Source organism: Amphibalanus amphitrite, unplaced genomic scaffold, assembly GCF_019059575.1.
Source record: "Amphibalanus amphitrite isolate SeventyFive unplaced genomic scaffold, NRLGWU_Aamphi_draft 000127F_arrow, whole genome shotgun sequence".
Taxonomy (NCBI): domain Eukaryota; kingdom Metazoa; phylum Arthropoda; class Thecostraca; order Balanomorpha; family Balanidae; genus Amphibalanus; species Amphibalanus amphitrite.
The window spans coordinates 3,541-125,436 of NW_024881622.1; the positions used below are offsets into that span (position 1 = coordinate 3,541).

The 121,896-nt window shown below is 53.4% G+C and overlaps 6 protein-coding genes and 1 pseudogene across 19 annotated transcripts in view; 4 read left to right on the plus strand and 3 right to left on the minus strand.

The window, feature by feature from the left end:
• The window catches only part of LOC122381756 (protein N-terminal glutamine amidohydrolase-like), a gene marked incomplete at its 3' end in the record, with an annotated part of 3,591 nt that extends 1,923 nt beyond the window's left edge, over nt 1–1,668 (minus strand). The window contains exon 1 of the mRNA XM_043366333.1: nt 1,652–1,668. The remainder of the gene's footprint in view (nt 1–1,651) is intronic.
• A 2,354-nt stretch (nt 1,669–4,022) lies between these two features.
• On the minus strand, nt 4,023–17,434 carry LOC122381747 (annotated as a pseudogene).
• A 7,819-nt stretch (nt 17,435–25,253) lies between these two features.
• Nucleotides 25,254–38,062, plus strand: LOC122381748 (dual specificity testis-specific protein kinase 1-like). Its single transcript, XM_043366317.1, has 7 exons — nt 25,254–25,398; nt 30,148–30,294; nt 33,352–33,437; nt 34,122–34,374; nt 36,237–36,360; nt 37,072–37,882; nt 37,927–38,062. The coding sequence occupies exons 1-7, from the start codon at nt 25,354–25,356 to the stop codon at nt 38,060–38,062; spliced, it is 1,602 nt and encodes a 533-aa protein (XP_043222252.1). The 5' UTR covers nt 25,254–25,353.
• A 2,866-nt stretch (nt 38,063–40,928) lies between these two features.
• Nucleotides 40,929–65,808, plus strand: LOC122381752 (protein N-terminal glutamine amidohydrolase-like). Of its 5 annotated transcripts, none has more exons than XM_043366325.1 (6): nt 40,929–41,072; nt 43,139–43,239; nt 43,790–43,943; nt 47,625–47,770; nt 56,345–56,469; nt 62,212–65,808. In XM_043366325.1, the coding sequence occupies exons 2-6, from the start codon at nt 43,157–43,159 to the stop codon at nt 62,328–62,330; spliced, it is 627 nt and encodes a 208-aa protein (XP_043222260.1). In that variant the 5' UTR covers nt 40,929–41,072; nt 43,139–43,156; the 3' UTR covers nt 62,331–65,808. The 5 variants fall into 5 exon arrangements, with proteins under 5 accessions (XP_043222260.1, XP_043222259.1, XP_043222258.1 ...); XM_043366324.1 differs by having other exon boundaries at nt 40,975–41,043; XM_043366323.1 differs by lacking the exon at nt 40,929–41,072 and adding an exon at nt 42,658–42,805.
• Nucleotides 65,809–66,405: 597 nt separating this feature from the next.
• LOC122381754 (proclotting enzyme-like) lies at nt 66,406–68,297 on the plus strand. Its single transcript, XM_043366327.1, has one exon. The coding sequence runs from the start codon at nt 66,498–66,500 to the stop codon at nt 67,905–67,907; it is 1,410 nt and encodes a 469-aa protein (XP_043222262.1). The 5' UTR covers nt 66,406–66,497; the 3' UTR covers nt 67,908–68,297.
• Nucleotides 68,298–68,376: 79 nt separating this feature from the next.
• Nucleotides 68,377–90,272, plus strand: LOC122381753 (histidine decarboxylase-like). The gene is made up of 19 exons (XM_043366326.1): nt 68,377–68,728; nt 77,854–77,945; nt 78,270–78,442; nt 80,261–80,354; nt 80,618–80,637; nt 81,620–81,742; nt 82,359–82,493; nt 82,765–82,908; nt 83,096–83,162; nt 83,318–83,480; nt 84,185–84,255; nt 84,773–84,792; nt 85,244–85,342; nt 85,678–85,860; nt 86,259–86,412; nt 86,695–86,865; nt 88,003–88,134; nt 88,573–88,695; nt 88,982–90,272. The coding sequence occupies exons 2-19, from the start codon at nt 77,918–77,920 to the stop codon at nt 89,068–89,070; spliced, it is 1,989 nt and encodes a 662-aa protein (XP_043222261.1). The 5' UTR covers nt 68,377–68,728; nt 77,854–77,917; the 3' UTR covers nt 89,071–90,272.
• Nucleotides 90,273–92,732: 2,460 nt separating this feature from the next.
• Nucleotides 92,733–121,261, minus strand: LOC122381757 (dihydropyrimidinase-like). 10 transcript variants are annotated; one of them, XM_043366337.1, is made up of 12 exons: nt 121,076–121,251; nt 117,924–118,061; nt 110,864–110,944; nt 99,303–99,397; nt 98,829–98,902; nt 96,456–96,694; nt 95,968–96,147; nt 95,440–95,786; nt 95,085–95,310; nt 94,417–94,900; nt 93,868–93,999; nt 92,733–93,578 (listed from the first exon to the last, which is right to left on the minus strand). In XM_043366337.1, exons 1-11 carry the CDS (start codon nt 121,208–121,210, stop codon nt 93,911–93,913), a joined length of 2,088 nt encoding a protein of 695 aa, XP_043222272.1. In that variant the 5' UTR covers nt 121,211–121,251; the 3' UTR covers nt 92,733–93,578; nt 93,868–93,910. The 10 variants fall into 10 exon arrangements, with proteins under 10 accessions (XP_043222272.1, XP_043222271.1, XP_043222274.1 ...); XM_043366336.1 differs by having other exon boundaries at nt 92,733–93,450; nt 121,076–121,250; XM_043366339.1 differs by lacking the exon at nt 93,868–93,999 and having other exon boundaries at nt 121,076–121,261.
• Nucleotides 121,262–121,896: the final 635 nt, after the last annotated feature.

Consider the following 121,896-nt stretch of genomic DNA (forward strand, 5'->3'; position numbering starts at 1 on the left):
TGCTAGTCACTACCTAAGCAGTGTCTGGGGATTCAACTTATTAACACGCCCCGGACGGCAAAACAAATGTTACAGTAAAAGGGAAGCAGTGAAACGGAAAAAGTTGTAACGGAAGAACGCATTGGCATTGTAGCGCAATGAACGGTTACGCATTTACCTGACGTAATGAGTTATACAAGACTACGATTTACTTTGATATCGTGCTTTGATAGAAGTGTTTCGATAACTTTCAATAGACGTTTAAGATGTTTTGATAAGTGCTTAAAGGGACCCTCCCACCTTAACATTAGTTTTGAGTTGAGATAGCCAAGTTTGCGGCCAGGCTCAGAAACCACCATTTATCCTGGTCGCAACCCCCGCAGCTTCATGGTGTTCAAGAAATTTCTTCCCTTTACTTGCAGGGTGGGACCAGCGTGGTCCCTATCTCTTAACCATTACGGGAATCTGATGACGTCATCAGGCTTTCGAACGTCCGTTAAATGTTTGACTAAAACGTTTTGTAGCACGCGGTGGTATATGCTGCTTTGCGCGCAACAAATGCCGCACTTTCAAATAAAGTCGCTAGGAACAGCGGAGATCCCAAAAAGTAAACAAAAGTAAAAGTCTAATATCTTGAAAACCGGTGAATATTTTTCGATGAAATTTGGTAGATATTCGTTTTTGCTCTTTCTGAACCGAGCGACATCACTTTCATGCCAATTCATTAACTTTTTTGAAGGTGGGAGGGTCCCTTTAAACAGACGTTTAAAAAATGTTTCGTACTAGCGCATAAACAGGCTCAACGCCTAAGCAGGACGTTTGAATATTTTTGATAGTCATTATGGCTAATCAAGCTTTCATTGATGTGACAGTACACTCATTAATAAGCGTCGAAATAAGCGTTCTAATAACCGTCCTACCAAACGTTTCAATAAACGTTTTAATAAACGTTTCAATAAACGTTTCAATAAACGTTTCAATAAACGTTTTAATAAACGTTTTAATAAACGTTTTAATAAACGTTTTAATAAACGTTTAATAAACGTTTTAATAAACGTTTTAATAAACGTTTTAATAAACGTTTTAATAAACGTTTTAATAAACGTTTTAATAAACGTTTTAATAAACGTTTTAATAAACGTTTTAATAAACGTTCTAATAAATGTTCTTATGGACGTTTCTATAGGCGTTCTTATGGACGTCCTCATAAACGCTCTTATAAGCGTTCTAATAAACGTTATAATAGACCTCTTAATAGGCGGTTCAATAGGTGATTTAATTGACCGTTTCTATAGGCATGTTAATCGCCAGTTAATAGACGTTAAGTAGACGGTCAAATAGACGGTTCAATAACATGTTCAATAGCCCGTTTAATAGCCTCTTCAATAGAGGTTCAATAGACGGTTCAACATACGGTTCAATATACGGTTCAATCGGTTCAATAGACGTTTACAACGGACACTTACGCAGACGTTTAAATAAACGTCTTGATCGACATTTAACTGATATAGGTATTATTGTTATACACACTGGGATGATTTCAGATTCCTTTATGCAGACAGAAATTTAGACATAAATGAATATGATGCAAGGATTGATAAATAACATGAATCTAAAGCAATTATACGGCACCGAACACTTGCAATTCACAACGCATCGCCGCGACACACACCCCGCGCGGGTCAAGGCCGGTCTGCGGCCGTCCCGTTCCTGCTCCTCTGGCGGCCCGCCCGGTCAGTGCCCCCGGGCTAGGGACAGCTCCTACCGCTCCGACCGATCTCTGCAGGTCACCGGCCGGTGACCGCGGGCGGACACCGACCGGCCGACCGGTAGCCATGTCTTGAGGTGGGTACAGTTATCCTCTTCACCCCCCAACCCCAACCCTTACAAAAAACATACCTTCCTGCTAGACTTGCATCTCTGTCTCAGTGTCTCTTTCTTACTCCCTCTTTCTCGCCCTCTCAGGCACCCTCTCCCTCGCTCGCACGGTCCATAAGATCGATGGGGTTATTACTCGGTATCTTACGTCTGCCATAGGTCTCCAGAAAGAAGAATGATGACATTGCCATTTGCCAGTAAATATCCTCAGTTATTGTCGAATGCCTACCGTGTCATCAGCCGTGGTGCGACTCCGTATGCCTACTTCTGTTTGTTCCGTTTCGATTTGCTCGGTCTCAGAAGCCCACTCGCTCGCATCAATAAATACGAGATGCCGTGTGTTCTATCATCGATTGCTTTTATAGCGAGGCCATCACCGTCCGCATGCTCATTAGGAAGATTATCATCTGGTGCGCTTGTAGGTGCTTCTCTGATTTGATTCATCACTGCTTCAGTGATTTTCGTTAGTTGCTATTTATAGTTACCTGGATAACTTCGAGCATCAGTAGCTTGATTTCCAGAACTTATTTTATCGGTCATATTCTTTCGATGCTCATCAAAACCATTTTCTGTTGTTTTTGTTTGCTCCGTGCAACGCAGTCACCGATTGCAACTGGGCCGTTGGCAATCGAGGTCATCCGGCGCGGCTCACCGCTGACGGCCGTGTCTTTTTGTCCGTCACACCGAGACCTACTTTTCCTCGGGCCCGGTCCGACTGCAACCAGACCTGACCTGTCAGTAGATGAACATACTGCGCCGCCGCCGCCGCGCGCCGTCAGCTGCGCCGTTTTTGTCTGTGCGCCGCGTCGGCCGTGTTTTGTGCCCGGTCGCGTTTTTGTCGTGGCGTCAATAAAAACATGTCGACGCACCGGCCGCTCGCGCGCCGCCGCCGCCGCCGCCGCCTCTGGCGACGACGGTCCGTCCACCTGATGAGAGCGGTCAGTGACCACGGCGCATCGACACGGCCCGTCCCCTCATCGGCGACCGCCGCATACTCGCATAGGTATCGAGAGGTGGCGCGGAGATGAACGGCAGAAGGATCTGACCTCGGCCCGATATCCACGTCCACACTGCCCCTCAGGCCTCAAGCGTGGAAACTTCACTGCCGCCGAAGAAAAAGTGAGAATGGTGTTCATGTTTACAGGTGTTGACGATGCATTCAGTAACAACCGAGAAACGGTATACAATAAGCCCGGATTTCGAACTGTTAGCGTTATCATTTGAGGACATGCTCGTTAGCAACAGGCCCGTGTTTATTAACTACTTGCACGTTTATTCATCAGATTATATTTATGTCGCTTGTGGTCTGTTGGTAAATAAATGAAACTTATACACTTTGTTGGTTCCTTCCGCTCGTCTGCCAGTCTCACAGTTGGTTACTATTCTATAGGCCAAGTATACTTAATGCAAAGGAATAGAGGGTCAGTGAAATTAATATAGCGCATTGAGGTTGTAAACCTTGGCTCATGTCCATAGTATGATGTAACGTCCTTTCCAGAACGCTTGTGTGGTGCCTTAGCGCCAAGCATCGTAAACAGGATAACGACCAAACTACCATTTCGCACAATCACCCCGGTCTTTACCGCACTTCCGTAAGCAAACAATTTAGCGTCACTAATGAATTTTGTAGTGTTTTGTGTTGTCATCTGTTTAAAATGCTTGTTTTCTTTGTTCATGTATCTTCGGCAAGTGCCAGGTATGTGTGGCATTCGGTCAGATACAATCGAAATAGAACGAATTAAATAACTGCGGCAGATCATCCCTATAGCTGAGCCGTCCTTAAAATCCCTTAAAACCATAGCGAAGTTTTCACGTGTATTTACGATGCATCTTCAAAGTAAACACAAAACCACCATCAACACAGTCTTTATAAATCGAGTCATCAACAACTGACCACGCAAAAATAATATCCCATCTTCTATTTCATGTAGTTCATTTGCTTCTATCACAACATGGTAACTACATATTAGCCACGTTTACACTCTTGGGTGACTCAATCGGTTAACATACTCGCATTCTGTCAGGAAGATCAAAACAAGCATCTCTTATGCTCGAGGACATCACTCACACAACTCTCACACAATATTAATCGCAGCTTTGGCATGGGGACCGAGCACTTATAAGTACTGATATATCCGGACCTGCGATCGGACCGAACACCGCTCCGATAGGTCGTCAATCGAGGCACCTGAAGGGGGGGGCGCAAACCCCGCGTTCGTTGAGCACTAAGTCACATGAAAGCCCATCTACTTACTCTGTCCGTTCAAATAACGATTACCGCGGAACAGACAGCCTTGCCAACGCGAAACTGGCTCACTACTCGGAACAGATGGCGCTGCTGGCCGGCCAAACGTTCCTATAGGTGTCGCCCCCTTCACCACGACGGCCTTTCAGAGGCCATCGAGGCCGGTCTCAAGGCTACTGCCGACATTAGACTAGCTGATAGTGGGTCAGACAAAGGTTACAAGCACTAACAGCACGACACTGGCAGGAAGAACTGACACCTCACTGATGAACAGCGCCAAACCCGGAGATAAATAACAAGGGACGGACGTCTATCATGGCCACAATAGTCTCACACGATAAGTAAGCTCGGGTTATCGTGCACAACTTACAATACGATTAATTAAGTCACATTCCTGTCTTGGGCGACCAAAAGCTCACCATTGGTAACTTGCAGAGCACACACGCCGGACTGACGGTTTCCCGGCGCCGTTTGTACTCACTCGTACCATCACAGACCAAACGGGAGTCACCAGTACCACACCACCTCGCCCCGGCCGGCTCACACGGGCGCCCGCGGCGCGCCCGTGCTCTTCTCAAAAACCGTCCGCTTGTCGCGCACGATCCCCTCGGAGACGGGGACGCGCGGCAGCGGCCTGGCCCTCTGTCCTGCGGCCGGCGCGGGGTCCTCGGCGCTGCTGTCGAAGAGGCGCCGGCAGTCGGCCACCAGCCGGTCGGGCACCAGGGCGCGCTCGGCACGCTGCAGCCGCAGCCGGGCCCGCTCCAGGCTCAGCCGATCGGCGGTCCGCTGCCGGCAGCCCAAACTCAGCCGCAGCGTCCGGCCGCTGGCGCCGCTGCGCTCGAAGTAGGCCAGGATGCGGCGGAAGTCGGTGGCGGAGCGCTCGCTGGAGCGCTCCGGGCGGCCCTCGGAGTCGCAGCCCAGACTGCTGACGTCGTCCGAGGAGCCCGTGTACACGGAGGAGGCCAGCGTGGCCAGCGAGGCGTCGTCGTGGCTACAGGCCGACCGCAGCGAGGCCGGAGACAGGTCGGACACTGACGCCCGCTCGCCCTCGCCGACGCTGCTGTAGAAGCCCGACTCGCAGGAGGCCAGTCGGCGCAGCGCCGGCGCCTCGGTGAGGGTGAGGGCGGGCGGCGGCCGGTCGCAGTCGGCCCGGCGGCCGCACACCGGACTGGCCGGCAGGCTGTGGCAGCCGACGCGGGGCGCCAGGACCGGCTCCGGGGCCGCCGCCGCGCCACCGGGCCACGCCAGCTCCAGACACGAGCTGTAGATGTCGGCGCAGACGGGCGGCGGCGCGCGGCGGCTCTGCCGGTAACGCTGCAGCGTGGCGAACGGACTGGTGGTGTCGCCGGGCCGGTAGGCGGGGTCGCGTGCCGCCATCTTCCGGGCGACGGCCAGCGGACCGGTGGCCGGCCGGCGCCGCAGGGTCTCCTGGCGCCGCCACGGCCGCCGGTGGAGGCGCGCCTTGTCACTCGGAGAGCAGGCCTCGCTCAGCAGCTGGTGAGCCAGCCGGTCCTCCCGCGAGCAGCGCCAGTCTGCGGAGACAGCAGCGCCACCAGCCGTCAGCGGGGACACGGGGAACTAGTGGTTCATGGACCCGTGGCACATGAGGGTGGTGCAAAACGACACTTATGGCGTGGTGAGCTAGTGGGTTCAGGGGTAATAAAGCAATAGTGGGTTGCTCAATGCTCAAGATCACGATAGCACACGAGGCTTGATATTCTTCGAGCTGCGGTTACAAAAGCAACAACAAAGAAGACTGCACCGTCAGGTAATGCCGAAAATCATTGTAAATATTTCTGGCCAGAAATTAACGCTACCCATTCGGGGATTGGCCAACGTTTGTTGTTCCGTGATGCGTGATATGCTCGTTCAAAATCGCATAAAAAGACAAGGAGAAAGAACCAGCACCTTAATGAGCTTATCGATGAGCGATAGGTATAAGAAACGATAGGTCAGCGTTTTCTGAGTGTCACAGTGATCATCAGAGTGCAAAAACACGACCCAGGGTCGTCTCACGTATCGTCCCACTCGTTAGATAACCGTGAGTGAGCGCTCTGAGCATCGAACAAACACTTCGCGGAGCATGACACCGAGATCTGCAGGATCATTCAGCATTTACCGACTACTCCGACTCCGAGATCCAACAATGTCAGCACAGTACTGCAGAAAATCCCAACTCAAACTCTCGTAGTGCCTAATCCTCTCTACGATAGGTGACAGTGTGAAACCATTTGAGAACGTACGGGTAGTGGGTGCGGCTGCGGGGATGGGCCGGCGTGCTGCGTCCGCCTGGGGTCTCAGTATCGCCAGTAGCACCTCCAGCCTCCGCACCAGCTCGGCAAAGGACGGCCGGCTGCTGGCGGCGTGCTGTGGACAGAGAGGGGCAGACACAGTCAGCAGACGGCGGACACACCACACGGACACAGGGGGTCGCGCCGCACAGCTGCGTCACAGTGGGTCAGGGAATTACACAGGTGTACAGAGACAGGTCCAGACGAGGCGATCGTGGGGGCACGCAGAACGGACAAAGGGAATGTAGGTGAGGCATGGCGAGGAACCGAAAGACATGCTTCGTTATCTACAAGTAAAACCATTATTGGATTTAATTGCTGTCCTTCGTGACTTCCTTGGCACACCCATTCAATAAAACGTGATCCATAACAATCATAAGTGCAATGAGGAAACTGGACCACTTTTCTTGCTGGATCCATAAATAAGACTGTAAAATCGCCATAATACTGACCAATCACGAAATCATTACCAATACCCCCCAATCATAACTGATTTTGTCACGATCACTATCTATGCGTGACTTAGCATGACGCTATGATGCATGTCATAAAACCCGGGGACCGTCCCACATTGCTCTGTAACACGAGCCTACCCCACCCCGCTGATCGGTCAGTCACCTCCCCCCCCCCCGTGTAGCCGACACCCCGCCTGCGCCTGACTATCGCGCGTTGGTCTGTACCTATCACACCAGTGACGTCTACTTCCCGGAGGGCCCCCGGCCGCCGCCCCGGCCGGCTTGTTTGCCTTGGACCAGCATCAACCCGCTGCACAGCCGCGATCCGCCTTCCTATCACCGCGATTCCCGCTTATTTTCCTCACAGACCAAACAGTGTGAGCCGCTCGCTGGCAGAGGCGCCAGGCGGGGGCGCCGGGCGGGGCGCCGGGCGGGGGCGCCGAGCTGGGGCGCCGGGCTGGGGCGCCGGGTTGGGGCGCCGGGCTGGGGCGCCAGCGGGCGCCGAAAGACGCCTGGCAAGGCAACAACAAGCCCTCCCTCTGACTAACACACTGAGACGAGAGGGGTGAGTCACTGGGCCTGAGACGACTAATCCAGCCATCCAGATAGTGCTCTGGCTGATATAAACTACTCGCTGAGTGCAGCAGACTATCTGAAACTTCATTGTCGAAGAGAGATGAGAGATGCAAGGCTGTTGACTAGTTACAACGGTCACGAGCTGTCACTTGAACGGGAGAGCGTGGGCCTTGTGTTCAGGCAGAGAAACTGCGCCGTATTTTTTTATCTGAAGTGGGCACCATAGAGACACTGGGCGGTATTTGTCATAAGAACATTATTGCCATGCTCAGGGCACGCCGTATTATCTTCACTGAGGCTTATGAGGACAAGGCTAGGCACCAGCTTTATCGGATATAAATAGAAGCGAAGGGCATTAGGTGCAGATGCTGTGGCGTCCAATAAATAATGAAATCCTTCACATTGTCATCCACTGAGACATACAGACACAAACAGGCGGGCGGACAGACAGACCGACATACAACTACAAACATACAAAGGCAGATAGATTGCACAATGAGCATAGACAGGTTGACAGACGGACAGGCGTAGCAGACAGCTCGCACGCCGATCGACAAACGTACAGAGACTGGCATACTGCACATCGCCCTACACTGACTCGCCAGATACGAAACAGCACACCAGCCTCTACGGATCATACAACAGGTGAATATGCTGGCAGGCGCACATACAGAGACAGAAAGAATACACACATATTTCTCCCGCTGACCAGACAGCGCATAAATATTATGCTTGCAGGCACAGCGAGGCACGCCGATTGGACAGGACATAACCTTTCAGTGACTAGCCAGACACAGACACATTGCATCTCCCTCCACTGACCAGGCAGATACAGACAGCTCGTATACCCCTCCACTGACCAGGCAGACACAGACAACTGTTCACATCAGACATCAGAGTACATGTGTCTCCACTGACCAGGCAGCAGGTAAAGGCGAGCAGCAGCAGCTCCAGGTCGCAGTCGGGTGGACACAGAGACGCGAACGCCACGTAGTCGACCCCGAACGAGGGTGTGCGCAGCAGGACGTCCGGGTCGGCCGAGACGCGTCCCACCATCTCCAGCAGGATGACGCCGAAGCTGAACACGTCCGCTCGCTGGTCGTACGGCAGGTTGGAGATACACGGGCGCCATCCACCAGAACGAGCCAACCGTGCTGAGACGGCTCGGTACGCTGTGGGGTGGTCAGAAGGGAGTGAGATTAGATGCCGTGCCCAGACGGCTCGGTACGCTGCGGAAAGAGTAGAGGGTAGTCAGAATGAGGGCCATACTCGTACCACATAGATACCAGGCAGACGGTTCGATAAACTGTGGGGGGAGAGGACGGCTGGACAGAAAGGAAGCCAGTCTCGGGGCGCTGTGAGGGAGAGGAGAGCAGGGGCCGAGACAGGCTGGTCAGGGAACGAACAAAACTCGGCGCTGGTTTCACTGACTCTATACTCTAAGGGAGGGAGGAGGGCGGCCCGAAGAGAGCGGACCAAACTCGGCTCCGGGTTCGCCGGCTCGATGGTACGCTGCGTGACGGGTGAGATATGCGCTGATGAAATGCGCCCGATATGTTAGGTGTCATGGCCGGTACAATTTATGAGGAGCTAGATTATCGTGAACTCCGCCGATAGGAGTCATTTGGAGCGCAACATATGTGTTTTAATTAAATTGGCCGCCGCTATACTCAGCCCTATTTTCATTTCACAACCAGAACTGGATGTAATTCGCTCAGAAAACTGCTCACAGCTGGTGAACTACCGGCACTTTACATATGGCTCGGTCCGTATTCAAAACCACGCCTGTTGGCGGCGGGTCTGATTAAGATTATGCTCTAACTATGCTGTGCTGTGGGACGGCGGGGCTCCCTTACCGTGGGTCGGGGATGCGCGCGGCCAAGCCAAAGTCGCCCACCACGGCAGTCAGCGTCAGGTCGTCGTTCCGCCGTACCAGCACGTTCTGAAACAAGGCGAGACGGGTACCCGGTCACGGCCGAAGAACAATTAGCCAACCATTCAAAGACCAACATGAAAGTAGTTGTACCACTGGTAAGACTTAGAAGCACTCAGGACAAATGAAAAGGAGGAGTGGGTGGGAATGACCAACTTTTCACGGACTGTAAACAGCGCACGTCCTGAATAGAGTGAACACGGTCTTCCAGTCACAACTGTTGGGACCGTGTGACGATGGCAGGTAGACATAGTGGGTCGGCCGGTGGGACTGTATGGTTCGTTACTGGGTGGGAACTTCTGGATTAACATGTGGTGGGACAATGTGGGAGGACTGATGGGACAGCGAGATGGCCAACGGGACAGTCCGGGACGGCTGATGGGACAGTATCTGACGGCTGATGGGACGATAAGCGGCCAGCGCTGCGGGCGGTGGGCGCGGCGCCGGATCAGTGCTAATGCCGGTCATCCAGGCTAACTGCGGGCGCCAGCGCACTCCGTTCCGACCGGGCGCGCCGGTCGGTGTACGGAGGCGACGTTTATGGCTGGACAGCCGTGTAATCCGACCGAAGTGGCCGCACCTCGTGATTAGAACAGGACCGAACCGGATACTGGCCGAGCCGGCCGGTCAGGCGGAGCGAATATGCAGGCGGCATGCCTAAAATAATTGTGACCTAAATTCAGAACCATCAACGAGATCGTAAATAACAGCTGTGTCAAAATTTACTTAACATCAGCGGAATCCGTATACCGCTGGCTATTTTGAGCGGCCCGAGAGCTATTTTGGCGCCAGCCGTCGGCGCCATTTTCGTTCGCCGGCTGTCGGTCGGCGTTCACCGATCCATCACACCCTTCATAGCACCTAGCCCGCCCCAGTCTCCGTCTATGTCTCCTCTCCATCCGCCAGGCCATCCTCACCGCGGGCTGCGCCGCTGCTCGTCTCCGTCACGGAGCAGTGCGACAATAACGGCACGCGCCCAGCGCCGCATTGGCCGCATCAGACACAATGGGCGCCGCACGCGAGCCTCCTCCTTTCGAGTGGCACGGTCAGAGCGAGGTGAGCGACCGGCGCCCGCTCTCATTGTCCGCCGCATTGGGCAACACCCACGCACGTGCACTGACGCGGCCGGCCGATAGATAGTGGCGCAGGCTAGGACGCGAAGTGCGATACCCAGGACATTATCCTCATGACGACGGCGACATGGTACGTTGACTGGACGCATATCACAGAAAGGACGATAGCCAAGACGTTGGAATGTGTTTTGCAGTATTCATCCTTGCTCTTCCACAGCTGTCGTATTCTGGACACCAGCTAACGCAGAATGGTGAAACCCATATCAGCATTCTCCAATCATCTCCCCATCTGTCGGTGAGAAAGCTAACGCCTCTCTCCATATTACTTCCATCCCTTATCCCGCCATCTTCCATTGATCGGGGCAATCTCCGCCGTCGTAATCCTCCTCAGGCCTCACACCACCTCAGCGCAGTCAGCATTCCGCGTCAGCAGCTCAGCTCAGCCTCAGCGCTGACCAGCGCCTCCCCCCGCCCGGTCTCCGGGAGCTCCTCCAGTTCTGAGACCGGCGCGGAGGCGGAGGAGGCGGCGGCGCTGCCAACGCCAGCTCACACTCAGCACCCGGCCAACGGGCGTACCCAGCCGGGCGCTCCGCCAACCCGCCGCCCCCGAGCGTCGCGGTCGGCGGACCACACGACGTGACTCCGGAGACGTAACGTGACGCGACGACCTCTGACGTCACGCGGCGGAAGTAACGGGACGTACACGTCACAGACGGGTCCGGAGCTCCCTCTGTGGCAGCTCGACGTCCCGACTATGGGTACCTATTATAGGTAGTTTACCCACAGCTCATAGTTTTGAACCGGGGATCGTAAGCAATAATTAATAAGCGTCAGGAACAAAGTCGAACAAATATCCGTCTTGATGCAGTATGTGTCGAATGATGCCATGTAAAATTAGAATTAAGTTACCACGTCCTAGCCAATTTCATACCTTCGGCGTAATCAATCGTCAAAAAATCGTCAAGCAGAGTTATTCTAGAACAATTTCGGCAAACGGGGCAAACCGATGGCTTCGGAGTTCGGACGATTTCTAACGAACATTCATATCACAGTTGGGATGGAACTGGGCCGATATTGCCCGAGTCTGGCACCACTAATCTCGACCTTCCCGATTGGCGAGGCCGCCTTATCGGCCCATCGACCGGTCACAGAGCACCGAAGATAGCACCATCTCGGCGCCGACACAGCGGGCCGGCGTTACATTATCGTCACCAGGGCACCTAACGGGCGAGGGACAAAGTGGTCCGCCATTAAAAACGACACCATTTCTCAACGAGGGGTGCGTTCACTTTCACATTTTGAACCAGTCGCTGATTGGGTCTATTTTTACATTGCTTTCATGAGGGCGACCGAACTGAGCAGCCCAATGGTGTCGGCATTGAACGAATGCCGCTAAATTACGAAATAGGTTTGACCTGCGCTGGCGACATGTCATGAATTCCAAACTGTTCTATGTATAACGGACCGTGTGCACTGAACCGTTCGATATCGCCGGTAAACCCCGAGGAGAAACCAGAAACCGTGGGGAGGGCCGGGGATGGCGCCGGTTGCGTCAGCCCTGTGTATTTGTGAGGTCGCCGCGACGACCGAGAGCTCCGACAGATGTCAGCCGACGACGGGGTAAGGGTCAGAGGTGGTGACTCGACAGTCAGGTAACGCTAGGTCGCCATGTCAGGTTCCACGCTCCTCGTGCCAGGGAGGTGTCAGGGCTCCTTCCGTTCAGGTGATGTGATCTTTCTCGGATGTCTGTACTCGGTTGGCAGGGCGATACGTCAGGTTTTGCGCCGCTTGTCAAATCGGTAGCTGGAATCCTACCTACATTTGTCACCTTGTCAAGTTCTACCAGGATGTCAGGTCATACCTTCCTGATAAGCCGCCTACTAAGCCCTTCCTTGTTGATAAAGGCGCCTGCTAAGCACCCATTCCTTACTTGGCAGAGAGGTCTCTAACCCCATCCTGCTGTTAAGGTCTCCACTCCTCACCTTGCTGGTGAGGTCTCGGTGGAAGACCTGCTGGCTGTGAAGGTAGCTGAGCCTGCGCCATGTCCAGGCCCAGTCGGGTGCGCGCACACCACGTCAGTGGCTCCGGCGACTGCACTAGCTGCTCCAGACTGCCGCCGTTAATGTACTGGAAAGGCAGATACGACAACGGGTTAGTCGGCGAGAATGTCGCCGTAATGGCACACACATAAGACAATAGACACGCTAGACGGAAGGAGAGTAACGCAATATACAGAAACAAACCGCACACCGAGTCACATGAAACACGCTCAAAAATAGCCTATCAATCGCAAGTGGTTTACAGTAGCCCTGATCTCCAGCAATCTAAGCGGAAATGAAAGACCATAAGACCAGTCGTCATCTGCAGAAAGACAGACTGATCATCTAGCTATCCAACCGCGCACTGTGCGAATCTCCGCCGTCATCCAGTCCCAATGGAAATCGATGCCGCAGCTGCCGATAGCGCTGCAGAAAGCCTCGACGTGTCGGTATCTTAGCCATCACCGGATGGAGGAGCCGCTCCCAACTCCGCGGTCTCACACCTGTCAGCGCGCGACACAGGCTCGACGGTTCACGAAATGAAACTCCTCCAGCGCGGCCAGACGCACGACAACTTGAGTGCGAGGGAGAGAGTGTGATGAAGAAACGGCAGAATGTTTTGGTTCGAGTAGCTGAGGCTGGTTTCGCTGGGTATTTCCCGTTCGGTATGTCCGGTGGATAAAAGAGTAGCCTTGACTTGCTTGAATCGATTGTCATGCAGTGAAAAGCCGCATCGAATCAATCATGACTGAGTGCGCTTTAGAGCACGAACGTGAATGGAGCTTTATGTCCACAAGCCAAACGGAAGGCCCTCACTTCAAAGGCAGGTTCCTTATGTGGATAACAACTGGCCCATATTTGCTGAGAAGGAAGACATCTACATACAGAGACCCTGTCAAAAGTATACACATCCCTAGCCATCGGTCTTGGTCAAGAAGACCACATCCTCCTCCAGACATAAAGCCGTCTGCCGTGAGCTCGCGGCCCGGTGGCATGCATCCAGCCGCTGTCCACACTTGGTCCACACTCCACAGGCCTTCTGTCCCTCCAACTGCCCACAGGCGTCTGTCCCTCCTCTGCCCACACCACAGGTCGTCTGTCCCCCGTCTGCCCACAGGCGTCTGTCCGCAGGCCTTCTGTTCCTCCGTCCACACTCCACAGGCCGTCTGTCCGCGGGCGCTGCGCTGTCGCAGCTGGCGGCGAAAGCTGCGCCAGCCCAGCCCGGCAGCGCGGCCGTCCGTCGTCCGTCCGTAGCGGGCCACGATTTTCGCGAGACCGTGCCGGCCGCCGTGCACGCTCCGCTGCAGAAGTGCCCGCAGCCAGCGAGGGGAGCCGAGTGAAAAGTAAAAGGAGCGGTGGCCCGATCGCCCCCATCAGCCGCCTCGCAGGGGCTCCGGTCCACTGCCCATAAAGAGCTCCGGCCCGCCGCCCCGCCGTAAGCACAACGTCTGACAAGTGCAGACAGCTCGGATGAAACGAAACACCGAGAGGGTAACCTGAGCGGGGGAATGCCCGCACCCCGATCAGGAGGCTCCGATGAGATGGTGTCTGCCTATCTCCACGGGCTGCTTTGGTTTCACAGACGCTTGCTCGGTACCGGTGGTCGGCCGCCAACTGGTCGGTGATTTCGGCGCACACAATCAGGCGGCAGAAAGGCCAGGACAATGCTCTGTTCATGATTGCGGCACATGCCCAGAATACATAACTTCCTCCCATTTCCTGGCCGCCGCAAGACGCCAAGTGACAGTAATGGTGATTTATTTGTACGACCCAGTCCGCACCGCTGCTGGCGCGTCCAGGAGAGACGGCGCGGCGGCTGCCTTGGCGGCGTCCTCCGGCGGAACAGGCGCGCCGCGTTCGTCTCCGGTCTGGCACGGCTCGCCACAGCAGCCGCAGCGGGCCCACTTTCATTCGGCTGATGACGCGCCGTCCATCTGTTGTCCCCCGCCGGCTCGCTTTTTGTCGCGCGCGCGGTGGGCGGCCGGCCAGCACAGCAGAATGTGGCGGGCGCGGCCGGCTGACGCGTCATATCTAGTTCATAACTTGCTCGAGATGACTGAGGCAGTTAGATCCATCTGCTGCATAGCTCGTAATTCAACTGAGCGCCAGTGGGCCGCTTGTGCAGCATGCACCCGAGCCGTCAGCGGTAACTCTCGTCATATGTCGCCGGCTGACGCGCGCCAATCTGCGACCTCTCATGCCGAAACGGCACGGCGGCGCGACTCCGGCCGGGTAGACGTCATAAACCAGCCGCGCCGCCGCCGGTCTCATTGAATTCTTCATTTCCGTGCGGCCCGGGAGAGTCGGGCAGACTCGGAGAGTGGGTCGCGCTCCTGGCGGACATCGTTCCGGCGTGGGGTAGCTCCCAGGAGAGCGCCGACCCGCGGCTGGGAACTGGAGCGGCTCGCCGCGCCGCCACCAATCGACTCCGCCACGGACACAGACGAAACGCGGCCGTTATCCGGAAAACAGGCAGCTTCCCAGCGCCGAACGCCAAAAGAGGTCTCTTCTCGTCGATCGTTTTACAACCTTCAGTCTATTCTTGTGTTCCTCTAAACTGTAGCACACAGAAAACTCTCCCTGCATTCCTCCCCACTGTTTGTAGCACAGAGGAGCGAACGCGGGTTCAACCCCGCCCAGCCTTTGATAGCACTCTCACTCACGCGCCACGCCCGCCCAGTAACGACAGGTTCCCCGAGGCGCTGACCCAGAGGTGACCCGAAGCGTGACCGGCGGTGGCCCCGCCTGGTGACCCGGCAATAAACCGACATTGGCTACCGAGACCGGATGTGAAACGGCCTTCCGATGTGGTTTCCATAGCGTTCAGCGCACGACGTGGGCGGCCGGGCGGTACCACCAAACATTCTCTTCTCCCATCCTGTCTCGATTGAAGTTCCACACCTATACGAATTCACTGTCCCCTCCCGTTCGTTGCTCCTACGAGGTTCCCACAGCTCAACCCTAACCTCCCCTCTAACCCGTCCCTTCCGGCCAGGACCGCCCCAGGTCACCACGGGAGCGGCTGTCCGCGCCCGAGCGATCGCGTGACGCGTCAGAGCGCCGCTGAATAATCCACTGATTGGTGACAGGAAGACGGAGCGCGGCCAGCCCGGCCGGACGCAGAGCGGCGCTCGGCTGACTCACACTCACGCACACATAGCTGTGGGGAGATCCGGGCAGAACGGGAGTGATGACCACATCGCAGATCCGGATCAGCGCTTACTTTACAAACTATAATCGACATGGACTCGGACAATGGCAACTATAGAAAAACCACGACATCGACGTAGTATAGTAGGCAAAGTTCGCAACTATTGTGTCGTGTGAACACGTAATCGGCAGTAGTTTTCGCGCCTGCGAATTATATCATTCCAACATCAGTGGAAAACGAGGACAGCGATGATTAACAATTGTTCTACTGCGAAACGTGGATTAATAATGTTTGATAACAGTATAAAAGAAACAAAGACAACAGGTGTGCACTGTACAGAAGGCAACACATGTGCGGAAGACGGCGAAAGGTCTCTGGTAAAACCGAACTCGGGCGTCGGAACGGAAGGAACAATAGCGGACGGGCCCGGCGACATTGCCGGTGGACGAGTGCGGCGAAAGTGGCGCCGCGGCGAGTGCGGCGCACACGTCACGAGAGGACAATAGCCGGCGGCCGGAACGCACGGCACGCCGCGGCGAAACCGGCGCAGATTGAGCACCGGCGACGTGCAGTGACGCGAGCGTGACGCCACATGACGCGAGTCGGAGCGAGGGAAGTCCGAGGCAAAACAGAAAATCACTTCAGCTTCCACAACACTAGCCGAGATTTCAAACCAGCGCTGGGTCTCATAAGAACACGTTCGATGCTCATCCATAAATCAAGCGGCGCCGTTGTGTGGCCTTGGTTGCTGACGACATCATCAGGGATCAAAATGCTGGAGCGCGGACTCGGCTTGTGCTTAGCTTTCCAGCTCACATTCTTGCCGACAATCACCTGTCGTTTCTCGGTCTTCAGACTTGCATCGAGTCGGCGAACGTGAAATACTTCACCCTGCTTTCCTCCGAACCCAAGAACTCACGAAGCACGCTCGTCTCTAAGCAGTTCACCCGACACAAACACGGAGAAAAGAAACATGCTGCAATGAGGGCACCGGCGGCAGGCGCCGAAATCCGGGCCGATCTGTATCAGCTCGGCGCAGCACGCTCCACCATGCTCCGTGCAGTGATCCCATTGTTCTGCGGGGCGTTCAGAGGACGGCTCGGTCACAGGGAGCCACCGAGCGTGTCCCTGCGCCTTCCCGTCGTATGTCACGTGGGCGGCCCACAATCAGCCGCGCCGGATGTCAGCGGCGCTCAGCAGACCGGCATGTGATACGTCAGGTGACGCCGCGCCGCCTATCTGCCGTGTTATCTACACGTGTCCGGGCGCGGAGCCGGGGGAGTGCACGGCTTACGATCCTCTGCTGACGACAGGAACGAGGAAAAAACGGGGCCGATGTGAATAATTACAGCGCAGGCTCAGCTGGAATGACCGTGTGGAGCAGGGCCGGGCGCCTCCCGGCCCGGAATCGGTCCATATTTCACGACTTTATTCACTACTTCATTAACACCGGATTTCTACCGGCTGGGTAAGAACCAGTTCACCGACAAACAATTATAAATCAAACACGACAGCCACAAACGAGCATGCCACTTATCGCCGTATGTGTGTCAACACCCTGAACATGAGCGCCTGAAGAAACGCACAGCAGCCGGCCGTCGCCCCCGGCAGTGGTCACCGTTCCACAGCCGGCAGCCGGCAGCAGCTGCTGCCCGCCGGCGGCTCTTACCTCTGTCAGCGCGTGCAGCTGGCCCTCGTGAACACAGACGCCCATAAACCTGCAACAGAACAGAGCGGAGATATGTCACGGAGGAGGCCCGGTGGCAGCGGGCGACCGAGCACGACAGGGCACGAGCACGCCGGTGAAGGACGGCATAGCGTGACCTTGCCGAGCGCGTGCCACCCAGTGACAGGTGCGCCCGACCACGCGGGCGGGCCCACCCCAGACGGACACAGCGCCCCGGCGGAATCTACAGAAGTCACAATGGTTTACCGGCCCAGGAGACATGCTCGATCTCGCCTGGCTTCTATAAAGTCTGATAGAATCAGACACCTGGCGTGTTCGGCAGATCTTCAGGAGTCGCCACGGCAGATATGATAGGGCGATAACACGGAAGGTCACGGGTGGTAATAATAACACACAAAATGACATGATATATCCCAAGGTTGACAGGCGTATTACCGACCTATCAGGGTGCATGGTAACCATAAAGATAGGGAACAGACATCTGGGCTGATACAGCAGACACCTGGACTGACACAGACTGTGACACAGGCTCGGACAGCAGCCGGCTGAGTGCGGCACCTTGACACGGGCTGACACGCCGGCCTGTCACAAGTCACGGTGTCGACACCGCACTCCGGCGAGCGGCGCCGGCGCGGCGTCACGCTTTCTCGCGCGCGCGCGGCGCAGAAAGGGCCGGCCGGGTGGCGATTCGGCCGTGCCTTGTTTCCAGTTGACTGACGCCGGCTCCTTAGGCAAGCAGCCGCCAGCAGACTTTCCTAAAATACCCGCCAATAAAATGCACGCTAACGATGATAATAAGTTTTATCACGACTCCTACACAGCGAGACTTGATGGTGAAATGGGCTTTCGCTTCCATCCCACATGTTCCGATGTTCGATAACACCTTTGGTACAAAAAAGGTTATGAAATTATAAATCATCCATAAGCGAGACCGGCGTATTTACAACCATCTAACTTACGGCCCCGCCACGGTTTTTCCTAATAAAAGTCTGTCCGAGCAGGCGACGGCGACGCCAGCCACAATCACAGGCCAATGCCACAACTGTCCCCAGAATCGATACGTGATTGGTGGCTGGGCCGCGTGACGTCAGCAGCCGGGTCATAACCTCCGGAGACAGTCTCCGTCTCGGACAGCGTTCCTGCCCCTCCCCCCCCCCCTCCGCCTGCTCCCAGTCGTGGCCCGAGGCCAAATAACGGCCGGCCTCCCCCGGTCCTCTCCGACGCGGTGGGGGGGGGGGGGCTGCAGAGGACGGGAGACGGACAGAGAGGTCAGATCGGACGGTCGTCGGCTTCGACGAACTGATCAGACCGGGAGAGCAGAGCAGCGGAGAGGGGCTGAGTGTCGGCTCGCGCGCCAGCTGACGCCCCCGTCCTCCGGGCGGTGGTGGGTATTGCACATATTGACGGCGAGAGGTCGGATCACAGCTGGAGCCATCCGCCACGCCTGTCCGGTCTGTCCGTCTGACAGTCGACACGGTTATACTGGCGCCTGGCTGCTGATCGCCACTCCGCCTGCTGCGGGGGCTGGGCTGTGGCGCGGCGGGCCTGGAGCCGGGACTGAGGGGGCGGAGGCATGCGGCCTGCAGCCTGCACCGTTGTGTGTGTTTACTGGCACACGGCCCGGGCGGTAGCGATCCCGTCCAGACTCCTCGAGAAACTGGCTCAGCCGCAGCCGTTAGCCAATTTTCAATTTCCTCGCCTCAAAACACATGGTGGTCAGAACCGTAAAATGCCATTTTTCAACTAAATTGTAGCCTACATCCACGCTTCAGTCGTATGGTATCCGCGTGACATCAAATGTGCAGGCAATCGAAAAATGCGTCATCACCGTTCGGGCGCGTGCGGCAACGTCTATAATTAGCAGTATCATTACGCACTGGATCATCGCCATTTAAAAGCCACTTAGCTCCGCCGCACGCACCAGCAGCCCGTGCCGTTCACAAATGGCCACCACCACAACCCAAACTAAACAAACCATTAGAAAGTTGTCCGCTGATTGCCAGGTATCATTAGTCGGAATTCGGTGGCGGGCGCTTCCCAGGCACACTGAGGGCGGATGCAGAGGCCAGGGACAACAGAAAGAGCATGGCGACGACTCGATGACATCAGTGTCGAAATTCAGCTGTAAACGATCTAGATCATTCCCATTCCTCTCACAATTATTTCAGCCCAGCTAGCGGTACGTCTAATCTCGGTCATTTGTCTAAAATCTTACACGTAGGTAAGGGAATGACGACACTTGTCCCGTTACATGCCGTAGCCGACTCTTGCACTGTTGGCACGTTACAGCCGCCGCAGTCGGCGTTTCTCGCTGTTCAGTGTTCTGTTCAGCCCACGGCCTTCACCGAGATATATCACAAGAGATATCCACCAGACGGCCGCCGTATGCCCTGAGGCTAGCTGTCGGCCGGCCGCCGTATGCCCCGCGGCTAACTGGCGGTCCGCCGGCCGGCCGCCGTATGCCCGCGGCTAACTGGCGGTCGGCCGGCCGCAGTGTGCCCCGCGGCTAACTGGCGGTCGGCCGGACGGCTGCATACATCACCCTATATGGCAGCTCTCCATCACAACTGCAGGCGGCCGGAGTGCGCCGCTCTGGGGCTGCAGCGCCGCAGTACAGAGTATCAGTCAGTCCACTCCGGCTGGAGCTGGAGCTTAGAACAGATTCAACTCGAAAGGAGCTTTGTTCCAGACTTATGTTACATCGACTCGAGACCAGAATGAGAGCGAAAAAAAAACTGCGATACCGAGTGGTATGAAAGAAAAACTAATGGCAGACGGAACGCTATTCTTGGAAATGAATTGAGTAGCCTGAGAGGGTAAGTTAACCCTATCGTTTCCCCGGGCAGTTCACAGAGCTATTACTGAGGCGCTACTGCATTAGGTGTTCGCCGTTTCATTTCACGCCCACCATCCGCCCACCATTAGCCCAGAAAGGCGCTGCACCCTTTCCCTCTCTGGTCACGCTCCATGGACCGACGAGGGGCGCGGGCGGCCGGCGGCGGTGACCTGCCATGACCTCCGACCTCACTGGAGTCAGTCTCCGACCGGTGAGACCCGGCCCCGGCCCAACGACCCCAAACGGCACCCGGTGCACCAGTTCTTACGCCCCTGTTACTCCATTCACGGCTAAACACTTGTGTATAATTTGTTTTAATCACTTCATAATGTGATAATAACACTTCCAGGTCAGCTCACCCTGATAACGCCTTCCGGTGCAGCTTGACCTCTAGTAAACTGCCGTAATGGCAATAAGCCGCTGCCCAATGAGCCGTCAACATAAGGTCAACACTAGCGTCAGTCGGCGGTGGCGAGAGCTGTCACCATCTGACAGTGGCAGCAGTGAGCTGTCACCATCTGACAGTGACGGCGCTGGGCTGTCAGGAACTGTCCTCAGAAGCCAGGGCGCTCGGAGCGCACGGCTCGACGACAGAGTTTGAGGGGCTTCACCGGCGGGCTGTGACGTCACGGGCGGGCCGATCCGCCCGCGGGTGGGGAGGGGCGGCGCACTGATCAGGGCTCATTTCCTCCTCAGAAGGTAGGTGCTCAGCCGGACGCGGGGCGTCAATGATGAGCCCATGGAGTGGCCCTAATAGCAGGCCCACCCATGGGTGGAGTGGGCCACTCCTCCATCAAACAGCCGGCGCCGCGGAAACGGCGGACCGGCAGGGACCAGTTCCCGATCGAAATATCCTGCACCTAGGCGCACCTTTACCGACGTTCCACGACTTATCTCGTCTCAAAGGGCTTCTGTAAGTAGCTGCGTAATGCCATATAGGTGGATCGCGCGGGCGGCCGGCGCCGGCGCCAGGCGCGGCGGAGCGGCAGTGGGGCAGAGCAGACAGGGTCGGCAGGGTCGACTGGGCGGCACGGTTCGGCACGCACACGGCGACCGGAAGCGACGCGGTCGGCCCGCGCTGGCCAAGGTCGCCGCGCTCCGCCGGCCGGCCGCCCGGCCGTCTGGCCCGACCAGCGACCCCGTTCGGCCGCCGGCCGGCTCCGGCAGCCTTGTGAAACGGCGACTGACCCGGGCGCCGGACGCCGGGTCAGGTCGCCGTTTCACAAGGCTGCCGGAGCCGGCCGGCGGCCGAACGGGGTCGCTGGTCGGGCCAGACGGCCGGGCGGCCGGCCGGCGGAGCGCGGCGACCTTGGCCAGCGCGGGCCGACCGCGTCGCTTCCGGTCGCCGTGTGCGTGCCGAACCGTGCCGCCCAGTCGACCCTGCCGACCCTGTCTGCTCTGCCCCACTGCCGCTCCGCCGCGCCTGGCGCCGGCGCCGGCCGCCCGCGCGATCCACCTATATGGCATTACGCAGCTACTTACAGAAGCCCTTTGAGACGAGATAAGTCGTGGAACGTCGGTAAAGGTGCGCCTAGGCAGGATATTTCGATCGGGAACTGGTCCCTGCCGGTCCGCCGTTTCCGCGGCGCCGGCTGTTTTGATGGAGGAGTGGCCCACTCCACCCATGGGTGGGCCTGCTATTAGGGCCACTCCATGGGCTCATCATTGACGCCCCGCGTCCGGCTGAGCACCTACCTTCTGAGGAGGAAATGAGCCCCTGATCAGTGCGCCGCCCCTCCCCACCCGCGGGCGGATCGGCCCGCCCGTGACGTCACAGCCCGCCGGTGAAGCCCCTCAAACTCTGTCGTCGAGCCGTGCGCTCCGAGCGCCCTGGCTTCTGAGGACAGTTCCTGACAGCCCAGCGCCGTCACTGTCAGATGGTGACAGCTCACTGCTGCCACTGTCAGATGGTGACAGCTCTCGCCACCGCCGACTGACGCTAGTGTTGACCTTATGTTGACGGCTCATTGGGCAGCGGCTTATTGCCATTACGGCAGTTTACTAGAGGTCAAGCTGCACCGGAAGGCGTTATCAGGGTGAGCTGACCTGGAAGTGTTATTATCACATTATGAAGTGATTAAAACAAATTATACACAAGTGTTTAGCCGTGAATGGAGTAACAGGGGCGTAAGAACTGGTGCACCGGGTGCCGTTTGGAGGTCGTTGGGCCGGGGCCGGGTCTCACCGGTCGGAGACTGACTCCAGTGAGGTCGGAGGTCATGGCAGGTCACCGCCGCCGGCCGCCCGCGCCCCTCGTCGGTCCATGGAGCGTGACCAGAGAGGGAAAGGGTGCAGCGCCTTTCTGGGCTAATGGTGGCGCGGATGGTGGGCGTGAAATGAAACGGCGAACACCTAATGCAGTAGCGCCTCAGTAATAGCTCTGTGAACTGCCCGGGGAAACGATAGGGTTAACTTACCCTCTCAGGCTACTCAATTCATTTCCAAGAATAGCGTTCCGTCTGCCATTAGTTTTTCTTTCATACCACTCGGTATCGCAGTTTTTTTTTCGCTCTCATTCTGGTCTCGAGTCGATGTAACATAAGTCTGGAACAAAGCTCCTTTCGAGTTGAATCTGTTCTAAGCTCCAGCTCCAGCCGGAGTGGACTGACTGATACTCTGTACTGCGGCGCTGCAGCCCCAGAGCGGCGCACTCCGGCCGCCTGCAGTTGTGATGGAGAGCTGCCATATAGGGTGATGTATGCAGCCGTCCGGCCGACCGCCAGTTAGCCGCGGGGCACACTGCGCCGGCCGACCGCCAGTTAGCCGCGGGCATACGGCGGCCGGCCGGCGGACCGCCAGTTAGCCGCGGGGCATACGGCGGCCGGCCGACAGCTAGCCTCAGGGCATACGGCGGCCGTCTGGTGGATATCTCTTGTGATATATCTCGGTGAAGGCCGTGGGCTGAACAGAACACTGAACAGCGAGAAACGCCGACTGCGGCGGCTGTAACGTGCCAACAGTGCAAGAGTCGGCTACGGCATGTAACGGGACAAGTGTCGTCATTCCCTTACCTACGTGTAAGATTTTAGACAAATGACCGAGATTAGACGTACCGCTAGCTGGGCTGAAATAATTGTGAGAGGAATGGGAATGATCTAGATCGTTTACAGCTGAATTTCGACACTGATGTCATCGAGTCGTCGCCATGCTCTTTCTGTTGTCCCTGGCCTCTGCATCCGCCCTCAGTGTGCCTGGGAAGCGCCCGCCACCGAATTCCGACTAATGATACCTGGCAATCAGCGGACAACTTTCTAATGGTTTGTTTAGTTTGGGTTGTGGTGGTGGCCATTTGTGAACGGCACGGGCTGCTGGTGCGTGCGGCGGAGCTAAGTGGCTTTTAAATGGCGATGATCCAGTGCGTAATGATACTGCTAATTATAGACGTTGCCGCACGCGCCCGAACGGTGATGACGCATTTTTCGATTGCCTGCACATTTGATGTCACGCGGATACCATACGACTGAAGCGTGGATGTAGGCTACAATTTAGTTGAAAAATGGCATTTTACGGTTCTGACCACCATGTGTTTTGAGGCGAGGAAATTGAAAATTGGCTAACGGCTGCGGCTGAGCCAGTTTCTCGAGGAGTCTGGACGGGATCGCTACCGCCCGGGCCGTGTGCCAGTAAACACACACAACGGTGCAGGCTGCAGGCCGCATGCCTCCGCCCCCTCAGTCCCGGCTCCAGGCCCGCCGCGCCACAGCCCAGCCCCCGCAGCAGGCGGAGTGGCGATCAGCAGCCAGGCGCCAGTATAACCGTGTCGACTGTCAGACGGACAGACCGGACAGGCGTGGCGGATGGCTCCAGCTGTGATCCGACCTCTCGCCGTCAATATGTGCAATACCCACCACCGCCCGGAGGACGGGGGGCGTCAGCTGGCGCGCGAGCCGACACTCAGCCCCTCTCCGCTGCTCTGCTCTCCCGGTCTGATCAGTTCGTCGAAGCCGACGACCGTCCGATCTGACCTCTCTGTCCGTCTCCCGTCCTCTGCAGCCCCCCCCCCCCCCACCGCGTCGGAGAGGACCGGGGGAGGCCGGCCGTTATTTGGCCTCGGGCCACGACTGGGAGCAGGGGGGGGGGGGAGGGGCAGGAACGCTGTCCGAGACGGAGACTGTCTCCGGAGGTTATGACCCGGCTGCTGACGTCACGCGGCCCAGCCACCAATCACGTATCGATTCTGGGGACAGTTGTGGCATTGGCCTGTGATTGTGGCTGGCGTCGCCGTCGCCTGCTCGGACAGACTTTTATTAGGAAAAACCGTGGCGGGGCCGTAAGTTAGATGGTTGTAAATACGCCGGTCTCGCTTATGGATGATTTATAATTTCATAACCTTTTTTGTACCAAAGGTGTTATCGAACATCGGAACATGTGGGATGGAAGCGAAAGCCCATTTCACCATCAAGTCTCGCTGTGTAGGAGTCGTGATAAAACTTATTATCATCATCGTTAGCGTGCATTTTATTGGCGGGTATTTTAGGAAAGTCTGCTGGCGGCTGCTTGCCTAAGGAGCCGGCGTCAGTCAACTGGAAACAAGGCACGGCCGAATCGCCACCCGGCCGGCCCTTTCTGCGCCGCGCGCGCGCGAGAAAGCGTGACGCCGCGCCGGCGCCGCTCGCCGGAGTGCGGTGTCGACACCGTGACTTGTGACAGGCCGGCGTGTCAGCCCGTGTCAAGGTGCCGCACTCAGCCGGCTGCTGTCCGAGCCTGTGTCACAGTCTGTGTCAGTCCAGGTGTCTGCTGTATCAGCCCAGATGTCTGTTCCCTATCTTTATGGTTACCATGCACCCTGATAGGTCGGTAATACGCCTGTCAACCTTGGGATATATCATGTCATTTTGTGTGTTATTATTACCACCCGTGACCTTCCGTGTTATCGCCCTATCATATCTGCCTGTGGCGACTCCTGATAGATCTGCCGAACACGCCAGGGTGTCTGATTCTATCAGACTTTATAGAAGCCAGGCGAGATCGAGCATGTCTCCTGGGCCGGTAAACCATTGTGACTTCTGTAGATTCCGCCGGGGCGCTGTGTGCCGTCTGGGGTGGGCCCGCCCGCGTGGGTCGGGCGCACCTGTCACTGGGTGGCACGCGCTCGGCAAGGTCACGCTATGCCGTCCTTCACCGGCGTGCTCGTGCCCTGTCGTGCTCGGTCGCCCGCTGCCACCGGGCCTCCTCCGTGACATATCTCCGCTCTGTTCTGTTGCAGGTTTATGGGCGTCTGTGTTCACGAGGGCCAGCTGCACGCGCTGACAGAGGTAAGAGCCGCCGGCGGGCAGCAGCTGCTGCCGGCTGCCGGCTGTGGAACGGTGACCACTGCCGGGGGCGACGGCCGGCTGCTGTGCGTTTCTTCAGGCGCTCATGTTCAGGGTGTTGACACACATACGGCGATAAGTGGCATGCTCGTTTGTGGCTGTCGTGTTTGATTTATAATTGTTTGTCGGTGAACTGGTTCTTACCCAGCCGGTAGAAATCCGGTGTTAATGATAGTGAATAAAGTCGTGAAATATGGACCGATTCCGGGCCGGGAGGCGCCCGGCCCTGCTCCACACGGTCATTCCAGCTGAGCCTGCGCTGTAATTATTCACATCGGCCCCGTTTTTTCCTCGTTCCTGTCGTCAGCAGAGGATCGTAAAGCCGTGCACTCCCCCGGCTCCGCGCCCGGACACGTGTAGATAACACGGCAGATAGGCGGCGCGGCGTCACCTGACGTATCACATGCCGGTCTGCTGAGCGCCGCTGACATCCGGCGCGGCTGATTGTGGGCCGCCCACGTGACATACGACGGGAAGGCGCAGGGACACGCTCGGTGGCTCCCTGTGACCGAGCCGTCCTCTGAACGCCCCGCAGAACAATGGGTGATCACTGCACGGAGCATGGGTGGAGCGTGCTGCGCCGAGCTGATACAGATCGGCCCGGATTTCGGCGCCTGCCGCCGGTGCCCTCATTGCAGCATGTTTCTTTTCTCCGTGTTTGTGTCGGGTGAACTGCTTAGAGACGAGCGTGCTTCGTGAGTTCTTGGGTTCGGAGGAAAGCAGGGTGAAGTATTTCAGTCACGTTCGCCGACTCGATGCAAGTCTGAAGACCGAGAAACGACAGGTGATTGTCGGCAAGAATGTGAGCTGGAAAGCTAAGCAGCAAGCCGAGTCCGCGCTCCAGCATTTTGATCCCTGATGATGTCGTCAGCAACCAAGGCCACACAACGGCGCCGCTTGATTTATGGATGAGCATCGAACGTGTTCTTATGAGACCCAGCGCTGGTTTGAAATCTCGGCTAGTGTTGTGGAAGCTGAAGTGATTTTCTGTTTTGCCTCGGACTTCCCTCGCTCCGACTCGCGTCATGTGGCGTCACGCTCGCGTCACTGCACGTCGCCGGTGCTCAATCTGCGCCGGTTTCGCCGCGGCGTGCCGTGCGTTCCGGCCGCCGGCTATTGTCCTCTCGTGACGTGTGCGCCGCACTCGCCGCGGCGCCACTTTCGCCGCACTCGTCCACCGGCAATGTCGCCGGGCCCGTCCGCTATTGTTCCTTCCGTTCCGACGCCCGAGTTCGGTTTTACCAGAGACCTTTCGCCGTCTTCCGCACATGTGTTGCCTTCTGTACAGTGCACACCTGTTGTCTTTGTTTCTTTTATACTGTTATCAAACATTATTAATCCACGTTTCGCAGTAGAACAATTGTTAATCATCGCTGTCCTCGTTTTCCACTGATGTTGGAATGATATAATTCGCAGGCGCGAAAACTACTGCCGATTACGTGTTCACACGACAACAATAGTTGCGAACTTTGCCTACTATACTACGTCGATGTCGTGGTTTTTCTATAGTTGCCATTGTCCGAGTCCATGTCGATTATAGTTTGTAAAGTAAGCGCTGATCCGGATCTGCGATGTGGTCATCACTCCCGTTCTGCCCGGATCTCCCCACAGCTATGTGTGCGTGAGTGTGAGTCAGCCGAGCGCCGCTCTGCGTCCGGCCGGGCTGGCCGCGCTCCGTCTTCCTGTCACCAATCAGTGGATTATTCAGCGGCGCTCTGACGCGTCACGCGATCGCTCGGGCGCGGACAGCCGCTCCCGTGGTGACCTGGGGCGGTCCTGGCCGGAAGGGACGGGTTAGAGGGGAGGTTAGGGTTGAGCTGTGGGAACCTCGGTAGGAGCAACGAACGGGAGGGGGACAGTGAATTCGTATAGGTGTGGAACTTCAATCGAGACAGGATGGAGAGAAGAGAATGTTTGGTGGTACCGCCCGGCCGCCCACGTCGTGCGCTGAACGCTATGGAAACCACATCGGAAGGCCGTTTCACATCCGGTCTCGGTAGCCAATGTCGGTTTATTGCCGGGGTCACCAGGCGGGGCCACCGCCGGGTCACGCTTCGGGTCACCTCTGGGTCAGCGCCTCGGGGAACCTGTCGTTACTGGGCGGGCGTGGCGCGTGAGTGAGAGTGCTATCAAAGGCTGGGCGGGGTTGAACCCGCGTTCGCTCCTCTGTGCTACAAACAGTGGGGAGGAATGCAGGGAGAGTTTTCTGTGTGCTACAGTTTAGAGGAACACAAGAATAGACTGAAGGTTGTAAAACGATCGACGAGAAGAGACCTCTTTTGGCGTTCGGCGCTGGGAAGCTGCCTGTTTTCCGGATAACGGCCGCGTTTCGTCTGTGTCCGTGGCGGAGTCGATTGGTGGCGGCGCGGCGAGCCGCTCCAGTTCCCAGCCGCGGGTCGGCGCTCTCCTGGGAGCTACCCCACGCCGGAACGATGTCCGCCAGGAGCGCGACCCACTCTCCGAGTCTGCCCGACTCTCCCGGGCCGCACGGAAATGAAGAATTCAATGAGACCGGCGGCGGCGCGGCTGGTTTATGACGTCTACCCGGCCGGAGTCGCGCCGCCGTGCCGTTTCGGCATGAGAGGTCGCAGATTGGCGGCGCGTCAGCCGGCGACATATGACGAGAGTTACCGCTGACGGCTCGGGTGCATGCTGCACAAGCGGCCCACTGGCGCTCAGTTGAATTACGAGCTATGCAGCAGATGGATCTAACTGCCTCAGTCATCTCGAGCAAGTTATGAACTAGATATGACGCGTCAGCCGGCCGCGCCCGCCACATTCTGCTGTGCTGCCGGCCGCCCACCGCGCGCGCGACAAAAAGCGAGCCGGCGGGGGACAACAGATGGACGGCGCGTCATCAGCCGAATGAAAGTGGGCCCGCTGCGGCTGCTGTGGCGAGCCGTGCCAGACCGGAGACGAACGCGGCGCGCCTGTTCCGCCGGAGGACGCCGCCAAGGCAGCCGCCGCGCCGTCTCTCCTGGACGCGCCAGCAGCGGTGCGGACTGGGTCGTACAAATAAATCACCATTACTGTCACTTGGCGTCTTGCGGCGGCCAGGAAATGGGAGGAAGTGTATGTATTCTGGGCATGTGCCGCAATCATGAACAGAGCATTGTCCTGGCCTTTCTGCCGCCTGATTGTGTGCGCCGAAATCACCGACCAGTTGGCGGCCGACCACCGGTACCGAGCAAGCGTCTGTGAAACCAAAGCAGCCCGGTGGAGATAGGCAGACACCATCTCATCGGAGCCTCCTGATCGGGGTGCGGGCATTCCCCCGCTCAGGTTACCCTCTCGGTGTTTCGTTTCATCCGAGCTGTCTGCACTTGTCAGACGTTGTGCTTACGGCGGGGCGGCGGGCCGGAGCTCTTTATGGGCAGTGGACCGGAGCCCCTGCGAGGGCGGCTGATGGGGGCGATCGGGCCACCGCTCCTTTTACTTTTCACTCGGCTCCCCTCGGCTGGCTGCGGGCACTTCTGCAGCGGAGCGTGCACGGCGGCCGGCACGGTCTCGCGAAAATCGTGGCCCGCTACGGACGGACGACGGACGGCCGCGCTGCCGGGCTGGGCTGGCGCAGCTTTCGCCGCCAGCTGCGACAGCGCAGCGCCCGCGGACAGACGGCCTGTGGAGTGTGGACGGAGGAACAGAAGGCCTGCGGACAGACGCCTGTGGGCAGACGGAGGGACAGACGACCTGTGGTGTGGGCAGAGGAGGGACAGACGCCTGTGGGCAGTTGGAGGGACAGAAGGCCTGTGGAGTGTGGACCAAGTGTGGACAGCGGCTGGATGCATGCCACCGGGCCGCGAGCTCACGGCAGACGGCTTTATGTCTGGAGGAGGATGTGGTCTTCTTGACCAAGACCGATGGCTAGGGATGTGTATACTTTTGACAGGGTCTCTGTATTGTAGATGTCTTCCTTCTCAGCAAATATGGGCCAGTTGTTATCCACATAAGGAACCTGCCTTTGAAGTGAGGGCCTTCCGTTTGGCTTGTGGACATAAAGCTCCATTCACGTTCGTGCTCTAAAGCGCACTCAGTCATGATTGATTCGATGCGGCTTTTCACTGCATGACAATCGATTCAAGCAAGTCAAGGCTACTCTTTTATCCACCGGACATACCGAACGGGAAATACCCAGCGAAACCAGCCTCAGCTACTCGAACCAAAACATTCTGCCGTTTCTTCATCACACTCTCTCCCTCGCACTCAAGTTGTCGTGCGTCTGGCCGCGCTGGAGGAGTTTCATTTCGTGAACCGTCGAGCCTGTGTCGCGCGCTGACAGGTGTGAGACCGCGGAGTTGGGAGCGGCTCCTCCATCCGGTGATGGCTAAGATACCGACACGTCGAGGCTTTCTGCAGCGCTATCGGCAGCTGCGGCATCGATTTCCATTGGGACTGGATGACGGCGGAGATTCGCACAGTGCGCGGTTGGATAGCTAGATGATCAGTCTGTCTTTCTGCAGATGACGACTGGTCTTATGGTCTTTCATTTCCGCTTAGATTGCTGGAGATCAGGGCTACTGTAAACCACTTGCGATTGATAGGCTATTTTTGAGCGTGTTTCATGTGACTCGGTGTGCGGTTTGTTTCTGTATATTGCGTTACTCTCCTTCCGTCTAGCGTGTCTATTGTCTTATGTGTGCCATTACGGCGACATTCTCGCCGACTAACCCGTTGTCGTATCTGCCTTTCCAGTACATTAACGGCGGCAGTCTGGAGCAGCTAGTGCAGTCGCCGGAGCCACTGACGTGGTGTGCGCGCACCCGACTGGGCCTGGACATGGCGCAGGCGCTCAGCTACCTTCACAGCCAGCAGGTCTTCCACCGAGACCTCACCAGCAAGGTGAGGAGTGGAGACCTTAACAGCAGGATGGGGGTTAGAGACCTCTCTGCCAAGTAAGGAATGGGTGCTTAGCAGGCGCCTTTATCAACAAGGGAAGGGCTTAGTAGGCGGCTTATCAGGAAGGTATGACCTGACATCCTGGTAGAACTTGACAAGGTGACAAATGTAGGTAGGATTCCAGCTACCGATTTGACAAGCGGCGCAAAACCTGACGTATCGCCCTGCCAACCGAGTACAGACATCCGAGAAAGATCACATCACCTGAACGGAAGGAGCCCTGACACCTCCCTGGCACGAGGAGCGTGGAACCTGACATGGCGACCTAGCGTTACCTGACTGTCGAGTCACCACCTCTGACCCTTACCCCGTCGTCGGCTGACATCTGTCGGAGCTCTCGGTCGTCGCGGCGACCTCACAAATACACAGGGCTGTGACGCAACCGGCGCCATCCCCGGCCCTCCCCACGGTTTCTGGTTTCTCCTCGGGGTTTACCGGCGATATCGAACGGTTCAGTGCACACGGTCCGTTATACATAGAACAGTTTGGAATTCATGACATGTCGCCAGCGCAGGTCAAACCTATTTCGTAATTTAGCGGCATTCGTTCAATGCCGACACCATTGGGCTGCTCAGTTCGGTCGCCCTCATGAAAGCAATGTAAAATAGACCCAATCAGCGACTGGTTCAAAATGTGAAAGTGAACGCACCCCTCGTTGAGAAATGGTGTCGTTTTTAATGGCGGACCACTTTGTCCCTCGCCCGTTAGGTGCCCTGGTGACGATAATGTAACGCCGGCCCGCTGTGTCGGCGCCGAGATGGTGCTATCTTCGGTGCTCTGTGACCGGTCGATGGGCCGATAAGGCGGCCTCGCCAATCGGGAAGGTCGAGATTAGTGGTGCCAGACTCGGGCAATATCGGCCCAGTTCCATCCCAACTGTGATATGAATGTTCGTTAGAAATCGTCCGAACTCCGAAGCCATCGGTTTGCCCCGTTTGCCGAAATTGTTCTAGAATAACTCTGCTTGACGATTTTTTGACGATTGATTACGCCGAAGGTATGAAATTGGCTAGGACGTGGTAACTTAATTCTAATTTTACATGGCATCATTCGACACATACTGCATCAAGACGGATATTTGTTCGACTTTGTTCCTGACGCTTATTAATTATTGCTTACGATCCCCGGTTCAAAACTAACATGAGCTGTGGGTAAACTACCTATAATAGGTACCCATAGTCGGGACGTCGAGCTGCCACAGAGGGAGCTCCGGACCCGTCTGTGACGTGTACGTCCCGTTACTTCCGCCGCGTGACGTCAGAGGTCGTCGCGTCACGTTACGTCTCCGGGAGTCACGTCGTGTGGTCCGCCGACCGCGACGCTCGGGGGCGGCGGGTTGGCGGAGCGCCCGGCTGGGTACGCCGTTGGCCGGGTGCTGAGTGTGAGCTGGCGTTGGCAGCGCCGCCGCCTCCTCCGCCTCCGCGCCGGTCTCAGAACTGGAGGAGCTCCCGGAGACCGGGCGGGGGGAGGGCGCTGGTCAGCGCTGAGGCTGAGCTGAGCTGCTGACGCGGAATGCTGACTGCGCTGAGGTGGTGTGAGGCCTGAGGAGGATTACGACGGCGGAGATTGCCCCGATCAATGGAAGATGGCGGGATAAGGGATGGAAGTAATATGGAGAGAGGCGTTAGCTTTCTCACCGACAGATGGGGAGATGATTGGAGAATGCTGATATGGGTTTCACCATTCTGCGTTAGCTGGTGTCCAGAATACGACAGCTGTGGAAGAGCAAGGATGAATAACTGCAAAACACATTCCAACGTCTTGGCTATCGTCCTTTCTGTGATATGCGTCCAGTCAACGTACCATGTCGCCGTCGTCATGAGGATAATGTCCTGGGTATCGCACTTCGCGTCCTAGCCTGCGCCACTATCTATCGGCCGGCCGCGTCAGTGCACGTGCGTGGGTGTTGCCCAATGCGGCGGACAATGAGAGCGGGCGCCGGTCGCTCACCTCGCTCTGACCGTGCCACTCGAAAGGAGGAGGCTCGCGTGCGGCGCCCATTGTGTCTGATGCGGCCAATGCGGCGCTGGGCGCGTGCCGTTATTGTCGCACTGCTCCGTGACGGAGACGAGCAGCGGCGCAGCCCGCGGTGAGGATGGCCTGGCGGATGGAGAGAGGAGACATAGACGGAGACTGGGGCGGGCTAGGTGCTATGAAGGGTGTGATGGATCGGTGAACGCCGACCGACAGCCGGCGAACGAAAATGGCGCCGACGGCTGGCGCCAAAATAGCTCTCGGGCCGCTCAAAATAGCCAGCGGTATACGGATTCCGCTGATGTTAAGTAAATTTTGACACAGCTGTTATTTACGATCTCGTTGATGGTTCTGAATTTAGGTCACAATTATTTTAGGCATGCCGCCTGCATATTCGCTCCGCCTGACCGGCCGGCTCGGCCAGTATCCGGTTCGGTCCTGTTCTAATCACGAGGTGCGGCCACTTCGGTCGGATTACACGGCTGTCCAGCCATAAACGTCGCCTCCGTACACCGACCGGCGCGCCCGGTCGGAACGGAGTGCGCTGGCGCCCGCAGTTAGCCTGGATGACCGGCATTAGCACTGATCCGGCGCCGCGCCCACCGCCCGCAGCGCTGGCCGCTTATCGTCCCATCAGCCGTCAGATACTGTCCCATCAGCCGTCCCGGACTGTCCCGTTGGCCATCTCGCTGTCCCATCAGTCCTCCCACATTGTCCCACCACATGTTAATCCAGAAGTTCCCACCCAGTAACGAACCATACAGTCCCACCGGCCGACCCACTATGTCTACCTGCCATCGTCACACGGTCCCAACAGTTGTGACTGGAAGACCGTGTTCACTCTATTCAGGACGTGCGCTGTTTACAGTCCGTGAAAAGTTGGTCATTCCCACCCACTCCTCCTTTTCATTTGTCCTGAGTGCTTCTAAGTCTTACCAGTGTGTACAACTACTTTCATGTTGGTCTTTGAATGGTTGGCTAATTGTTCTTCGGCCGTGACCGGGTACCCGTCTCGCCTTGTTTCAGAACGTGCTGGTACGGCGGAACGACGACCTGACGCTGACTGCCGTGGTGGGCGACTTTGGCTTGGCCGCGCGCATCCCCGACCCACGGTAAGGGAGCCCCGCCGTCCCACAGCACAGCATAGTTAGAGCATAATCTTAATCAGACCCGCCGCCAACAGGCGTGGTTTTGAATACGGACCGAGCCATATGTAAAGTGCCGGTAGTTCACCAGCTGTGAGCAGTTTTCTGAGCGAATTACATCCAGTTCTGGTTGTGAAATGAAAATAGGGCTGAGTATAGCGGCGGCCAATTTAATTAAAACACATATGTTGCGCTCCAAATGACTCCTATCGGCGGAGTTCACGATAATCTAGCTCCTCATAAATTGTACCGGCCATGACACCTAACATATCGGGCGCATTTCATCAGCGCATATCTCACCCGTCACGCAGCGTACCATCGAGCCGGCGAACCCGGAGCCGAGTTTGGTCCGCTCTCTTCGGGCCGCCCTCCTCCCTCCCTTAGAGTATAGAGTCAGTGAAACCAGCGCCGAGTTTTGTTCGTTCCCTGACCAGCCTGTCTCGGCCCCTGCTCTCCTCTCCCTCACAGCGCCCCGAGACTGGCTTCCTTTCTGTCCAGCCGTCCTCTCCCCCCACAGTTTATCGAACCGTCTGCCTGGTATCTATGTGGTACGAGTATGGCCCTCATTCTGACTACCCTCTACTCTTTCCGCAGCGTACCGAGCCGTCTGGGCACGGCATCTAATCTCACTCCCTTCTGACCACCCCACAGCGTACCGAGCCGTCTCAGCACGGTTGGCTCGTTCTGGTGGATGGCGCCCGAGTGTATCTCCAACCTGCCGTACGACCAGCGAGCGGACGTGTTCAGCTTCGGCGTCATCCTGCTGGAGATGGTGGGACGCGTCTCGGCCGACCCGGACGTCCTGCTGCGCACACCCTCGTTCGGGGTCGACTACGTGGCGTTCGCGTCTCTGTGTCCACCCGACTGCGACCTGGAGCTGCTGCTCGCCTTTACCTGCTGCCTGGTCAGTGGAGACACATGTACTCTGATGTCTGATGTGAACAGTTGTCTGTGTCTGCCTGGTCAGTGGAGGGGTATACGAGCTGTCTGTATCTGCCTGGTCAGTGGAGGGAGATGCAATGTGTCTGTGTCTGGCTAGTCACTGAAAGGTTATGTCCTGTCCAATCGGCGTGCCTCGCTGTGCCTGCAAGCATAATATTTATGCGCTGTCTGGTCAGCGGGAGAAATATGTGTGTATTCTTTCTGTCTCTGTATGTGCGCCTGCCAGCATATTCACCTGTTGTATGATCCGTAGAGGCTGGTGTGCTGTTTCGTATCTGGCGAGTCAGTGTAGGGCGATGTGCAGTATGCCAGTCTCTGTACGTTTGTCGATCGGCGTGCGAGCTGTCTGCTACGCCTGTCCGTCTGTCAACCTGTCTATGCTCATTGTGCAATCTATCTGCCTTTGTATGTTTGTTTGTATGTCGGTCTGTCTGTCCGCCCGCCTGTTTGTGTCTGTATCTCAGTGGATGACAATGTGAAGGATTTCATTATTTATTGGACGCCACAGCATCTGCACCTAATGCCCTTCGCTTCTATTTATATCCGATAAAGCTGGTGCCTAGCCTTGTCCTCATAAGCCTCAGTGAAGATAATACGGCGTGCCCTGAGCATGGCAATAATGTTCTTATGACAAATACCGCCCAGTGTCTCTATGGTGCCCACTTCAGATAAAAAAATACGGCGCAGTTTCTCTGCCTGAACACAAGGCCCACGCTCTCCCGTTCAAGTGACAGCTCGTGACCGTTGTAACTAGTCAACAGCCTTGCATCTCTCATCTCTCTTCGACAATGAAGTTTCAGATAGTCTGCTGCACTCAGCGAGTAGTTTATATCAGCCAGAGCACTATCTGGATGGCTGGATTAGTCGTCTCAGGCCCAGTGACTCACCCCTCTCGTCTCAGTGTGTTAGTCAGAGGGAGGGCTTGTTGTTGCCTTGCCAGGCGTCTTTCGGCGCCCGCTGGCGCCCCAGCCCGGCGCCCCAACCCGGCGCCCCAGCCCGGCGCCCAGCTCGGCGCCCCCGCCCGGCGCCCCGCCCGGCGCCCCCGCCTGGCGCCTCTGCCAGCGAGCGGCTCACACTGTTTGGTCTGTGAGGAAAATAAGCGGGAATCGCGGTGATAGGAAGGCGGATCGCGGCTGTGCAGCGGGTTGATGCTGGTCCAAGGCAAACAAGCCGGCCGGGGCGGCGGCCGGGGGCCCTCCGGGAAGTAGACGTCACTGGTGTGATAGGTACAGACCAACGCGCGATAGTCAGGCGCAGGCGGGGTGTCGGCTACACGGGGGGGGGGGTGACTGACCGATCAGCGGGGTGGGGTAGGCTCGTGTTACAGAGCAATGTGGGACGGTCCCCGGGTTTTATGACATGCATCATAGCGTCATGCTAAGTCACGCATAGATAGTGATCGTGACAAAATCAGTTATGATTGGGGGGTATTGGTAATGATTTCGTGATTGGTCAGTATTATGGCGATTTTACAGTCTTATTTATGGATCCAGCAAGAAAAGTGGTCCAGTTTCCTCATTGCACTTATGATTGTTATGGATCACGTTTATTGAATGGGTGTGCCAAGGAAGTCACGAAGGACAGCAATTAAATCCAATAATGGTTTTACTTGTAGATAACGAAGCATGTCTTTCGGTTCCTCGCCATGCCTCACCTACATTCCCTTTGTCCGTTCTGCGTGCCCCCACGATCGCCTCGTCTGGACCTGTCTCTGTACACCTGTGTAATTCCCTGACCCACTGTGACGCAGCTGTGCGGCGCGACCCCCTGTCCGTGTGGTGTGTCCGCCGTCTGCTGACTGTGTCTGCCCCTCTCTGTCCACAGCACGCCGCCAGCAGCCGGCCGTCCTTTGCCGAGCTGGTGCGGAGGCTGGAGGTGCTACTGGCGATACTGAGACCCCAGGCGGACGCAGCACGCCGGCCCATCCCCGCAGCCGCACCCACTACCCGTACGTTCTCAAATGGTTTCACACTGTCACCTATCGTAGAGAGGATTAGGCACTACGAGAGTTTGAGTTGGGATTTTCTGCAGTACTGTGTGCTGACATTGTTGGATCTCGGAGTCGGAGTAGTCGGTAAATGCTGAATGATCCTGCAGATCTCGGTGTCATGCTCCGCGAAGTGTTTGTTCGATGCTCAGAGCGCTCACTCACGGTTATCTAACGAGTGGGACGATACGTGAGACGACCCTGGGTCGTGTTTTTGCACTCTGATGATCACTGTGACACTCAGAAAACGCTGACCTATCGTTTCTTATACCTATCGCTCATCGATAAGCTCATTAAGGTGCTGGTTCTTTCTCCTTGTCTTTTTATGCGATTTTGAACGAGCATATCACGCATCACGGAACAACAAACGTTGGCCAATCCCGAATGGGTAGCGTTAATTTCTGGCCAGAATATTTACAATGATTTTCGGCATTACCTGACGGTGCAGTCTTCTTTGTTGTTGCTTTTGTAACCGCAGCTCGAAGAATATCAAGCCTCGTGTGCTATCGTGATCTTGAGCATTGAGCAACCCACTATTGCTTTATTACCCCTGAACCCACTAGCTCACCACGCCATAAGTGTCGTTTTGCACCACCCTCATGTGCCACGGGTCCATGAACCACTAGTTCCCCGTGTCCCCGCTGACGGCTGGTGGCGCTGCTGTCTCCGCAGACTGGCGCTGCTCGCGGGAGGACCGGCTGGCTCACCAGCTGCTGAGCGAGGCCTGCTCTCCGAGTGACAAGGCGCGCCTCCACCGGCGGCCGTGGCGGCGCCAGGAGACCCTGCGGCGCCGGCCGGCCACCGGTCCGCTGGCCGTCGCCCGGAAGATGGCGGCACGCGACCCCGCCTACCGGCCCGGCGACACCACCAGTCCGTTCGCCACGCTGCAGCGTTACCGGCAGAGCCGCCGCGCGCCGCCGCCCGTCTGCGCCGACATCTACAGCTCGTGTCTGGAGCTGGCGTGGCCCGGTGGCGCGGCGGCGGCCCCGGAGCCGGTCCTGGCGCCCCGCGTCGGCTGCCACAGCCTGCCGGCCAGTCCGGTGTGCGGCCGCCGGGCCGACTGCGACCGGCCGCCGCCCGCCCTCACCCTCACCGAGGCGCCGGCGCTGCGCCGACTGGCCTCCTGCGAGTCGGGCTTCTACAGCAGCGTCGGCGAGGGCGAGCGGGCGTCAGTGTCCGACCTGTCTCCGGCCTCGCTGCGGTCGGCCTGTAGCCACGACGACGCCTCGCTGGCCACGCTGGCCTCCTCCGTGTACACGGGCTCCTCGGACGACGTCAGCAGTCTGGGCTGCGACTCCGAGGGCCGCCCGGAGCGCTCCAGCGAGCGCTCCGCCACCGACTTCCGCCGCATCCTGGCCTACTTCGAGCGCAGCGGCGCCAGCGGCCGGACGCTGCGGCTGAGTTTGGGCTGCCGGCAGCGGACCGCCGATCGGCTGAGCCTGGAGCGGGCCGGCTGCGGCTGCAGCGTGCCGAGCGCGCCCTGGTGCCCGACCGGCTGGTGGCCGACTGCCGGCGCCTCTTCGACAGCAGCGCCGAGGACCCCGCGCCGGCCGCAGGACAGAGGGCCAGGCCGCTGCCGCGCGTCCCCGTCTCCGAGGGGATCGTGCGCGACAAGCGGACGGTTTTTGAGAAGAGCACGGGCGCGCCGCGGGCGCCCGTGTGAGCCGGCCGGGGCGAGGTGGTGTGGTACTGGTGACTCCCGTTTGGTCTGTGATGGTACGAGTGAGTACAAACGGCGCCGGGAAACCGTCAGTCCGGCGGTGTGTGCTCTGCAAGTTACCAATGGTGAGCTTTTTGGTCGCCCAAGACAGGAATGTGACTTAATTAATCGTATTGTAAGTTGTGCACGATAACCGAGCTTACTTATCGTGTGAGACTATTGTGGCCATGATAGACGTCCGTCCCTTGTTATTTATCTCCGGGTTTGGCGCTGTTCATCAGTGAGGTGTCAGTTCTTCCTGCCAGTGTCGTGCTGTTAGTGCTTGTAACCTTTGTCTGACCCACTATCAGCTAGTCTAATGTCGGCAGTAGCCTTGAGACCGGCCTCGATGGCCTCTGAAAGGCCGTCGTGGTGAAGGGGGCGACACCTATAGGAACGTTTGGCCGGCCACAGCGCCATCTGTTCCGAGTAGTGAGCCAGTTTCGCGTTGGCAAGGCTGTCTGTTCCGCGGTAATCGTTATTTGAACGGACAGAGTAAGTAGATGGGCTTTCATGTGACTTAGTGCTCAACGAACGCGGGGTTTGCGCCCCCCCCTTCAGGTGCCTCGATTGACGACCTATCGGAGCGGGTGTTCGGTCCGATCGCAGGTCCGGATAATATCAGTACTTATAAGTGCTCGGTCCCCATGCCAAAGCTGCGATTAATATTGTGTGAGAGTTGTGTGAGTGATGTCCTCGAGCATAAGAGATGCTTGTTTTGATCTTCCTGACAGAATGCGAGTATGTTAACCGATTGAGTCACCCAAGAGTGTAAACGTGGCTAATATGTAGTTACCATGTTGTGATAGAAGCAAATGAACTACATGAAATAGAATGGGATATTATTTTTGCGTGGTCAGTTGTTGATGACTCGATTTATAAAGACTGTGTTGATGGTGGTTTTGTGTTTACTTTGAAGATGCATCGTAAATACACGTGAAAACTTCGCTATGGTTTTAAGGGATTTTAAGGACGGCTCAGCTATAGGGATGCTGCCGCAGTTATTTAATTCGTTCTATTTCGATTGTATCTGACCGAATGCCACACATACCTGGCACTTGCCGAAGATACATGAACAAAGAAAACAAGCATTTTAAACAGATGACAACACAAAACTACAAAATTCATTAGTGACGCTAAATTGTTTGCTTACGGAAGTGCGGTAAAGACCGGGGTGATTGTGCGAAATGGTAGTTTGGTCGTTATCCTGTTTACGATGCTTGGCGCTAAGGCACCACACAAGCGTTCTGGAAAGGACGTTACATCATACTATGGACATGAGCCAAGGTTTACAACCTCAATGCGCTATATTAATTTCACTGACCCTCTATTCCTTTGCATTAAGTATACTTGGCCTATAGAATAGTAACCAACTGTGAGACTGGCAGACGAGCGGAAGGAACCAACAAAGTGTATAAGTTTCATTTATTTACCAACAGACCACAAGCGACATAAATATAATCTGATGAATAAACGTGCAAGTAGTTAATAAACACGGGCCTGTTGCTAACGAGCATGTCCTCAAATGATAACGCTAACAGTTCGAAATCCGGGCTTATTGTATACCGTTTCTCGGTTGTTACTGAATGCATCGTCAACACCTGTAAACATGAACACCATTCTCACTTTTTCTTCGGCAGTGAAGTTTCCACGCTTGAGGCCTGAGGGGCAGTGTGGACGTGGATATCGGGCCGAGGTCAGATCCTTCTGCCGTTCATCTCCGCGCCACCTCTCGATACCTATGCGAGTATGCGGCGGTCGCCGATGAGGGGACGGGCCGTGTCGATGCGCCGTGGTCACTGACCGCTCTCATCAGGTGGACGGACCGTCGTCGCCAGAGGCGGCGGCGGCGGCGGCGGCGCGCGAGCGGCCGGTGCGTCGACATGTTTTTATTGACGCCACGACAAAAACGCGACCGGGCACAAAACACGGCCGACGCGGCGCACAGACAAAAACGGCGCAGCTGACGGCGCGCGGCGGCGGCGCAGTATGTTCATCTACTGACAGGTCAGGTCTGGTTGCAGTCGGACCGGGCCCGAGGAAAAGTAGGTCTCGGTGTGACGGACAAAAACACGGCCGTCAGCGGTGAGCCGCGCCGGATGACCTCGATTGCCAGCGGCCCAGTTGCAATCGGTGACTGCGTTGCACGGAGCAAACAAAAACAACAGAAAATGGTTTTGATGAGCATCGAAAGAATATGACCGATGAAATAAGTTCTGGAAATCAAGCTACTGATGCTCGAAGTTATCCAGGTAAACTATAAATAGCAACCAACGAAAATCACTGAAGCAGTGATGAATCTAATCAGAGAAGCACCTACAAGCGCACCAGATGATAATCTTTCCTAATGAGCATGCGGACGGTGATGGCCTCGCTATAAGAAAGCAATCGATGATAGAACACACGGCATCTCGTATTTATTGATGCGAGCGAGTAGGCTTCTGAAACCGAGCAAATCGAAACGGAACAAACAGAAGTAGGCATACGGAGTCGCACCACGGCTGATGACACGGTTGGCATTCGACAATAACTGAGGATATTTACTGGCAATGTCATCATTCTTCTTTCTGGAGACCTATGGCAGACGTAAGACACCGAGTAATAACCCCATCGATCTTATGGACCGTGCGAGCGAGGGAGAGGGTGCCTGAGAGGGCGAGAAAGAGAGAGTAAGAAAGAGAGACACTGAGACAGAGATGCAAGTCTAGCAGGAAGGTATGTTTTTTGTAAGGGTTGGGGGTTGGGGGGTGAAGAGGATAACTGTACCCACCTCAAGACATGGCTACCGGTCGGCCGGTCGGGTCCGCCCGCGGTCACCGGCCGGTGACCTACAGCGATCGGTCGGAGCGGTCGGAGCTGTCCCTAGCCCGGGGGCACTGACCGCGGGCCGCCAGAGGAACAGGGACGGGACGGGACGGCCGCAGACCGGCCTTGACCCGCGCGGGGTGTGTGTCGCGGCGGTGCGTTGTGAATTGTGAGTGTTCAGTGCCGTTTAATTACCTTGGATTGATGTCATTTATCTATCATGCATCATATTCATTTATGTCACAATTTCTGCATAAAGGAATCTGAAATCATCCCAGTAAATATGTAAAACAATAACAGGTACTTATATCAGTTAAATGTCGATTAAGACGTCTATTTAAACGTCTGCCTAAGTGTCTGCTGTGAAGTCTATTAAATCGTCTATTGAACCGTATATTGAACCGTCTATTGAACCTCTATTGAACAGGCTATTAAACGGACTATTGAACATGTTATTGAACCGTCTATTTGACCGTCTACTTAACGTCCATTAACTGGCTATTAAAAAAAAAAACCTATAGAAACGTCAATTAATTCACCTATTGAGCCGCCTATTAACTAGGTCTATTATAAAGTTTCTTAGAACGTTTATAAGAACGTTTATGAGGACGTCCATAACAATATTTATTAGAACGTTTATTAAAACGTTTATTAAAACGTTTATTGAAACGTTTATTGAAAGTTTGAAACGTTTCTTGAAACGTTTATTGAAACGTTTATTGAAACGTTTGGTAGGACGGTTATTAGAACGTTTAATGTTTGTTAGAACGCTTATTTCGACGCCTAGGTATTTATAATGAGTGAAGTCACATCAATGAAAGCTTGATTAGCCATAATGACTATCAAAAATATTTTAACGTCCTGCTTAGGCGTTGAGCCTGTTTAGGCGCTAGTACCAAACATTTTTTAAACGTCTGTTTAAGCACTTATCAAAACATCTATTAAAGTCTATTGAAAGTTATCGAAACACTTCTATCAAAGCACGTTAGCCAAATCGATAGTCTTGTTTAACTCATTACGTCAGGTAAATGCGTAACCGTTCATTGCGCGACAATGCGTTCTTCCGTTACCTACAACCTTTTCCGTTTCACTGCTTCCCTTTTACTGTAACATTTGTTTTGCCGTCCGGGGAGTTTTAATAAGTTGAATCCCCAGACACTGCTTAGGTAGTGACTAGCAAATAACAGATTATCGGTTTCACCAAGAGTTTATCCGAACAATGTGATTATCTCTTATGCGATACCACCGGCCTACTGTCATGCACGGTTGGCGGTTCACCTCGCTTGCTACAGGGAACGGCAGTCGTTCCAGCCCTCGTCCCAGAGGGGACCACACCGCGCCCTACCCTCGTTCTGTCCGCTGTTCTGTCACTTCCTGTCCGTGTCCCAGCCCGCCGGTCTCCGCGCTCCATCCCGCTGCTCCCATGTCTCATCCCGTTGGCCCGTCATTCCAGTCCGCCGTCCCAATATTCGCCGTTCCCCGTCCCAGCCTCCGGGCCGGCCTCCCGTTCCAGCTGCTTGGTGGCTTGCTGAAGACAACAAAACCACATTCGGCGGCCACCGAGACAGGTCATTCCTTGATAGGATTAGTTGAAGGATCGCTGTCTCGGTATAAGTTTAGTTGGGTTGGCCCGCTATCCCAACCGTTTGGTGTGGGAAAGGCATTTTAGCGAACTACGGAAAAAATACCTTCAAGAAATAACTTCATATGGCAGCACTCTCATTGATTGTGCTGCCACCTGTATGTTGTCTTCCGGGCTCATTTACAACACGAACAGCGGTGGTGGAGGTTGTGTTGGGTTCGTGCTTGATTTTGAGGAATTGTGCGGGTTCTGTGCCTGTGTTTGGTGTGTCTCATAGTCAGGATAGTCAGTTACCTAATTCGAGGAGTGAACTATCAGAGGTAACGTATTCAAGAGTGAGAAACGCAATTTGGAATAGAGGAATGTTTGAATGGGTCAGGTTCAGTTTTAGTTTCTGGAATTCAAAAATTCCCTGAGTATCTTTTTTCTGTTGATCAATGTAAGGACTTTCGTACCGAGCATCATTTGAAAAAATGTCTTCAATTCTTAACCCTTAAGCTGACTCACAATTTGAGTTGAGAGAGACCACAGTTTGAGTTCTATTTACATTTGGTTTTTTCATGTTTTTAAATTAAATGTTTTCTTGAATTTTTGTGTGTTTCAGGAAGATGGTAACTCTAGTTAACTAATGCACATTGTTTTATGATTTTCAGACATCTCAACTTCAAGCAATGGCAATGGAGAGTCCGGAGCGCCAGAAGATCAAAGCCATTCTTCCTCCTGCAAAGGAATGCACACACACCTTACACTATTGGTAAGATTGCAATTAGGCACCCATGTCCTTCCTCATTTCAATGTCAGTTATTGGATGAGCATTTTATTTTGAAGCTAAATGTAAGTCATACTTAACGTTAGCTTCAAGCTTGGTGACCGTGCCATTAGGTATATGACAGAACCTTCAAGCTTGTGACTATTCTGGACGCTTGCAAAAATGTATAATACCAATTTGGTTTGACTATTCTGGATGCTTGCAAAAATGTATAATACCAATTTGGTTTGAGTATCAGCCATACTGTATTTGTATTTCCAGATTGAAACTCTGGGCATGTTTTTACTCCCCCAAATGAATGATTGTCAGCCTTGTCTCTGGGCCTCTGGGATATCTACTGTAAGGGTTCATCTTATGCATATTTAATCATGGTGGTGTTTTGTAATTTCATACTTGTAATCAAATGTGCCATGGGCAGACCATGGTGTCCGATGTGTATGAACTACGACACAATTAGATTTAACACGCTGCACACCGTCGGTAACAGACACACACAGCGACCTCTGACCCCCACCCTTCCCTGTTTCCCGCACAGTGAGGAGAACGTATGGCTGCTGTGCCAACACGTGCAGGACAAGTACCCGCAGGAGCTGCCCTACTGCTACGCGGTGTTCATCTCCAACCAGAACCAGACGGTGCCGCTGTGGAGGCAGCGCGCCGGACGCACAGAGGACCGCGTCGTCATCTGGGTAGGTCACAACAATAACATCACGGGACGGGTCGCCACGGGTCGTCATCATGGGAGGTCACGAGACTACACAGACGGCATCACGGGTCGCCACCTGGGTAGGTCGCCGCCGGCACCGACAGCACCGCGGGTCGGGTCACCTTTTGTCGTAATCGAGGGGGGTTTTGGTGATTTTTTGGAACATGCCGAACACCGTATGCATACCACTGTTCGCCTCCTTGTTTAGGCCACGGCAATACACATTCCTAATAGGTATCTGGGACAGTTATCTGTGTAGGTGTTTGTGGCCACCGAACACCACAGTTAGGGTCGTGGCCGTTTGCGTAGGTCATGGCCGTTCGTCCTGACGATCCATTATGCAAACGGAGGAGGAAAGCGGAGAGGAATGAGGATTTGTGAATAGAAAACGGTCCTCATTGATTTACAAATTCGCGGATGTCTGGTATCTTGGTGGGATGCTATTTATGTTGATTTCCCAGAACCGCTGAGAACAGACTCATCAAGCTCTTGTTCTCGGTTCTTTAGGGTCTAGTAGGGCCGGTGGTTATCGCTTATACACTACCACGGTTGACAGTGTCTGAGTGTCACCGAATGGTGTCCGTTTTATTCAAAATTCGGTCATGGACTTTGCCTTCGTTCTGAGCCAGCATAAAAAATTCGCAGAGAATTGAGAAGATTTTGCTCATTTTCCATCCTTGTTCCTATCGTCCCGGTTTTGTGATCAGTGAGACCCTCTCTAATCATCGCCAGGTAATATTTTCGGCCAAGTCTTGGCACATTTTCTTTGTTTTGCTACTTTGTAGTATTTCTCATACGAAATGCTCCAAGTCCGAACTCCGAAGTATTTCTTGTTTGTACCTGCTGGTGCTGAGTGCTTTTCATTGTGAATTTCGTTATTTTTATTGCTCATTGCTTTCCATTGCGAGCCATTGACTTCCGTATAGGAAGCGTTTCATTCGCCGTATCACTTTATTTACGGTAGTTGTGCGAACCTTCCGTACTTTCTCGAACCGCCTGGGACCCATTGCCGGTGTTTACCTCCATTGCACTCCACTCCGGTGCCCCGCGGTGTCCGGTCGCTGGCGCGGGGTCAGCTGCGGCGGCGGTGCGTCGTTCGTCCGTCGGCGGGTCGATGGCTCGGTGCGCGGCACTGGCCCACCTCCCCGCCGCCGCCGCCGCCGCCGTTGGCGAGTGGAGGGAGCGGAGTGACCTCCGGCTGTGGCGGTTCCCGGAAGCGGCCACCGCGGGTCACCGGCTACCTGTCGGCCACTGCGGCTCCGCGGCGTGGCGTGGCGTCGCCAGCTGGCAGTGCCGCGGTGCTGATGAGCGGGGAGGGGGCAATCAGGCTGCCTGTTTGCCGCCGTCTGCGGCCGGACGGCCGATCGGCCATGGCCGGCGCTGGGGCGGGCCGGACGGCGGCGGAGGGTGTTGACCGAGAGAGGCGGAGGTGCGGCCGCGCCTGTATCGACCAGTGTCATCCATGACATTGTTGACAGAGGCCTGATAGGGGCGCGGGTGGCGGGCGCTCGCGGCGACCAGCGCTGCCTGCCCATTGCTGTAAGTGCCAGCTGTCAACGTAATCGGCTGTGGACATAATGGCTCACCCGAGGATGGCTTTATGGCTCAACTTCGCTGCCAAACACGCTTAATGCGAGCTCAACGATTAAAAAACTTTCGGCTCTATAAACTAGGGATTTGTGTCGTCCGCTGAAATAAGTGCAACAAGACGCCTACGAACCACTTCCAGTAATTTGTAGCGACAGTGATTGGTGAATGAGCTTTTAGCGATCGATTACTCATGGAATATCTTTAAGGAAAATCTGAGTTCCATTGAAGGTCGCCATTTTTGGTTGAATATTGTCGCAGGTACAGGAAGAGCTTTGAACTTTCTGACATCAGTCTCTCTGTGCTCTACGACCATTACCCCGAACTCCTCGACTGACCGACTTTCCTATTCCGAGTCAATCTGCGAACTGTTCGGTCTCCTGAGATAATTTCCGCCTTCCGCGTCCCAGACGGTCTGGAGTACTCTGTGGAGTGCGCCCACTGAAACCGGCGGAGGACGGTGCGAATACCTTCCCGATGCCGCGCTGTGGTGGCGTGAATAACAGCCGCCGGTCCATTTTCTAGACGTTTTCAAAAGATTGATTGTTGAACGCTCCTTCTCCCATCTATACTTCAGTGCGCCGTCCGCCTCACTGACGGTTTGAAAGGTATGGGCGAACTGAGTGATAAATTACGTCTTAGTGTAGGTACAGCTTTGAGTTCGGAGTTATGGGGTAATGCCAGACATACAACCAAGGAAGCCTGTAGTATCGACGTAGGCACGTAAAGTGGAGTGACTCGTCCAGTTTGATTCAGATCAGCGTTTGGGTGTGTGTTCGAGGGGGGGGGGGCATGCTAAGTCAGAGAGCTTCTTTGAGGAGGGACGAGTGCAGCGGACACGCAGAGCCAGTTTGACTGCATGTCAGGCCAGTCATGGGCGGACGCTGGTCGGGGTCAAGGACGGGTCAAGCTGGCTGGCTCCATTTCGCTCATCCATGTCGAGTAAAGGGCGAAGTAATATAGCATGAATTTTTGGCCGGGTTTGGGTTGGGCCATGGGTTGGGCTAGTGGGAGTCTCAGTCCCAGTCCCTGGTCAGTTCTGGAGCGGGTAGGTGCGGTGCGGTGTCGGTGGCCGCGCCGGTATCCTCCAGCCGTCTGTTCGCTGTCCCAGTGACCGAGCGGCCGACGCGCCATGGCCGATGCAGCTCCCGTTTACGGCCGTGCACCGCCGTTCCCGCAGCGCCGTTTACGACGTTGCACCGTCGTTCGCACACAGCCTGTTTATGTGTCTGTGCAAACGGCCCCCGTCGGCGCCGGCCGCGGCGAGTTGCAGCGAATAAATCAGCCCGGCCGGGCCGGCGGGACGCGCGCGGCCGGCCGGACACTGTGCCCCCGGGGAGGGCGGGGCCGGGGGAGGTACGGCACTCGACGGTAAACGGCCGACGACGCCTCCTGCCGCTGTGGATTGTCCAAGACGTGTTTGTACTGGGACGGTCGACAGAGGCGGCTGTTAGAGCAAATTTCGATGTTTTTGACCTGCGAATCGATAGGTAAAGATATGACTGACAGGGGGAACAGGGCTAAGCAGCATGAGCTGGCTCAGAGCCCTATACTGTAAATAAAAGCAGGAGCTAGAGGCATCAGAGAATGCATTTTTGGGTGGAATGTAGAATTCATAAGTGTAACCGATATTGCTCGTCACATGTTGGGTAGGTGTGGTGCTGTAGGCCGCAGGCACGCGGTCGCATCGTGATGGGACAAAGTTCACGAACAGACACGTCCTGGGCCGCCCCCCAGCGCCGGGGCGGGGTAGCGACGTCACAAGTTGGCGCGCGAATCGGTCTGCGCCGGGAACTCCCGTGCCGGCCGGCGACACACGTGGTTACCACATAGGTACTGGCGTGCAGAAACTACCGACTTTGTTTACACTCTCTTATTTACACTTCCTATACATTTGCCTTCACCCCTACACATCTTTGCATCGCACAACACTCAGTCGTGTGATTTTTGGACACATACTTGTTGTGTCTTCACTGCGCTGTGGGATTTACCGTGACCTGCCTCTCATAACAGGACTACCACGTGATCGTCGTCTGACTGTCTTATGGAACTGACCGCGGTCTATATGTCGTTACAGGACTACCACGTGATCTTCATGTACCAGCCGGACTCTCGGTGTCTGGTGTACGACATGGACTCTGAACTGCCGTTCCCCACCTACTTCCACAAATACGTCACGGAGACTTTCCGCACCGACCAGATCCTACATCCGGAACACCACAGGTGGGTCACCGACCGGCGCGGTGGATCACTGCTGGTGACCAGGGGAGGTCAGGTCACAGGTCACAGATCGGAGGTCACGGGCACGACTGGTCACGGGCACGACGATGGGTTGTGGGGGCAGGTCACGGATCATAGATCGGAGGTCACGGTTACGACAGGTAGCCGGCGGTGAGATGGCCGAGGTCAGGTCAAGGGTCCTCAGGTCACTTATATTTCACAACGAAGGCTATTTGTGGAAGAGACCACAATATCAAGCTGCCATATAGTTTCATTACCCGCGACCTGAGGCTGAAGGTCGTGGATGCTACAGGTTAGCGGTAGTGATGGGTCAAATACACGTAATGGTGTTTGCTATTGGTCAGGTCATTGGTTTGGATCACTGAGATCATGTTTCTGGGGTGTTACCACCCACCACTGATTAGGTCGTCAGGAACCCCTCCGATAGGCGGTATTACCAGAGCAATTGGAAGTCAAACAACAGCTATGTTTGGATAAGTATTGCAGGTGACGGCTGTGCTGTGGAATGAGAGGCGTAGATGATGAAGGCAAGCCAGGATGTAATATATGTGGGGTTCAACCATTGATTTTTGTTAAATCCGGACTCTTCTTCACAAAGCGCTCGTGAGTTTTGTGCTGTTTGTCAGGGGCTTCGTGTTCCACGTCATTTGCTTTCCGATTTCCTTTGTTCCACTTTCTGGCTAAATGAGCGGCTTTTCAAGGAACCTCTGTCGTGCCGTACCGTCGTGTTCCAAAGGCCCTGTCTATATTCCGGCGGCCGCACGTTTTTATGCTGCAGTTAAGATAAACGGCATAGATAGCTGCCGTCATTAGCCGGACGGCGATAGAGTCGCTGGTGATGCACTTTGCATGAAGTGGACCGTAGTATGCAAACAGGGCAGCATTAACCCGATAGCTTGATCCAGCCAGCAGGCCAGGCAGCGGGGCTCTGCACTATGTTCGGACACACGTCTGCCACAACCTACTTAACTTACGAGTATACCTACTGCCGCGCTTCTGGTCGACTCATCCGCAGGAGGGGTTGCGTAAAACAGTATATTTTTAGCGAGAACATCTCTCTTCAGTCACAGATGGGTATGCACGGATGTATGTATAATGCAAACGCTCAGAGTGACGTGCTTTCTGGATCCTTGCGAATTATGATCTAGCCTTGTCTACATGCAGACTGCAGAGTATTCCAGCTTCCAGATTCAAAGGAGCTTTATGCATGCTGACCTAGTACGACTCGTAAAACAAAGACCAGATTGGAATCGGCAGTGGTTGCCAGCCGCGGGTTTTCGATAGACCATGGGTCGTAGCGGTACTGAGAATCCGACAGATTTCGTCGATTTAGTAATATCCTCAGCTGGGCTGTCAAGCTTCGTAGCGCTCGGAAGCTCTGGTGATTTTATGCATTGTTTGGGACGTCTATTGGGGCGTTCGGAGGCTTTTCTGAAGAATCCGCCACAGTGCCGGCGCTGGCCGACCGCCCAGCGGCCTGCAAATCGCTCTGCCAGTGTGACTGCAGTGCAGATACATCGCACAGTGGGCAGCCTGCAAGAGAACTGGGCTACTGGACGTGGATGAAATGGGTCAGGATACGGCTGTGAATAGTTTGCAGAATACAGAAAACGTTGCGATTCTCGCACGGTTCTATAATCAAAGCGTTCTTAGCGATTTGCCATCTTGATGCTATTCGCTGACAACTGTAATGTCTTTTTCGGTTCTCCGCTTCTTCGGCCCTATTTTTGCCTTTCGAACCACTCCTCCCGTAGGTGGGCTACCTATTAATTAGCTGGTTTCCGTGCCCGCTGACCGGTTGGCTTCCATTTGCCGCTCGGACGGTGGCCGGCCTCGGGGGGCCGCGCTGCCGCAGGTGAGCTGCTGCGGCCGACCGGCCACCGACTACCGGGTGGCTGGGACAGCCGCCGAGCGCCACTGACGTATTGCGGCCGCCGACCCGATGTTGTTTTGCCTGCAGCAGTGCCCCCCCCCCTCCTCCGTGCCCCCTCGGCGGATGGTGCCCCGCGGAGAGTGCCGCCGGCAGAGGCCCTGTGATGACTTCCTCACTGCAGCGTATGGTGCCTCAGGAAACGACAACAAACCGACTGCCGAGCTTGTTATTTGGAGAGAATAGACACACGGATTTCCGGCACGGTATAATTCAAGCCGTTCAAGCTGAAGCTCAAAACATCGCCGTTGGTCGGTATTTACTGCCGAGTTGGTTGTTTTGTTCATGTGTGTCCTGCGACGTTGGCTGTTTCCCGTGTCTAACGACCGCTGCGCCATGGCCGCGCCCCCCCCCCCGTCCCCCTCCCGGCGCCCCCTCCTGAGGTCATTAGCAGTGCGGCGTGGCGAGTGGGGCCGGCGCCTTCAGGGACGGCTGGGTCGACATGACCGGCTGCAGGACCGCAGGCTACCGCCTACCGGTTCCGCTGCGGTGGGCGCAGGCGATCGCCATTCGCTGGTTTTATTATCGATTCCTTATTCTGAAATATATTACCAAACTTATCTTCACTGTAGCGCTATTTTATCGGCCATTTACTAATCTCACTTCCAGTGCTGAGATGAATACGCGATATCGTCTTTAATGTGGAGGAAAAATATCGTCTTTAATGTGGAGGAAATTTATTTAGGTTTGAGCCTGGAGGCGTGTAGGTATGGATTGGATATGCTGTATTCATATATACTTATTACCTACCGCATACTGACGTCTTTGATTATGCATGAATCACTTCGTACAACTGTCGCCTGCCCATTCCTTTGACAACGGTCCTAAATGCGTGTACTCCGCACCAGCACCCCAGAACAATCCACTGGGACTGGGACACTGACTGAACCAGAGCTGCGGAGTCGATGGATATTAGGGTGACTCCGAGACTCCGACTCCGACTCCGGCTTCCATAGGTGGAGAATTGTGACCAGCTGGGGGTGCTCGGGCGCAGCAAATCCGCCGCCGCCTAGCGGTGACCTTGACCCGCGCCGCCCGGCCGCGGCTCCAAAGCCAAGCCGGCGTGGCCGGCGTGGAATTGGGAGAGCTCGAGCACCCCCAGTCCAGCACAATTCTCCACCCGTGCCGGCTTCAAAAATTGACTCCGACTCAGACTCTAACTCCGACTCCGACTCCGGACGGTTCTATTGATACCCTTATCATGATATTGAAGTTCATAATGGAGATGTTTTTATCTTGCCTGAAACGATTCCTTGTGCGTTCCAAAGGCGTTGCGTTGCGTTGCAAATATGCATTAAAAATAACATGCAGATTTAAAAAGCAGGTTCTGGGACATTCACCCTCTTCTGCTTCTTTCTCTGAAAACGTTCCTCAAAACAGAATTTTTTTTTCGACAAAATTCAATTTCGAGTGCAGTATCGTCAAGTAAACAGATGCAGTGCATGACGTTGAGCCATGCAGCGTTAACTGCGACTCCGGAATCGGAGTCAGTAAGATTTTGGCCGGGCAGAACTGTCGACCCCGACCGACTCCGACTCCGACTCCGACTCAGACTCCGCAGCCCTGGACTGAATAGCTGTTCGCTTGTTTCCTGGTCACCTGACTGCGCGGTCCGCTCGCATTCACACGGGTCTCGGCGACCAACAAACAGCCAGCGGCTATTTCTTGCCGGCGGCGGCCAGGCAGTGGGCCATTCAATGAGCCATTAGTAGTAGTCATACGCCACGCGTGCTGATGATCATCTTAATAATCCACAAACATTGAGTGAGGGAAACGGTACTGTCGCCCTCGGCGTGCAAACTCGGTTAGTGATGCATAGCTGGTCTTGTCGCATGACCTAGTGGGCGCTGTATCTTCTGTTGTTTCTTGAAATCCTATGTTATGATAGACGATTTACGTGTAACTGGAATTCGCGTTGCAAGGATTGTGGCGCCATTCACTGGCCAAATATTTAGACAGCAATGCTTGTTGGTATTTTGTTAGTGTAGGTAGTGGTCGAGATTCCTAGAAAGCTGGATGACATCCACTCTCGACAGTTTTTTTTTCGTTCTATTTTTCTTACATTTTAGGCAGAAGTACCTAAGATATTTGTCACGGTAGCGATCAGTGTATCAGTGTATAATTCACCGATTAAGTTATAGGCTCGTGCCAAAGAGCGATCTGGCGCATGATACCGCTACCATTGAATTCGCACTTCACAGTCCGTGTACTTGCGTCCTATATATAATGTTTATGTATATATGTAGTTAATATGTATGTGTTACAGGGAGTTTGAGAAATCTGTGAGTTTGCAAACTCCCTAGGGAGTTTGCAAACTCCCTGACCCATCAGTGAGTTTGCAAATTTACTAGGGAGTTTGCAAACTCACTGACCCGTCAGGGAGTTTGAGAAATTCCAGAGCGATTGGGACGAATAAAAACAAGTGTGCAGCATGTGGGTGTCATACGTGCCGTCCGTGAGGTTAAAACAAAGGTTGCTAGTTGTAAGGCCTATTTAACAGTCACACGCTAACAAAAAGCCTGCAGATCATATGCACTTCATAAATACCTGCTTAACATTTTAAACTGTTCAGTGATCTAGCCCAAACATGTACCGCCGCTTCATTTAGTCATACTTAGTTCACGTCCCAATTATAGATCCGTTCCACACAAGTATTCCACACGTATGCCTTATATGCTTTAGCATAAATGACCAACTGAGCTGTTTCTACTTTGATATATTGAGCCTGACTCTTGAATAGCCACACTTTTGTGGAACGGATACAATTGGGCCGTGAACTAAATAAATGTATGACTAAATAAAGCGGCGCTGCATGTTTGGGCTAGATCACTGAACAATTTAAAATCAAAAGTATGGTGTGCATATGATCTGTAGGCTTTTTGTCAGCGTGCGACTGTTAAATAGGCCATACAACTAGCCGCCTTTGTTTTAACATCACGAACGGCACGTGTGCCACCCACATTCTGCACACTTGTTTTTATTTGTCCCAATCGCTCTAGAATTTCTCAAACTCCCTGACCGGTCAGTGAGTTTGCAAACTCCCTAGTGAATTTGCAAACTCACTGATGGGTCAGGGAGTTTGCAAACTCCCTAGGGAGTTTGCAAACTCACAGATTTCTCAAACTCCCTGTAACATATGAATGCATGCATGAGATGTGATTGTGGGGACAGTAGGTACTGCGCGCGCTCTAAGAGGAAAATCTCTCCGTGCCGTGCAGTGAGCGTGGTGTTTGCACGCCCAGTGTTTTGCACGTGCGCTTTGTCTGCGGTCGGCGTGTGCGCCCCGCACGTGTGCGCTGTCGGGTCCCCATGTGCTGTCCGTGTGTGCTCTGTGCGGTCCCTGTGTGCTGTCCGTGTGTGCGGTGGCTGTCGTGTGCTGTCGGTAGTGTGCGCCCCGCACGTGTACGCCGTCGGGTCGATGGGACGGACGGCCGCCGTGGGCGCCGTTTATGTCGACTCGGAATAATTACAAGTAGCCATACCACCACGCGATGCTGCCTGTGGCCGCCGCGGCGGGGCTGTGGCAGCGGGGGGGGGGGGGGGGGGGCGTGACGGGGCTGCGGGTGGGGGCAGGGCTGGGTACCGTCAGGGGGCTGCGAGTCCCGGCGGGGTCCTGGATGTCGATAGGGAGAGGGCTGTTGTAGGCGTCAGCCTTGATCTCTAACCTTGCCGCAGGCGTGGGCTGGCGCTGAAGGCCATGGGTCGCATGAGCTTAGAGAATACCGATGACTTCCTCAGTAGCTCTGTCGGGATAACGTTGTATCTTTCACCTGGCAGACGGGAGAGCTGGTAGGAAGCTCTTGGCGTCCCTGCTGAATCCTGGCAGAGACTGATAGTGGCAGTGGTCGCATAGCAATAGCATGCTACGGACAAAAGGCTTTCAGCTGGGTGATCAATGATCAATAATCACGTTCAACGTTTGGAGGATTTTACTATGGCAGATGACTGTTCCTCAATGTGAATATTAAGAACTATCGCAAGGCAAAAAAAAAAATGAAAGGCCCTCTGAGACGCCAATGGATTTGTACGCTTAGTGCGTAGTTAAACTGCGCTATTTGCTGCAGCTGTATTATTGATCCTAGCTGATTTTCCCCACCATTAGCTGCTTCTCTGGTCTACCGCCGTGCACGAACGTTGTTATCCATTTAGCTGAGGTACTTAGCCAAAACTGCCACATTTTCGCCCTGGCTACCGTAAATTCAGCCATTAGCTCCAGAGTGACCGTGTATTTTGGTCCAGCGGTAAGTGAGTGTCGGCGGCACCCCGCTGGTCGTCGCTGGGCCGAGCGCGGCGGTGGCGTCATCGGACACAGGCTGGCGTCATCGCCTGCCGCTGCCGCCGGCGAATGACGCCCCGTCACGGCCTTCACTTGACAGGCATACTCGCTGCAAAGTCGCGTGGATTTGTGGCGTGGTAAGACAGCTTACTTACCGTTCCGTAAAGCTGTGGTCGTCACTGACACGCGCCATTTAGTGATTTGACCGGCGGCGACGTGCAGGGGAGCGGGGACGCGGGGGCGAGGTGCAGGTCTCTTGTCCGGCTTCAGTAGCTTATGTCGGTGGGATGATGCCTCTGTGGTACGAGAAGCAGTCGCGGAGGTGCAACTGCAAAAGCAAGCAGTAGCACCTCGTTCGTAGTTGCTGTATTAAACGGTAGCAATCATGGCAGTTGTTACATATTTAAAAGGCCTAAATGTGTGGTGGGTGACGCATTGTATAGGCGCCAACGAAACCAAGCGATGGTGGAAAGCCTATGAATCTTTGCGATGAACGTGTTTTGTTTCATGGACTAAAAGGTAGCTGAGCAGTGATCGTTGATAGGAGGCTGGTATCGTCAATTAATGATAACAAAAACCGGTACCGAACGAGCTCGCATACGGCAGGAGCGGATAGTCTTACTTTGCTATCACGACAGAACAAAGGGAGACTGAAACGGGTTAGACGGAAGGACCGACGTCTCTGGTAGCGCCGGGTGGCCTGTTTGCCAACCGGCGACGGCTGTTTTCGCTACGCCCCCGGAGTTTCAAAGACGGCTCGGTCTGTTGTTGGTACAAGTTGGCGCTGAACGCCCCAGCCGTGCTGAATGTTACATGATGAAAACATCACTCAATGGGAGACACCTTTGGCGTGCACAACCAACACAGGAGTTTGTGTGGAAGTTGAGTTGAATTCTGAGTAAAGTGAGGGAAGTGCTTGGACAGAAGAGCCCAGTAATTAGTGCTGTACAAGCGGAAAGGTAAACAAATGACTCAACCAAGTCACCGAGCGCTGCTTTAGCGTTAATGCTGGACAGACGTCAGTGCTAGGACTCCACGGAGACACCCTCAATGAAAAACGACACTTTTCCTACAGACGAAATACCCCTACTTCCAACAGCTCGAGCTCGGTGTCCAGGGCGCCAGCTGGGGCCGCTCAGTGTTATGCTGACCCAGTTTGTCGGGCGCCCCGCTGCACTGGCTGACCGGACTGTGCCCACCGGTCACCGGAGGGAGGCCGCCCCGCCGCCCGCTCTGTTTGGCCAGCGGCGTGCAAAATTGATGCGTCTGTTCCGGACGTCGCGGCCAGTCGCCTCGGACGGACGGGGCCGGGTGGACGGCTGAAGGGGGTACCGGGGGGGGGGGGGGGTGAAGGTCACGGACTGACCGCCGACGGCCGGCGAGAGTGGTCCACGTCGAAATGGCCGTCACCGCGGGGCGCCCCGCCGGGACGACCGGACGCTGGGCCGTCGAGTCGCGACTCACTTTGGAACGGAAAACGAGGCCGGATAGTGACTGTGGACGAGGGACGAAACGAAAGACGAAAGACGACCCAGAAGACGGGCGAAAGACAACTCAGATGACGAACGAGCGATGACTGACAATTGACTACTGCCTCGACGGTTTTCTGCTTATGATGAACGGATGTTTACTGGTGACTGGTCTCTGAACTCGTTATGTGATTGGAGATCGTCATCGTTGGTGATAAACCTCATGTTTGTTTTACCTGTGTGACTGTTAGGTTTCGCGTGGGCAAAACAGTTTGGTTGTTACTTTATGTTTATGGCCCTTTCGTTTCCAATTCTTTTATAGTTGTTCGTCGCCACCCACATTTGTCATAGTGTAGTGCTGACATATAAACATGTCAAGGGTCACAAACATTACATGGCTGTATGCCCGTTAAACCAGTTATATGTGTGTCACGCTATTGCGCTTGTCACGTTACTTTCAGCGATTATGCGCCCTTCAGCACCCACACCTGTACCTCGCCTTCCAGCGTAACCCTACTGTGTCTCCGTGTGTCTGCTACCGTGTCATAAGTGCAGCCTCTGACCTTGCCGCGCTCTGTCCGACAACTTGGTATCCGTCAGTCCTCAGTGTGTGTGTGTGATATTGTGTCATGTGTGCAGCTCTGACCGCGCGACGCCCTGTCCGTGTCCCACAAGCCCTTCCGGGTGGTGCCGGTCAAGCACTGTGTGACTTATGCCCTGTCATATGTGCAATGTGCATAACTCTGACCGGCGCCCTCGCCCTGTCCGTCAGGTTCTTCCGGGTGGTGCCGGTGGCAGAGTTCCTCCGCCGTCAGTACTGTGTGCTCTCTGTGTCTACTCCTTATGTCTGCAGCTCTGACGGCGCCCCGCCCTGTCCGCAGGTTCTTCCGGGTGGTGCCGGCCACGGAGTTCCTCAGTACGTTCGCCTCGGACCGGTCACACATGAAGCGAGAGGGCGGCGTCTGGGCGTCGCCGCCGCCTCCGTACCCGCCCATCAGCACCCCCGGTGAGCACGTCAGTCAGCGTCAGTCAGCGTCAGTGAACGTCACCTGACGTTAGAGATTTTCAGCCAGCGCTGCTGTACAGCCTACATCACCAGACGGATCGTAACAACGGGTCATAACGCTTCTCAACATAAGCTACTATTTTCCATCGTCACTCGCATCACTCTACACCCTACAAAGTTCTACAGAGCCTTGCATCGCCCTGCAACACCCAAACCTCATCAAACTAAACATCACCCCACCATCACCTGCGTCACGTACATCATTCACCGTCATCAACTGCACCCCACATCACCCTGAACCGACGTTCACCTGACGTGTGGCGTCTAACAGCCCCGCCATGCACCGTAACACTTCCGCCGATATCGTGCCCGCTGACCCTGTCGATAGCAATAGCGTCGCCACACACCAGGGAGCCGCCGCCGCCGAACCCATTGACTCCGCTTCAGCCAGTCAGTCATGGCCACAGGGGTATGTTTCGTCATGGTTCGTCGGAGTCATAGTCACAGACATAACGATATTCATTATTTAGTGATTGCCCTGCCTTTGTTAAAGTTGAGGTCGCGGTTGCATTGTACCCGCAACTGTCGGTAACGTTGGTATGCTGTGTTGTGCTTCCCTGTCCCGTTTTCCCTGACCTGACCCTGGCCAAATTACGACCCACATGATTTACCAACCACGACCTCGGATCACCCGCAGGGGACACGGGGAGGGGGAGGGAGGGAGGAACTGATGAGCAAAGAAACACCGTGAACTTTAGAATTTGCGCCCTGATGCAAGCATCGAAAATAGCGCTTAATCGGAAGTCTGGGCGGAATTAGCAAAGTCTTCGGGGATCGCCGACGGGAATTTATTGCACTGCAATCCCCCGCTATAAAAGAACGTTCGAGTATCAGCTTCCTCTTAACGGCTCATGTGGGATGCACTTCACCTTTAGCTTGTGTTGGATATGCCGAAAATATTTAAATTGAACCTTTGAAAGCTAGGTCAACATTTCTGATAGGTCGTCCCTGGTGATCAACTAAATAAGCTGTGTTGATGTTCATTTAGACAGTACCAGTTGTTGCCAGCTACAGCAATATCTACCTAAAAAGTGACCTCTTCCATCACTGAAGCTGTCTGCGGGCTATGATGTATGCTGCGGAGCTCGGCATCCATTTCCCACCTGTTCCCGCACTGCCGCCAGGCTCGTCTGGCTCAGGGCGCGTACATACAGCGCTGCTGTTGCTACCCCGTGCAGTGTCGAACATGACGGATGGCTGTGGCACCGTGGCGTGTCGCCTGTTGCCTGACCTATGGCGTGAGGGCGGCGGGCGCGCCCGTCCGGGATGGCAGTGTATCAAACTGGACACACGGCCCGCTGCCGCCGGCCACCGGGTATTGACCGACTGGTGAGCGGGCGCACACCGACACCGACCGAGCCGGTGCGCGGGTGGAGCCACCGACACCGCGGCGGCGACACGTGACTGAGGCACGCGGCGCTTAATTGAATGATTAAGGACCTTGTAAAGGGCCGAGTGAAGTATGTGGAAGGCTGGATGTGAGCGGTCCGTGCCTGGTCTTGGCAGCGTGGCCCCACTTATCGCGTGAATGAAGGCTCGGGAACGTTCCAAGGAGTTTGACTTCAAAACTGATATGCGTTGAGCACTAATATTTAATATGATCAAAGTGGCAGTGCAAGTACGCGGATAATATACACCCGGGATCACTTCAAAGTCTAGCTCATTTCATACCATTGCTTCATTTCATAACACACCGGGCCTCTAGGGGCTGGCAGTGTGTTGCAATGCACTCCTCACTGTAACGATGGTTTGACTGCAGCATTGCTTCACAGTTGAGTTCAGTGAACGTGGGGAGAGAAACTCTGTCACAGCGGCAGGCAGCTCACCATCGAACCATGTCATTGTATATCAAGCTGTCAAACGGCTGACGCTCACCTCCCATAGCCCCTGTGAGCGGGTTCTGCCCCCCCCCCCCCCCATTCCCCCTTCGCGACGCCCCGCCTCAGTCCTTTCAGCTCGCCACCCGCCTCTTTGCGCGTCGCCGCCCGTGCGCGGGGCTCATCGGCAGGCCAGAAGGGCTGGCTCACATGACCGCCTAATGCCGGCTAATTAACGCCTATAACGCTGGCGCCGCGGACGGCACGCGGCGCGGTGAAGACGGCTGTTAGTGCCGTGTGCCGCTCTGCACGAGACGTTATGTAAAGCCGCCGCGCGCTACCCCGTTTGCGGTCCCGGAAAGAAGCTGTACCAGATTGTAATAGTTGGATAAACTAAACAAAGGATTGGCTGGGCATGACATCTTGTTCTTGCGTCAGCGTTCCTTTTTATTTTCTTTACAAGAAGCTGTATTAAATAATTTCATTCTGCAGCCTAAGGACATCCGCTCCTCGTTTTCGCCGCTAATGTGTCGTCAGCCGTGTGGGCCCGACTGCGCGGCGCCGGCCTGGCACTCATGTTGACGCGCGGGCTGCCACCGCAGCTCATGTTTAAATTGACGCCGTCACGACTCGCCAGCTTTGTTACGCTACCAATTGCCAAGACTTACGGCCAGTGGGAGCTCTAAATCAAAATGCCTTTGTGGCGTGCCGGACGTTCGGAATGAAATGTTTGCCGTCGTTGTCGCTCTATGCCGGGCGGTGGGCCGGTGGGGTCGGACGGGGGCCGCGGTGCCGGTCATCTAATCAGGGCAGGAGGCGGGACACGGCGCGGGGGCACGCCACCCCACGCAGACTGCTGGGCTGACGGTCACCGACGGAGACAGGATAGGACAGGGCAGCGGACAGGACACGACTGGACAGGGAATGAGGGCAGGTGGAGCAGGGCAGTAAGCGGGGAGGAGGGAAGGCAGGGCGGGACTAACGGAAATTGGTCGAAATGCGACACCTGATCAAGAACGCAGGACAGAGTTCTGGGAGTATGTGTTGAGTTGAGGCACAATAAGAATTGAAAGGTAGTCCTAGGTAGAATATTTTGGATACTTTAGCCACTTCCGTGCCATCCTATGTCCTCAATCTCCTAAGCTGTCTGAGTGCTGCGGCCGTGACCTGAGCCGTCTGGCCGCCCGTCCCATCCGTTTGCTATGTTTTGTGGTATTTGTCGGCTCAGTCCGTGACTGCAGCGTGTCTTCCCGTGCTGTCTGGAGCTGCTGGCTATCCCCTGTCGGGACCGCCGGTCACGGCACGCCCCCCCCCCCCTGGAGACGGTGTGACACCCCTCCCCCCTTCTGACGGACCCGTGCCGCAGTGCGGCCTACTTGTGTGTCACGGTGGTGGTCCGGTCGGAGTCAGCCCTGCGGCTCACGGGCGGCACTGTAATGGTGTCTGAGTTCCGGACCGGGGACACACGGCGCGTCTGGGAGGCATGAATGCGTGTCAGGGGTCACAGACAACATGGTGATTTCTGATTTTCGTTTAAGGTTTAACTATCGAGGCATAAATCGCCTTCAGTGATCACTCGGGACCGATTTTAGAGTCCTTGGTACTGAATGATAGACATCGCGTCGCAGTTCAGTTTATCAGCAGAGCAATCGACTGTGGACTGGGTGAGAACTGTGCGATGTATGGATGCCGTATATCAGGACCGTTGCGCAGTCACCTCTTGTTGACCGCCACCTTCCATTTACAGGGTGACACAAAAAAAACGGTCATCACCAAAATTCGAATAACTTCGGAAGTTTTATTCAGATCATCACCAAACTTCGGCCACTTTAGGTCACACCTATGTAGCAGACATCCACCAAGTTTCAAGTTTTCACTACGAATACTTTTAGTACAGTGTGTGTTTTACGGACGCTCCACAATGTGCTCCAGGTGAGCGCCCCGGCGCTGCAGGGCGTAGGCACACCTGCATCCGGCGGGCAAAGTTGCCGATAACCCGATAAGAATAACGTTTCAGGGGTAGCACACCCCCTGAGCACTGTCTCCAGAGGCCATTGCATTCTGTAAAATGCACAGCCATCGGGTTATCGACAACTTTGCCAGCCGGATGCAAGTGTGCCTACGCCCTGCAGCGCCGTGGCGCTCACCTGGAGCACATTGTGGAACGTCAGTAAAACACACACTGTACTAAAAGTATTCGTAGTGAAGACTTGAAACTTGGTGGATGCATGCTACATAGGTGTGACCTTAAGTGGCCGAAGTTTGGTGATGATCTGAATAAAACTTCCGAAGTTATTCGAAATTTGGTGATGACCGTTTTTTTTTTTGTGTCACCCTGTATCTGCCTGCTCCTGTCCAACTCCGCCTGCCAGACTTGCCTATCCGATTTTTCTGACATTTCGTCGAGTCCTGTCGCCACTGCGCTGCCGGCCGGCAGCTACCATGCAGTTCGGATGGTGCCCTTAGAGGCTAGAGCCGTGCCGGCCGTGTAACACCGCCGCCGATCGACAGCTCCACTGTCACTGGCGCCGAACGAGCCCGTGAATAGTTGATGTGCCGACTCTAACAGGTGTGCAGGTGTGCACTGGTGGCGTCCAACACGCGGACAGAATGGCACCGTAACGGCGGTCGGGGCCCGACGACAGGTGGCTGATGGCGCGGGAATGGCAGTTTGATGGTGTAATCAGGCTCAAGGATGGTTCATGATTACACTGCTTCAGTGGATCAGTGGATTGTGCAATGTGCATGCATGCACTTTGGACATTAAATCAGACATACCCAGCCAACTATAGACACGATAGCCTGACGTCGCGGTCGTGGTGGCGGTCGTTTTTACGAACACCCTATGGCGATGTGCTCGGTGTTGTCCCCGGGGCCCAACACTGTCACCGGGGGGGGGGGGGGGCAACACTGTCACCAACACTGTCACCGGCGGCGTCAAGTGTCCGATGTGACGGGGAGGTCACGGGTTGTTACAAATAGCTGTGAAATTTCGCTCATGACTGGTTCATAACTACGCAGCTGCAATGCAATAACATATTCAACACTAACATTAAATATTCAGACAAAATATGCCAGCAGTGGATACTGGATATACGAACCATGATGACCGGATGTCGCAGTCGCGGCTGCGGACCCCGATAGCGGTGACCGCAGTGCTGTCCCTGGGGAACGGTTGACCTGGTTCCTGATGTTGATCGACCGCGGTGACCCACCGGCTGGGCGCCAGGGCCCAGTGCGTGGTGGGACACATCAGCTATCTGTCCACCGCACCTGACCTTCCCCTATCTTAGTGACACAACGCTCGCATCGTACACGCTGATTGCTGTTTTCAGACGGTATTTTGGGTTCGGTGATAGTGGTTATGCGATAAGCTTTGTTTAAAATTTGAAGAGATGTTTTCTTGATTGTTGCGTTTTTTATCAACACGGTGGTGTTTTATGGCACCGTCATTCTTACTTCTTAGTGAAGCAGCTATTCCGCTGGCGAATAGGCTTTCATGCACCCATTGTCTACCATCTGATTTGTACCGACTCTCTTAGGCATCCCAAGGACTCCTCCAGGCTGCATATTCTGGCGATTAGCAAAGTTAGCCCCATCTGACCGCCTTACCCCTATTGTCCACGTGGGCTTTGTTTCAGTAGCTGACAGGCTAGTTTATGCTAATTCAAGGGGGTGTTCCTCGCCATCGCGACCCCGACATTTTGATGGTACCTACTGCGGACGACTGTTAATTGAGCGCTGACCTTTCGAGACGCTCGTCGCGAGGCATTCAAGTGGTGCCAGGTCACCCAGGTCGTCACCGTCAGCTGTTATTTTACGGTCCACTGTTTCCGTTACTGTTATTGTTTTTCCTGCTTTCCAGGTGGGTCGACGAACAACCTGCAGACCTTCATCTCGATGGACGGCCGGGTCGGTGTCGGCGAGGTGCTCAACCTGTCCGGCTTCGTCGACAAGTTCTACCGAAACCTGGTCAACATATGAACGCGCGCGTCATCTTTCGGCGGTGAGGTGAAGCTTAGCTTCTCTTCTGACCGCTAGGCGGCGCTGTGGTCGATGCGGCGTCGCCCCAGGACGCTCGGGCAGCCTCCCTGGCGGCACCTCTCTGCATACATATATTCATCGTTGATAAGCGCCTTACGGTTGGCCTTATTTTTGGTGCTAGGCTAGAGTGTTGGCGCTGGTCGGGCGCGGCGGCCGGACCGCCGCTGGACGGCGGACGGCGCCGGCCACTGATCTACTCTCCTGTGTGTCGCGTGTACGGCTTCAGTTATTCGGCGCACTTGGCGGTCTGCGGCGCGGCGCGGCGACGAGTCGGGTCGCCGACCGGCCCGGCCCGGCGTGCTGGGGACTCCGGTACCCTGGCGTCCCTGGCTGCTGGGAATCTGGGCCCGGTCAGCGGCGGCACGCGCTGGCGTCCCTCACCCAGCGGCATAGGTCTGGGCCGCTGGTCGCGTCCTCAGGAGGGCAGCACCCCTGAGGCGTCAGTCGGTATCTGCTCGCTGCGGGTGGCCTCAGTTCGCTCGAGGTACTTATTTGGCCAGTTTGTTTTGGAGTAAGTCTCGGCTCAATGACGATACATCGAAGGAAGCTAGTCGGCAGCTGTGGCTGTGCCGGGAGTCGGACTGTCTGTCGCAAAACAGGCGGAGTCCGGCTCAGCAGCGGAACTATCTGGCTAGTCGGGGAACACGGGGTTACGGCAGGTGCGCCAAAATCAGGCACGGCAGGGAGCAAGGAGCATTTTTAGTAGATATTAACAATCATAACTTTATGGCGATGCATGAAAATGTTCATTGTCAAGCTTTTATTTGCTCGTCGAGAATTTACTTGGTTTAACAATTCGATGATTCAACTTGATGACATTGTGCTCGCAGTGAACCATTGCTGATGTAATGGCTATATGCCGACAGGGGGTGGCGTTCTGTGCAGATATGTGAGAGGAGAAATGCCCCGAGCATAGCAGACTTACTTCGGGTTTATTGGGAGGTGTGCAATACATTGCACCGTGTGCTACTTGTGGGAACGGAGACCAAGCTAACGGCGATCATAACACGCGCTCGGTGCGGGGCGGCCCTCTGGTGCCCAGTCGGTGCGGTTGATTAGAGTTAGTTGGTTTGGTGTTGGGCCAGTGGAGTCGGTCGCCTTCTTTGCTAGTCTGGTGGTACCCTCGTGGTGAGTGTTTGGTCTTTGCTCCCGAGTCCTGGTGCGTGCTTCGTCATTGATCCCGAGTAGCTTTTCTAAACTGCCTCATCGGTGTTCACATTCAGTTTGTGTTCGTTTGGTGTATTTCGGTGTTTTATTGTTCCCGTTTGTATGTGCCGCGTAGTGGGTTCTAGGGTCAGCTTCGGGGCCGACTTTTCCGCTTTTCAACGAATTGGCGTGTACATACGGCGTGGTTACTCTTCTCCTTAGCTATGCGAGGGTCTGTGGCAGGGAGCCAGCTCGGCTGAGCTCGGCCTCGGCCTGTCTCCCTCACCAGTCCGCAGTGCTAGCGCTAGTCCGTGCTTATTTTGTTTCAAAGAACAGGGTTTCGATGTTGCTATGGCGGTCCCGCTGTGCCGTTCTATCAAGGAGTGTGAATCCGAGTGTTACCGAGTGCCGGAGGGTGTCATTTCTGAGGCGGTGTGATTTGTTACACGCGACAACGCGGTGCCGCAGAGCACTTTCTGGATGTGCGTTTCATTTCTAGTTCTCGATACGATGTGAAATTAGTTAGCTAAGCTCAATCGGTGGTATGTTTTGGTGTGTAGAAATTGCTACACTTTTACATCCTTCACTTTATCGTGGCGTAGGTAGCAATCATCAACAATTCTAAATATGCAATTGTGATAATTAAACTGTGCTGACAACGACTTGCCACAAAGTATGTTCAGTCAAGGCTATTGCTCCATCTTACATTTGGACCACTCACAAGTGTCCTGAATTCGATGTGGATTGTATACATTTTGCATCATTGATTGCCCTGACTTAGTTAGAGTTAGCCGTGGTTATGTGGGGTGGCGCGCTGTGCTGACCGGGTCTGTAGTTCATCAGATGGAAGGGGTGTGAGAGTGAGCGGCGGAACCTACCGTAGATCTCCCTAGTTCGGGTGAAATGGAACAGCACAGTCACGCTCGAGTGGTATGTGATGACGAGGCTTTGGCTGCATTTCACACGTATGTTGTGTTTGCAGCGTATATTGCTGCATACGCTGCAACTTTGATTTCATAGTACCTCCTAGCTGATATGGGTGCTTTCCTTTTCCTCTGTTTCTCATAGACCAATGCAATCATTACAATGTTGATCCAGTTGCATCCAATCATGACCCTGTAACGCTTTTTGCCAATCCAGCCACTCTATGCTTGTCCTTGGGCTGTGTAAGTAACTAATTTAATTACTAAGCCCATGATAGGTAAATAGACCAGGGATTCATTTTCTATTAGGTTTTCTTCAAAAGTTAAGCTCTTTATGCGCTGACTATCCCGCCCGGTCAGTGGGCCAATGGCCATCTGACACTGCCTTGTAGCTACTGCTTCTACCGTAAACCTGCATTCGGTAGTGATACACGAAGAATGGTAGCAGTCGGAACACAGCAATCCGATTGCTCAAAATTGGCGTTGCTGAGTTGATCACAAATACTGCAAACTCCCCTTAGTCCTTCCTGCAAATCTGAGCTTCAACATTAAATTAAAGTGATTTTTAGCTACTGCCTTACAGCAGCAAACCAAAAGCTACCCCGGTATGCGTCGGTTAGGACGCAGAGCCGCAGCACAAGCAGCCGGTTCAGCCCGCTCCACTCCAGTCCAGTTACCTCCTCTCCTGATCCCACACCATGGCGGAGACTATCCGTACGCACACATGACGTCTTTCCTATGTTTGTGTATGTACAAACGGCGTATACTGGTGGTGCGAGAGTCGCGGACATCAGCTCTAGTCCTGCGAAGAACAGACGAGACAGTGATGAGAAGGACGTACGGACGGACGGATAGACGGACGGGCGGACTTACAAACGGACAGACGGGCGGACTTACAAACGGACAGACGGGCGTACGTGCGAACGAGCAAACGTGCGAACGGACAGACGGGCGGACATATGAACGGACGGACGGGCATGCGAGCAAATGGTTGGAGAGGCGAACGGACAAACTGACTGGACATTCGGTGGAGCAGCTTTACTGGTGTGGTGCTCTCTCTTTGCATGTGGGCTATCCGGCCTTCTCGCTCGCGTCCTTCGTGGTATACGCTCGCGTCCTGCGTGGTATACGCTCGCGTCCTGCGTAGTATACGCTCGCGTCCTGCGTGGTATATCTGTGGGGCCGCTCTACCTTTCTACCGTCTACTCGGCCGCGGCCGTGACCGCGGCCGGTTTCACTTGGGATCGACGTGCTTGGTTAGCTCTTACGATATTCTTGGAGTGGTGATGATGTGCATTGTGCGATGGTGCTACGACCCATACATTTCAATATATCTACTGTATATGACACCGGCTGTGTGTTGATCCGTGGATGAGTCGAAGGGGATTAGAGGTGGGGATTTCCCTGTGTTATTGGTCAAACAAAATTCCATGAAGCCGATCAGCTTGGAAAAACAATCATTTCATTTTTAGAAACATGGAAGAGGCCTGCTGGGGAATCTTCAGCTGCAAATGACGTTTTGAACCTCTGGATTATATATAACTAATGCTCTTAAAATTCCTGTATACCTGGCACTATGTAACTTACGTGATCCTGTAACCCTTTCAATACCATAATCCACACAAGCCGCGCATCACCTGCTCGCTTTACGAGAACAAGGTTTTATTCCGTGCAATGTCGCATATCAATGTCTGTAGAGCAGCAATGAGGCCCTGTCTGTATGTACAGTGTCAAAACCGGTATGCCTGGGTGACGTATGGTTAACGTAATGGTTATTTGGGTGACGTATGGGTGACGTCGGCTGACAATACCTGCCGGCCGGGCGATGAGCGGGGATTTCCAGCTACGATCTGAACTGGGCGACGTTTATGTCCGGTATGCACCGCCGGCGGCGTCTGGAAAGCCCCATTCGCTTGTACGCTACTGCTAAAGACGTTCAATGTGACGTTCATAAGTCGTCAGAGGGCAGTGGGGAGGATTTGAAGAGCCCCTGCTCTCTCGGCGGCGTCAGTCGTGCCACCGCGGCCGCCGCAGCAACATGGAGAACCGTGTCTTTCTTCTCGTGGCCTTTGCGACAGTGGCCGTACAGGTCGGGCCCACGGCGGCACAATCGTCTGCTGACGCATTGATAGTTGATCTCTCGGACGCCGATCTGTCCGCCCTTCTGTCGCCTGTGGAGCAGCCAGCGTCCTTCGTCAGACCGTCGGTGGGTCAACTTCCCAGTCTCGTCAGACCATCACCAGGCTTCTTTCCAGACCTCTTCAAGCCTTCAGTGGGCAACCTTCCTGACATTGCCCCCGGCCGTCGCCCGGCACCTGGTGTAGGATCATCATCATTCTTTCAGCCTTTCAACTTTGGTTCCCGATGCTCGGGAACTCAGCAGTGCGTCAGCATCCGTGACTGTGCCACCATCAGGACCCGGGAGGACATTCTGCGGAAGAGGCCGGCGCTCTGCGGTTTCTCCGGTAGGCTTCCGCTCATTTGCTGCGACGGTGAAGGTCAGGTCACCGAAAGGCCGCCCTCCGTGCTGCCGCAGCAATGCGGCGAACAAAGGACCAGACGGGAACCAGCCGAAAATCGCCGCGTGCGCCTGGCTAGCCGCAGAGGAACCGTGACAAAGTTTGAGGCGGAAGCAGTCCGACCTGGTCAGTCTCATACACTGGTGGTCGGCGGGGACCCGGTGGAGCTGATCGAACTGCAGCCGGGCGGCCGGCCGGTCCACCGCTGGCCCTGGATGGTGCTGTTCGGCCGCTGGACGGACGCCGGGCTGGGCGACTGGTTCTGCGGCGGCACCCTCATCACCGACCGGCACGTGCTCACGGCCGCCCACTGCCTGCAACCTGAGGAGGCCGGCACCGTGGGCGCGCGCATCGCCGACCACGACCTGACGCTGCCGGACGAGGTGCAGCACCAGCAGCGGAACGTCTCCCGCATCGTGCGCCACCCGCAGTACGCGGGCGCGCAGAACGACCTGGCCGTGGTGCGGCTGGCGGCGCCGGTGGAGCTGACGGACTCGGTGCAGCCCATCTGCCTGCCGCCGGCCGGCACCGACCACCTGGGACAGGACGCGGCCGTGGCCGGCTGGGGCCTGCTCGAGTTCAACGGCGACTCACCGGACGTGCTGCAGGAGGCGCCGCTGCGCGTCACCGACCCGGCCGTCTGTGAGACCGCCTACCGGCGCGTGCCGCAGTTCGAGCGCCGCTTCCCGGGCGGCTTCCAGGGCACCAAGGTGTGCGCCGAGAGCCGGGACGGTGAGCCGCGCGACGCGTGCCGCGGCGACTCGGGCGGCCCGCTGATGGTACTGAGCGCTCCGCAGGATGAGGGGAGCGGTACCTACCAGCTAGTGGGTGTGGTCTCCACCGGCGTGGGCTGTGGCAACCCCGAGTTTCCCGGCCTCTACACCAAGGTGTCGGCCTACATCGACTGGATCGTCAGTCAGCTCACCTGAATTATGGGTCACATACGCTTAGATATACTCTTACGCCTATACGAGGGTACGGTACGGCCTTGCTCTTACGTGAGTTACGGGTAATTGGCTACGGGCAGCGCGTGGAATTATTTTTGTGAATTGGCTTCTGTTGAAGAGGGTAATTGCCTTTGTTGTTTCAATTGAAAGCGTTCAAGAGCGTGTTTGGCTCTATGTGTTGGACACTTACCTACTTATTTTTGCGATTCATCTCTTGGCTGGTTTGCAACGGTGCGTTTTGTGCTTACTTGCTTGATGTGTGATGTGATTGCTTAGTGAGATGGGTTCCAACAAATGCATTAATAAATGCATGGAGACGGATGATGATTTTCATTGTGGAATGTGCACAATAAATGCAGCCCTGCTGAAGGATATTCTGAATTATCTTTTATGTATTTTGTTTTCTGCGAAGCCGAGGAGATTTGCATTAACTACTGAATGCTGTCAAACTATTACACATCACACAAAAACATAGAACTTTGCTCAGCAGTTTTTGATACCGGACCCCTACCCCATTGTGGAGCGAGACAATGCAATTCTCTGACCCGTGACTGAGCTCGTCACTCTGATTGGTCGGCGTCGGGCGAGGCCCCGCCCCCTCTGACACAGCTGCTCGTCAAAATACGGCTGCCGTGGCTTCCTGGGCGATTCGGTCGGACGCTCTGGTGACCTCTCGCTCGGTGTTCGTCGTTAGTCTGAGCACCGTAGCTGCCGGTGCCGATCCGGTGGACACCTGATCGACGGTGACCCGAGCGAGGCAATCGAGTTAGCACTCGGAACGACTGGCATCCCTAACATCGAGGGTAAGTGGATTCTTTGGAGACGATTTGTTCTTATTTCAGGCGTCGGCATGTTTGATGTTTCATCCATTCGATTATGGGTGGTTGATTTTCGCATACCGTTCTGTTCTACGTGATGCACCTGGGGCGGCTTCTTCGTTTTAACAATAATAAACATTACACACCACTTCGAAAGCTTGAAAAAACTTTTTACGTTCATTTTCTGCCGGCTTAACCCGCGCCCTGGTGGGGTCTGTTTATAACGCGACCTGGTGGGGGGGGGGGGGGCTATTTTTTGCCCCCCCTCGTATCTCCGAAACTACTGGACGGATCCGCAAAATTCAAACGGCGTTCGATAGCCCTGTCAAATTTGTCGAGGGAAACCAAATTTTATTGACCTCGGGGTCACCGATGACGTCACAGGTCAGGTCAAAGATAAAATGTTTCACCGTTCACGGGGCTTCTAGGGAAAGCGCTATAACACCGAGTAAAACGCATTTTGTCGAAAATCAGCGATAAGACGTCAGTTGTCTAGTACATATGTTGCTATTAGAGGTCACTGGTCATACCAGGTCAGGTCACAGGTCAGGTCACCAAAGGTCACCAAGGGTCACCACATGAACCCAACTTTACTAAGGTTGTGCGATGCATGTTTTATGGCCAGTTTTTCATTTCCAACCCAATGGTGTTGGTTATAAGACCATCAGGTACGGTTTAGGTCACTTTCTGGTGGAGGTCAGGTCAAGGTCAGGTCAAAAAAGGTCAAATTTCAAAGTTGATATTTTTGCATAAAATGGGTATCGATTCGATGCAGCTCGTCACGGGGAGTCTAATGGTGGTCTTTGTTTTGCACTACGAGTCCTAGAATTGCTAAAAATTGAGTTTGAAAATTTGACGTCATCAATTTTGAACAGTTTTTTCGCTATAACTTCGCCAAAAAAAGAGGTATCAATCTAAAATTTGGTATGTGGATGGAAGGTGGTAAGGACTATCACATATATTCCGGTTTTTGCGAAATTCAAAAAACTTTTTGGATTTTTTGACTATTATATCCAAAAAATCTATTTTTTGATTTTTGGGGGTCAAAATCAAAAAAATTCAAAAATACGAGATAGCAGTTTTGTAGTTCTGTCAATTCTACAGCTTTTATGTCCTAAACATTTTTCTGTATTTGCAAAGCTATAGGCCTGACAGCTCTTCCCGCGAAACCCTTTTTTGGGTCGAAAACGGCAGAATATGACGTCACTCTGACGTCATTTCCGGCCAACCTATCATAGCTTTTGGAAAAATTTTGGTCACAATGTGTAAAATTGATGTCCAGGAGGGTACTGAAAGTTTGGTGACGATCGGCGCAGCGGTTCTGGAGATATATCGAAAAGTCTGGAGGGGGGGGGGGCAAAAAATAGCCCCCCCCCCCCACCAGGTCGCGGGTTAATTTACATTGAGCTATATAAGCGACAAATTTTATTAATTTTGAATGTTTTGAATCTTTTACTGCGGAGAAATGTTTGTATTCCTACGCCTGTTATCCGGGTGGGACGATCGTTACTGGTCAGCGGCACTGGCGGATCTGGAAAGGTGGTCTTGGACGCTGCGGGGGGGGGGCATACCCCCAAAAGTCTCTCCAAATTTCCAAAACTCCTCGGATTTCTATTCCGCTCTGCAATTTAAAACAAACTTTCCCCAATAAAAGATGTTAAGTTTTCTTTTCAGGTTATCTCGAAAAAAAAACGTGAAATTTCGTCAATATCGGGCGCTGCGGGGGAGGGCAATTGCCTCAAAGACCCCCTCCCCTAGATCCGCCAGTGGTCAGTGGCCTGTGTACGGTAGGTGCCTACTGCCTACCGCTCAAAAGTCACATCACTAGTGACGAGACTTCATCAAGTCAGATTATCCCTTTTGCACTTTTTTAATCGGCCCAGAACTTGTGAGCTGAGGTAGAGGCTAGAGCAGTATGGTATCTCATCGTCAGAGAAATATTCGGGTTATCTTTTGAAACTATTTAGTATTCAGCCTTCTTGGTTACGGAGCGAGCGAAGCGAGCGGAGTCTTTCCTTAGATTAACGGAAATTTCTGAGTATGAGCGGCCGGCCGGCCGGCCGTGGTCACGATTTTGCAACGCTTATATCTCAGCAACCACTTGACCGATTTACACGCGGTAATTTTTGTAGGGTAGCTTCATTCCTTCTGCCAAGTATTGGACTATTCCCGATGCATGTGGGTGACCCCTTATGCACGTGCCACGTGCAAAACGAAGAGGTGTCACTTTTGTAATTGTTGCAATATCTCGGTAACTACTTGGCCGATTGCGCTGAAAGTTGGCATGTAGGTAGGCACCCACTAGGCAATGCACATCCATGTGCCAGAATTGGGGTGCTGCTGCACGTGCAGGGGTCGATTCCAGATCTCGAGAACGGCTGGACCGATGGCGCTCAAATTTGGCACATGGCTAGGGACTGGTTAGTAGGGTGCCGTGCAAAACTCAGTTGGGACCCATTTTGCACGTGCGCACGTGCAGGGTGCCGCTTCCAGATCTCGAGAACGGCTGGGCCGATTGTGCTCAAATTTGGCACATCGCTAGAGACCAGTTAGTAGGGTGCCGTGCACAAGTCAGCTGGAGGTACCTCGTCGAAATTTCGCACGTGCAAGGCTCACCCTCTCGCTCGCTCCGTTAGTCGCCCCAAAAGGCGTTATACTGGTAGTTTATCTACAGGCATCCAGAAAGCAAATAGGTGCAGTCAAAAATACACTTTATGAAACCGGTTATTTGCAGTGCTCGATGCTCAAAAGTCTTGTGTGATATTAACTCTACGTGTCAGTCGATTCGTATTGCCAAGAATGCATTCAGGGCGTGTTTGTCGCTGTAACATCTCTTGCGAAAGGCATTGCCGAATAACCTATTGGTGACCTGAGTCAGTGGCGGATCCAGGGGGGGGGGCTGCGGGGGCTGGCAGCCCCCACCCAAGGAAAACTGGCGCCACTGCGCCGAAGGCGCAGTGGCGCCAATTTTCAATTCGCAACTCATCGGAGTGCCGCATACTAGGACTAGGATGCAAAAATCAGTCGAATAACGTCGTTTCAGTACGCTCCGCACCGATATTTCCAATCGTGTGGTGTCACTGTACATACTGATCCTGGGCGCCTCTTGTCAGGGCCACTGGGCGCCAATATTTCAGCGCCAATACGATGCGACTATGGCGCCCATCCGGGGCGTGGCGCCCAATTATGACCTGCAGCCCCTCCCCAGTGAAAATCCTGGATCCGCCACTGACCTGAGTTTTGTTCAGCATTGACCGTGAAAGTGAAATAGCTTCTATCCTGCTTCTCCGTTCCTACCCGTATAACTAATCCCCAGGGGTCGGTCCTCGGACCCCTTTTAGCCCTTATTTACCTTAATGATCTATCTAATTTAACTGAAAACCAAATTTTATTCTTTGCTAACGACACCTCTCTTTATTCCTCTCACCCGCGAAATTCACTCGAACACCAGCAGTCTCTCCAGCGCGACCTCGATGTCATCAAACAGTTCGGCGATAAATGGGGAATTCATTTTAGCCCACAGAAGACACAGCAGCAGACATTCACCACAAGACAAGACACACAGACACTACAGCTGACTTTTGGAGGTGAACGGATCCCAACTTCATCTAGCCACACACATCTAGGACTGACGTTCTCGACTGACTTACGCTTCCACGAACATGTGAACAAAGTAGTAACTAAAGTAAATAGAGCACTTAGCCCTATCTATCCTGTCGCTAAATACTTGCCAAGACAAGTATTGAATGACATTTATTTTACTTACATTCGACCACTTTTCGACTACTGCGACATAGTGTACGACGGACACCTGACGACTTCAGACATCTTCAGACTCCAAAAACTACAGAACAGAGCGGCGAGACTAGTGACTGGTGCCCTTTACAGATCTCCAACTGACAAGTTGCATAAGGACCTGGGGTGGGAAACACTGACGACAAGACGACTGACTCACAGACTGACATTTTTCCATCAACTCCGCCATCCACCGCCATCAACTCCTGCCTATGTAACAGACCTAATCACGCCGACGCGCCAGGACTCGACTCAACGCAACCTCCGCACCTCATCACTGCTCACGCTCCCGAAAAACCGCCTATCCTGTTTCCAGCGATCCTTCATCCCTGAAACTACCAGATCCTGGAATTCCCTCCCCGAACATATCCGTCAGATCCGATCACGCTCTAAGTTTTCCAATGAAGTAAGACAGCACTTCTGTCCCCAGCCCAACCCTTTCTTCTCCTCAGGATCCAAGCTAGGCAACACTCTCCACACTAGACTTCGTTTGCACATGTCCACCCTAAAAGCACACCTCTTCACAGTTTTATCTAAGGACACCCAAGATGCGGCCTGTCAGTGCGGTCATCCTTGGGAGGACTCACGTCACTTTATGCTGCACTGCCCTCTTTACGCTGACGAACGGACGCTTCTTTTTAACTCTGTCTCCACTGTATTCCACGACTTTGACGCTTTTTCTTTTAGAAGACAACTCGAAATTCTCCTAGAGGGTCAAGGTATTGGCAGCGGCGGCGGCGGGGAGCTGGTCAGGGCCATTCAAAATTATATCATTGGCACTGGAAGGTTCATATAAAAAGCACGCTTTTGGAAGTAATTTCTCTAAGCATAAAATAGGCGGACTGGCGACGGGCGGCTCTGCTTCTGGTCTGCTGGCTGGGCGGTCGGGGGCGGTGGTCGTGCCTCCTACCTTGTAGGGAACTGGGAGAGGTGCTTAGAGATAAGCGCTTGTCGCTTCTGCACCAATCCGTGTAAATGTATGACTGTGAAAATGCTTCTATAAATAAAATATGAATCAATCAATCAATCAATCAAATCCATTTTATTTGACATTGTAGTGACAGAGCTATAGGTAGGTGATAAATCCTTTTCCTTGAGTTACAGTTTTCTAACTTCCGTAATACTTTATGCGACTAATACCTAACCTTAATTAATATATCTCCTACCAAACAGGAATGACGGTGTCGATAGAGTTCTGCCTGGTCAACGGGGATGATTTTCTTTTTGATAAAGAAACAGTTTCCTCCTTCCGTCAGCTCAGAAACACTTGCATATGCGATGAGATTGCTTTGATTGGCTAATGAGCTGCCATATAGGTAAACATTTACCGAGAGCATAGCGGCAGTACCGATAATACAAAGCTGTATGTAAACCGCCTTCGCATGGTGATCTAATTCACATCATGTTAGATGACAAATTCACTAATTGACAACTTTCGCAAGACTGAAACCCCTTGGCAACCGCTGAGGTTCCTCCTGTCATGTATGTAGGTACCAATCGGTAGCACGGTGGCTAAGTTCGTATGAAATTGTAATGAAGATTTTTAAAATTAATTGTTTTTTAATCTTTTTAGATGCGGCCTCGTATTTAACCCGCGCCCCGTTGGGCTCTGCCGAGCAACGCGCCCCGTTGGGGGGTGGGGGCCATTTTGGCCCCCCCCCCTAAGATCTTGAGAACCACGCAACCTAGCGACAAGCGGCAAACGGTGTTGGATAGCCCTATCAGGGAACTACCTTGTGACCCAATTTTATTGACCTAGGTCAAACCGATGACGTCACAGGTCAGGTCAAAGGTCCAATTTTCACCGTTTACAGGCATTTCAAGAAATGCGTTGTAAAATCGAGTAAAATGCATTTCATTGAAAATCATCGATGGGGAAATGTTCTTCAAACATATATTTTGCTATTTGAGGTCACTGATACCAGGTCAGGTCACAGAGGTCAGGTCACGGGGGGTCACAATATGAATGTGTCGTGTGATACATGTTTTATTGTCCATTTTACATGACAAATGTGATTATGTGGGTCAGGCAGCCTTTGGGGCCAGCTTAGGTCACGTTTTAGTCAAGGTCAGGTCAAGGTCAGGTCAAGGTCAGGTCAAATTAGGTCAAATTTCAAAGTTAATATTTTTGCATAAAATGGGTATTGAATCAAATTGTCAAATGTCAAATTGATGCCCGGGAAGGTACTGAAAATTTGGCGGCGCTGCGCGCCGCCGTTTTCTTGCTATTCAGGAAAAACCACAGGGGGGGGGGGGGCAATTTGGCCCCCCTGTGGTTTTTCCTCAATAGCAAGAAAACGGCGGCGCCAAATTTTCAGTACCTTCCCGGGCATCAATTTGACACCTTCACACCAAATTTGAAGTCTTAGGTCATCTTAGGTCAGGAGTTATTGAGGTCAAACTGAGGTCATGTTCGAGCAAAAATGAGCAAAAAACATGCAATCTTAAAACGCTCACCAAATCTACAGTTACGAAGCAATTTCAAAGTTCTTTATATGGTCTAGTAGACAAAAAGTGGCGCTACAAAACTGTTATCTCGGATTTTCAAAATTTTGGGTTTTGACCCCCAAAAATAAAAAAAATGTTTTTTTTAGAAAATAAAAAAAAATAAAAATAAAATCCGAATTTCGAAAAAAACGGAATATATGTGATAGTCCCTGCGCTCTTCTATATACATACCAAATTTCAGATCGATATCTCGTTTTTTGGCCAAGTTATAGCGAAAAAAATTCAAAAATGATGACGTCAAATTTTTTAACTCAATTTTTAGCGATTCTAGACCACGTAGGGCAAAACAAAGACCACCATTGAACTCCCCGTGACGAGCTGCATCGAATCGATACCCATTTTATGCAAAAATATCAACTTTGAAATTTGACCTAATTTGACCTGACCTTGACCTGACCTTTGACCTGACCTTGACCAAAACGTGACCTTAGCTGGCCCCAAAGGCTGCCTGACCCACATAATCGCATTTGTCATGTAAAATGGACCATAAAACATGTATTACACGATACTTTCATATTGTGACCCCCCAGTGACCTGACCTCTGTGACCTGACCTGGTATCAGTTACCTCAAATAGCAAAATATGTGTTTGAAGAACATTTCCCCATCGATGATTTTCAATGAAATGCATTTTACTCGATTTTACAACGCATTTCTTGAAATGCCTGTAAACGGTGAAAATTCGACCTTTGACCTGACCTGTGACGTCATCGGTTTGACCTAGGCCAATAGAATTGGGTCACAAGGTAGTTCCCTGATAGGGCTATCCAACACCGTTTGCCACTTGTCGCTAGGTTGCGTGGTTCTCGAGATCTTAGGGGGGGGGGGGCAAATTGCCCCCCCCCCCAACAGAGCGCGTTGCTCGGCAGAGCCCAACGGGGCGCGGGTTAAAAGGAATTATTTTGTTTAACTTGTTTTAAGAAAATTGTATGCATATTTTTTGTACTCAAGCCTTCGATCTTTCTGGCTTTTTTTTTGGCTCGAACTGGCTTTCTAGCTGAAAGTTAGCTGTAGATCTTTCTTTCAACCCTTAGGAAGTTGATTTCTTTCTCCTTGCTTATAGTGCTTGTAGTTGGGCTGGTGTAAACCGGATGCCCCAACCATGCCCCAACTACATATCTTGATTTCAATAATTATTGATAGGCGCATCGTGGAACGTGACTCCTTCCTTGTGGCGAGGGTTTTTACTGTGTAATGACTATTACCAAAGCCCCTCCATGCCTCCTATGTCTGTCCCTTTCCCGTGCCGCCGCCGCTGCCGTCTCGGTCGGTCACGGATAGTCCACCGTTCGGACGGCCGCAGTCTTGATACGCTAGTTCTGGATTCTGGAATGTTGTGGTAGTGCTGCAGCTGGGCACCTGTTCGGCTGAAAAGTTAAACGTCAAATGTGACACAAGTTTTTAGCCCTCGAAATCAAAGATTCAAATGTTTCTTACTAGGTTATCGAGAAGACGTTTTCAGACGAATTCGAGGAAGGCTAACTTTCAGAGGGATCGGTAAAAGCATTATAAAGTTACAGATCCCGAAATATAGGTCGGCCCAAGGCCCGGTGGGCCCACATGGCTACCATACTTGGTGAATAACTAAGTGCATCTTATTAAAATACGTGCAGCGTGCCGATTCTTGTTGAATATAGTCCAAGATTATAAAATATAAAGGTACCTATGCTTATTTCATTGAAACTCATTGCCTTTGCTAAATCCTGTTTTTTCCTATGAATGATGAATCCCTTTTATCGTCAACTTTCCGGTAACGAGAATTACCGGTTAAATTATAAACTGAGTCCTTGGCCCTTGCTATTATTCGCGAATAATAAATACCTGTATATCGATATATCTGGAATATCTTACTCTTATAAACTATGTTATTGCTTATATAATAATGCCTCCATGCGTTGCACTTACGTAATACCCTTTCCTGTTGCTGCCCCCTCATTTTTCCTTCTGCTCCGTCTGGGTCGGCTGTGGCGACTGACAAAGCCGCCCATCTGGGGAGTGTGTCGGCTGAATGGCCACCGCGGTCCTCGGAGACCCCACCGCCCTCGGGGGGAGCGCGGCCGGCGTCAACAGGGCGGCCCGATAGCCGGCCCCGCGCGAGGTGCGTCCCCCAGGGTCGGGGCTGCGCCGCCGCCCAATGCCGCCGGCAGCGGGCCATCAGCCGTCGGCGGCCAACTGGTGGCGATAGCACAATTACCAGCTGTGATGGATACACGGCGGCTCCGCTGTCCGGTCGGCTGTAGCTGTCTTCAGACAGGGCTGTCGGGACTGGTCTGTGGGGGGGGGGGGGAGGCGGGACTGACGGCCGAGTGAATGAACGCCAGCGGATGTCAGACGCAGCGAGCTTTGACGATGGACCTGTGTGGGTATGCTGGAATATATGATGCATTAGTGCCGCATTCGATATTTCCTGACGTTAAAACCGACCTGCGTCAATGGTGAAGTTGAAATAATTCCGTCGCTGAATACAATTGCCTTACTCCTCTAAATCTTCTCGTTTGACCGAGAAATAAGTCCCTCTAAGAATGCTGCGCCGCCCAGCCTATGTGCGTTGCGGCACAGCATGTTTCAGGCGGTCGATGACTGGCATCTAGCGAGCGTTGTAGGAAGTGCTGAGCAATGCGGCACAGCATGTATCAGGCGGTATAAACTAGAGACATCTAGCGGCGATAATTTTGTAACTGCGTACGCCACCCACCTGGTTCACAGAACAAAACTTTGAAACAAGTGATCCTCTCCTCGCCTCATCTGTAGGTACGTATAAACACGGTCTATCCATATTTGGATTTAAGGTAGATCTATTTATTTCAGAAAATTAAGCACATTGAAATCGTCGCAGCTCCAGCCGAGTCGGGATCATCTAAAGGCCAGCGATATGGACTACGACGAATACCGCAAACGGGGTAAGTTTCCGTGTCGCTGCTAGACACCGATCAGTAACGGACCTGTCATTTTCATATTATTATAGCGTGTGCTACCTGCACAGTGCACATTATTAACTTTTTGGTCTGATTTTGTTAGTCTAGTTGCCTGTTTGTCAACACATTTCAATTCACTCCAGTTCCACATTTTCTTGCTGTTCAGTGAAGTACATTTTCTTATGGTGCAAACTGCAAACCGTCCTACACTTCAACAATCCATTCGCAGTCGCTCTCCCCTCCGCCGTCCACCTTTGGCCCTACTCGGCCATCACCCGGCCCCTGTTTCACAACCCTCTCTCTCGCTAGGCAAGGAGATGGTCGACTACATCGCCGACTACCTGGAGGGGATCCGCGACCGGCGCGTCTTCCCGGACGTCAAGCCCGGCTATATGTGTGACCTGGTGCCCAAGCAGGCGCCTCAGCAGGGCGAGCAGTGGGTCGACGTCATGGCGGACGTGGAGCGCGTCATCATGCCGGGGGTGAGACCGCCGAGCGGGGAACGGTGGCGGCATCGGGGAACAAGGCATCACTCTTAATTTTCTGTATAACTTTAGAAAATTCGAATAGTGCTGTATATTCCTGATTCATTTGTACAGTCTGTCTTAACCCTCGCCCCGTTGGGGGGGCCATTTTGGCCCCCCCCTGTGGTTTTTCCTGAATAGCAAGAAAACGGCGGCGCGCAGCGCCGCCAAATTTTCAGTACCTTCCCGGGCATCAATTTGACACCTTCACACCAAATTTCAAGTCTTAGGTCACCTTAGGTCAGGAGTTATTGAGGTCAAACTGAGGTCATGTTCGAGCAAAAATGAGCAAAAAACATGCAATCTTGAAACGCTCACCAAATCTACAGTTATCAAGCAATTTCAAAGTTCTTTATATGGTCTAGTAGACAAAAGGCGGCGCTACAAAACTGCTATCTCGAATTTTCAAAATTTTTGGTTTTTGACCCAAAAAAATCAAAAAATTGATTTTTTTAGAAAAACTTTGAAAAAATCCAAAAATTTTCCGAATTTCGAAAAAACCGGAATATATGTGATAGTCCCAGCGCTCTTCTATATACATACCAAATTTCAGATCGATATCTCGTTTTTTGGCCAAGTTATAGCGAAAAAACTGTTCAAAAATGATGACGTCAAATTTTTGAACTCAATTTTTAGCAATTCTAGACCTCGTACGGCAAAACAAAGACCACCATTGAACTCCCCGTGACGAGCTGCATCGATTCGATACCCATTTTATGCAAAAATATTAACTTTGGAATTTGACCTAATTTGACCTGACCTTGACCTGACCTTGACCTGACCTTGACCAAAACGTGATCTAAGCTGGCCCCAAAGGCTGCCTGACCCATATAATCGCATTTGTCATGTAAAATGAACCATAAAACATGTATCACACGACACTTTCATATTGTGACCCCCCCGTGACCTGACCTCTGTGACCTGACCTGGTATCAGTGACCTCAAATAGCAAAATATGTGTTTGAAGAACATTTCCCCATCGATGATTTTCAATGAAATGCATTTTACTCGATTTTACAACGCATTTCTTGAAGTGCCTGTAAACGGTGAAAATTGGACCTTTGACCTGACCTGTGACGTCATCGGTTTGACCTAGGTCAATAAAATTGGGTCACAAGGTAGTTCCCCGTTGGGGCTATCCAACGCCGTTTACCGCTTGTCGCTATGTTGCGTGGTTCTCGAGATCTTAGGGGGGGGCCAAAATGGCCCCCCCCCCCAACCGGGCGCGTTGCTCGGCAGAGCCCAACGGGGCGCGGGTTAAAAGTACCGCGCAAAGTGACGGTGGATCCATCGAGCCTGACTGAAGAAGGGCCTACTAAATTTGGGTCACCGAAGCAATTAACATCCTCGTCCATTTCCTAGGTCAATTGGTCGGTGACTTTCAAATTAAAGCAGGCCCTTTCTCCGTCAGGCTTGGTGGATCCACCGTCACTTTGCGCGGTACTTTTAAGACAGACTGTACAATTAGCAGAATCGAAATCATGGACGGAGGTGGTCTGAAAACACCTAAAAGCTTATCTTCTTGCATTTAGTTCAAAAACCTTAAGCTATGAGTACTCGATCAACTCGTGCGGTAAAATTAATTTCATCGACTTAAAATCTTAGTGGTTAAATATCATATGCTGATTTCTCTCCTCACGTATTGTAAGCATCTATATTTGAGATGCTCTGGTGGTGTTTTGCCCAGGTGACCCACTGGCAGAGTCCGCACATGCACGCGTACTTCCCTGCTTTGAGCTCTTTATGACATATATCCCGGCATTTTTTTTCGTCCAGGTTACCCATTGGCAGAGTCCACACATGCACGCCTACTTTCCGGCGCTGACGTCTCCGCCCTCTATGCTCGGCGATATGCTGGCCAACGCCATGGGTAAGGGCGGACTCTCGCTGTGTTATTTGGGGGCGTTATTTGTTAACTATAAGGGGCGTTGTTTGTTGACACCGAGATCAGTCATTTCTATCAGGAAACGTTAGATAATAATCGCTTTTGTAGGCTGCACTGTATCGATATGTGTAAACTGATGTTTTGTCATTAATATTTGCTTTTGTATGATTCCATTAACGCTGCTGAATGCCGAAATTCTCGAGCCATATTCTAGTGATTCGCCGGGTGACACTTGCTGGATGTTACAGGTTGCCTGGGCTTCACGTGGGTGAGTAATATGTCGATAAGCGAAAATAGGTACTTTTTAGGTCTTTGAATGTTTTACTCCGCTTTCATCCATTCTATATATTATTCCGCACGACCATCGCCGATATGCAGTGCGCAGTATTCGAGAAGTCGATCCGCAAACTTTACCATTACTCCTTGCATTTACGTTAAAAATGTTCTAATAATTCCATTACTCTGAGCTTTGGCCTGCTCTGATGAAAGCCAGCAAGTCTTTGGAGAAAGCTTTTAGCCGTCACGTAGCGTATATAAAGTAACCCTATGTCTGCGCTTCCGTCGGCAAAACACAATGACACGGACCGAGTCGAATAACGGCAGCGTCGTTCGGCCATAAAGGGAGGTTCATACGGCGGCGCACATCATCCGCGGGGATCAGCTGAGCCGTGATCGGCCGGCCAAACTCCCGTGTAAACACCGTCTGCGCGCTTTACGCGGCAATCTATCCTCCTACGCCGCAACTAAAACTGCCCGTCTCTGCCGACCACTGGCCACCCCCCCCCCCTCCGGGGGGGGGGGTCCGTCTGGTGGGGGTAGGGGTGGTGGAATGATCCGAAGCTGACGGCATGGTGGTGCACTGAGCAGTCAATGTTGAACGCAAGCCTTCCGACCTTCTTCCTGGTAATTTGCAGGGTTTCGTGATTAATTTTCAGCGCAGCTTCCCCATAGGTTTCACCATATCCTTGTAAACAGCCAGGTCCGTTGTCAAGGCACGCTCGCCGTTTGCAGACGAAAATGCTGTCCGATATGTGCCTTACATAACGCTCTTGCTCATGCATGCAATTTTTAAGTTCTTCAAGACGTAGAAACAACGACTTAGGTACCATTCTGCTTCAAGCATTGTAAAAAGTTTGGAATCAAATGTTTTTTTTTCAGGGAATAGTTAGAAACCTTTACTTCCTTTATTAACTGTTGACACTCAACACTAAGCAGGCATTCATTTGCACATTTCCTGTGTGACCGGCCAGGCGTCGAGTCCGGCGTGTACCGAGCTGGAGATGATTGTCATGGACTGGCTGGGTCAGATGATCGGACTGCCGGCCGAGTTTCTGCACAGCTCCAAAGACAGCCACGGCGGCGGCGTCATACAGGTTAGTCCGTGTGTGCGTGCTTGCGGTTCTGCAGCCTAGAGAACGCGATGATCTATTCTAGATGGTATTGTTTAGTGGTGTCAATTTCAGAAAACCTATGTCTTAAGTCCGTCCAATGTCCAATGCTTACGTCGATTGTCCGTCCAAAAATGTCCAAGCCAGCCATTTGTCCAAAGTTGTCCGACACCTACGCAATAGTTAACACTCAACACTGTTATTTAATTTGCTTTTAATGTACCGTTACCAGCTCAAAAGTGTTAATCATATGGAAAGCTGAGCGTTTTATTAGCCAATCAATGTTAACCACGATTACTTTTTAAAAATGTTGAGGTGTAGCAAGCGATTGTCCAAAGTTGTCCAAAGCCTGCTGCCATTGTCCAACCGAATTCCGAATTGGACATCGGACAAAATCGGAATTCCGAAGATTTAAGTTCCGATTGACACCACTAGTATTGTTCGAGATAAGGCTAGTATTTTAAGGCTAGTACAGGTATCATATTTCCTTAAGAGTGTTGCACCAGTCGTCGAATAAATGCTACATACATTCCCCCTACTTTTATCCGATTCCTTTAGCCGACGCTCGAGCGATTGTCGACTCTTTTATGCCCTCCCTTAGACCACGGCGTCGGAGGCGACGTTTGTGTGCCTGCTGGCCGGCCGGACCGAGGCCATCAGCCGGTACAAGAAGACGTGTCCGGACCTAGACGACGCAGAGATCAACAGCCGACTGGTGGCCTACTGCTCCGACCAGGTGACATTCACCCAATCACTCACACCCTAAAAACATTACAAAGAACTGCAGGAGAGCTCTGATAGGAGACGGATGAGATTGGAAACTGAGAGTAGAATACGTGAACGCTGGCTTGTTTCAATGGATAACTCCACACCTAAAATACTGGCCAAAATATTATAGCGCTGAATCGTCATCGATCCGCGACATAGCCCAGCTATCGTAGACGTCATACACTACATGATATTCCGATCTGTCTGAGCAGCCTGACGTTACCGATTCCCCCCGCTAGGCTCACTCGTCTGTGGAGAAGGCCGGCCTGATCGGGCTGGTCAAGATGCGCTACATCGAGACGGACTCTCAGCTGAGTCTGCGGGGCGACAAATTGGTGGAGGCCATCCGACGAGACCGACAGAAGGGACTCATACCCTTCTTTGTGAGTTTGGAGAGTTGTGCTTACAAGGGCGTGATTTACACATGCGAGAAGTCACACGGATTTTAAAGTTTGATTAAATACGAACTCAACGACCCCACTCCGCTCTCACAGCGAAGCGATCATGCCGTTTTTATACTAATTTATGAAAAGTTTGATAATCATCACATGACCATGTTCTTCATTTCAGTTATGTGCGACGCTTGGAACCACTGGAGCCTGCTCGTTTGACAACTTGAGCGAGATCGGACCGATTTGTGAGTAAAACATCGATCTCAATCCTTATCGTTTTCTTGTATTAATTTTAGATGTTTCTGCCGAAATTAAATATAACCGAAAAGGCATCTTCACGCCCAGTCGTAATCAGATTTTCCGTTCCACCTCCACTCTCACCCCCGTGTCCTCCGCACAGGTCGTGAGGAGGAGATCTGGATGCACGTGGATGCCGCGTACGCCGGCACCGCCTTCATTTGCCCAGAGTTCCGTCACTGGCTCAAAGGCGTCGAGTTCGCGGACTCGTTGGCCTTCAACCCCAGCAAGTGGATGATGGTGCACTTTGACTGCACGGCCATGTGGTGGGTGGACGGAGAGGAGAGGGGAGGGCAGGAAGGACATATCGGGAAAGAAAGGGCAGAGGGACTGGGCGGGTAAATGGCAGGTAGGTGAAACCTCGCGAACATAATGAGGATTTAACGGTTTTCTTTACGCCTTCACGATTTCTGTCATCGATTCGTAATATGTCGAATGATATCCGTTATGAGAAGCGGATACTTGCAGTTTAACCAAAATATCACTTTCGAAATCGTGCATATGTATAGCTGGTGTGTATAGAACGTATTGCGCCGGCCGTGATGGCCGCGCTGTGACAGTCCTGGGCTGTGCAGGGAGGGGAGGGGCGTAGGACCAGGAAGGAGAGGTGGTGATCCTGTTTACTCTGCCGTCGGAGAGAGCGGCAGACCGGGGGACCAATAACGACCGGGTCCTCTGATAGCCACCCGAGGACCCTTCACTGGTGACCCGAGCCGCGCCCGGCGACCACCGGCGGCGCACAGGCAGCCATGCACACAGGCACACAGACAGTCAGGCGGACTGGCACAGACAGACAGACAGATAGACGCCGGCAGGCGGACACATTACACGTATGCTGAGGCGTTTCTATGCATGGATACTTTGACGAATATTCGGCGAAGGCTATTTTTGGCTGATTTCAGTTAAGCCCCCAGCTCAGCCCGCTTATGAATTGCGTTCGTTCACACGGCCGCTGTGTGTCCTTTCTCAGGGTGAAGAACAGTCAGACCCTACACCGCACCTTCAACGTGGACCCGCTCTACCTGCAGCACGAGAACTCGGGTCAGTCGGACCACGGGTCAAACCTTGCCAGCGAGGGCGGTAGTTACAGGGGAACGGCGCGTACTTTATCTGGTACGGTGTGAGGCGAAACGTACACAGTCATTGCAGGAAATTGTGGCATGTGATAGCGACCTTATGACAGCGCAAGAACCTCTTACGCTGGGTATGTCTGCAGTAGGCTACCCCCCGTGCCGTGACCAGTGAAGCCTTATCTCAGCATAATATAACCAAATAAGAAATAAAATAATAAAAAGGCAATAATAAACAACAATTCCGAGAGAGAGCAATAAACACCCGATTTTATCGAAATTCATGTACGAGTATGATAGAACAAAGTTTATGAACCGGTGACAATTTATTGTTACCTTAGTGGCTGCATAAGCCATGGAAATCCGGACAACTATTTTTGTCATGACCGCACATATCCAGCCGATGCTTTGCACGTATTTTTATCAGCCAGACCCTCCCAGACACCTGTGCTTGAGCACGCCCTGACCAGTCATGGTCGGTGTTTCAGGGTACGCCATCGATTTTATGGTGAGTGTCGCGGCGGCCGATCGGCGACTTGTCCCTCCGCTGTCCGACGGGCGCTGCTGCGGCTTCCCCGACAGGTTTTGTGGCGTCAGCGGCCGCAGAAGGGACAGACGAACCGGTCGACGGGGAAACGTCGCGACGTGCAGAGTCGGGGCCGACGAAACAGATGAATTAGTCATCCTATTATAGGGGGAGGGGTTTCTGGTGTCTGGTGGCGCGAGACGGTCACGGGATTTTTGTTTTACATTCCTGCGAAACTAGACAGTCTATCGACTGTCTTTGCAATAGATATACCTAATTTTATAATTTCTTTAAGGCATAATTTTGGCGCATGTTTTAACGCCTCTTGGTAAAAAAATCAATCATTACTGATAGTCGATATGTTTCATTCGCCTACGAGAATTATTATGCTCTTTGCGATATAATGCTACACCGTACGGTATCGTTCTTTCAGCACTGGCAGATTCCGCTGAGTAAGCGGTTCCGGGCGCTGAAGCTGTGGTTCGTTCTGAGGAGTTACGGAGTGGAAGGACTACAGGCCCACGTCAGAGAGGTGGGTGCACCTCAGAGACAGGGTTATGTAACGTTATAGCGGCGTGGGCCACAACACGTTACGTAAGACCCAACATAGGATGCATATTGCATGGCATACATCATAGGAGCGTAAAACATGTCAATGTCTGTACCGAAGGGAGTTCACATTTGTAGATATCGCCCTGCGTAATACAGCGGTATACTTTTAAAGCATGCGATTTAAAGGCAAAGTGTGTTGATCGCTCCAATATAATCAATGATGATATTGTTTTCGTTGTTTTGTTTTCTATCAGCACATTTTTTGCATTATCTCCGTATCAAAATCTTACTGCCGTCGCCTTCCATCCACACCAGGGTGTCCGTCTGGCCTCGAAGTTCGAGGAGATGGTCCAGTCGGACCCCCGATTCGAGGTGGCCGCCCCCCGTCACCTGGGGCTCATCTGTTTCCGCCTGCGGGGCGACAATCAGCTGACTGAGAAACTGCTGAAGCGACTAAACTCCAACGGACGGATACACTGTGTACCAGCCTCGCTGAAAGTGGGTGATAGACATAGGACATATTTTACGTTTTGTTAAGTTTATCGGTGGTACAGAATGATGGGACCATTTTGCTCTGGTGGTTTGCTGTATAGAAAAGCCGTTATTTTATTTTGATTTTCTTTAGACAATATTGGCCGCATGGTGAGAATATACCGCGAAGGACGTAAACCGTTTTCATTTTACCTCTTTCATATAGAGCACGGTGTTCATCTTTCCATGTTTTCATTCTGCAAGCGGCTTACTCCGTCATGTTACTGACTCCCGTCACCCCTTCATTACTCGATCGCTATATGTGATATAAACTTGATCTTGATGATACTTAGTTACCCTTGATCTTTATATCTCTTCATCCCGGCGTGTCCGGCCTTATCTCACCTACCGCCTCCTACCGCCAGGGCAACTACGTGATCCGCTTTACGGTGACGTCGACCCACACTCGCCTGGACGACCTGACGCGCGACTGGGCCGTCATCAAGGAGACTGCCTCGGAGGTGCTGGCGGAGAGCCACGCGCCCATCCAGCAGCAGCTCAAAAAGACCATGCTGGCTGGTGAGTCACCCAGCGGGTTGGCGAGGCGCAGAGGGTCGACCTGCTGGAAGGACGGTGTTTTGAAAAAAAACTTACGCCTGTAATATATGCATGAAGGTTAAACAGGCATAAAACCAAGCTTTTCATGCTCTAAGCTTCCGCCGTAACATATACGCTAACTGACACGACTTGCGCTATCTTTCTGACATATCGATCCGCACGTGTTATGCATCATCTGGATCATATTGCCTTGCCCGCTTCCATGGCCCATCCCTGATCCTGTTGATGTGTTATCGTTTTCAGAGACGCGCCGTAACCCGGTGTTCGGCACCTCGCTGCTGCTGGCCAACAGCCCCATGTCGCCCAAAGTGGTGGACGGTAGCTACGTGGCCATATTCGACAACAAGGACATTATCACCGACTTCGCCAAGAAGCTGGCGCACTTCCGGGCCGACCTGGTCCGAAACAGTCCAGGTGAGCCCACCTGAGGTTGATCTTATATGTTAGGGTAACACTCAACACCGAAAGCTTTCCCAATCCCCGGTTCCCTTTCGTGTTTCAATGGGGTTAACAAGTGAAATGAATTTGGTAAGTGATTCGATCAGCTGCTGATCGATTTACATATGTAAGCCCACTATTGCTTTATATCGGGTCTAGTCATGAGATTTGGCCAAGAGGATACCGAAATATCGAAGCCTACAATCACTACAAAACAGGACTGAGCCTCATGCTCACCCAGTGATGGCCCTAAGGGAAAGCTAGCTCATTTCGCCAGCATATCACCGCACACTCTTATCTTGTCCAGAGATGGCGCTAGTTGTCATTTACCTGAAGTTAGGCTGTGCCGCCGAACACTGAAACTTCCCCCAGAGATGGCGCTAGTGGTATACGCCTGAAGTTAGGCTGTGCCGCTGGACCATCATATCTGTACCGCCTCTCCAGAGAGGGCGCTAGTGGTACTCCGCCTGCGAGTAGGCTGCACCGCTGAACACTGTTCCTTGAATTGAGGTGGATAAGTGATACTCTGACGTAGCATGCTGCTTTTTAGGTATGATACATGGTTTGACATAGGCATAAAGTGAACGAGATTTACCAGGCTGTGACAGCATGATCTTCAGCACCTCCGTTCCGTCGCTTCCATCCTCAGGATACTGAAATCTTTCTCCTCCACGCCGCAACCCCCACTCTGGGCTGGACAGGCAACTTTATCTCATGCGGGCTGCTCCCTTGGAGCGGCACCGCTGCTCCCGAGGGAGCGCACCCCGTAGCCGGGTGCAGTGAGTGCCTTGGGGCTGGGTGGCCTGTCCTCTGGACGGGCTCAGCCCCGGCGACTCACTAGGGTGCCTGCCCAGACCAATGTCTCCCCCTATATCCTATCATCCCCCGGCTCTGAAATGGTCTCATTGGACCGAAAGGGCCTAACCCAACAAAACAAACAAAAAATCCGGGCTGGACAGGCACCTTTATCTCATGCGGGCTGCTCCCTTGGAGCGGCACGTCTAACCCAACAAAACAAACAATCAATGCCTAACTCGATGCTAGCTGGGACCCCATTCCCTAATCCACCAATCAGACCACACTGCCGACTGACTGCCGTTGTGCCGTTTCCAGCGCTGCGTCGTCGTGTGCGCGGGATGCTGATGTCGGGGAAACAGTACTCGCTCGACTCTCGAATGGACATCGTCTCGACCATGGCCAACAGCGCTGAGGGAGAAGCCGAAGACCACGAGACCTCAGAGAACGGTGGGAAGGGTGGATGGGTGGGATGGGTGGATCGTGGATCTGGGCGTGGGATGAGAGTGAGAGAGAGATGAGTGGGAGAAGAAACCGACACTACAGGGGGGAGGGGAGGGGGGAGGTGGTAGCGTTGGTGGCCGATGGGCATTTTGGTGGAATTGTAGACCATCAACCGTAGTGGTATTGACGTACGAGGAGTAAATTGACGACATAACAAATAGTAAGCTTGTATATGTATAATTACCCGGCATTTTGTATAAAAACTTCACTGATTAAAGCCGTTCACAGCACTCCCGGAATCAGCATCAATCAAAAGTGAATATAAAATTAGAACGTTTGGAGTGTCTTCTGAGAGAAACGGTTGGATAGCTATGAAAGAAAGACGAACCATTCGCAGCGATGCATATCACTGCCTTTGACCTCCCCGCCCCACTCCACGTGCAGGCTGTCAGACGCCGAGCCGGTGGAAGCGCTCCGCGTCCATGGTTCCCACCGGGCCCGATGACGCTAACGTGGCCCACCTGATGATCGATGACGTCATCCAGGAGGACGACGACGAGAGCGACGGTACGTCATCGGCCGGCGGCGCTTAGCAGGGTAGCGAAACTATCCCGCTGGGATTATTACAGTATCGAGGAGTGAAAGGAAGGTGGCATCTCAATTTTCATATGATGTTTGAAAGGTTGAGTAGCGCCATTATGGCTAACAAGAGGCTGAAAACAATGATCTTTCTATGTCTTTCAAGAGCTACCTGTCGGCTATAGGTTCATCACTTGCTAGTTTAACACACTTTACTTATGGGTGTTCATGCCATTTGCTCTTAACAGTCATGACTCATGCTGTTCGTTTTCAGACTCTGACGAGCGTTACCACCAGCGTATCCGTGAGACGGTGGCCCGGAACGCCTGCAGAAAGTGCGGCAACATCGTCTGGGTCAAATAGGCCGATCGACTCCCGCTACCAGTTGCGACCCGAGTCCACCACAGATCAGCGAGAGGCTGAAAATGGGAGAGAAGACAGGCCGGAGATGGCTGCAATCCAGAGCTTCCTGGATCAGCGCGAGGCGCTTGATGTAGTAACACGAGTTATGTTTTGTTCGGACTTGACCACCTCGCTAGGTTCCTACATCACTGGCTTATATATCAATAGGTGGTACGCTGATAGAATAAGGCTAATTTGCTCCTTATGCCTATGCTATGCGCTTATGATGTGAAACGCATTACGAACTGACGTAGAGTCCTCATTTGGTCAATGTTGCGCTCTATTTAGCAGTACATTTGCCATTTTTGACGTCTCTCGGTCACGTTTACCTTCTGCTTCTAGTACCGTCCCTCTGCCTTGATGACCAATTTCATCGCCAGCATAGCCCACAACATTGTCATTCTTTGCTTACGAGTGTAAGTGTGGCACTGTACATATTTGATGCAATTAATTAGTTATTTTGCGCTTTAATCAGCCACTTAACTTGGCACCAGTTTATGTAACCGTAGTCCTCCCATTGACGAGGCTCGGGGAGGGCCTGCTCCCTCGTTTCCTTCTGCATAGAAGGAACAATGCGCGTGTACTTATATGCAATATGCAGTAGTATTAAGACCTCGCGCGTGCATGGGCACGCTTCCGTGTATATTCGTTTGAGAAAGGATAACCGCTTCATCGCGTTACGCGATATGCACACACAAATCTCATGGATACCCAGACACGTAGAATGCGCCGATGCCATGAAAGGTGTACAAATAACCGCTAGAATTGTTAGTGGCGTCACCAATCCCGTACATTTTGCGGGCGTCATTGTGCTCTATGTAACCCTAGCCTTCTCGCCAAGCTCTGTAAATATTGCCACGATTCTCACGCAAGTTCCCCGCACACACCCGCTCCTAGTCCAGTGGCTCTCACCTTCAGCTTAACTTATGGGGACTTCGCTACGCTTCTGACCATGTTTAGCTGCTGCTGCTCTGTACTCGCAGTTCCCACTAACCGAGTGGGCCCTGGCCCCTGCAGTCGTGTCGACCCCGTGGGTGCCGCTTCTGTGCTCTCATCGATGTTGTCTTGTGGAGCTATCGATGGAAACATTTGCTTTCCAAGAGGTTTGGAAATCATAAGCGCTTTACATGTGCTTCGTGGAGAAAATAAACCTCTGTACTCTGTAGGATAGCTACAACCGCCGTCGTTGATTCGAAGTGCTTAGTGTGCAAATGCTAGAGGGCCGTAGATTCAGGGGAAATGAATGTGCGTTTGACATGAACAGAAACCAGTGGTTGTGATAACATGACATACCTAATATGTCGTAACGGTCTTTGATGCGGGCATTTAACCCGCGCCGGGCCGGTGCTCTGAGATTCCGCGCCGGGCCGGGGGGGGGGGGGGTCTGAACCCCCCTTCTGACTCGGCTCCTGGGCCACGTAGCGACACGCGGTAAGCGGCAGTCGAAAGAACGTCCAAAATAAGGACGAAAACACTTCGGTCATTTTTTTGGGTCAGGTCAAAGGTCAGGTCACCAGAGGTCACCAAAGGTAAAATGTTGACTATTTCAACATTTTGGAAACTGCCAACGGCTATCTCGGGAACCGATAGAGCTACAGCGCCTCGGAAAGCACATTCGATAGCCCTTTTACAGGCCTTTCTGGAAAATGTTCGCAGATTTGACCTCAGGTCAACGGTTTAGCCTCCAGAGGGCAAAAACTCCAAAAATAGCCGTTTTTACGAAAAACGTTTTTTTCGGAAATAACTTTTGACTCAAGAGAGCCATGACATTACTTTTACCAGCATCGTGTTCCTCTCGTCGAGACGCGTCGAATGAACTATAATTTGACCTTGAAAGGTCAACTTGAGAATTTGACCTCAGTTCTAGGTCATGACCTGACCGGAAAAGGTCATGTTGCATATCGGTCGATCCGCAACGTCGAGCCGAACACATCTAAGGCGTTTTCAGCGCTCTAGGACGCCTCTATCAGAAGTTATTAGCGAAAAACTGTTAGATTCTGTTCGTGACCTGAGATGACCTCTGGGACATAACGAGGGGTCATAGTTGCCATTTTCTGGTTCAGTGTGTCAATTTTACCTATATCTCGATGTTTGAGAGTGTCTAGAATGGCGTTCGTGCAAAACAGACGCTTTTCAATTTTCTCCCATTGACTTATATGGAGAGGCCGCAAAATTGACCTGACCTTAGGTCACCGATATCAAAATTCCGAGATATACATTTTATAGATATTGTTGCTCTAATCAATTGCTGAAAGTTTTAAGGCAATCGATCAATCGGTGTAGCTATGACGAGCATTCTTATTTTTTTCTGAGGTGAGGTCACTTGGCGTGGCCTGGTGACTTGACCTAAGGAGACCTGGGTCTGAAATTTTCACAACATGTGCGGAAAAGATGTACAAACAGGTGTGCCAAAAACCGCAAGGGGGGGGGGGTGTTCAAACACCCCGGCCCGGCGCGAGTTAACCCTATTAGTGGCAGGGGGGGTTGTTTTTATCCACCCCTCAGGTTTTTCGGGAATATCTCCGAAACCGCTGAAGCTACGATGCTGAAATTTTCTGACTTTTCCTAAGACTAAATTGGGCACGTTCCCTGAAAATTTCAAGTTCATAACTTTACCAGGGGCGGCTCCAGAGCACTGGGAATTGGGGGGTCCTATTCGTGAAGCGAGTCATTTGGGCGAAGATCACGATGCTGCACCAGTTTTACGAACAGTGAATGAAAGATATCATGTGATAACATATACAAAGTTATTGTGCATCCTCTTTTGACACATTTTTGCTATAATAGGTGGATCCAGGCGTACAAAAAGGGGGGTTATGTTTTACCTCCCAACATAGGTGCCCTGACACCGCCTATGCATGACCAATACAATTGCAGTCGTTCTCATAAGAAAATTGTAACATAACAAGACCATTACCACCCTTTTTAGAAACAGTACCAACAAAAACCTTATTTACTATACTTTTTGTGTACCCCCAATCTCAATGATCTGTATCCGCCTATGATTTTTGAAAATGCATATTTTTAGGATCCATGTGAATTCCTGGTTCATTCTCTATCGATCGGCAAAAGTTGCGCTAAGATTGGTTCAGAAACCTGGCCGTGATAAACAGTCTAAAATGTATCTGCAATTTGACCGTTTTTGCCCCCCTCTAAGTCTACCCCCCTATTGACATTTTTTTAATTTTTATTTTTTAGAAATGTAGATCACGTTGAGCGAAATCGAATGCCGTTTGAATTTTGAAAATCGGCCCGCTAGATCTCGAGATATCAAGGGGGGGGGGGGGTCGTAAACAGCCCCCCTGCCACTAATAGGGGTAGCCATGAGCCTGCCACTAATAGGGTTAAAATCCTATTTAGAAATCTATCGGGCTATTGACGTAGAGATCCAGAACGCGGCATTTGCGCCTCGTCGTCTTGTCAGTCCCTCCCACGTGGAGACTAGACTGGTCTAGGGGTAAGGTCTTAGACCTCTAGATACAGCCATCCAGGTTCGATTCCTGGGCAATGCACGTGAAATTGCCGCTGCCTGGTCGCTTGGAACAGCGTGAGAGTTACGGTTTACGGCCTATCGGCACGATGCTGATTTCAAATTACATTACTCCCTGATAAGATCTTTGTAACACAGGAAAACAAATCATTGTATTCGCACGAGCGAACAGACGACACGCACACAGACGGAAGCTAGCCACTGGGGACACCGCCACAGCTGCCGCGCTGGCCTGCTGACAGCTGGCCTCTCGGCAGCGGGCAGAGCAGAGGCACCACCATACTCGCTCCAAAGCTGCCACAGCGCTACACGGAGAGATTCAGCTGCACAGGAGAAAAAAATCAGGGCTGACTCCATCAACAATGCCCGAACGCACAGAAGCTGCGCTTAGCTAACGCGGGGAAACATCTCCTTATCAAACGTACCAAACACACGCATTTCCCGCAACCTATCCATCCTGTGGGCACACCTGGCCATCATAGCATCTGAGGGACAGAGCTGACCGAACGAACAGGTTTCAGATCAGATCGGAGCCATCACAATTCGTTTGTCAATGGGGTCGGATTCACTCCAATCACTGGATTCAAACCAGCATCTTCTGTCTTCACAAGTAACATTGCTGCTCGTTTAGATGCATACGGCATACCGCCCCCCCCCCCCCCACCCTGTTCAGCACTACAAATACAACCAAATCAGCACTGAGAACGAAGGTAAGGTACGCCGGCTGGGACAGCGCTGTCAGCGGGGCCGCTGTCGGGCCGGGGAGCGGGCCGGTCGGACCGGGGGCCGCCGCAGTCCGGCGCCCGGCGGCAGCAGCAGGCCGGCGGGCACGCACAGGTCGGACAGCCAGTCTGCAGACACAGGCGGGCGCGACGGTCAGCCGGGTGGCTCAGTGGGCCGGCGGCGGATCAGCTGAGAACCAGCGCCAGCCAGACCTCCGAGCGGTCGTCCAGAAACCTCGGCCGGCCGGGAGGAGCACCTACACACCACCGAGACGGTATCAGATCGATAGGAAAGCAGGGACGACGCTTCAGTAGCACGCCAGGGAAACGAGGGTTGCAGCGGTTTGTTAGCAGCCGCCGGCGTCGCCTTTTGGCAGCGGCGAGAAGCGAGGATCAGTCCGACTACCAGCGGGAAGGGCGGGCGTTAGAAAGCGTAGTCCACTGTGAGTCGGCAGTGTCGGAATCCTCCCACCAGCTCCGGGGCTCGACCCCCAATCGGTTAGCCATTGCCGGGTTAGTCAGGCAGGCGCACACGCAGCCTTTCACCTTCAGCGGGCGCCGGCCGGCATTAGACGTTCGGTTGTCATGGTTACCAGAAGCTGCCCGCCGACTTTCCGCCGGGCGGGGCGTGAACCTTAACCCCGGTTCGTTTGGGAGTCTTGTCGTCGATCTGGGCACCTGTAAGGGCAGACAGTGTTACAGCGCACGGAACAAGCCGGAGCACAGAGCCAATGGACCCGAGAGCTCTGTACAAAGCAGTAGCACCGCGGCTCCGTTGCCATATTCCGAGTATTAAAAGTTCCCCTACATGAGCAGAGCATATTATAGCGTTAGTAGCATCACAGTGTTAGTAATTAGCATCGTAACAGTATCCCTTAGCCCAGTTTCATAAATATCGTAAGATGCCACCGACGTTAGTGCAGACTGTAGATGAAGCAATGCACGATTCTCCCAGGTTTGCTGACCGCACAAAGCCAAGATAGAATCAGTCAAACCTTAGCACAGCCAGCCCCAAAGCACGAATTACTTGTCCACCCCGACAGCCAAAAGCTCTCTTACCCTCTCCCTTCCTCTAACCCCGTCCGTTTCACCCACCTGAGACGGCGAATCCCGAGTTTTGCTGGTTGCGCACGCCCTCTGCCGGCTCGCTGCGGTTGTGGAACTCGTCCGAGGGCGGCGCCGGCGCCGGGCGCGGCGGTCGGCCCGCCATCGTCTCGCTGACGCGTTTGACGCCGTTCAGCTCGCGCACCAGCACCGGCTCCTGGTCGGCCTCGTCGCCGCCGTCTCTATTGACGGGCGCCGGCAGTCCGGCCAGGTCGCGCTGCTGCACGCGCCGGTACAGGAACGGCGGGAAGGCGGCACGGCTGAGCCGGCGGCCGGCGCCCTGCACCACCCGCAGCTGACCCTCCTCCAAACACAGCCGGCCGCGGGAGAGCACCCAGGCCGGCGCGCCGCGGCACTGCAGGCCCTCGAACACGCTGAAGTCACAGCGCTGCTGGTGCGTCTTGGCCGAGAGCCGCTGCACCACGGTCGGGTCCCAGATGACAATGTCGGCGTCCGATCCGACCGCGATCACACCCTGACGGCGGGGAGAAGCAGGTAATTAAGAGCGGCACCGATCTTCCTGGCGGTGAGATCACGAGCGGCAAAGCGATTATTACAGAGTATGGGAGCTGCCCAAATGAAACAAATGGGAAGTATAATAGCAAAACTACAACCTCTGTGAATGTAGGCTTCCAGCCATCCACAGCACACTCACTTACCTTCTGCGGGTAGATGTTGAACAGTTTGGCCGCGTTGGTGCTGGTGGCAGCCACGAACTGGCAGAGGTCCATCTTGCCGGAGGCGACCCCCTTCTCCCAGAGAACGGCCATGCGGTCCTCGACACCGTTGACGCCCTGCGGAATCTTGGTGAAGTCGTCCTGGCCCGCCTCCTTCTGCTGCACCGTGAACGAGCAGTGGTTGCTGCTGGCGCACTGCAGGTCGTTACTGAAAACAGGGGAAGGGTAGAATGTAAGCAACACTTCATCTATATCGAAGATAGTGTCATCATTGTTATCAGTATCCTTCTACCCCTCATCCCTTCCTCCCACAACGCACTCTAAGTTCCGTACTCACTTGGCCAGCATACCGGCGAGGTGTTGGGGTGTGGCCGGGTCGGGCCGCAGCGGCGGGCAGGTGACGTGGGCGGCCGCGTGCCGCCAGCACCTGTTCCACTGGTGCGTGCCGTCGGTGGCCAGCGCGGCGGCCGTGGCCTCGCCGCTGACCAGCTGACCGCGCCGCCGGTGGGCGGCCACTACCTCTGCCGCCGAGCGCGACATGACCGGCGCGATGTGCAGCGGACAGCCCACCTGGTGCGCCAGCAGACAGGCGCGCTGGGTGGCCTCCGCCTCGACCTCCTCGGGCCGCGACAGCTCGTGGCCCTCCGGTCCGGTGACGCCGACCGCCAGCAGACGCTGCGTCATCTGACGGAGAGAAGGGAGGACGGGCTTAGATCCCGGACGGCAGAGGGGCAAGACGATACAAAATCGGCCAGGCAAATGTCAGCTACTTTTCTGATAGGCACAGAGATGACGCTACGCAATTCATAGCATGTCAGACAACAACCTGACCCGTATCATCATCCTCCCACATCGTTTTCCGCACCTCCTTGATGGCGTCTCCGTTCTCGGCGTGCACCTGCGCCACGGCACCCAGCTGCTTGCAGTGGTTGAAGGCCTTCAGAAGCTCTGCATCAGACAGCTGGTACTGGTCCTTGAAGGCCATGAACATCTTGAACGAGTTGACGCCGTGCTCGCTGACCAGCTCGGCCATCTCCAGCTTCACCTGAGGACGGAGACGGTGGTGTTATGGTACTTCGCTTTAGGGTAACTTAAAGATGCAGGCTCTATTCAAGCATGCATCCGTGCAATAATATGAGGCATGTTTTCCCATCTGTAATCAAAACGAACTCTGATAGTCTACGATATCTGTAGACGAAGACAGAGGAGGCATGCGTGACTCGAACGTAAACACTGAGTAACATAACGTTTCATCACGAGTATAACGTTTCTCTATAAACCACGAGGTTCAATCGTATTCGCCACGCCCCACCCATCCTCATCTCTCCAGTCTCCCCGCGCAGACGGCAGTACCTTCTCTGACCACCAGGTGACGCCGACGTGCAGGCCGTAGTCGCAGCAGGCCTTCTGTTCGGCCCAGCCGGCCCACTTGTCGTGCGCGTCCACCAGCGACTCGCCCCGCTCGGGCATCACCACGTCGAGCACGGTGGTGGTGCCGCCGGCCAGCGCCGCGCGCGTGCCCGTGTAGAAGTCGTCACAGGACACGGTGCCGGCCACCGGCTGCTGGAAGTGCGTCTGGGTGTCCACGCCGCCTGTAAAAAGAGGAGATGAGTGAGCGAGGTACTCATGTGGGGACTCGGGAAGAGACGAAATGTGGCAAAAATAAACATGAGATGTGAACTTTTATTATAATTACTGTGAAAACGCTATGCTATCTTTTTGCTGCTCACACACTCAGCGCAATTAGTACTTTCTGTTGGCCATAGTGACCATAACATACGGACAAAGTCCCGAACAGTGTGAGTTTGAAGGCCGGAAATACTCAACAAACAAAAACGGCTAACGGTGTCCCTAACGAGGAGCAGCGGAAGCGGTGACGTGCAAATTGTGTCACATGTCGCACAGCCACCTGGCAAAACTCCACCTTTATCCTAGCTAAGGCCTTTGTTAAAATAACAGCAGCTCAGTAGGCCAGCTAAAGAGCTTATTTAGGGTTTTTAGGTAATATGTAGAGGAAAGTTCAGAAAACTTTCACGGCTACCACAAGTTGCCTCATTTCTTAAAGTCGCACGTTTAATGACACTTGGGTTAGTTGATATTTGCAAAGCATCTGTCGTTGATGTCGGAAGTCGTTACCCGTTACGGACGTTGAGGCGGCACAACAAAGCCCGATTCACCGTCACGCCCCGCCCCCGCCGCCAGTGCAGCGGTAGAGCGCATATCTCTGGGGATCAGCTGTTGTCACTTATCACTGTAGCGGCACCTGGCGTCCATCCCGCCCCCTCATGTGGCGACGGACAGACCTGAGCACCTGCCGCCGTTCCACTCAGCAGTCGGCATTGCCTCCCCCCCTCCGCTGCTCCACAGTTCGCCACAGCCCGACGGTTTGTGAAATTTGTATTCAGCATTTAGCCAAAGCAGCTACTGTTCCTAGCCGGTGTACCAGCAACTGCCTTTACCAGCCGTATGCTTTGCAGCAGCCGCAGCCAGCCACACTAACTGCAGCCGTCAGTCGGCCGTGGCAGGCAGCAGCTGCTCTCCTGTCCGCAGCTGGACAGCATTTGTCGACAGAATGACGGAGCGGTGAGGGCATTTGGAGCGCCGCTGCTCCCGTTCACATTCCACCGTGACTTGACAATGCCATGTTCCAGCTTATGAACACTTGATGGCATGAGGCCGAACTGTACGTTGGGAGCTCAGAAATAGCCGACTCTCCACGTCAGCGAGGATTAATTATAAATGTAAAAAACCCAAGCTGAACCAAACAGCCTTACAGGATATAAAGCTTGTAGCTACTCTGGACGACTAATCTCACGATCCTGTCATCAACACCTAGTGGAAGTCCTACCAGCCGAACGGATTGTTTATCGGTTCCTCCGGAAACTGACGACGCAATCCCCTCGGCACGCTGCAGACGGGCGCGGCAAACAAATAATTCACGGCCTCGGGGCCGGGCGGCGCCGAACTCAATAACAGACGTTTGTTGATTCTGACGTGACTAAGGCGGGCTCAGGTTCCGAGATAAGTCCAACTTTGGAGACACGCAACGCGCGCAAAAACCGCGGAGAAATACAAATAAAAGAGTGAAAACGGAGCAAATTAGATAAAACGTCTCAGCATTTTATGTATTTCACGGAAGCCTTGAAGAAGCTGATGTAAATGACGTTAGGTATATACATTGTCGGGTGGTTCAAAGTCCAGGCACTGTGCAAGTCTAAAGCAGTGCCGCGGGAAGTCGGAGTCGTGCCTCCGCATTAATTGTTCCCCCAGTTGTGACCCCCCCCCCTTTGACCGAACCACACCCTCCCCCAGTCACAAACAGAAGGGCGTCAACGCCCACACCCCTCGGGCCCAGCACGCTCCCTAAACGAATCCAGCGGGGGTCCCGAACTAAGCCACGCCGCAGCTGGCCAAGCCCTTTGTGTGGCGACAGGCACAAAAAGACCGTGAAATACGACGCCATAGAACGGGGTGGTTCACTGCAGGGTTAGCGAATAAATCACCGGAGTTATTGATCGGTCAGGGTTAATATTTTCAAATATGATTCAGACTACCTCCCCCGAGTAAATTACAATTTCAATATCGGAACATTTCCAGCAGATGACGGAGCGGGTCTCACAGTTTCATATTAATTCCATATATCAAAATGACTTTGAAGGCTGAACGATTTCGACCGCGATCCAATCCAGACAGCAGGCTGATGGCTCAGATAACTGCGATTCTCACCTGGAATGACATATTTGCCCTTGGCTTCGATGATGCGAGCTCCGCCGGGTGTGATGAGGTTCAGTCCCACCTGTCTGGGAACAAAGCGAAATGCGGTATTACCGAACGGAGAACCAAGACGGTGCCACTCAGAAAGGAAGTCGGTGCCAGTAAGAACGGAAGACAGTGCACTAAATCAGGTATTAGGCTCAAAACGAAACTCGATCGAGCTATTTTAGATAAAGTTGGAAGCAGCGAGCACAACTCGTAATCCAGATGATGAGAGGTCTGTTTGGTTTATACGTCTAAGTGAATCAGCTGTGATTTATTGCCACAAAGCTTTCAGGTTAGCAATACCTACATGCAGTAAAAGCAGGCAAATACCAGAGCTGTGGTGAATAATACAGTACAAACTTCAGATTTAAAGAAAACGGCCCCAAAGCGCCCAAACGAGCCAAAAGCAGAGTAAGAGACGCACCGTATCAGCACACTCACTTGATAATGCCCTCCTCAATGTAGACATCGGCGTGGATGACCTGGTCCTCATTCACCACCTGTCCTCCCTTGATGAGCAGTCGGTTCTGGGCGCTCTGAAACACAGAGGCACATCCGCTCGTTACTGAGACGCCACAGTGCACTCTGGGTACGGTGTAACTGGAACCGCGGGTGTGACAGCACATCTCGCCACATTTGTGGGACGCTGAGCTCGTAAATAGAGACAGCGGAGACGGATAGAGACATCCTGTGAGCCCCTGTCCTGGCCGGCTTTACTGTGAGCTCCTGTCCCGGCGGGGATTTCGACTGCTGGTGGATGGGCGCAATAAGACCGCGGGCTGAAAATATGAGTGCGGTAAAGGCGGCGCGGAAAGTTGTAAATGACGGTAACAAAGCCCTACGAGCCGATGCTAGCGGAATTCCTGGCTAAATTGCTCCAGCAGGAAGCTTTTTTTCGACATTATTACAGTGCCTTCAGCACAAAAGAAGTACCAGGAATTAAGATCAGTATCGAAACGATATGAGCAACATTGGACACAGAGATACGTAACTTCCTACGTTTCTATCGCTCTCCAGACCTGACTAACAGCTCGCGCATTAGCGAGTGGAAGCAGTTTTCCATCCATCTTAATGCATCCAGCAGCCTCCCCCGGAACGGAAGATGGAATGCCCGCGTGCCGCGGGCATTCCATCTCTCCCCTCTGCTCGATCCCTCCCATCTCTCCCTCCACGCAGAGCTCACACCCTGCACGCGACGCACCCCAGCCACCGCCGCCACCGCCAGAAACCGCCTCCCCACCGCCAGAAGTGGCGATCTGCATCTTCCATTCCGCCTCCCCCACACTCCAGTCCTCCCCTCGTACACCAGTCACAGGACCCTCTCTGTACGCCGCCCGCCCGTCCGTCCGTCCGACCCTCGTCTGCTGTCTGTACCGGGACGGCACACGTCTCCCTGTCTGTCTGTCTGTCTGCGCCCCGGGACACAAATAGGCCCGCTCCACGCCAGTGCGGCATCCCCGGTGGGCGGCAACAAAAAGCCCGGCGATGACGAGCCGGTGGAACGGTTTGTGCCGGCCGCGCTGACGGCACAGCGCCGAAATAAAGCCGCCAAAAGACGGCCGGTGTTAGGAGAGATGCTGGTCGGTACGGGAATTTAGGGTGGATTCTCTGAGCTAAAAGAAGGGGAGACTAGACTTAACGGGAAAACTTCGAAGGCGAGGGGCTTCCTCTCGCAATTCGTCGACATAACATGCGGTAAAAAAAGTCTCGCTTGGCATCATCAGCACCAGCCAGGCTAACGACCTACGAAAAAGGCAGATAGCCATCTCCATCAGGCACCATACGTTCGGCAGTGATGGTCCGCTTCCGGTGTTTATTACAGCTCGACCCGTATAAGCGTGGCCAAAGTTTGCACGCTAGTCAATGTCTTTATCGCGTGACGTGGCTGTCCCCGGCGTGACTCCCCAAACTAGCACAAAAGATGCGCTCACGAACCCCGATGACTGACACGCACACATCTTACGGCGCACGCACATAAACATCCGCCGCCCCCAACTAGGAACAACCCCCAGCGTCACCTGCCATCGTCTCTATCACGGGGAGATAGACGATGTCAAAGCTGCTACCATCCGTCAAATACGCGGCATTCCCCGGAAATAGCTCGGTTTCTCAACGTTTTCCCACCGCGCTCTCCACCCCTGCTGTGCAGATCGTTAGCAAATGCCAGGTGGTTCCGTTAGGTCGGGTCAGGTCAGACCAAGCTATAGGATATCAGGAACAGCATAAAATCGGCCAAGAAAGAGTATCGTTTGATTAAGCCCGGTATGATCAGGTTCCCAATTATGGTCGGTGCAACGACTCGGATCGATACGTCGGGTTGAGTTGTATTGCTCCCCTTATTGGCGGGACATTGACGTAGTAGAGAGAGAGAGGGGGGGGGGGGGTGTCAACATATAGGATCGATGATGTTCTGTATGCTCTGGGATCGATCACCACAGCTGCGCGATCTGACAGGTCAATGGGCCCGCCGACCGATCCACCCCAGTAAAACAAAAGTCGACCGCCCCATGACCACAGACTGGCACTGTTCGGGTATTGATCGGACTGGGGTCCACCTGAGTCTCAGAGGTCACGGAACGGTCGCAGAGGTGTAAGTTCGTGCTAGCCCGATGCTGTCCCGGTGAAACAAAGGCCGTAGCTCGGCAATGAGCCTAGTCCGAGCGGCTCCGAGACTGTTGAGTGTTTGGAGTTGGAGTAGAACCTTACTTCATGGACCATTTATTGGTTGCCTACGATGCCCCACAATGGATTTATATCCAATTTACCGTCATCGTCTTCAGATTAATGGAGTGGTAATTTTGATTAATGACTCCACTCCCAGCGCCACGAAAAGTTCCAATAAAGCCCTATTAAATCCCGGTATAGCAACAACGAACATGGGAACCGGAACGTAACATCTCCAGCCAGCAAAGCCCCCCGGTCCTCACAATGAGAGAGTGGTCTAAGAATACGAGCAGTATACCCAAGCACCTGCAGGCGGCAGGGACCGAGCCACACAGGTCGCAGGAACAAACACCCAGCACGGATATTGGGAAACCGCCGCCGGAGTCAACACACGCCACTCAAACGTCCCGGTCCTGGGGTCAGGTGGCGGGCTGTGTGTGTGTTGTGATGACGGCGGGGCGGCGACCTTCGCCATGCTCGGCCCGCGACACGGCCACGGGCGGTACGCGGGCGGGTCGTTGAACTCCATTGACCGGCGGTCATTATGTTGAAAACAGCGGTGCCATAAATCAGAACAATGGCGACTGAATGCCAAGGAAGGTCAGCGACGTATGTCATGAATGCTAGTAATAAAACTGGAAGACAACGACCTGCCGCACAGGCCGTGTGCCTCTTTCAGAACCGGACAGATCTACCGTCCACAGTAGTGTCACAACCCACAGGCATCGCCAAGGAAAGCTCGGCTGCACTTTACAGTGATTCCGATCGGTGAACGAAAAAAGAGATTCATCTACTTTATGCAATCTGAGTACATAGTTACTTCTACTGCAGCCATCCCTTTAACCCGTTCACATCGATCATCACCCCAATGTCTCCACCCTTCCCCAAAAGATGACGTCACCGCTGCATTGTCTCGTCTCCTCCAGACATGACTCACACTCTCAGCCGCCCCTCAGCCCTCCTCTGTGGCAGAGCAGGGGAGGTCTGAGCTCCACCCCGCCCCGGTCTCCACCCCCGTCGCAGCGGATGCAGCGGCCGCCCTAACTTCGTGTCGCTAGCCGTCGCAGCGGATGCAGCCCAGCCGCCGCTCTAACTCCGTGTCGCTAACGTCGGTCCCACTGCATGGCGGATGCAGCCTTCGCCCTAACTCTGTGTCGCTAACCGTCGCAACGGATGCAGCCCAGCCGCCGCTCTAACTCCGTGTCGCTAACGTCGGCTCCGACGGGGCTAGCGTCGGCTCCGACGGGGCGTGTCCGGCGCCGAGCCGTCGGTCGCGACACCCGGGCGTGGCCGAGTGGCCAGAGCTGCGGCTGCGGCAGCTCTCTAGGAATGGTGTCTGACCGAGCAGCTGGGGCGTTCCACGACAAATCGACAAATAAAAAATTAAATTTGCACCCTCATATTTTATTCTTCGTTGAAAACTGGTGTAAGGGGTTGTGATGGGCGGGGAAGCCAGCTGTGGCAATGATTTTTTTCTTCGAACAACGGTTTCCGAGATATAGCCTCGGGCAATTCTTGGATTTCGCGCTGCAGCCCTATGTTTGGCGGCCTATAACTCAGAAACTATTGGTTTTTTACGATAAAAACTTTATATGTTTCAACTCACAATCAACCAACAAACATTTTGGCTATCTCGAATTTTCAATTTTTGAAAATTTTGATCACGTGACCTTTTGTCCTATTTTCGAAGATTGACCTTGATATTTTCCCCACTGAAAGTTGCAATTTTGTCTGATGACGATTAAAGCCTTATCGATTGTCATTCATACGCGATAATAAAAGAAGTGGTTATCGCCCTGCGTTGACCTCAGGTCAGGTCATTTTTATGACCTGTCCATTATTACGAGCGGGAGCGACAGCGAGATCTCGAGAATAAAGCAAGATAGCGACAAGCGGTAAACGGTAAAGGGTACACACGGATAAGGTCTATAATTTTTACTGAGGTCATTTTCAGATCAGGTCAAAGATGACGTCACAGGAGCTAAAAGGAAGTCAAAATAGCGGCACTATACATTATATGAAGTTTTTCTCGAATAACTTTGAAGGTATCCCAGCTAGGAACAAACTAATAGCACCATCGTGATCCTCTCGTCGATCCGCATCGAAACATATGTGTGTTGACCTCGAAAGGTCGAAAGGTCAAAAGTTGACCCTAGATCACGTGACCTAAGGTCAACTTTTGACCTTTCGACCTTTCGAGGTCAACATACATATGTTTCGATGCGGATCGACGAGAGGATCACGATGGTGCTATTAGTTTGTTCCTAGCTGGGATACATTGAAAGTTATTCGAGAAAAACTTCATATATATGTATAGTGCCGCTATTTTGACTTCCATTTAGCTCCTGTGACGTCATCTTTGACCTGACCTGAAAATGACTACAGTAAAAATTATAGACCTTATCCGTGTGTACCCTTTACCGTTTACCGCTTGTCGCTACCTTGCCTTATTCTCGAGATCTCGCTGTCGCTCCCGCTCGTAATAATGGACAGGTCATAAAAATGACCTGACCTGATGTCAACGCAGGGCGATAACCACTTCTTTTATTATCGCATATGAATGACAATCGATAAGGCTTTAATCGTCATCAGACAAAATTGCAACTTTCAGTGGGGAAAATATCAAGGTCACTCTTCGAAAAATAGGACAAAAGGTCACGTGATCAAAATTTTCAAAAATTGAAAATCCGAGATAGCCAAAATGTTTGTTGGTTGATTGTGAGTGGAACCATATGAAGTTTTTATCGTAAAAACCAATAGTTTCTGAGTTATAGGCCGCCAAACATAGGGCTGCAGCGCGAACTCCAAGAATTGCCCGAGGCTATATCTCGGAAACCGTTGTTCGAAGAAAAAAATCCTTGCCACAGCTGGCTTCCCCGCCCATCACAACCCTTTCGACCAATTTTAAGCAAAAAATAAAATATGAGGGTGCAGGGCACTTGTCGATTTGTCGTGGAACGCCCCAGCTGTGCCACAGGCCGTGCTACAACAGCCCGGCTGGGTTACCGCGGTACGGGGTAGGGTCAATAAGGCCACAGGGACTATCACCATATGGTGGTAACAAAACAACGGCTGGTTGCACCGTATGTTCACCAGGCAATGATGCCTGATTGTGGTGTGCAGAACTACCCAGAAATAGCGGCAATGGTGCGCATTTACTCATACCTTTGAAGTTTGACACAACTTTACTCATCGTTGCCGTTTAACAACACCTTAAAAGTTGAATTTCCTTCTCTTGATTCTCAACCCACAACACTATTTTGGAAAGAGCCATAAACAATAAACGTCCCAATCGGACAATAACTGCCCATGACAGGATGACAGGCTCGCGTGCCACATATATCGCCCCGGTGCCCGCAGCGACCCGACCTAACGACCGGGTGACACGCAGCCCGCTGCCCGCCGACCCTCACTAACGTGTCGCTGTCGTGAGCGCACCCCGTCCCCATCAGAGGCTCCGTCCCGCTCATCAAAGCCAGCCACACCTCTGTGGCTCCATAGTGGCCGTTAGAGCCAGCCGGCCTGTGGTTTGGGGCTGTTAGTTGAAAACGATGTGATGGGGAGCGCATCGCATAGTGAGCTGTTGCGAGCGATCACGCATGGTGCATGCCATGATGGAATGGACTGAAAATGTAGAAGTGCGTTTTTCTTTGGATCTTAGGATGCTAACATTTGATTACCAGAAGTACCAGCAAGCACCGTAAGCAACTGCACGCACTCACAACCTATACAGATATGCCTTTTATAAAAATCAACCATATATAGTGATTCGTAGCCGCAAATATCGCGTGGAGAATGAATATGTCACATTGGTAGTTGAATGTGAATCTAAACAAACCAACTACGATGCAGAGCAAAACAAGCGTGACAAAAGGCTGCATTAAAACCGTATTCCATATGTTGGCTTAGAATCCCTCAAAACGCTTATGCCAGTCCCAAAAATAGTCAGGAGTGCGAATAGTCAATATCATTCAAAACCAAGGCAACGATGAACAAACTATTCACATTTCAGACCGATCTACAAGAGCACTTCTAAATGAAATCAGAGCCGGCGACTCACCATCGCGCCCAGCAGTTTCCGCCAGCGGGCCACCAGCACAAAGACCAGTCCCAGAGCCCATCCAGCGCACATCACCGGCGGCCGGTCAGCTGCAGTCCGTACCTGCCCAGCCCTATCGTCAGTCCGGCCCCGCACTCCGTACCTGCAGGTGGATGGGCAGCCGCTTTCCGGGGGCGCCCTTCTCGGCCATGGTTGCCGCTGCTGCTCGGCCGCTGTCTCGGGCCGGACGGACACGGCTCCGCGGCTCTGCAGCTCCGGTCGATATGTCCGGCGGAGAGTGTCGGCCGCGCAGACTCCGCGTCCGCCGCCTCCGCCCTCTGTCCCGGACTGAGGCTTCACTGGAGAGGGAGCCACCGCAGGGGTGGCCGCCGCAGCGCCGCTCCGAGACGGCGGCGGGACGGGAAACTAGGGGTTCAGGGTCTGCCCGCCAGAGTCGCAGCGGCGGGCCATAGCAGGACGAGCGAGTGAGCTGCTTTATTGGTTGCATTAGCTTGGTCCGCTGACAGCATTGAGCTATGATCTCCCCTTGAGACCCAAATAACTCTTGCGTCCGTCTTTCAGCCCGGGCATAAGCAGCTTCACGTCATACGAAAATCGGCAATTCTCAACGGCTCAACACAGTCGGCCACTGACGTCCTCTCGGGCATTCGTAATTCAGACCACTGTAGCCTCCCGGTTCGCAGCACTCCTTGGTCACCGGCGCCGTTCTGAGCAACGTCTTCCTTCTCGCTTTCAGAACGCAGTTCATTCTGGTCCCAGGTCTCCTCCAATCGGCAATCCCTGACATCGACGAGATGGCTGGCACTCATCTGCTATCTGAGGTTGGTATCTGAGGTTGGCAAAGGGTGGCATGGCGCAGCTGGTACAGGATCTCCAAGAGGAATAGAACCACCCAGAGAAAGATGCCGCTTGTGAGACGGAAAAAGGCTTCCTATGTAGATTCATCCTTTTTTGCATTAGCGTTGCAGGCTGAAATGTATCGCATACCGAGATAATAGAAAGCTCGCATTTGCTCTAGACTCGTACATTTCTATGGTTCCAACATATTTTCAAACCATATTCACCAAGCCCGTATATGTTTGGCTGCTCCGCACACGCCGCCTTCAACAGCTGCAGCTCGGCCGGTCGGAGAAACTCCAGACGTACACGGGCTCACATTACCCAATAATAATCACCGGCCGTCGGCGGGGACAGTTTATTTACCGCGGTCCACGGACGGCCGGCGCTTCCGTCTGGCCCCTGACGAACGGCGGCGGCGACCTGTCATGTGCAGTGTGTGTACGCCGCGGCTCGTGTGCTGGTTATGGAGTAAACTAGCTTGGCGCCAATGACTCAGACCGCAAAAGGAAACACTGAATATTGAATAATCCGGAAGAAGGGAGAAAGTATGCTTTTGCGGATGAACTTGTAGTAGGTACTCGTGGACGCAGAGTTTAGATGGAGTGATGGAAAATGACAATAACGGCAATCATAATTCATACCATTACTCTTGAGGGATTACTCACTACTCACTATAGTCACTACTGATGCTCAGCGTTACGAATCAAGCCTCCACATGTTTGATTTCCGTCATAGCGCAGAGCTTTAGGAAGGTACGGTACTAACAACTAGGACATAAAAAGCAATGCGATAATAATAGTGAAAAGGAAATTCCATGCCACGAACAGGTCGGCAGGTGCATTGATTTAATCATTCGCCTGCAAAAATGTCGTTATTCCTATCATCGACATTCGTGGTAAATCGTGCTTCATTACCGAAAGGACAAAGAAAATAGCTTATTACTCGGGCAATATCAGGTGTCGCACGCGTCATAGGCACCGTTTAACGGCAAATATCACGTGTAAGAATGTGTCAAAGCATCCCAGCGAAACATGTGATAGCAAAGCTGGATGAAGACAGCCACGAATTACATAAAAGTTCGGTTACATTTATACAATCAACAATGATACATTTACTGGGTACGCAATATGTCAATTATCGACCCCTCGTTGCCGGCCAGTCCGAACTCCGATCGACGGGGTCCGGGCCGCGCCCACCCCACCGGAAGGCAGCGTCCGTTCGTCCTGCCACTGAGCATCGATCGCGAGAGTCGGACCAAACTGGGGCGGACTGGGGCGGACCGGCGAGCGTCCCCGTCCCGCGTGACAGCCATAGGGGAGCGAGGCCGCGACACAGACCAATAATCAGGATTCTGCAGGGCCATGCCGAGGGGAATATCAAAATAAAAGACGCTGCACAGCCGGAGTCAAAAGTTGGGTGATTTGGCACAACAGAGCCATCACTGTCGACCCCGCTCGGCGGTAGGTGATAGGTCAAACGTGGATATTTTTTGTTCAGTAGAGCAAGAGCAGCATTTCAGCATATAACGTAAAACTAACGGGCTAGAGAGACCACGTTTAGAAGCATAAGTCAAGAAGGGACTCTAGGGCACACTACGGACCGTTAGCTCACAATGAAGAAATAATACGTCAGGAATGTCACAGTTCCCACGCAGCCAGCGCGAAATTCCCAGCCCCGCTGCTTACAGCGCGTCCTAGCCAATAAACCTGTCTGACACGCGAAATTCCCCGGACTTTGCAGCGGACAGCAGCCAGCGCGTCCTGGGCACTAAGCCTGTTCGTGACATGACCATAAAGACCACAGGGATCGACTTGGAGACTGCTAAATGCTGGAAGCCCTGAGACTCTCCGGTCCAGCTCCAGCCCGCCGGGCAGTAGCTGTGTGCACTGTGCACTGTGCAGTGTATATATGTCCGCCGGCGGCAGTGCCGTGAGACAAGTAGCCGAGGCTGGAGCCGCAGCTCGGTCACGGCCGCACAGTCACGAGCCCCGTGCCGTCTAATGACCACAATGAGTGGGTCGTACCGTCTAACGATCACAGCGAGTGGTCGAGCTGCGGCCGGAGAACGGTTACTGCCGCCGTCACCGGGCTTCACCGAGGCACAGTCGTCACCGTGACGGGACGGACCGCCGTGACGTGACGGTACAGACGTCACGACTGTCACGGTCAAACGGCAGACCTGAGTCCGGTTCAGAGCTTCTACTCCAGACGCTGAAATGATCCTCTTAACGACCGGCATGAGGCCTGATGACCGCCAGAATGTGACTCTCCTCTGTGCAAACTCCAGCACCATCACCAATCTGGGCGGCTTCTGACGTCGTAGCCACTCGCTCTAGTCTCGCCACGCCCACTGTGCACTGACGTAGCCACCTCAGGCCACTACCGCGTGACACCGACGTCACACTCACCCCATCCTGCGCCGTGGCGACGCGCCGGTTCGAGTGACTGGGATAGGATAGCGATGAGCCGCGGGCGTGAGGCGATCACGACCTGCCCGGTATCTGACTGCCACTGACAGATGCCGACGGCAGGCTGATAGTCGGGTGCAAACAGTGTATACAGACGGACAGCAGCCGTGAGAGGTGCCCCTGCACGGCCGTGAGTCGTGAGGGAGACGATATCACGACTTAACGGGACAGTCAACAGATGTATACGAGTAAACAGCAAGGAATGCTGCGAATGAGACAGGAAGCAGTGTTTGGAAGCAGAGGGTGTGCACGTTCCAAATTTTTTACCTAATTTGTTTTGTTTGAATGACGCTCATTAGTCAAATGAAAAAAAAAACTTTACAGCGTTTCTGACCATCCCGCCCAAATCACTAAATCGGTCAAGCGCTATGCTGCTAAGTCAAAAGCTGTGGTTCTTGAGTCAATTCGAACTCACTTTTTACTCCTAAAGGGGTGCCCAGCGGTCATTGGGAGCGGTCGTGTCAGGTCAGCCGGGATGAAATCTGCGAGCTGAACAACCACATTCTAAGCTCGACCTTCAACCTTTCCGTACCTATGCTTCTTGTTTCACCCAAGCCCGCCAGTCAGGACACTGCAACTGCTCAGAAACCCTTCCACCAGACACCTCGATCATTACTTCTCGGCGCCCCACCCAGCTGAGCTCTTCAAATAACGTCACTGGCGACCAGTGCTGACGTCACTGGGGTCGACCCCACACGGCGTCGTAGTTATACATCTTTAACTGTCGCCGGTGGTCACTGTATGTCCTACAGCACAGTGTCATCAGCAGGGTATCTGCAGTCAATGTCCATCATCGTGAAGACCGCAGGGGCAGAGGGCGGTCAGCCAGCCGCGGCCAAGAGGGTCTCAATTGTAAATAGACGTGTAACGGACCGCGGTGGGCAGCACGGGTATGAGGAGCCCGCCTAGGTCAGCTGGTAGGGAACTTTTTGATCCTGAGGCGGAGGCCGCCTTGTGGTTATGTCGAAACTGTGGTCAGATAAACTTGGTCTGACACGCCTCGATGAGCGAGTCTCCTGTCACGTGATTGGACGGGGCGAGCAGATAGATGACGGCCTCTGTCAGTCCGTCAGATGGCTGGCAAGTGACAGGATCATGACTTTTATCAGACACAAAATTCAGAGCCGGGGAAGGACAGAGGAGCCAAATAAATCTGGCCACTGCGCGCTGTGAACGATTCCGGCTGCTTCCCATGTGAATTTAACTGTGAGCGCATGGCGCATAGCTCACAAACACATGACGTCGTTCTCTAAGAAAACCGCGATACACTGGTAAAATAGTCACTGCCGCATAGACTCCATCTGTCTACACACTTAACTACACGGACTTCCATCAGGAAACCATGTCATTTCTGAATTCTGCAATCCGTTACCGGGAAATATGCCACCCACCTACACTTTTCCACTGGAACACAGACTCGTCCCTAGCTGTTATTGAGCACGCCACACGACCTAGGTTTCTGGGAAACGGTCATGTTCAATATCACAGCTGGGACCGATGCGCCTTGTCAACAGCGGCGTTATCTAATTTCGGCGGGGTAGACGGAACCAGCGCATTGGTGGATGATTGTTATTAAACTTTGGATTCCATGACTGCTCAGTCTGACGTCAGCGGTCCATGAGTGATCACTGATCACCCACCTCCCTACACGGTTTGAATATTCATCGGAAGGGTGCTGTCATGGTCAGCTCGTGTCCGTGTCTCACCGTGAAACAATAAACAGGGCTCACTGGGACACGGACAGGTCTCCTTATATCCATCAGAGCTGGCTTCTGATGACGGCTAAACAGCCTTGGGCTAAGCAACGCATTTGTGTCGGACGTGCCAGCCCCATGCGGACTTGACACCTGTGCAGCTTATGTGGACAGGTGCCGGCTCAGCACTTTTCTTCCGATGTCCACCGTTATCACAGTATACCTGTCACATTAGCTAACACAGCCGCTCAGGGTGAGGCCGGTCTCGGTACTCACGTCTCCGTCGTCCTTCCAGGGCTCGGCGTCCAGAATCTGGACCTGCTTCACCTCGATCACCTCCGTCACCTGCGTGTCCGACTGTGGACAGAAGGGGAGGCAGGAGGTCAGACTGTGAGAACAGTGTTATTCTGTCCGACTGTGGACAGAAGGGGAGGCAGGGGGTCAGACTGTGAGAACAGTGTTATTCTGTCCGACTGCGGACAGAAGGGGAGGCAGGAGGTCAGACTGTGAGAACAGTGTTATTCTGTCCGACTGTGGACAGAAGGGGAGGCAGGAGGTCAGACTGTGAGAACAGTGTTATTCTGTCCGACTGCGGACAGAAGGGGAGGCAGGAGGTCAGACTGTGAGAACAGTGTTATTCTGTCCGACTGTGCTGCCGTGCAAAGGCAAAACCGATTACGTCGGTCAGAGGCGATTACCTCCGGCCAGAGGTCACCCAATGGGTAGAAGGATGTTGGAAAAAAGACTTCAGTCAGAAGGATCGTTTAGTTTCAATCAATTGAGTTTTTCCATTTGTAGGTAAAAGGGATGTCACGGAGCATACTTTCAGCTTTTAAGGCTGGCATTTCCTACATGAATTCAATCAGTTGACTCAACAGCATGGGTAAAAAGTAAAGAGAGCTTTTCAAAGGCTCATTGAAAAATGAATCGAGCTTTTGAGCAGAAAGGAAGTCTCGGTCACGTCACCAGTAAGGTATCCCGGACATTGTTACGGCAGTAAGAACATGTTTTCGTGTCAAATGTGCATTCGGCGTCCCGCACAAACAATCCGGCGCGCCGTGGAGTGACACGCCTGCGGTCAGCTGACGTCAACAGTTCCATCTGATAGGCATTACTGCTCCATTACCGGGCGTGAGCACCCACTTCTGGGGCACACGGCTGAGCGAGTCTGACCGCAATCTGACCGGATCTGACCACTTCTGAAACAGAACCTAACCGGAGTTGACCGCGACACACGCCGTCCGTTTTCACGAGGGTGTTTTTAACCGTGTAGCAAGTCGTGATAGCAGGCACGGAAGGCAGCAGGGGCACTTTGCCATTACACGTCAACGGCAACGGATTTGATACATCACTAATAGAGCAATAGCCGATACAACATCAGCGTGCTAAAACTGACCTAGAGGTACCAAATAGGCGTAGAGATACGAGAAGGGTCGGCCCGTGCCGGCGCGCCACTATCCCGACCGGTCCAGTCCAGCCCCTTCTTACTGCATACTTGGCAGGTAACCAATGGACTGATGTCACTGGTCACCTGATACCTGGCTACGGTCGCTGAGATGTAAGAGACGTCTTCTACATAAAACCTATGCTCGAGTCCAGAATTTATGCATGGCAGAGCCAGAGTTCTGTACGAGCCGTTGCGCCCAGCTGGCACTCACTCACACTTATTTACATAGATGAAGCATGCCTTTGCGCATGTCAAGTGACCTTGTGACGTAATTCTGAGAGAAGGTTAACACACCCAGACTGCGTGTCAGACGGCGTTCTCTCGCTGAATTTGTAAGCGATTCGAAGAAGGCTTGCATAAGAAGCACTCGAGATGGAACGAATTTATGTTATCACATCATGACTGACAACAATGATGCAGTCATAAGCAAACATTTTTTCCGAACACTTAAAATTGATTACGGCGGAGGCCTCAGTACGGGCACAACTACCGGTATTGGGCTGCTGAGCACCTGTGGCTAGCACCATCATGAGTTGGTCTTACTGACGTCAAGCAAGGTCAGGCAGCTCGGCTCACATAGCCTTGGCAGGGGCGCGGGAACTACTTCCCGACTGGGGGGGCACACCATAATAGAGATCAACCTAGGGTACCCCCAAATCTAGTTTTCTCACCGGTTTTAGGCCACTTATTTTTCACCCCTCGGCTTTTTCAACAAAAAAAGAAAACATTTGCAAAAAAAGTGTGGTATTCCGTCTCAAAGCTGTGGGGGCACCGCCCCCACGGCCCCAGAGTTGGGGGGGCAAGCTGCCCCCACTGCCCCCCCGGCTCCCGCGCCTATGAGCCTTGGGCAGCTCTAAACAACGGAGATCAGCTGCGTGTCACGACCACGGCGGGCCGGACACCGGCCGCCCATCCCTGTTCGTCACGTGATCGCTGACGTCACCGGTACGAGGTGTAATCACCAGCGGACCCGTGTAGCCAGTGCCACCCCCGTCCGACCGGTCCGGCCGCACCGATCAACGATACAGATACATCCTGTACAGGTGACTCATCCGCCCGGCGGCTGAGGAGGATTTACTCAATTTAGTACGGTCACGAGCCCGCCGAGGAAGGTCGTGTTCGGCTATGCGGACACGACACACGCTCGGTTCTAAACATCGTCGTCTACCCGGAATTTCCAGACGAGGATCGATGGAGAACATAATTTGCGCAGAGATGTTTGTTTAGCGTGTGTGCTGGCATCAGAAATCCGCTCGTTCGAACTGTTTTAAAAGGGTGGAACAGGGGAGAATGATATGCAATGCATGTTGTGGAGGACCCGGAACGGGATGTGGCGGCTTGTGCTGCGGCCCGACATGCAACTACAATGGACGGTGCACAGATGAGTCACCAGCTGCGCATCAGACCTGTATCAGTATTTGTATAACACGGCCCGATTGGCCAGTGGCGACGGATCGGCGACTGACGGGCAATGATACACTGCCACTGACTCTGACACCCAAGAGTTAGCGTTGATGGACATAGGACTTTGGATCTTCGACAAAGCGCATAGGTAAGGTGATGTGTTATTGAGTGCTCAGCTCTATCGTACAGTCGTAGGCTCGAGGAGGTGACAGCCATTTGAGCCTCCAGCCCGTAGTGCCAACTGCCAAGCAGAAGTGTGGTGCACAACTGCGCACCCGGAAAAGACGCGACATTTTACGCGCGGTGATGTCACCTGAGTGTTGAACCGATGTCGAAGACTTCTTACCTATAGGCGTAGCGTCGTTAACAGGGCATGGATGACGTAGAATCACCCAATAGGGATTTTGATTAAAGTAGGATTAAAGGGACCCTCCCACCTTCAAAAAAGTTAATGAATTGGCATGAAAGTGATGTCGCTCGGTTCAGAAAGAGCAAAAATGAATATCTACCAAATTTCATCGAAAAATATTCACCGGTTTTCAAGATATTAGACTTTTACTTTTGTTTACTTTTTGGGATCTCCGCTGTTCCTAGCGACTTTATTTGAAAGTGCGGCATTTGTTGCGCGCAAAGCAGCATATACCACCGCGTGCTGCCAAACGTTTTAGTAAAAGATTTAAAAATCGTTAGATCTCCGCTGACGTCACAAATTCTAAGGGGGCATACCAATGCATTAGCCCCTTAGAATCCGAAAACTGCAAGTTTGAAATTCCATATCTCCGAATTAAAGCATTTTTCGATGTTGTGAATGCTCAAACCGGTATTTTCAGGCCATGGCCACCAATTTGGCTATCTCAACTCAAAACTAATGTTAAGGTGGGAGGGTCCCTTTAAGACGTGATCACTGATCAATGATCACGGCACGGAGTGGCCGACTTAGTACTTAGGTGCCAACCGCAGAGCCGGCCGGCGGCTCATCGCTTCGCATCAATGCAGAAAGCCCCAATAAACAAACTTCCTCAGCCAGCGAGTAGCCTAGCTGGTATTTCCAGGGCGCAAATAGCTCATTGCATCATATTCCGCTACCTTAGACAAACGTTGCTCCTCTGGGAACGTCATTCTAAACATGTCACATCCACGTGTGGCATTAACGTCACTCGATACCAGTGCCCAAGGTAAACCTCCAGTGTCTTACATACGTTGAAGCAGTAAATCGTCGAGTGATCACCGCTGGATCTGTGTTATTACCATCAGAAACGCCCTAGTGTTGAACCAGTCACGGAATGTGCTGATTACCAGACCTGCGTCGCATGACACAACACATACACATAAACCGAAATGTGGCAATCGAACACGGGCCTTATTGGTAATTAGCGTGTGCAATGAAAGCCAACAGCCGCGCGGCTTCCCATTACCCCGCCGTCATGGTGACGACGGAATTAGCCTGAATAGAGCTCAGCTCGCTCGTTTGAAATGAGCAAGGCGGCGCGCTAATTTCCATAACAAGACGAAACCCTAGTCGGTGATTAAAAGCCGACAATTCGCCCACAGTAACCCTTCGTAATTCGTATGAAGCTCCTACCTTAATCACGCTGATTTAGCATAGCTTAATTTCCATCTTCAAACCAAGGATATAGAAAGGAAGCCATCGAACCGATGAGCGGACTTAAGCGAATTACAAAATATGCGATAAATATGACACAAAGGGAAACAATTAGCGGCCACTCATCGAACGCAATTTGTCCAACGAAAAAATGTCACCTTTCGAGGCCACCTTTGAGAAAATCGTGTTCAATGGTCATAGACGGCCATCCACCAGCTACCTTTATCCCTCACGGTACCAAGTCACGGGACCGGTTCGTCAACCAACGTGTATGGCTTCCGTGACTGCCGAATCACGGTCGTTACCGTCTGTTACACAACGGCAGCGTCACGGAATCGCCGTCTCGGGCGTCACGATCTGGATACAACAGTAATAGAAGTGACTATAAGCCGAGCCACGGGAAATGGTTTCGTGACAGCTGATATCGGTAGCTAACTTTGGTATGCATCCAACACCAGCCTCAAAAGGTTGATAACCATAACAGGTTGACTTATCTTTCAGATACGAGGTCAGGTCACCAATGAGCCTCACCACTGTCATCTCAGCACAAGATGACCTGAATTGCCGGTCATACCCAGCTGGACTCCGGGGAAATACCCCCCGAGCCAAATGTCACCACAGTCCCAGCGGCACCACACCTAACACCGAGACCACGACCTCCTGCCAAAGCCCACGTCAAACAGCGCATACCACGGCGACAGCCAGGCTGCAATCAATCTAAATATGTGATGCAATAGACGGCTGGTGTATAATATTCACGGGAAGACGACACCCATGGAAAACCCGATACCGGCAGAAACCATGTTTCGATTCGATTTTGATATCCCCACTAGTCGTGTTAGTGTCACAAGCACTAGCCGTCACGGCGGCACCAAGACCCGTCACACTACCTGTGGTAGTGTCACTAGCGCTAGCCGTCACGGCGGCATCACAGTCCGTCACGTCACGGTATGGCTCCGCACCGGTCTGAGGTGAGCTCGGAGCGTCACCCCAGACCGGCTCCGTTACTTGTGACGCTACGCCCGTGTCGGAACAGTGGCCGTGGAGCGCAGTGACTGACTGACAGTATTGCGGTCTGACAGACAACTATATAGTTTGTCTGACATGCTTCTTCGCCATTGTGCACCTCGTTTCTTCCATTTTTTTTTTTTGTTTAATTTCAAAAGCCCAAAGTTGCGATCCGTTCTCTGTCTAGCTCGCTAATGTCTGGTGCTCCACATATCAGTCATCTGTCAAGTTGCACCGCAATGCGTATTCTGCAATGCACGACGCCCCCGTTGTACCACGATTCAGCGGTCAGCATCATTGTCATACCAGTCTTCAATGGCCCCACTTACCGGCGGCCCTCTCACGGTCAGTCAGCCGACTCTCGGCTCAGACAATTGGCCGGTGCAGTGGGCCACAGCCCGCCGTTCTGCCGTCGTGGGCGGGGAGTGGGGAGGGGAGTCTGGACCGGACTGCACTGAGGGGCAGCCGGTGGGCACGGCGCCCGGTCGTGCCGGGCCGTACTGGCCATGCCGCGGCTCAGAGGCGCACTACACCGCGAGAACGCTGCAACACGACACGCGCTGCTACAAACAATACGGCGTAATACACAGATCCGTAGCAGCGCTTTGAAATGTGGATACCGGCTTCATAGCCACAGAAACACTACGGATGAAGAATGGGGAAGTTAGGGCTGATGAAGGTAATGTTGATCGAATATATGTTTGAACTTAGTCTTTTTACTGATAGTAACCACAACTGTTTTGCGCTCCCAGTAAGCAGCACCCGACAGAAAAGGGCGTGGCTGCCACGCCCCCAATCCCGGCGAATCCTAACCAAATGCTGGTAAACCATCCGACACCAGAGAACCCCAGCCGCCGGAGAGCAGGCTGAGTGCAGTGGGCCACTCCCATAATTTCCTGGGAGGGCTCGCTCTCAACAAAAAACACCCGGGATCCCAGACAGATCAATGCTGGGAGTTGGCACTCCGCCAAGTGAAATTCCAGGAGACGACAGCTGCGGCATTATGGGCGACGAGGGAATACCGGGTATGGGCCCAGTTTTGCAACCGTTATATCGAGGAAAACTCCCAGCAATACGGAACGAATTTTGTAGATTGTAGTAGGTAACGGTGGATCATAAAGAGTCCGTTCTAAGTGGTAGTAAAGAACAGCCTGGCCATTCAACTGAACTCATGGCCAGCTTCAGACAATAGCCCGACGCGAACCGAAGAAATACAATGCCACCGCGGCCCGTCATTCGTCCGCACCAGGCCGTGCCTCGACAGCACGTACCGTAGCTTACCGGGCCGCTGTCGGTCCGGCGAGGCCGCGTGACCGTAATCGGGGGTGGGGAGGGGAGGGGAGGGGAGGGGGCGGCACAGCCAGCCGGCCGGCCAGCCGGCGCGGCGGGGTTTCACAACTGAGACAGAGGCGGGAACGGCGCGCTGCGGCGAGACACGGCAATGGGGAACAGGTGCGGCGGTATTGGAGGGGAGGAGTGTGTACTGGGAGTGGTGTGGGAGGGATGCAGACTGCAGAGTGGTAATGCTCTGATGTAATGCGAGTTGCAGTGAGCGCCTCCGAAGGTCAGCGCGGCGAGCATCACGTGGAGCCGCTCAGCGCAAAACACGTGCACCAGTAACGAACAACCGCGCGCCACTCACAGACATCAAGGCCAGTTTGTTTACCCGCGTCATAACAAAGCGTGAGCTCGTCAATCTTGTCCGCCAACCCATTTCCAGCCGGGTCCCACACTCCGTCCCGCCAGTGTAAATCCCCTCCCACACCGGTGCAGAAATAGCCAGACTAGGTGTAAAAATAACCCGAGTCGCAGTCGAGCCGGCGCGGCCAGGTGCAACCCGTCCGGCCGTGGTAGCTGACCGCCAGCATTCTCACCTTGAACATGGCGCTCCCCTGGGTGTGCGGGCCTGTCCTCGAGCTGGGAGTGTCGGTTACCGCTGGGTCTCGGTCGCCGGTCGACTCCCCTCGCCCGGATCGATCTGCGTCCGGCGCCGGCCGCCGCTCGGTCCGCGTCTGGAGGCACACGGCCCGGTCAGAGCCGCCGCTACAGTCGCCCGCCGCCGCCCGAAGCTGGCGCCACCTAGCCGCCCGGGCCGGCGGAGCTCCAAACTGCCGCAGCGCGGCGCCCGGCAGCGAGCAGCGGCCTAGGGCGGGGGGGGGGGGGGGAGGGCACCCCTGAAAGGATTCTGCCGGGGGCGGGGCTCAGGACTAGGAGAAGTGGCGGCTGGGGATGCGGTCACGGCGGAGGGTGTGAAAAAGTGGAGAAGTAGGTGATATTAATAGGAACTGTCTGTTTGAGCAGACCACCGTTCCAAACCTCTCTGGTCCGGGCTAGACGGGCAACTTTATCCCATGCGGGAATGCCCGTAAGAGGACGCCCGTAGCCGGGTGCCGTGAGTGCTCGGAGGCTGATCGGCCTGTCCTCTGAACGGCCTCAGCCCCGGCGACTCACCAGGGTGCTTGCCCAGACCAATGTCTCCCCCTAATGCCTATCATCCTTCCGGCCCTGAAATGGTCTCGTCAGACCGAAAGGGCCTAACCCAACAATACAAACAAACAATTAAGCACACGAACGCAAAACTGGATGAGTCTGACATAGAAGTTAAAATACCTCATTAAACAAGTCAGGACATCTCAACCTCTAAGCGCGGCAAAATAAGATGTACGTAGATGTATGACCGTCGGTCAGTTCGATTTATTGCCTAGGCCTGTCCGTGAGGTCATGCAAAAGACAATTTTAGCCAAACCAACGTCCAACAATCTGGAAACGGATCAGAGCTTTTGATGGTCAATGACGGAGGTGAGTAACACAGGATACGGATGTGGTTTTGACCGATGCAGTGACACACCAATAGCCGTAAAAACGTCTTATGGCCTAACATGCAATCCTAACGTGACGCCCACGGCTACGTAGGCAGCCCAGCCCCTAAAATGTTTATCGCTAAAAAGGGTCAGGCTTTCGCTATGACAATGCTTCATGGCCTATAACGTGTTGAGATGCAATACCGAACACAGAACACACAACCATAGTGCTAGCAAAAACTTTCAGTAAGCGATGAAATTTTTTCAACTTTCAATTTTAAACACCAACTTTTTAGATCACTCGTAAGCTCATATTTTAGGGTTCATGTAGGCGTTTCTGAATTCTGGCCGTCCCGTTCCTTCGACCTTTGCTCTGAAGGATGCAGATATTAATTTTTAATTTAAATTATCTCTGGATGTGTTTGATTGACCGCAATAATACCGATGCCGAACCACGACTCACCGAAGCCGATTTCTAAAATTCGGAAAATCCCTGCATGGCTCCTTCGCCGTCGACTAAAATAAATGACGAAACGAGTAGCTTAAATTCCGCGAGCACAACCAATAACTATGTCTGCCGTGATAAATGTAAGTTTCAAGGCATGCTGCACGCTTCAGTTGACTCTGATGAAAGACTAATGAATAGATGCCAAAGTTACATCCATTTGTAGAAGATACCACCGCAACTGGTAAATTGGTGCAATCACTTACAATTACCGTCCAAAGCGTTTCCACGCGACTGCTGATGATCAAGACGTTATGAGAGGCACCACCGGAAACAGAACCGTCTCCAGACGAGAATCACGTGGAAGTTGAACGACCCGATCATGAGAGTCCTCTGTATTGCGTTGTGCTATAGTAGCCGGTTTCACGACGGGCTATCCGGCGAGTGCACCTAATTTGACCAAATCTGCACCTAACATCTTTTACTGCAAATATCTTTATCTTATGTATTTATTTCAGTGTTTTAATCGATGATAATCTCTGATAATATGACAAAGCAGGCATATAAGCAATTAGTGCAACCCTAGCTGATAGCTAAGAGATACACTGAAACTAATTTGACCAAATCTGCACCAAATGTGCACCAAATGTGTATCAGATGGCCGTCGTGAAAACGGCTAGTATGGCTCTCCATTCCCAGCAAATTAAATGTGTCGGCAACATCACGATCTTTTTGTTTGTGACAGACATACTTGGCGGTCAACAACAATTAGTAGTATCCATTATTAGTTGATCGTTATCACCGTCCTAAAATTGACTCATTTTCTGTCGACAATCCATCACTGAGTAAATCCCCAGACACACATTCCAGCAGAGTCCGGGCTATTTACACGCACCAGAGCAGCCGTGGGATTGACGGCACCATCACCGGTCGGTGAGGTAGTAGTTAGCACACCCTCTGCGGCACCAGTGGTGCGCGGAGCCGTCACCATCACCATCTGAGGGTGAAATCACCGCTCCGGGATTACAGGCCGGCCGGGGAGACGGCCGGTCAGCCGTGAGCCTTCGGTCGGCGGCGCTTCTGACCGGGCACCGTGTCCGACAAATACAGCTGTTGGCCCGGCAAACGGCGCCGATACACGGAAAACTACACGGAGGGAGTAGAGATAGAAACATAAAGGAATGAAGCCAGGAAGAATGCGGATCAGCAGGTGATTTCTGTGAGGGATGTGCAGTATTTGGGAGGGCGACTTGTTTTTGACCATAAGTGTTCACTGGGAAGGACTAGTCCGTATCAGCATTCTGGATGATGAAACCTTGCAAGGTGTGCAAACACCTCGCCCCTCCATAGGAATCCATTGTCATGACCTAGCACACGCATGACACCAAGCAATAGCCTGGTCCAACACACATGACCGCCTGTCCTGACGTTCTGGGACGTGCAATGTGTGCAAACTGCAAACACATCACTCTTGCACAGGAATTCTTTACGGTACTATACTGACACATTGCATGATACTGATGAGCCGAGCAAGGTCTGACTCCCAGGTATCAGCTCCGCAGAGACTGTTCCTTACCTGCTGGGAGCGTCCGATGGCCCTGGTCTCGCCCCTCTAACAGGGCAGCTCCGCTGTGTGCTGACCTGACCCAGTCCTCTGACTCGGTACCTACCTGCTGGGAGCGTCCGATGGCTCTCGTCTCGCCCCGCTCACAGGGCAGCTCTGGACTCCACCGTGTGATGACCTGACCCACCCCACCCCTCTAAATCGGTACCTACTCACCTGCGGGGAGCGCCCGATGGCTCTCGTCTCGCCCCGCTCACAGGGCAGCTCCGGAGTCCGCTGAGAGAACGCGTCATCCACGTAGCCGAAGAAGCCTCCGCTGAGCACGCGCGGCACCTGCTTGTTCTCCCCCATCCCGGGGATGAAGCCGCCGCCGCCATCCGTGACGTCATGGCGCCCGTTCAGCGCCGTGCGACGTGGTGACGTCATACCTGGAGGGATGACGTCAAGGATGCAGTCAGAGGAGCGGCGGAGTGGTGTTGATGGTGCATTTTAATGAGCAGATTTGTTAGTGATAATGGATACTGAGCCTGGATAGCGTGACGAAGGAGAGCCATGATAACACTCAAACAAAGCAGGCAGGAGAGACAATGGCATTCCGTTTCACACAGCGGATTCCACAGCTGCCACGGGTCGGTTATCATTCATTGATGCGATATTCATTCAATAAACACCACACAACTACAAAGTCATGCAGCAATTGTCAGCTAAATCACCTCTAATGGGTGTTAAACGCAAAACAGCTCGTAATACTGCATTCAGATATCAGACGATCCACATTGAAAAGAATCATCGGCAAAAACATTTACGGCGAATCTACCAGATCGATTGAGCTTCCAACCAAACAAACCATTGACCCAAGTCCGAATCCAGATGATTAGTCCCCATCGAGCTCTACTCCATGTCCCTTCCCAATTCCATACAGTCCAGTGTCCCCGCTGCTTCAGCCGCCGCCAGTTATCGCTCTATCTTCTCCGCTCCAGAGTCTAATCTTCCCACTATATCCAGCTCATTTCTACCTATCGTCCCATCTCCCCGCT

Coding starts and splice junctions, on each gene's coding strand:
- LOC122381748 (XM_043366317.1), top strand. CDS start 25,354: ATGGGCGTCTGTGTTCACGAGGGCCAGCTGCACGCGCTGACAGAG. Junction 34,375..36,236: donor TCGCCTTTACCTGCTGCCTG/GTCAGTGGAGAC, acceptor CTCTGTCCACAG/CACGCCGCCAGCAGCCGGCC. Junction 36,361..37,071: donor CGCAGCCGCACCCACTACCC/GTACGTTCTCAA, acceptor CTGTCTCCGCAG/ACTGGCGCTGCTCGCGGGAG.
- LOC122381752 (XM_043366325.1), top strand. CDS start 43,157: ATGGCAATGGAGAGTCCGGAGCGCCAGAAGATCAAAGCCATTCTTCCT. Junction 43,240..43,789: donor ACACACACCTTACACTATTG/GTAAGATTGCAA, acceptor TTTCCCGCACAG/TGAGGAGAACGTATGGCTGC. Junction 43,944..47,624: donor AGGACCGCGTCGTCATCTGG/GTAGGTCACAAC, acceptor ATGTCGTTACAG/GACTACCACGTGATCTTCAT.
- LOC122381754 (XM_043366327.1), top strand. CDS start 66,498: ATGGAGAACCGTGTCTTTCTTCTCGTGGCCTTTGCGACAGTGGCCGTA.
- LOC122381753 (XM_043366326.1), top strand. CDS start 77,918: ATGGACTACGACGAATACCGCAAACGGG. Junction 82,494..82,764: donor TGGCCTACTGCTCCGACCAG/GTGACATTCACC, acceptor TCCCCCCGCTAG/GCTCACTCGTCTGTGGAGAA. Junction 86,866..88,002: donor CCTGGTCCGAAACAGTCCAG/GTGAGCCCACCT, acceptor TGCCGTTTCCAG/CGCTGCGTCGTCGTGTGCGC.
- LOC122381757 (XM_043366334.1), bottom strand. CDS start 121,210: ATGGGGGAGAACAAGCAGGTGCCGCGCGTGCTCAGCGGAGGCTTCTTC. Junction 118,062..121,075: donor CCATCGGGCGCTCCCCGCAG/GTGAGTAGGTAC, acceptor GTGTGCCTCCAG/ACGCGGACCGAGCGGCGGCC. Junction 96,148..96,455: donor TCACCTGGTGGTCAGAGAAG/GTACTGCCGTCT, acceptor CTCCGTCCTCAG/GTGAAGCTGGAGATGGCCGA.